General features: G+C 36.5%; 13 protein-coding genes across 49 annotated transcripts; 5 read left to right on the top strand and 8 right to left on the bottom strand.

Annotated features, from left to right (window-relative positions):
• Window positions 1–7,218: 7,218 nt before the first annotated feature.
• LOC121234546 (protein SEEDLING PLASTID DEVELOPMENT 1) lies at window positions 7,219–15,929 on the top strand. Of its 2 annotated transcripts, XR_005934415.1 has the most exons (10): window positions 7,219–7,812; window positions 10,530–10,744; window positions 11,360–11,510; window positions 11,879–12,070; window positions 12,642–12,804; window positions 12,936–13,171; window positions 13,920–14,099; window positions 14,184–14,306; window positions 14,467–14,842; window positions 15,299–15,929. XR_005934415.1 is itself a non-coding variant. In XM_041130509.1 (9 exons), the coding sequence occupies exons 1-9, from the start codon at window positions 7,378–7,380 to the stop codon at window positions 14,758–14,760; spliced, it is 1,989 nt and encodes a 662-aa protein (XP_040986443.1). In that variant the 5' UTR covers window positions 7,219–7,377; the 3' UTR covers window positions 14,761–14,985. The 2 variants fall into 2 exon arrangements, 1 of the variants encoding a protein (XP_040986443.1); XM_041130509.1 differs by lacking the exon at window positions 15,299–15,929 and having other exon boundaries at window positions 14,467–14,985.
• A 19,748-nt stretch (window positions 15,930–35,677) lies between these two features.
• On the bottom strand, window positions 35,678–36,400 carry LOC121235565 (uncharacterized mitochondrial protein AtMg00820-like). The gene has a single exon (XM_041131909.1). It carries the CDS (start codon window positions 36,398–36,400, stop codon window positions 35,678–35,680), a length of 723 nt encoding a protein of 240 aa, XP_040987843.1.
• A 2,495-nt stretch (window positions 36,401–38,895) lies between these two features.
• Window positions 38,896–39,363, bottom strand: LOC121235564. The gene has a single exon (XM_041131908.1). The coding sequence runs from the start codon at window positions 39,361–39,363 to the stop codon at window positions 38,896–38,898; it is 468 nt and encodes a 155-aa protein (XP_040987842.1).
• A 23,988-nt stretch (window positions 39,364–63,351) lies between these two features.
• On the top strand, window positions 63,352–67,545 carry LOC121236132 (transcription factor GTE4-like). 7 transcript variants are annotated; one of them, XR_005934658.1, is made up of 6 exons: window positions 63,353–65,287; window positions 65,381–65,426; window positions 65,543–65,656; window positions 65,789–65,857; window positions 66,037–66,604; window positions 67,256–67,545. XR_005934658.1 is itself a non-coding variant. In XM_041132645.1 (5 exons), the coding sequence occupies exons 1-4, from the start codon at window positions 63,728–63,730 to the stop codon at window positions 65,833–65,835; spliced, it is 1,737 nt and encodes a 578-aa protein (XP_040988579.1). In that variant the 5' UTR covers window positions 63,352–63,727; the 3' UTR covers window positions 65,836–65,862; window positions 67,256–67,545. The 7 variants fall into 7 exon arrangements, 5 of the variants coding, with proteins under 5 accessions (XP_040988579.1, XP_040988574.1, XP_040988577.1 ...); XR_005934657.1 differs by having other exon boundaries at window positions 65,789–65,862; XM_041132645.1 differs by lacking the exon at window positions 66,037–66,604 and having other exon boundaries at window positions 63,352–65,287; window positions 65,573–65,656; window positions 65,789–65,862.
• A 673-nt stretch (window positions 67,546–68,218) lies between these two features.
• On the bottom strand, window positions 68,219–71,926 carry LOC121236133 (malate dehydrogenase, mitochondrial). The gene is made up of 7 exons (XM_041132646.1): window positions 71,508–71,926; window positions 70,947–71,120; window positions 70,398–70,566; window positions 70,006–70,067; window positions 69,746–69,867; window positions 69,005–69,122; window positions 68,219–68,624 (listed from the first exon to the last, which is right to left on the bottom strand). The coding sequence occupies exons 1-7, from the start codon at window positions 71,748–71,750 to the stop codon at window positions 68,484–68,486; spliced, it is 1,029 nt and encodes a 342-aa protein (XP_040988580.1). The 5' UTR covers window positions 71,751–71,926; the 3' UTR covers window positions 68,219–68,483.
• A 6,277-nt stretch (window positions 71,927–78,203) lies between these two features.
• On the bottom strand, window positions 78,204–84,770 carry LOC121234589 (tRNA dimethylallyltransferase 9). Of its 2 annotated transcripts, none has more exons than XM_041130583.1 (12): window positions 84,305–84,770; window positions 83,465–83,518; window positions 82,146–82,188; window positions 81,732–81,840; window positions 81,381–81,579; window positions 80,739–80,961; window positions 80,296–80,390; window positions 79,584–79,678; window positions 79,415–79,489; window positions 78,851–78,990; window positions 78,628–78,771; window positions 78,204–78,537 (listed from the first exon to the last, which is right to left on the bottom strand). In XM_041130583.1, exons 1-10 carry the CDS (start codon window positions 84,557–84,559, stop codon window positions 78,981–78,983), a joined length of 1,158 nt encoding a protein of 385 aa, XP_040986517.1. In that variant the 5' UTR covers window positions 84,560–84,770; the 3' UTR covers window positions 78,204–78,537; window positions 78,628–78,771; window positions 78,851–78,980. The 2 variants fall into 2 exon arrangements, with proteins under 2 accessions (XP_040986517.1, XP_040986518.1); XM_041130584.1 differs by having other exon boundaries at window positions 79,411–79,489; window positions 84,305–84,769.
• Window positions 84,771–84,821: 51 nt separating this feature from the next.
• Window positions 84,822–87,823, top strand: LOC121234588 (protein trichome birefringence-like 31). The gene is made up of 5 exons (XM_041130581.1): window positions 84,822–85,583; window positions 85,717–85,888; window positions 85,977–86,176; window positions 86,853–86,999; window positions 87,312–87,823. The coding sequence occupies exons 1-5, from the start codon at window positions 85,210–85,212 to the stop codon at window positions 87,661–87,663; spliced, it is 1,245 nt and encodes a 414-aa protein (XP_040986515.1). The 5' UTR covers window positions 84,822–85,209; the 3' UTR covers window positions 87,664–87,823.
• Window positions 87,824–87,857: 34 nt separating this feature from the next.
• Window positions 87,858–93,301, bottom strand: LOC121234585. 11 transcript variants are annotated; one of them, XM_041130564.1, is made up of 7 exons: window positions 93,089–93,301; window positions 92,921–92,980; window positions 92,066–92,165; window positions 90,873–91,812; window positions 90,659–90,736; window positions 90,187–90,341; window positions 87,858–88,311 (listed from the first exon to the last, which is right to left on the bottom strand). In XM_041130564.1, the coding sequence occupies exons 3-7, from the start codon at window positions 92,156–92,158 to the stop codon at window positions 88,123–88,125; spliced, it is 1,455 nt and encodes a 484-aa protein (XP_040986498.1). In that variant the 5' UTR covers window positions 92,159–92,165; window positions 92,921–92,980; window positions 93,089–93,301; the 3' UTR covers window positions 87,858–88,122. The 11 variants fall into 11 exon arrangements, with proteins under 11 accessions (XP_040986498.1, XP_040986504.1, XP_040986501.1 ...); XM_041130570.1 differs by having other exon boundaries at window positions 90,873–91,734; XM_041130567.1 differs by having other exon boundaries at window positions 92,087–92,165.
• A 926-nt stretch (window positions 93,302–94,227) lies between these two features.
• LOC121234587 (UBP1-associated protein 2C-like) lies at window positions 94,228–100,464 on the bottom strand. 7 transcript variants are annotated; one of them, XR_005934424.1, is made up of 3 exons: window positions 99,034–100,464; window positions 96,836–97,348; window positions 94,228–96,715 (listed from the first exon to the last, which is right to left on the bottom strand). XR_005934424.1 is itself a non-coding variant. In XM_041130578.1 (3 exons), the coding sequence occupies exon 1, from the start codon at window positions 100,358–100,360 to the stop codon at window positions 99,035–99,037; it is 1,326 nt and encodes a 441-aa protein (XP_040986512.1). In that variant the 5' UTR covers window positions 100,361–100,464; the 3' UTR covers window positions 94,228–96,715; window positions 96,836–96,875; window position 99,034. The 7 variants fall into 7 exon arrangements, 6 of the variants coding, with proteins under 6 accessions (XP_040986512.1, XP_040986514.1, XP_040986510.1 ...); XM_041130578.1 differs by having other exon boundaries at window positions 96,836–96,875; XM_041130580.1 differs by having other exon boundaries at window positions 96,836–96,870.
• An 11,123-nt stretch (window positions 100,465–111,587) lies between these two features.
• On the top strand, window positions 111,588–115,987 carry LOC121235201. Of its 7 annotated transcripts, none has more exons than XM_041131487.1 (6): window positions 111,588–111,810; window positions 112,151–112,485; window positions 112,598–112,650; window positions 112,999–113,036; window positions 114,314–114,887; window positions 115,557–115,987. In XM_041131487.1, exons 1-6 carry the CDS (start codon window positions 111,752–111,754, stop codon window positions 115,779–115,781), a joined length of 1,284 nt encoding a protein of 427 aa, XP_040987421.1. In that variant the 5' UTR covers window positions 111,588–111,751; the 3' UTR covers window positions 115,782–115,987. The 7 variants fall into 7 exon arrangements, with proteins under 7 accessions (XP_040987421.1, XP_040987418.1, XP_040987420.1 ...); XM_041131484.1 differs by having other exon boundaries at window positions 112,088–112,485; XM_041131486.1 differs by having other exon boundaries at window positions 111,588–111,825.
• Window positions 115,988–119,018: 3,031 nt separating this feature from the next.
• LOC121235200 (multiple organellar RNA editing factor 8, chloroplastic/mitochondrial) lies at window positions 119,019–122,012 on the bottom strand. Its single transcript, XM_041131481.1, is given in 5 exon segments — window positions 119,019–119,664; window positions 119,667–120,085; window positions 120,493–120,558; window positions 120,662–120,759; window positions 121,547–122,012. Coding segments are annotated over 5 exon segments (1,383 nt in total). The 5' UTR covers window positions 121,933–122,012; the 3' UTR covers window positions 119,019–119,250.
• Window positions 122,013–124,620: 2,608 nt separating this feature from the next.
• Window positions 124,621–126,627, top strand: LOC121235199 (ABC transporter G family member 10). The gene has a single exon (XM_041131480.1). The coding sequence runs from the start codon at window positions 124,686–124,688 to the stop codon at window positions 126,516–126,518; it is 1,833 nt and encodes a 610-aa protein (XP_040987414.1). The 5' UTR covers window positions 124,621–124,685; the 3' UTR covers window positions 126,519–126,627.
• Window positions 126,628–127,264: 637 nt separating this feature from the next.
• Window positions 127,265–142,102, bottom strand: LOC121235202 (cold-responsive protein kinase 1-like). 7 transcript variants are annotated; one of them, XM_041131490.1, is made up of 8 exons: window positions 141,947–142,102; window positions 141,780–141,872; window positions 141,142–141,240; window positions 130,363–130,478; window positions 129,900–130,110; window positions 129,556–129,793; window positions 129,290–129,440; window positions 127,265–128,031 (listed from the first exon to the last, which is right to left on the bottom strand). In XM_041131490.1, the coding sequence occupies exons 2-8, from the start codon at window positions 141,808–141,810 to the stop codon at window positions 127,639–127,641; spliced, it is 1,239 nt and encodes a 412-aa protein (XP_040987424.1). In that variant the 5' UTR covers window positions 141,811–141,872; window positions 141,947–142,102; the 3' UTR covers window positions 127,265–127,638. The 7 variants fall into 7 exon arrangements, with proteins under 7 accessions (XP_040987424.1, XP_040987429.1, XP_040987427.1 ...); XM_041131495.1 differs by having other exon boundaries at window positions 130,363–130,469; XM_041131493.1 differs by having other exon boundaries at window positions 141,780–141,850.
• Between the last annotated feature and the right edge of the window lie 270 nt (window positions 142,103–142,372).

Raw genomic sequence — 142,372 nt, 5'->3', positions numbered from 1 at the left:
TAGCCAGCTCATTTATTTATGAATTATGAGAAGTCAGTTCTTTATTAAGTCAAGCCTAGAGATTTAATGGCGATATATAGCTAGCTAGCTAGCTAGCCAGGCAGATATCGATGCTCTTAACAGCAATTAATTTAATATTCAAGGTGGGCTCTTACAACTTAGTATCTAGCGTCAATAAATAAAATATGTATAATTATTATATTAGTTGAAAGTCCGTTAATTTATATAATGTGCGGGAAATGTATTAGCAGCGTCGCTATTTTATATAATGTGATAACAACGTATTAGTGACGACGTTTAGATAAATATCATTAATTGAGATAATGTAGTAGCGTTTAGATAAATGCTATTAATTTGTACAAAAAGTCGATAATGAATTTTTCAAATCTTGACATTTGATTGTGCTGATAAATAAATGTCATTAATTAATAATTTATTCAATTCATTTAAAATTATCTTAATTCATCTTCAAATCTTAAAAGATTTTTTTTTAAAAATTTCAGTCTCTCTCTTAACTTAGGAGAAGGATTTCGGTCTTCTCTCTTTTAGATTTCTAGCTTTTCTCTCCCTTACAATTTATCTCTCTCTCGTCTAGCGAAGCATCGGCCTCTCGATAAATTCAATCGCTCTCTCTATTTCGTGAAGCTTGAATTCTCATGGAAGAACTGATTGGCATGCCATTATATTTTTTTCTACTATAATATATGCATTTCTTGGGATTTTTCTCGTTGGATTTGTGCTTATCACCACCCCTTAGAGTGGGGTACTAGGGCCACTAAAATTCTACATATATTTTTTTTTTTACGAATAGTGCAAACTTTTATTTTTATTTTTGTTTCTATTTTTTTCAAATATTTTTAAAATCCATTTAAACATTTTTCAAAATAAAAAATTATAAATTTATTAAAAAAATAATTCCTTATTTATTAAATAAAATAAATTTTTTAAAAAATTAATACAAAATATGTGTACACTTTTTCGGTGACTATATTATTTCTGTCCTTTAACCATACCATTATAATTGTCATGATGTACACTTTTACGGTGGCTATATCATTTCTGTCCTTTAACCCTACCTTTATAATTGTCATGAGTTGGTGTGTTGGTTGATCAGGTGAAATTCTGACTTTGAATTTTGTTATGCTCTTTGGCACCCAATGCATACTTTACCCCTGAAAATGTTGTCAATTGCTCGTTGCTTAGAGCTACAGTTCACCAACTGACTAATGAGAGGTGTAAATTGAAATGAGATAAAAGTTAAAAATTAAATAAAATATTATTAAAATATTATCTTTTAATATTATTATTATTTTAAGATTTAAAAAAATTAATTAATTTATTATATTTTATATGAAAAATTGATAACGTTGTAATGATTAAATGAGATGAATTTAATTGAATACTTTTATATCCAAATTGGCGCTAGAGGAAAATTTACTAAAAACCCATTAGAGGAATTCAATGGAAGTTTCGCGCTTTCTGTCTCTTAAACACAAGGTGTCCTGCTATGCCTGCATAGAGAGAGAGAGAGAGAGAGAGAGTGGAGAATCAGACATTCGGATTCGGAGGGGAGAAACAGTGATGGGAGAGAGACTGCATACACAATATTTCGTTCCTTACAAGCATTTCTATTTTCCATTTGTTAGAACCTATACGTATTACGCGTTTATTAAATTGTATAATTAATTCAATATATATAATCACCACGTTCGACTCTAGGCACCCTCCACAAATAATTATCTTTCTCGTAATATATATTTTTAAACTTCCAAGCAAGAAATGGCCTCATTGAATTAATAATAATAATAATAATAATAATATTAAGTATCACATATATACAAGTTAGCTTTAATTCAAAGTCTAAAGTATTGATGAGATCAGGCATCTATATGTGTGTGCACACAAACGATTATATATTAAAAAAAAATATATATTTACAGTACCATACAAGTACTGCTTATAACTTTTTTTTAAAAAATAATAATAATAAATTTGAGATTTATATAAAAGATTATTTTTGTATAACATACCTTATTTTTTTAAAAGGAGCGCGAACCTTGCATATATTTAAATATAAAAAATGTTGTTTTGTCTATTCAATTTGTCTCATCATTTTGATATTTTATATATTTTATTTTTTTATTTTTTTTCCTTACTTAATAGTTAAGGAAGTGATTATTAATTTATTACTTTTTTTTTAAATGTTTTAAAATAATAAAAAAATTAAAAAAAAAAATTTAATCTAACGGTCAAATGGAACGATGCTTGACAGAATAATTTAGTGTGCCAAGACGATCAGTCTGAAGTAAATAAATTACGTACTAAAAGACAACAAGAACCTGGAAGCAAAAAGATCGATCGATCCCTCCTTTTCATCTGCTGCTGCTACTTCTGCTACTCTTCTTTCTTGATCAGTTGATCTTATTTACTGGTTTTCAAAGCAGCTTATGACCATTTTCTCTCCAGCTCGTTCCATGCTTGCGAGTTATGACGAAAACTTTACGAAAAACCACGGTGAATGCTGGTAAAATGAAGATGGAATTCACTGCAAACCGTTCTGAAATTACAATTGCATGCATGCATGCTCTGTCTGTCTAGTCTGGATGTAAAAAGCTGCATGAGCTAGCTGGATTCACTGCAAAAATAGGCTACTACTGGTTCTAGATAGATTTTTTATTTTTAATTAGGAGCGACTAAATAAATTGAATCTTAAACCAATATTGAATATTCCTCAAATATAATAAACTTAATTGGTGATGTTGTTGGGTCAACGTCAGATAGAGGTATTTTGTGGGATATATGCGTATCTACTGGCAATCGGGAGTCCACTCCACTTGTTCCAATGACAACTCGAATTTTCTGTCATTTAATGAGAGAGAGAGAGAGAGGTGCAAGTGGGCTTACAGCTAAATGGGTGGCTGCATTCAGCGATGATGAACATGAACAATCATCCTAAAGTCTGCCTACAATTAATTGGGCTTTCTGGATAGCATGTATGCATGTTAAGGCATGCCAAAGTTAAGGGGCATGCTGGCCGCACACATGCATGTTACTAAAGTCCAGACGTTCGCGCGCTTTGGTTCTTGTCAATGCGCTGTGCAAACAGTGACACCAAGTGCGCCTTGGCCGCTGCTATATATCCCCAGTACGTACGCACACTCATTGTAATTAATCACGTGTTATTCTATTTTTATGCCATTAAGTAGAGCACATCTCATCTATATCATTTAAATGATAAAATATGATTTGTAATATTTAAATTTTAAAATTTATCTTTCAAACCAAGTTATGAAATGTAAGTACTTTGTTATGTGTATTAACTCTACACACTGGCTTGAGAATAAAATTTTTGCATTAATCACACGTGTCTTAGAGCTGAGCAAAAATTCAAAAATCCGACTATGGCAAGTCAGAGTCGGAGTTGGATTTGTTTTTACTTGAAAAGTCGGAGTCAAAGTCAGAGTCAGAAGTGGAGTCAGACCGACTCCCACTCTGACTCTGATTTCGCCTCCAACATGCCAACTCCGATATTATATATATGTTATAAAAATATATGTATTTTTCTATACATTTATCATATATATTTTATATCACTATAACTTAAATGTTTAGTTAAATTCAATAATAATATGAGCTGATTATTATAAAATAATATACTTATACTATAATATAATATAAATATACTAAATTGAATAATAATACTTTAGTAAACAATATCATACTACAACAACCATGTAACACTAATGTATAATAACATATAATTCTAATATATAAAGACTAATGTATACTAACATACATATAATACTAATGTATAATAATTAATGTATAATAACATTTAATACTAATATATAAACACTAATCTATATGATATATAAGTGCAAACTCAATGATCTACACAAATATATAAGAAACTCAATGATCTACACAAATATATAAGAATTACTAAATGATCCACAAAATATTACTTATTACTTAATATGATATATTATATCTACGATACAATACTAATAATAAAAAAGATATCCAACTTTGAGTTAATACAAACCTAACTATATTCAATTATAACTCAAATAACCCAACTAAGATTGACAAAGTCAGATTGAAATTAAAACACATTGACAGATTCACAAATTATACACATTGACAAAAACACAGCCCCAAATAAATTAAATCATATTATAGATTGAAATTAAATCATACTAACAGATTCATAAAGTCAGATTGAAATTAGAATACATTGACAGATTCACAAATCATACACATTGACACATTGACAGAAAAACACATTGACAAAAATGCAGCCCAAAAACACAAGTTACACAACACGCAAACACAACATACCAACAAGAATATCCTGAATGGATAGTCTGAATAGAATATCCACTATCCAAATGTTGATTGATATTTGATTCTCTTCCTAATAGACTTGTAACTTGACACGTCTTGGGGAAATAGATTTTATCTCTGCTGAACACGATCGATATATCTCGATCATTGTTGTGAAATTCTATAATTTTCTGCCAAATTGAATCATTCGATTTGAAAAGTAACAAGTATAATAATAAATATTCATGTGAGATTCATATTGTCTCAAAATTTCATATGAACGATATTAAATGTTATAGAACTTGGATTAGACCATCTTATTTGGACAGAAAATCCGAGAAAAATCTTGATTTTCTATGCAATTCTAGTGGTAAATAATAAATCTTGTGATTATTATCAGTATTTACTAACACACACACATAGATGGAGGTTTTGATTTCTTGACCACCCAAAATGGTATTCACGTTTATGATTTTCTTGTACCGATATATCATGTAGGTCCAAAAACATTTTCCTTACTAAACTTGTCTTTTTTTTTTTTTTCTTAGGCATAACTTGAAAGTTGGAATGATAATTGAAACATTTAATTTATTTTGGTTCATTTGTTGGGAACATTTGTTGTTGTTGTTGGAAACATATAATTTGGCCAGCACAAAAAATTTGGTTTGTTGTTGTTGGGTTTCTTTTGTTGTCGGAATGAGAACTTAGAAAATGTTTATTGTAGTAGTTGGAAGTAAGTATTATTATGATGGATGATGAATGATGGATGTGGATGATAGGTGTGGGCGATTTTGGATGTTAATGTTTTGTAGTAGTTGGAATGAAATATTATTATAATGAATGATTTGGATGTGGATGATTTTAGGTGCGGATGATGGATGATGGGCATTATTTATTTTTAGATTGCAATTTTTTAACAACTAGGATGCATGCATGTAGTATATATTTTGAAAAACTGAGTTATTCATTTTTAGATTGTAATTTTAGGAAATTTTGAAATTTGAAAGCCCACACAAAATTTCTTTTTCAAAAATTGGGCCAAATATGAAGTTAAAAAAAAAGAGTAAAAAAAAGTCCAAATCCGACTCTACTCTAACAAGTCGAAAATCAGAGTTAGATAAAAGGATTCACAAGTCAGAGTTAGAGTCGGAGGCCGGGTTTGACCTGCGACAATGTCATAGTCGGAGTTGGAGGTAGGGCATAGCGATTCTGACTTGATCGGTGCTCAGCCCTAACACATGATATAAGATTTATATGGTTTGACAACGTGTCTAAGCTCACGGAGATATAGATGATTTTATTCAATGCGACGATGATACAAAGATTTATGCAATATATAGTAAATTATCTTAATCAGAGAGTCGGGTTAGATCAAGAGTCAAAACGGGTCAAATATTTTTTTCCTAAGCCTTTGCCACCAAATCCAAGCTCCGTTGAAGATATACAAAAAAACCACGACTAATCCTTATCAAATCGGGTTATCAACCGAGCTGCCACAAACAGGACCATACTCCACACACAAAGAAGCCGATCGAACAATTTGCTCAAGGCTTCTGATACTCAATTCCTATACATCTTAATACGATCGAAGGTTGAAAGCAGTGTTATGCAGACATACTTGGCAATAGTTGCGTGAATCTTCCTAATTCCATGATTTTAATTTGTTGAGGAGTTCGATCCTGGCGTGGCGTCGATGATCATAGGAGCAATCTTCCCAATCTAACGTACGTGATCTTAAATTTTCTTGTTGGATGGCCGTAATGATCACATCTATATATCTAGCAAACCATGCACCCTCTAAAATCGTTCTTTCTAAGCCCCATACAGTAAGTAAACTTCCATATCCACCAAACCACCAGCTTAATTACATGTCTAAAACATCCTGATGACTATATTATATATATATACACGTCATATGTATATAAAAAGGTTTTTTTTTATGACATACGAGGTCATTGCCTTGTAAAAACATCCTGCCTCTCGCTCGCATATATTTTTGAAAGTTAGCAGGGGCGGCCTAATATAAAATGTAAAATGAGGCTTTTTATTTATAATAAAATGAAATATACATAATATTTTTTAAAGTTTTGTTATGTACAAGCAAGTTTGTGTACCAATCTGCGTACTAATGTTGTTGCTTTCATATTCTAAATTTAAATTAGCACTATTTTTTATAAAATCTAATTTTTGACCAATCATATTGAATAAGTGCGCGTATTAATACGCATAATCGCTTATAATTAAATTTCTCTTATTTTTTAAGATTTTATATAAAATAAGTTTTTATTTTTTTTTAATTTTATATGTAACACAATAATTTAAATTAAAAAAATACTTTTGTCTATTTATTTTAATCACTAAGATAGATGATAAATAGGTAAAAATAAATGGTATAACACAATTTCAATAATCGGATTTTAGTGGATAATGAATATTACTACTTCTTAACAATTTAACGATATAAATGTGTTTTATTTTTTGGCGTTTTGTTTTACATTTTCGTTGTAGTAGGTTTGTTTGAAGTTAAACTTTTCTCAACTTATAATTATAAATTTTTTAAATTTTAATACAAAATATAATAAATAATTCAATTTTTTTAAATTTTAAAATAATATTTTATTATTTTCGCTCAACCCAACTCAACTTAATTAAACGTTGAATCGCAACTTAAGGTCTCGATTATTTTTAAGAAACATCTCATCTCATCTCATTTTATTTTATCATTATAACTTTTTTAAATCTCTATATAAAATAAAATAAATAATTTAATTTTTTCAAATTTAAAATTAAAAATAATATAAAAAAATATATTTTAATAATATTTTATTTAATTTTTTAACTTTAACCTCACCTCATATCACGTGACCTCTAAAAATAAACGACCCCTAAGTCGTGGCTGCTCATTATCTCTCTCTGCTCCACTTCTTCGCTTCTCTCTCTAATTTCTTCGACATTTCAATTCCAGAGCTACAGCTGCGGAGTTCCACTTGCTACCCAAGTCTTCCCAAATCTCCTTTTGAATCCCAAATCCCGGGCTTCTCTTCCCGCTCAATGCTGTATTCTCCTCTGTTTCGCCACCTCCAACTTCCCCAAACCACTCCACTTTTATATCAACCCCAATCCCCACTTCCGATAATCCAATCCAAAACCTCCTCTTCCTGCCACTTCCCACCCCGTCCTTTTCTTCCTGCGTTTATCACAAAAACTCCACATGGGCGTCCAAATTCGTCTCTGGGTTCTTCAAGTTTGAACTCTTCAGCTCGCCCTTTGACAGACGGAGATGATTTCGATGTTGAATTGGGCCGCCTTTTGACATTATTGCCGGAACAAATGCGGCGGAGGGTTAGCGAGCACCCGGAGCTTCATCAGTTGATTGAAGTGGTTATGGATTTAGGTCGGAAGCCTCTGGCTCGGTTTCCTTCTGGAGACTTTGTTTTATCGGATTCCCCGATCACGGCTGAAGATCTTGAACATGCTACGTCTCAGGTAAAAGATGATTGTTGGACGCCAAGTGTTTGTTTAATCGATTATAATTGTGATGAAATTTTTACTGTGATATTTGTGGTATGAATTCATGTTGCTGTATGGTTCCACTAATTAGTTTTGGTTTTTTGCGCATGCTGATTTTTGGTTGGCGTTGAAGAACATAGTCGATCTCAATTTCTTTTATAAAAATCGAAACTTCTTTTTATCTTTTTGATAAGTAAATGATAGTATTAATAAGAATAGGCATAACCCAAATATACAAGATGGTATTCCCGAGGTAACGCCTATCTAGGAAGAAGAAAAGGAAACAAGAAAGTCATGGATACCAAGGCCATTAAAATCAACACCTATGGTCCATAAAAATAAAGTTCTAACAAAGAGTGATCTAATATTCTCTAGAGAGCATTCCTTGTCTTCGAATGTCTGTTCATTTCGCTTCTGCCATAAGCACTACAGAATACATATAGGTACCATTTTTCACACTGCTTTGATTTGTGGAGCACCTTCACGATTTGTCCAACTAGCCAAGAACGCAGCCACTGTGGTGGGCATTACCTAGGCTAGCTCTAGTCTATAGAACACATCATCCCATATCGCTCTAGTAACCTCACAATGCAGTAGAAGATGATCCACAGTCTTGCCCCTCTTCTTGCACATACAACACCAATCTACTATGGTGACCACACGTTTCCGTGAGTTATCCACTGTCAAAATCTTCCCTAGAGAAGCTGACCAAGCAAAAAATGCCGCTTTAGGAGGTGCCCTATTTTGCTAAATCCTCTTCCATGGGAATTGATTATCCTGCGAATGTGTGAGAGATTTATAGAAAGAGCGAACCAAGAAAATGCCTTTACCTGCAGGTATCCACCACAACCTATCAACTCCTTGAGTGCTCGGTCTTATGGAGTATAGAAGACGAAAAAAATCCTCAAAGCTATCAACCTCCCAATCTTGGGCAGTCCTACTAAAGTTCACGCTCCACTGTACTTGGTCCCCGGATATCACCATAACATCAGTCGTTGATTCTAGAGCCATCTCCCAACACAAGTCTAGTGTGACGAGTGAATACCCCCCATCTTCGTCTAATATGCTTCCAAAGTCCCACTCGATAGGCCTCACTCACCTCTCTAGTGCTCTAATCCCCCCACACACCTCCATATTTAGAATCAATCACCGACTTCCATAAAGTTTTTGGTTCCTTAGTATATCTCTACAACCATTTCCCAAGTAATGCCCTATTAAAAATCGTCATATTTCTGATTCTCAATCCATTAGAAGAGATAGGAGAGTATATCTTATCCCAGTTGACTAGGTCGAATTTGAATTCCTCCCCAATACCACTCCACAAAAAGTCACAATGCAATTTCTCAATCCATGACGCCACACTAGCTGGAATTGGGAATAAAGACAAAAAATATGTTGGTAAGTTAGACATAGTGCTTTTGATTAATGTGATTCTACCACCTTTTGACAAGTACAGTCTCTTCCAACCAGCCAATCTACGTTCAATCTTTTCAATTATTGTATCCCATATTGATTTAGCCCTTGAAGCTGCTCCCGGTGGGAGACCAAGGTAGCTCATGGGAAGAGAGGAAACCTTACATCCAAGAATATTAGTCAACTGCCAGGTGTTGCGCACATTGCCAATTGGTACCAGCTCTGATTTGTCGAAGTTAACTTTTAGGCCTGATGTCGCTTCAAAACAGAGTAGGAGAGCCCCCATCTGGTTTTGTTTTGCCTCACAAAAAATCAATGTGTCATTTGCAAATAATAAGTGAGAAATGTTTAGAATACCCCTATTGGGGTCACCAACCGAGAATCCAGTCACAAAACCATTGTTAACTAAGGCCGAGACCATTCTGCTAAGTACCTCCATAACAATGACAAACAAAAGTGGAGACAAGGGATCCCCTTGTCTTAGGCCTCGCGAGCTATTAAAGAAGCCACAATTCACGTGATCATAGGCCTTCTCGATATCCAGTTTACATAAGATGATCCCCTTCTCGCCAGATTTTAATCTACTGTCTAGACATTCATTGGCGATGAGAACTGAGTCCAGAATTTGCCACCCCTTACAAATGCATTCTGGGATTTCGAAATGATCTTTCCCAACACCTCCCCTAAGCGGTTTGCAAGCACCTTAGCTAAGACCTTAACTAAAAATCGAAACTTCTATTCTTCATGAATGTGTATTCTTGAATGTTATAACCCCCGTAATGGGAGAGTGATATTAATTTATACTCAACACAATAAGTATAGCTCGAGATGTTATTTTTTCCATGTGTAGTATTAACTTTTAAGGCCAATGATCGGGCCTCCTAGAACTTGTGGTTGATCACTTGTTTGAGCAAATTGGTTGAATGGAAAAGTTAAGTGGATGGTTGACTGGGTTAATAATTGTAAGGGAATCCAGCTTCAAATTTAAAGGTGTTTTGAAGCTCATCAGGTGTGTATCCTGACTTAATATGTCTTTTGAACTCATATCACCATCTTAGAATATTCTTACCATTCATTGATCGGATTAATCAAGTAAAATGGTACAATGTTCTTCTTCAATATGAATAAGTAAATTATCTCTTTGCAATTTATGGATTGTGGTGAAATGATGCTATCTAAATTTCATAGTGTGTGCGCGTGCATGTGTGTTTGGTACATTCAATTTTACAGGCTGCAGTTAAGGACCTTGCTTGACACTTACTAGAACCCACATGTCTCAGGTTGGTGACTTCGTGGTCGACAATCGAGCAGGCATTAGCAGGACGTTACACCGCATTAGTGCCATAAGGAATAGAAAAGGTGCAATTATTGGTTTAACTTGTCGAGTTGGTCGAGCAATATCTGGTAGTGCTAATTTGCTGCGAGATTTGGTGCAAGATGGGGCTTCCTTGTTGCTCATAGGACCTCCAGGTGTGGGAAAAACTACAATTATTCGGTTAGTGTTTCCTATTTGCCCATTTGATACACATTGTTAATACCAATACCTATTATATGCCTTTTAAGTGTTTCCTGAATTCTTCTGCTTTGTGTCTGTATAATTATGTGGTTTTAAAGTCCCTAGGAAATCAAAAGTGGATCCCTGGATCTGTAATTCCCTGTTTAATGACCCAGAAAAAAGGGCTTTGTGATATATTTAGAAGGTGCAAAATAAAGTTAAGATTGATGCAGATAATTATCCCGCTTGTAGATCTGTTGCTTTCTTGAATTCTTGTATTGAAAATTGGTAATTTTTGAAAAGTTATATTTTGAAATATATCTTTTTCTATTTTAAGCAAGAAACCTAATCCAAAATGTCTTGGAGTATCCCCTTTATTGGGGCATATGATACCCAAGGGGCTAGCTGTCTTCTCATTGGTTATTATTTGTTGGGAAGGAACTACTTGCCAGCAGTGCATTTATTTGATGCTCTAACAATAGCCAGAGTTAAGCGAACTAAAGGGTTGGCATGTATAGTTGGTTCTTTGATGGTATTTTATGTGTGTTCTAATAAATACATGGCTACTTGTAGCCATCAGGTTGTAGTGCTAATCTACTTTACCAATCTTTTCAGGGAAATAGCCCGAATGCTTGCAAATGATTACAAGAAACGTGTTATGATTGTTGACACCTCCAATGAGATAGGTGGGGATGGTGATATACCCCATGCAGGAATAGGGAATGCACGTCGGATGCAAGTCCCCAACTCTGAAGTGCAGCATAAGGTATGATCTGTAAGTACAGAATTTAAACTTTGTTGTTTTTGTTTAGAATTGGTTTGAGAGTTACATACTATGGAGAAAGATATATTTGATTGAATTCTTGACTCCTAGAGGACTAAAAGAATTACAGTTGGTAGTTTTTTATAGTTGGTTTTTTTTTTTTGGGGGGGGGGGGGTAACTAATAGAATTACAGTTGGTAGTTTAGGGTTTTACCTGCTTATTGGAATATAGTTAAGATAATGCTACATATGCTTTCTCTGTTTTTCAGAACAGCTAGGATCCCTCATCCATTTATTTCATCTTCTAATATATGTTCTGTAATAAGTTTTGTTATGAAGGTTATTGGTTTATTTTTAGCTTTTCTGTTTAGGTACTGATAGAAGCAGTTGAAAATCATATGCCACAAGTGATTGTGATCGATGAAATTGGAACAAAACTTGAAGCAATGGCTGCAAGCACTATAGCGCAACGTGGTATTCAGCTAGTTGCCACTGCTCATGGAATAACAATTGAGAACTTGATAATGAATCCAGCATTAGAGATGCTTGTTGGAGGAATACAGGTGAGATAAGTATATTTCAATCTAAAATGTGTAATTGGCTTACTGCATGAGGTATAAATATGTGGACTTGAAACTTTTATATGTGATGTGTGCAACAAAGCTATACACTGTTGTCAATTCCCGGAAGGTGACGTGTTTACAGCAACAACCTTAGAAGGAAATAAAGTAAATGGACTTTAATTTAACGAGTTGTCTGGAATGCAAGAAGTCGTTACAGATCATGGCATGGTGGAAGTTAATTTTGAAGGATATAAAGTTAAAAGTCGGTTCAAACTCACAGTTATCCAAAAAAAGAAAGTCAGTCGAAACTGGCACGCTGTCATATTTTTTCTCACTCCTCATTTTACGTTATGTTATAAAGAAAATCATATGCTTTCTTCTTTACATGTATGTGTCATATAGACATTGCTATTTGAAGAATTTAAACAACTCATGCTTGAAACCGTTATATAGGATTACTTTTGGTGCTAGTTAAAACTCTGCCCCCCTTCCCAAAAACAAGAAGCCTTTGATATCTCAATATTTCCTTATCAATTATGTGAGTTCGGCTATTGATACAATAAATTTTTAGAGTGTGACATTAGGGGATGAAGAGGCCAGTCGAAGAGGTGTCCAGAAAACAGTTTTGGAAAGGAAAGGACCTTCAACATTTAGTTGTGGGGTGGAGATAATTTCAAAGACCGAGTTGCGAGTTTATCGTAGCCTAGAGTCAACAGTGGATGCCATTCTCTCTGGTATGATTTCCCTTGTGTGTTAATAACATGTTATTTTTCTTCCTCAATACTTCATAAATTGATTTCATAAATCGAGATGACACTGGTAACTTCTCTTATGGTTTGGCTTATTATTACCCTGATTGGTGAAGGTCGTTTTCCAAATGTTGAAGTTCGCAAGATGAGTTCTCAGGAAATGAAAGAAACTATAGAAAGGGAACTTCTTATTAGCACTTCCTCTGATGAGGAAAATGAGATTGTGGTTGAAGTGACTCCAGGGATAACCAATGAAAGAATTAGCTGTGATACTTTCACTTCTGAGGTCCCTGCAAAGATAGGAGAGGAGTGTTGGGAAGAAAGGGTTCCCCTTCACCTATTTGTTTATGGGGTAAGGCCTCACCTTGGAACTTTTACAAATGAGTGCAAGTGAGGCTGTCTTTACATGCAGAGAGTTAATTTTCAGTTCTCATAAAAATATTCAATTCCAATGTTTTTCCAGAAAGGTTACTTTGAGAGTTCAACTGTTATTAGGACTTCCAATCAGGTTGGGCTGAGCACACTGTCATCCACTGAAGCTCCTTTATAGCTGAAAACACTCATTCAAGCTCAGCCCAGGCCAACTGTATCTGTTGCTGTTAAAACCTAGCTTAGCCCTATAAAGGATGAGCCATGGGCCTAATCAGGGCTTGCCTGGGTTTAAAAGTGAGCCATGTTGAAAATTGTCGGCATAAGTATATTCACTTTACCAACCATATGTTTTGTACCCCTGTTCTCTGCATTCAAATTTAGAAGCATAAAAAATAGATAACATGAACAAACTTAGAAAAAATAGAAAGACGTTATTAACATGACTTTTAAAATCATCCAATTACCTCATGGCTTCACTTCAACTGAGCTTTGCCTACCCCAAGCTTTACATCTCGGCTTCATATGCTTACTGAGCTTTATTTGTGCACAAATAAAGCTGAGCCCAATTTGGGCTCAAAAAGTTGTGTTTCAGGTTTGTTGAGCAATTCAGCTTAATGGTCTAGATTGCTTCTTCCCCTCTTTGCTTGTGTTGTGGTGCCTCATGATATTTTAGTACTGTGGTTAGAATTTATTCAATATGGAACTCATAGAATGAGCAGTGATTCTAGATCCTTGAGGCAAGCGTGATTCAAGTGATAAAACAGTTGAAAATAAATGATGCTGCCATTCTGTTAACTGATAATATCAGTGAGGCAGATGCAATACTTGCCATGCAATCGAAGCTCAAGAAGAATTCCAGGATTCAAGCTGCTGCTAAATCTCACTGCATACCTATTCATGTGACTAAGGTAATTAATTGCAATTTCTTTCTTAGTTTCAACTGTAATACTAGTCATTGAAGTTTTGACCATGAAGTTCTCTACTTTTTGTAGACAAGCTCGTTGGATCAAATAACAAAGGCAATAAGGGCATTAATGAGTGATATTAAAGATTGTCTGAAGGATTCTGAACCAGTAGACGAGATGAAATCATCTGAGAAGCTTGATGCCTTAGAGGTTATAAGGGATCTTCAATTTCACTATAAAGGCTATTCTTGTCGCACATAAGTATGGCAAATGCCTGCACACTATTTGAAGTTGCACTGTAGATTCCGGCGGGCTAATCTATGAAACTTGAATGCCCGTTTGCTCAATTTAGCTGCTCTTTGTCTTACAGGAGGCAAGGATAGCCATTGAGCAGGTAGTCATTCCTAAAGGGGAACCTGTGGAGCTACTCCCAAGGCCATCCAATATTATGTCTCTGCAGACGGAACTTATTCGAAAGTACCAACTGGAAGCAGAGAGAATTGGAACAGAATCAGATAGACGCCTCCGCATCCTTCCCTTCCATAAGGGAAAAACCAGTGATACAGATGGTGCTCGTGGAGGATTTGATGACTTTGTCGGTGCTGATGGCAACATGAATGGTTCATTCTACAGCGTGGACAGATTACCTTTATTGCCTGATTAAAATGTTGTGTATATATATACTGGGCATTGCTCCCTATCAACATTGTAATTTGTATAGCAGCCTTACGAGCTTCCATTGCCAGGTTCTTCGCAACTCATTTGATTTTGCAGTTGATGGTTGCTTGACACACTTTTTTTGTTGTTGTTGCTATTACCAAAGGAATTTCTGTAGAATTACCACCACAAGCATACTGGTGCTGATTGAAATATTTATCTTCCATTTTCATGTTTCTCTTGTTCATTCGGTGATGGGTACCTTCATAGGGCCATTTCACTCTTATTCATTGCCCATCACTATGCATAACCTAACCATATCCCACAATAATTAGGTCACATTAGGTTATAGTAGGTTATTTATCTGCTTTTGTCATTTTATATATACATAAATTTATATATATTCAACCCTCAATCCAATCACCATGGAGGACTATCTCTCGTGTCCTTGAAACTTTTTCTTCTTACTGTCTCCATTTTGTTTCATGATGTCCTGCCACTGGTCATGCGTTCTTTAATAGCACTTGTTTATTTTTCTGCTGCAGGCACTGTCTGCCATCCCAATATGTCTAAAACGCTTCTCAGCTCTTCTATACACTATATATAATTCTTTCATGATAGTGGAAGAGAGTAACTTTATTCCAATCATAGTATCCTTTTATATCAATAATGGGAATAGAGGTCCCATTACGTACCCATATATATCCTATCATGGTAGCTCTGAGTGACTGCACCGAGTTGGTGGTTTGTCAAGCAAACATTGATCTTTTGACAATGGCTGTCCTGAAATTCTGGTTTTGCCTCTTCCTAGTCTTTGGCGGCTTTTCAGGTTCTGAAACTCGCTCTTCGATTGCCAATCAAGTGCCGATGAAGGCTAGCATTGAAGGACAAAAGACATGTTGGGGGAAGTTTTGCGCCCAAGCGACTGAGTCCTGGCGGACCTGATCCACGACATCACTGATCATCTTTAATATTACTGCTAATTCCAGATGGAGCCATTGGTGGAGATTTTTGGTTTTTAGTTTCTTCAACTTGTTTTGTTGGTTCATGCATGTATAATTGCACGGAAGTTTTTGTTCTGATCTTTTAGTTCTAAAACCTTGTGGTTATGGAGGCTCGTACGAATAAGATGTACCATATATTTGCACTAAAGAAAAGCATGTTGCTTTATATATATATATATATGAAGGTATTTTTTATATACTCCTAAATTGGCAAATCCTTCAACTACTCAAAATTTTGGCACAATCCAAAAGCAAGACTTTTCAAATCAGCAAATCCGAAAGAAGTATTTGATCTGACAGAAATTTTTCCCTGTCGAAGACAAATGCAGTGATTATGAAGAGAGAGACGAAGGATTAAACATAACTGGTCATGGTGAATATTGGAGATGGAAAATCAGTAGGAAAAAGCTATCTTGCTTCCCAAGTTGGACCGTTCAAATGCACTGCTTGACAATTTTTTTTTTTTTTTTTTACTTAGTGATGAAGTAAGTAATTTTAAATGTACTGATATATTTTTTTTTATTTTTTAAAAATATTTAAATATATTAAAAAAATATAAAAAAAAAAAAAAGTTACATACTCTTAGACGGCAGAGTAGCACTGCTCAAATCAATAACATTTCATGCAAGAAAAGTCAAAGCTACGTCTAGGATCATTATACTTCTAATGAAACCGTAAATATTACAATTAGAATTCCTCAAAATTAAAGCATTAGAAAGAAGAATAACTTCTTGCTCTCACCCTCTCATGCTTAATTCGAGATAACATCACCTCCTCTTTTAGTGTTTTGCAGACTTGCAATTTATTCCATTGTCACTATAAGAAAACTGCTTATTTACGATCAGTTAATTCTAGCGAAATGACTATTTGCAACTAAAATTTGCGAATAGTCTTTTAGTCGTAATAAATTAGTCACAAAAGTCTATTTTTCTTGTAGTGTGTATATGTTGACTGGAGATTAGTGTTAATACCAGCTATAACGAGTTAAGGAAAAACTTGAAGTCATATATAGACTTAATCTTATACTCCAAAATAACAGATCAATGAAGCATTTTGAAAGCATTGTATATTGCAATGACTTATTCCCCTAGAAAATGTGAGGTGTCATTCCTCACTGGCCTCGTGCTTAGCCCAAGGTTTTATAGAAAAGAGTAAAAAGAAAATTTGTTATGATCCCGAGGGTTAAATGTTTAACTAAATTAATATTCAATAGTTTTAGAACTTTTAGATCAATAGTTGAGTCTTTAACAATTAGTATCAGAGATAAGTTCCATGTCATGAGTTCAAGTCACGGAGGGGGCGACTTATAGACTGGATTAAATGCCTTAGTACTATGTATGTGTATAATGTTAAGTCATTGAATACTGATAGATGAATGAAGCTGCCAAAAGGAAAAGGAATACCATCGGGTCGGTGTCAATAGAGTGGGCCGCCGTGGACGTCATATTTGGAAGCATGGTGAAATGTTATGATCCTGAAAGTTAAAAGTTTAACTAAATTAGTATTCAACAATCCTATAACTTTTGGATCAATGGTTGGATAAGTAATGTTAAATACAGTCATTGAGTGTGCAAGTATGGTGTAATCCTTTTGAAAAAGAGTATGGTCTATTATTAAAAAAATTAATATTTTTTATGTAAATTCTGTATTTATTCATTTTTTTCAAAAAGATTACACAGCGCTTACGTACTCTACGATTACAAATATCATTTATCATTTATTTAATTTAAACAAAATCGGTTGGGTCCTTAATTTCATGGAACCAAACCTCTTATAAAGTAGTGAAAATGGGCCAGAATCAATGACCATTTGGCAAGAAAATTCCGGCTCGGAGAATCTTTCATCATGTGAAAGAATTTGTCAAAAGAAGAAGAAATCCAACTTTTAAGTTGGACTTGGGCGGGCCGGCTTCTTTACGTATCGCAGAAGAAAGAAATTAGCCGACCTGATCTATCTATTGCTATAATCATGCGGCACCTAATTCACTGTTTCTTGCGGCAACGCCACCTGGAAAAATTAAAGCAGCCTGCCTCTTTGCAAAAAGAACCCAGTTAGCTAGGCTTCGTTTATATATAATTCAGAATCAGAAAGTCGGCTAGCTTCGTGAAAAAACAAAAAAACACAAAAGGGTTTTCCCAAAGCTAGTTATAGTGTTTGGCACAGAAAGTGATCTTATGAAAAACATAGAAAGTTTTCCAATCCTCGCACGAGCAGGTGCATGCATGATGTGTCGACCTTTGTCGGCTACTGTGCTGACTTCTTAGCTGGCCAGCTAAGGTATAAAATTATTAATGGAAGTCCATTCATTCCCTTGATTGATTAAAGAACCCAAAGACAAAAATAGTGCCAAAGTTATCATAAGTACTGCAATATCAATACTATTTTGATATGTAAACAACATACGTGATCATGCATGCATATATATATATATATATATATACACACACCATACGCAAGCACAAGTTGATCAATGAGCTGCAATATGATCATCTACTCATCTCTTTAATTTCCATGTGAATGCATATCACAATCGATGAATAACTCTCCAAAATTGAAAACAACTTTGTTTCTTTCTGATCGATGTTGATGTACTCTGGCCTCTTCTGCGTATAACGCCCATCTTATATGGATTTGCTAATTAGATGGTTCCAATCCTAGTCCTCCTAAAAAGTCATGTGAAACAGACAAAATTTGGCTACGCATCAATTCAAAACATGATGTTTTGGTTTACATGCATGTCTTTGCACTGTAGTACTTGAGAATCAGCAGCCAACCATTTGCAAAGAACACGCACCTCTCTTAATTAGTACGTCGATCCTGCGAAAGTGACAAATACTTGAAAAAAAAAAAACATTATAAGTAATGATATGATCATGATGCTATCAAAGCTGGGGGGGTCCTAATTAAAAGTTTAATGTCTTTTTGGGTTATTAGGTTAATCTGAATTCTGGACTCTAATTAGATGGACCGGAGAAAGGACAATTAATATTATTGAAAGATGACTGGGTTGTCATGACTCCTGAGTTGTGAACACAATCATCTAATGATGTTTTGGTTTTATGGGATCGTTTATATATTATAGGATATATATGATCATCCGCAACCTCGATCGACAATCTCTAGCTAACTTTTGCTCTTTTAACTTCTTCCTCGGAATTTCTTTTATAAACTTTATTGTCGATGAATCTCTTCGATCTAGTGATTATTGATCTCGATCGTTTGAATCTTTAGCAATCAGATTGTCACGTTGGACTTTTACTTCACATTAACAAGATCCAATTTGGTGCTTTTTTTGGTGGTGGATCTTGTTTATAATGAGACAAAATTACTACCACGCAGAAGCTCTAAAGCTTTGGTCGATCGACGTGTGCATATATGGTTTCATTGGCTGGGTTGATCTGGCCTGGTGCATGGGTGTTGCCAATTAATTATAATAAAATCATATATATGGACAATAGACTGTCGTTACCTCGGTGCATGCTAATTCTTTTTCTTTTTCTTTTTCTTTTTTTTTTGGAAGAAGGTGCATGTTAATTGAGTAATTCTAATAGTTCATAAATAATCATTAATCAAGAGTATATTTGAATAAACTCATTAGCATTCATTACAATTTTAAGAATTCATACCAAATTTTAAAAGAACTATAAATTTAGATTAATTTCTTTAATTACCTTTATTTTTAAACCTAAACCAGAGTATAGTTTTAATGCTGGGCAGATCAATAAGGATTATTCTGGCGGCTAGTTAATCAATAAAAATTAAGAATTGAGACTAAAAAAGACACGACACAGAGAAAACACTGAGAATAGGGTTTATTCATAAAATTCAAAAATTGGTTCTAAAACACACACATCGGGATTAAATAGCTAGGAAATATGAGATTTTGAACGTCGGACATCCCACTTATTGCATAAAAATAAAATATATAAAATAAGTATCTTGCCAAAAGTTTGACCCAAATAAGAATAATAATCATCTCTAAAAGTGATAGCGGAATATTATTATAAAAAGAAAACAATTGATTTCAAGGTCCAAACGAGGACCACGGGCGTAGCGTGGTGACCGTGATGTACACACCGAAAAAAACATTCCGAATTAAAGTCATATGCATGTTATCATACTTGTAATCAAAGTTATGGCAAAAATGTTGACACATTCGTGATATTGGCCCAATTTAATGAATCTTCACCATTTCTTTTGTATTTGCGTTGATCTGCCTTCTTGAAATAGTTCAGCTCCATCATCGTGGAATCTACTAGCACAATATTATCAAACCCAAATCCCCTACATAAAGTTTCGATTTTGATCGGAAAAAGTGGAGAACGTAACATATCCAGGCTGAACCGATCTAGTATCACAATAAAACCTGCATGATACAAATAGTTTTAACTTTTAAGATTTTAATCAAGACGAAACAGTGCTAAAATATTAAGATTTTTTTTTTTTTTAAAGATTTGGAGTCAGGCTAGGTTTTGAGTTTTAACAAAACCTAAATATATGTTTCTTTTAAGCTTTCTAAAGAAGTATTATTATAATTATCATATACTATTTTTTTTATATAGTTAAGGCTATAATAACTATATATAATAAACTTATATAATATACATATATATATATATATATATATATTTAAAATAATAAGGAGAATAATCGATCCGCCCGTGGGAGAGAGTTCGATCGAGAATGGAGCTTTATGAAGAGCACAAAAGGATAAATAAATCTAAATATAAGACATCATAGATGACCTATAATCCTATTCCAAGCTACGTTTCAACCACTAAATTAATAAATCCATAAATATTTTATGGATCACATGATCAAACAGCATGCATGTAGTTCTACCACTTTGCAATCGCTTAATTCATCATGTTTCACGTCTGATCGAACATTATAATCGACATTATAAATTAGTTTGGGATATATATAAAATACAATTAAGAATCATTATTCTGGAATTAAACTAAGTTTTTATTTTACCACCATTAGTCTTTAATTAATTAAAAGAAAAGAAAAAGAAAAGGCCTCCAATTAAAAAAAGCTAGAGCTAGGACGACCCATGATATCGATAAGGTCTTTTAAATCAATAAGAGTACCCAAGCAGAACTCTAGTACTTATCTTAATTACATACTATATATCTAAAAATGATAGAAAACAGTTGATATTGACCAAAATATGGTTTAAATAATGATATTCATGTACGGAATTAAAACCGGCTATTAATTTAGCATCAATAAAATAAATCATTACCCACTTAAATATTCCGCAAAAAAATTGGTGCGTATTGCAATTTCTTTTAGTACATGATGACATGATATATAATTAATATTATCCAACAATATCATATTGTAGTCTTTTTTTTTTTTTTTATAGGATATTGTAGCCTTTTTTGCATCTTTGATTTATATATATATATATATATATATATATATATATATATATATAGTCACTAAAACAAAACTCTACGCGTGTCAAAGTGCTTATAATTTGACAATATCTGAAAGTGATCATCACTATCTTAATTAAGATAGAAAAAGTCAAATAATATAAAATTAACGAGACGTCCTAATTAATTAATTCTTATATTATATATGGTGTAATATATTATAATAATATTTTATACATGATGAGAAAGAGCTTATTATAAATTGATCGATCAGGCCGCCACTAATTGCTAGCCACATTATCATGGTATGCACACACTAATTATATATTAACTTGATCTCATGTTATGATCAACAAGTTGAAGTGTAAAGACAGTACAATTTAATTACTCATGTGAAACTAATCAAAATTATGGACCCGATCTTGAAATTCCAAGGAATAATATTAGTGTTCCAATCTATAAATCCCATATTAATTTGGACTTCAAGCCGGCCATAACTATCACTTTTAGGACATGACCCATCAATTAACACGTGTTATATATATATATATATATATATATATATATTATAATTAGTGAACATTACATATAACAAATTCATGACCCACAATTAATGGTACGTTGTATATCATCATAGTCTATCACATTATAGTGTATATATATAAATATAAATATAAATATAAATAAATATATATATATATATATATATATAATATTAGAGGACATTCTAATTAAGGGACTCATTAGCCAAAATTTAAAGAGTAATGCTGAATAGAAGCTGTTTAGGGTGTACGTACAAGATACTCATGCAGTCTATTTGAAAAAAAAGTATAAACTTACTTTTTATGGCAAATCTCACATATTTTAAAGTTTCTACACGGGACTAATTACATTATATCCTAAACTTACACAAATAATTTATGTAGTTAATTAAATTATTTCAACGAGCATTCAATATTGGATCTAAGAAGTACGTACTATGCCGAAAAGCCAAGAAAAAGGGTTCTAGAGATTTTTGTATATTAATGGATGGTACTAATAATTAATATAAAATTATGAACTTCATTAAGATGATCAGGTGTTAATTGGGAGGGGCTCAAAAAAAAAAAAAAAAAATCCATTAAGTGAAAACAAAAAAGAAAATATTATTTGAATCAACAAGTTTTGTCGATCGAGTTTAATTCATGTTTCTCGATCGAGACTGAGTTAATTAAGAGAAAATTAACTAAAATTTCAATTTACTTGTCATCCAATTGGTGCATTATATATATATATAATTTCAAGATGTATTAATAATTCTGCAAAACTCTTCAAATATTATTTTGCTTGATGCTACATGTAATAATAATCATGGGATCGTCCACTTCAATAAATTAAAGTGGAATGCGCCTCAAAACGTGCAGATTACATTCTTTTCAAAAGCAATCTTCTCTTTTTCCCCCACTTTTTTTGTAATGAATGCAACTTTAAAGCCAATAAATTATGGAACTGGGACCGCTAGCTAGTAGTACTCTTGTCGTCTCCTCCTCCTCCTGCTTTTTTTCAGTTCTTAATTATTCTTGAGTGATTGTTAGGGCCTCATTTCTTTTATTAATTCTAAGAATACGTTTAGATGTTAAAGTGAATTGAATTGAGATGATAAAATATTATTAAAATATTATTTTTTAATATTATTATTATTTTAAGATTTGAAAAAGTTAAATTATTCATTATATTTTGTATTGAAATTTAAAAAAGTTGTAATGATGAATTGAGATGAATTGAGAGTAGTTAAAAATCCAAACAAAACCTAATTGAATCTTTTATATATATATATATATATATTTGCTAAAAAAACACAAAAAAAAAAAAAAAAACATAAACTTTTCCCTGATCTGGAGGAATATTTTCGAAAGAATATATGAGACAGATCATTAATGACCATACATGATGCAATTAATAAAATAATAAAACCAAAAGGATTCAACTTTAGAAGGTCTAGAAACTAAAATATAGCTAGAAAGGGGAAGGCGATCGAATGGTCACCAATAAGGCAACATCTATCCTATATTAATTTCAATGGGTCATACGCATCATGTTATAATTAAGGAAGTATATTCTTTGTTTTTTGGGGAAAAGTACATTAGTTTGCACCTTAAAACTATTAAAAAATTTGTATTCTACGCTCCAAACTACCATAATTAATGATACGTTATACTTTTCAAAAATTAAGAGGAAATCACACTGTGACGTGTTAATTTTTTATAACTGGATAATTTAAAGTGTCGTGTGTTTAATAATTTGAGATGTAAAACTTCTGATAAATATTTGAATTAATTTAAAGAATGAAAATTAATCATTTTTTTTATAGGAAATTGAATTTCATTGAGTCAAAAGAGATTATAAATTGTTCTTATTAAGCCAAATGACCTGGGAGACAGACATTGAGATATTATCTCACCACATCTCAACATTCTCTACATTCCAAGCATATCTAGTCAATCTTTATGCAGCATCATTGCCCATTCTGTGAACATGTAGCACTAGGCATTCATTAAAATCTTTCATCAGACACTCCATTTCTCTAGCTGAGAAGGACTCTCCATATAGGTTTAGCTCATTAACTAGCATTCAACAGTCACTTTCCAGGATTACCTTAGGCATGCCCCAAGTAACACAAAATTGCAACCCCCTAAGCAAAGCAAGAGCTTCAATAGTTTTTGGGTTTGCCACTTCATTCACCATTTTGCTAGCTTCCATAATAAATTCTCCTTGTTCATTTCTGAGAATAGCACCCACTTCGCTTTCCATTGATCAAAAAACAAAGCATCATCCACATTTAGCTTCAAAAAACCTGGTGGAGGAAGTTTCCAATGGCACAACAGCTTAGGATTTGTAAATTTCGAGGATTGCACAGATAGAGTAAACTCAATCACATATCTTGTTTTATAATAAGCATTTTCATGTATCAATTTACTTATTCTGAACCAAAATAGAATTTTCACAAATCCTCCAGGTTGCCTTCTTCCTTCACTAAGAGTGCCAAATCCCAAATAGACATCAATTTCTCAGCCTTTTGTAATAACGGGATATACTTATTCCACCACTCTCGAATCACTTTGCAAAAAATAAAGCATGTGCAAGATCCTCACTGCTTTGCTGACAAAAAACACATTTATCATCCACTGCTACTTGTTTTTTACTCAGATTATGAAGAATGGGTAATCCATCTCAACATGCCTTCTGTGCAAAGATCTTAATTTTGTTAGGAAGTTTCATCTACCACAACCACTTCTAGAAAGCCCTTGCTCTAGATTCCATAGAAGTTTCTCATGATGATTGTTTTGTTCTGCTACAAAAGAATTTATAAGCCCTCCTTAAGTGAAGTTCCCATTCTTCTCGCGATTCAAAATCCTCTTGTCTTCATTGGAGCTGGGGTAAATGATGATCTTTAAAATTATTGCTACAATATTTGGATTGAAAAGAGCTCTAATTCTTTCCACATTCCACCATTGAGTGTTATCATCAATAAGAGAATCAACAATAGCATCCCTCTCTTCTACTACATTCAGATTTGTGACTTGTTGGATATTGAGGCATGGGATCCAAGGGTCATGGAAGATACTTTTAGAATTTCCATTTCAAATTCTCCATCTACAACCTTGATATAGAAGTTTTTTTTTTTGCTTCTCATAGTCATCTTCAAGCATAAAAGGGGTTTGTTCCCAACTTTGCATGAAATAAGTTTATTTTTGGGAATTAATATTTTGATTTATACATTTTGTAGAGCAAAGAGTCTTCATTCTGCAAGATTCTCTAACTTTGCTTGGCAAGAAGGGCCAGATTAAAAGTCTTCAAATCTTTAAATCCTAATCCTCCTCCAAACTTTGACTCACACATTTTCTTCCAGCTAATCTAATGAATTCTTTTTTACTCTGCTCCATTTCCCCACCAAAATTATGCCATCATCCTCTCCAATTCAGTGCATAAAGAGCGAAGTAGCCTAAAACAGCTCATGACATAAGTTGGAATAGAAAGAGCCACTTTTTTAATAAAATAAAAATCTTATGTCTTTGATCTACCAACCATAAGAGGTATTCCCAGATATTTTTCATACTGTTGAATGTGGCTTCCACCCCATAATGACAAAATTTCTTCCTTAAACTCCTGAGTCACATTTTTGCTAAATACCATAGAGGTTGTCTCTCTATTTATTTTCTGTCTCGAGGCTTTTTCATAGTTGTTCAGTAGTACTTGGATTTTTCTATTTGTTTCTATGTCTGTCTTACAAAAGATGACACTATCATCTGCAAACAGTAAATGATTTACTCTAGGGGCTCCCCTACATATTTTAATACTTTCCATAGATTCATTTCTACTAGAGTTTCTCAGTAAACCGATCAAACCATTTGTGCATAGAAGAAGTAAGTAATGGGATAAAGGATCCCCTTGTTTCAATCCTCAGCTAGGTACAATAGGGTCTTTTGGCACCCCATTAACTAGCACTAGGGGTGCAAACTGACCATATCAACACGGTTTTTGAAAAAAACTGTTGCCAATTGATGGAGATCATTTTCATGGAAGAACTGACCAGATCAGCCGATGGAGAGGAGAAATACCAACCGTATCGATTCTAGCGGTTCTTGGTGGCATAGATGTTTGTTTGATAAATGAGAGAGAGAAAGAGTTGCAATCTGAGAGAAATTAGAGAAGAAGAGGGGAGGAGGAAGGTGATGGGCTAAAATCAAAGGACTAAATGGCATCGTTTCACTAATATCTTTTTTGTATCTGTTACGTGTAAAACGACGTTGTTTCCCTTAAACTTAAGTGAAACAACGTCGTTTTACCTAATATAAATATAATATATATAAATATATATATATATATATATATATTTGGTCGGCCGCCTGGTTCGGCGGTTTAAAACAGGTTCAAACCGGAACCGATGTCGGTTTTGGGATATTTCTTTTGCTGGCCAATCGATTCCCTGTTGGTTTCAGCCAATTTCGTACTCCGACAGTTGGTTTGACTCGGTTAAGGCCGGTTTGACCGGTTTTTCTACAATCCTAACTAGCATAGAGTAGGTAACAGATTTAACACACTTCATAATGAGGTTTATCATATTTGAATTAAACCCAAGAGTAGTCATAATCTTCTCCAAAAAGTCTCATTCAATCGTGTCTTAAGCTTTACTCATGTCTAATTTGAGGGACATATAACATTTCTTCCCAGTTCTTTTGTGTCTCAAAAAATGAATAAGTTCATATGCAATGAGAACATTATCAGTGATTTGCCTCCTAAGAACAAAAGCAATTTGGGATTCATAAATGATATGAGGCAAAATATGCTTAAGCCTATTTGCAATCACTTTGGATATCAGCCTTTAAGTGACATTGTAAAGACTAATTGGGCAAAAATCAGCAACTTTCACAGGAGTTTTTTTTCTTAAGAATCAAAGTAATGAAAGTGTGATTTAAGTCATTGAGGAACTCACACATATTAAGCACTTGGAGAACAATAGCAGTTATTAAACTCCCTATGACATGCCAATATCTTTGAAAAAATATAGGGGTCATACTATTTAGACTAGGTGCTTTAGTGGAGTGCATTTGCTTCAGAGCTTGAGTCACTTCTGTTACAAAGAAAGGTCTTGATAAAATCTTCATTCATTTGATTTGTTACTCTGCTTTCAATCTATGACAGAAAAGCCATTGAATCATTTTGGCCAGCAGCTGAGAACATTGACTGAAAATAATCTGTTATGAGGTTGTCCATCTGGGCCCCTTCTTCCATTCACTAGAGTCATCTTGCAGCTTTAGGATCTTATTCTTTTTTCTTCGAAGATAGGCTTTGGAATGGAAATACTTTGAATTCTGATTTCGTTCTTTTAACCAAAGTGCCTTAAATCTTTGCCTCCATATAAATTCCTCTCTTTCTAACCACCGTTGCACTTCATTTCTAGCAGAATTATGTTCATCAGCATTTGTATAAGTTGGATCTTATGCTTGAATCTTTTGTAGTCTCACTCTGGCTTTTTTGATTTAGTGTTGAACATTCCCATATTTGGTCTCATTTCATTTGTATAAATCTTCACCACATTTGGAAATCATTTGAATCACTTCCCCTATGGTATTTTGACTTGCAGTATACCTCAAATTCTTCTCAATAATATTGGCACATTCTCTTTCACCAACCCACATGGCTTCAAATTCAAATGGTTTCCTCCCATGGTTGTGACACATATCTCCAGCCGTATCGATCCATAAGGGAATATGATTTGAATAGATTGCCACTCTAAGGATAGCCACTGTTGAAGGGAATAAATTACACCATTGAGAGTTTGCCAAAAACCTGTCCAACCTCTCACTTATACAATCTGTTCCTTCTCTTCTATTGCACCATGTATATGAAGGTCCAAAAAACCCCAAATCCCGTAATTCACAATCAGACAATACAACCTTGAAGTTAGCCATTTATTTTTTAGGTTTATTTCTCCCTCCACATTTTCCAAATAAATCCAGTATTTCATTCAAATCTCCAAAGACAAACCAAGGTTGATCATCTCTACGATACATAGATTTTATTAAATTTCAGGTTTCTGATCTAGAAGTCATATCAGGGTGCCCATAGACACCCGTGATATGCCAAACCATATTATGCTCATCATCAATATTAATCTGTGATTCAACATAGTATTTTGAATAATTTGAAATTGGCAAGTTAATCCCACTACAACAGAAGTCTACCTATTGTAAGATTGAGTGATTTGTAGATATTTGAATGTGTAGATTGGGAATTTGGCATATTGTCGACCTGAAGCACCAAAAGTTGTATATGAATTAAGAGGTTCCATTGATGATATATACCTTGACAATGTAGCTTACAGAGAATTTTTGTTCAAATAATTTAACCTCTCAACTGTTGATGAAGAAAGTGTTGCTATTGTAATGTTAAGTGAACAAAACTCCTGATGTTCCATGAAAAATTGTTTATTTGCAAGTTATAGTGTTTGCCATTCTTGGTCTTTCTACAGACATTTCTATCAAAATTCGTGCCTTGTATTGTCAGGTTATTTTTTAAGGGCATCATGCCTTGGCTTGAGGATAGAACCTCCATTTTTGCTTCTGCCACAAGCTAGGCTCATGGGCCATTAAGCACGGATGGCCCATGAGTTGTTTTTTTCTAAATTTTATTTTCTATGAATCATTGGTGCTTAATTATTGTCTATTATGTGAAGTTCTCTTATAGGTCAATTAATCTTGATGATTTCGACTGGATTCTTGGGAAGATTTTGAGATATTTTTATGACAAAAATTTCAGGTAAAATATTTATTTCCCATGCTACACAGGTCTTTTTTTGAGATAATACATGTATGATTGCTTGCAGTAGGTATTTGGAGCTTGGAGAGTTCCAAACTATCCTTTGGTTTCATTTGGTTCAGTTGTTTTGTTTTTAAGTCCTATATTATTTGTAATTTGGTGCTCTAACAATGATTTGCATTCTAAATGGTGTTCATATTGATGAAGTACGGTTCTGGCACTGATAAAACCATTTCTTTCTATTTTCTAGGACATAATTCGCAACTGGTGGGCTTGACACAAATGCAGGACATTTTGATCAATCATCATCACATATCTTATCTACACTCAGTGGTCATGCTAAAAAGGTTCAACTACTTTTAAGTTTTATTCATTTGCTCGTGTTTTCTGGTCATTAGATCTGTTGGCTGATTAGATAACAATTGGAGCACACTTCCCTGCATTTTTTTTATGTTTAGTACTTGTGCTTATTTTTTTCCCTTTCTTTTAAAACTACCTACAAATTATTATTTGTATTCCAATATTTTTTCTTTTGTAATATATTGTTCACATCCTTTATGTATTTTAGGTAAAAGGCTATGAGCCTATGATACTATTTTACTAGTATTTTTTTTCGTAAAAGACTATTTCCAATGAGAACAAATTGTCGGAAATACTTTTTTCATGAGGGAAAAAAGAATTTCCTGCCATATTTATTGTCTGAAATAGGCATTTTCGGCAACATCATTTGCCACAATAAACTTTTCTCTCTAGCAAGCTCCACTCGTGTGTGACATATTTCTCAAAAAAACTCTATATTTCCAATGACCTATCATATGCCAGAAATAATAGTATTTTGGATAGCAATTAAATTCGCGGTTGCTGGCAACATCTATTGCTAGTTATTTCTAGGAAATCTCCTATGAGTCTAAATGGCAAAAAAAAGTCAATTATGGCAATAATGCTGACTATTTTGGACAAAAAGTTTTGTCAAAAAAATGCCTTTTTGTTGTAGTGAGTGGTTTTTTGGGACGAAAATTTTTGTCCCTAAAAACTGTGATTTTGCCCCAAAATATTTCTTGAGACGAAAAAAAATGTCTCAAGGTCGTTCCAATACTAGTGTCCCAAAAAATATTTTAGGACGAAAATAATAATTTCGTCTCAAAAAATATCTTTTGGGACGAACTTGAGTAAAACCATTTGATTACGTTCAAACGAAATATTTTTTTTTTTATGATTGAAATTTATCCCAGAATCACGTTTGAGCGGTACAAAATTGACGTTCGAACGCCAAATATGTTTGAATGCGTCATTTGTGAGGGGTTGATTGATATCAGTCCGTTCGATTAAATAGGCATGAGGAAACGTTCGAACAAACAATGTGATGGTCAAACAATAAAATATGTTTGAACGTATTGAGTAAGACGTTCGATCGGACTATGATAGGATCGAACGATTTCTTATGAGATGACATTCAAAGTTTATTTCATATTTGATGATTTCGTTCGAACGGTTTCAAGTAATATTCAAACGTTTAATTTCGATTACGTTCGAATGTTCTTTATCGATGTTCGAATGATTTTACTTATCTTATTCAAACGGTTTTTTATTGTTCAAACGATAGCTATTTTAATTTACCCAATAAAGAAAAACCAAATAAATATACATAATATTTAAAAAAATATTACAATTTATTCAATATCTATAAAAGTAATCTAATAAGTGTGAACTAAATAAATAAAATAGTAGTACTAGTGTTCTTTGTACAGAAATAGATCCCAAAATCTATATATATAATGTAAATCAGATGCTTGGAGTCCTGAACTATTGGATAAGCATATGCATTTGGAATTGCACCTTTCTCCTGAACTCTTTTTGTTATTGTTCTTGTTATTTCATGCGCATCTCTATGTCTGTTTATTTTGTCAATTGACCTTCTAACTCATACTGCATTGTAGTCAATTTTTTTATCTTGAAATACGCTTTCTCTAACGCTATAGTGGTGGTAGAGGCAAACTCGGATGATGAGGAAGAGCTAGAAGGCTTTACATAATGACCCAAATCCCACAAATATCCTTAATGTTGACCCAGAACTTGTGTAGAATTGACTTAATCCACCAATGTCCCATTCGATCATATATAATATTTGTTCGAACATTGATTAACTTTGACGTTCGAATGTTGTTGTATGCTGTTCAAATATTAAGTCAATATCTCGCTAAATTTTGTCACTTAACGTGCCAAATTCTCGTTTAATTATATATAATATCCATTCAAATGTTTATTTTATTTTGTTCGAACGTTTTTTTGTTGATGTTCGAACGGTTATTTTATTTGGAATGAAATTTTTCATCCCTACATATACTGTTTGAATGTGTTAGAACGATAAACACATTCCGTTGTTTTTTAGGAATGAAATTTGAATTTCATCCCTACATCTGATTTTTTGGGAAAATTTTCATTTCGTCCCACGAGAATTCCATCTCAAAGTTTTCATTGATCTTGGTGAGACTATAAAATAGCCTCTGCCAATATCTTTCATGAGTTGTTTTCCATCTCTTCCTGTTAGGGACTAAATTTACTGGGTCAAACCCTTTGGAAACTTATCACTAAGGGAAGAGATAAAGTCGAGAGATAAGGCAAGAAAGAGATAAGGCATGAAAAAGATGAGGCAAGAAAGAAATAAGGCAAATAAGTTGGCTCAGACTCCTAAAAGGAAAAAAGCTTCACAAGACTTAGACTCCTAAAAGGAAAAGGCTTCACAAGGTAAGTTAAGTTCTATCACTCCAAGGAAATAACCTCTATATAAGAGGATTTTGACTCCAACAATCTGTGGATATAGGTTTTTATGCCGAACTACGTAAATTCTTATGTCCCTCTTTTATTTATTTTTATTTGCTTATTTATTATTTATTTCATAAATTAACGTGAAGAGCATCGTATCGAAACTCGAATCAACCTCGTGGATCAAAGATAACTCTTTTCTTCATTCTGACCTGTTGTGCAATTTTTGACATTAATAATTTCCGTAATACTTTTTAATGGAGCAGTACTCTTGGTATCTTTTTCCTTTTCTTCTAAGCAAACTTGGTGCGGATAAATCTCATTCGTTCATAAAAAGCAAAAAGGGCGGCCAATTAAAGCTAGCGCCGACGGTCGGCGTTGAAGTTTCAACTAATATCCATTCATTCGCGTTCTTAATATGAACATGAAAAAAGAAGTATTAAGAGGTGGGGTTTGAAAATAGTCCACTTAGTCTCTAGTGTTGGATTAGATGGAATGTACACAATGATCGCTCGCCTCAATATGCATCACCCAATAGGTATAATAGTACCCTTAATTTTCAACTCGGTCCTACGTACGTTCCACTTGAACTCATGATCTCTATATAAACCCAACTACCCCAGCTCTGATTCTGTACACTGAGCAGTTTTTGAGACCCAAAAACAATACAAATATGGAAGCGTGGAAGAAGTCCTGGTTCTGCCTTCTGTTGATCCTTCTTTTGGCCTCATTTTTATGCATCGAAGGACGTCATAGTACAGAACCATTTTCTGAAAAGATCAGCCACAAGGCATTCATGGAGAGTGCCAGAAAAGTGTTGAAGGAAAGTATACGTAGACAAGACATACTAGGAAGTTTGTATGTCCCTAATCGTGTCAGTCCAGGAGGACCTGATCCGCATCATCATTAATCTGCATGCTCTTCTTCCTTTTCCTTTTAATCTATCTTTTTTTTTTTTTTTTCAATTCTCTAGTTTTAGATAGAGTCAACTTTTGTTTATAAGGGCTTGTACGTGCATTGTATATTTGAAGTTTGTAAAAATTATTTTTCATAATGAGTATAATCGTGTGGTTTCTAAAAATTGAAAATCTGATTTCCTCCGTACATTCTCCGATTCAAATAACAGAAAAGTTTCATATTTATACCCTTTTCTTGTTGGAGGTGCCGGCGACCGTCCTTTGAACTACCAAAGAAAATGGATAAACTAGTGTGATCATAACATTGTAGGCGCATGCGAGGGCACGGATGCAAGTTTTAAATATTGGTATCGGCAAATATCACTTCAAGGAAATTAAGCATGAACTGTAGCTGTAATGTGCCCATGAAGTAATCCAACTTCTTTTTCTGCAGCAAGTACGGACGCGTACGTACAGCAGTCATTTTTTAGGTGCAAAGTTCAGTGGGAAATGCAGTCAATGGCTTTACTAGTTAATCGAGGGAATGTCTTACTCGAAAAAGAAACATTTGAATAGCTTATCTCAGCGTACAGTCGCAAGCACATAATCATTATGGTTGCTCCATTATACCTGTACTAGGTGCTGAGAATGTAGAACAAAACAGTCTCTTGCAAGATTTTCCTTTCTCACCGCTTTTAATGGAGCAGCCATGCAAATGGTGGGGTCTTCTCATGTGAATCATGAGCACAGATCATTAAATGCTGATAAAGAAAAGCAATGGCGACTATTAACCCACTTAATTCCACACTACAAAAGTATTATCAGTACTACTATTAACGTGAAGTGAATCAACTTTAAATAGAAACCGGAGTTGCAGTAGTAGTGCTGCTGCTGCTACTACTACTCATGCCTTGTTTTTCTTATAAGTCATTGTTGCAAGTGCACAAGAGCTATGATCTGTTTTTCTTATGAGTCACCCCGGCCGGCTCTAACACGACGTCAGTATAATACAGTCACTCCCGATCGGTGTGGTATGATTAACGATGACAAAATTAAAATAAAGTACATCATTAATTTCTCTAAAGTCAATATTAGGCTATATATAGACCCGGCCTTACTGATCATGATTCAATTTTTTTTAATAAAAGATATTAAAACCACATGACTTATTGCAGAGAAAAATTGTGGTTAAAATCTTCAATTAATGCATGCACCTGATCTGCACCAAGCCTTATTATAAAACTGAATATGAACTCAATTACAATGTAAATAAGGGATACTGGCTTTGTATTGCCAAAGCACCCCTCACCATTTGTGGTAAAGAAATAATAGTTATAATTGTAAGTGTGCAAGTGCAGCGCAATCATTTTAAAAATAAATAAATAAATACGAGACCCACATAAAAAAAATTAATTTTTTAATAATAGACCTTACTCTTTTTCAATACGACTGCATGACGCTTGCACATTTTACGATTATACGTAGTATTACTCTTGTGCAATATTTTAGTTCACAGACTTTGGACAATTAAGGGCACTTTGATCATCACGATTGATTTGAAAATGAAAGCTGCATGCACCTTTTGGATGGCCCACATGTTAACATCTAATTTAATTTAGAAATAATAATTGTAGTCGTGAGTATGCAAGTACCATATAATTATTTTAAAAAAAGTGAATAAATATATATGAGATCTATATAAAAAAATAATATTTTTTAAAATAACTGTACGACGTTTATACATTTTACGACTGTACGTAATATTACTCAATTTAATTTAATCAGCATTCTTAAACTCGAATTGGTGGGGGCCTACGAAGCATTTGGACTTGAAGAAGGACGTACAAACTAGTATTATTTAAATACTAGTTTTTTCCATTTCAACTTGCACGTACACAGCACTGCGTTGGGATGTAATGATCAATTATGGCCGTCTTGGTCTGCCATCCTTCTTTCGGAGGTCAAATACTTCTTTTTTGTCCCCAAAACATATATTTGCACGTAAAATTGAAGTGGACTTAAGGTGGATCCAACTAATTATTATTGTTAATTTCTACACTAGCTGGCGCCAATATTCCAAAATTACATGCAGATCATGATCATTTGATTACATATATTATAGATCATGATCATGATCTAGACTCTGGATCAGATCACTATATATCGTCCTAATTATAAAGTATCTATTTCAGGCATGATTAATATTATCTATCTCATCATGGCCGGCCGGCTAATTAAGATGTAACATCGATTGACTTTGTTAATTGGGTTCTATTAGATCAACTCGTTCAATTCATCGTGTCATGATCATCATGTGCAGACCGGAATTAATAGCTAGCTAGCTAATTAATTTCTAAGTGATTGGTAACAAGAAGGAAACCGAAAACAGAGAGCGTTAATAGAGGTTCTGGAAAAAGTATTCTCTTGTATTTGCAGTACTGTTCATTCCCAAAAAGAAAGGGAGGCCGTAGCCTATATACAAGTTGGCACTGTAACAAACTAACAGAAAATAAAAGAATTATTCTATATTTACAGTTGTGTAAAATAAAGAATGAAAGAATATAAAACTAGAAATACAAACGACTTGTAGCTTACTATCATTTATCATCTAACCCCCCCCCCTCCCGCAAGATGGAGAATAAAGATTAATTATTTCCATCTTGGACAGATGTGTTTGCATGAGGTAAGAGGGCAAAGCTTTGGTAAGCAAATCAGCCAGTTGTGTCTGAGAAGTTACATGTGCAGTAGTGATGCTTCTATCTTGGATTTTATCTCGAATTAAGTGGCAATCAAGCTCGATATGTTTTGTTCTCTTGTGAAATACCGGATTAGCAGCAATATGTAACGCATCTTGGTTGTCACAAAAAAGAAATGCAAGCTGTGGGTGTTGTAGACTAAGGTGATCTTGTAATAAATAGTGAAGCCAAGTCAACTCAGAACAAGTGGTGGCCATTGATCTGTACTCAAATTCAGCTGAAGACTGAGAGACTACATTCTGTTTCTTGGACTTCCAAGAGATTAGTGATTGGCCTAAAAATATGCAATAACCTGTGGTGGATCTGCAGGAGTCAGGACAATAGGCCCAATCACTATCACAATATGCTCTTAGCTGTATTTGAGATGAGGAGGAGAGAAGAATGCCTTGACCAGGGGAGGATTTGATATATCTCAAAAGCTTGTACACAGAAGCCAAATGAGTGGACATAGGATTGTCCATGAACTGACTTAGTAATTGGACAGCAAAACTGATATCTGGCCGCGTGATTGTGAGGTACAATAGACGGCCAATAAGTCTCCTATAAATGCTAGGATAAAAAATGGGGGTTCCATTTTCTTTGCTAAGTTTGAAATTTTGTTCCAAAGGAAGTTTTAAAGGTTTACAACCCAACATACCCGAATTTGAAAGGATGTCTAAGGTATACATCCTTTGACATAAGTGGATGCCCCTGGATGATCTTGCAATCTCTAAACCCAAAAAATACCTTAGGCAACCCAAGTCTCTTATTTTGAACTGATTATTGAGAAAAGTTCTAAGAGAAGAGATTGAACTATTAGAGTTGCTAGCAACAAGGATATCATCAACATAAACTAAGATGGCAATGTAGGAATCTCCTTCTTGTTTGGTAACTATAATCAGATTTGGATTCAACAAATCCAAAAGCAAGAAGAGAGGATGTCAACTTAGAATTCCACTGTCTCGAAGCTTGCTTAAGGCCATAAAGACTCTTAAGAAGTTTGCACATTTGGTGAGGTTCACCCTTGGTGTATCTAGGTGGTTTTTTCATGTAAATCTCCTTGGTTAGATCACCATTCAAAAAAGTATTGTTTACATCGAAATGATATAAAAACCAGCCTTTAATGGCTGCCACGCTAAGTAAAAATCTGATTGTTACCAACTTAGCTACATGTGAGAAGGTATCAACATCATCTACACCTTCTACTTGAGTGTAGCCTTTAGCTACTAACCTAGCTTTCAACCTTTCCAAAGTTCCATCAGAATTGAATTTTACCTTGTAAACATACTTACAATCAATTGGTCTTTTACCTGCTGGTAGATCAGTAAGTATCCAAGTGTGGTTTGTTTCCAAAGCTGCAATTTCAGCTTCCATAGCTCTACACCAAGCACGGTCCTTAATGGCCTGTTTGTAAGAGTGAAGCTCAGTATGCAAGGAAATGGAAGTGGTGAATGCTTGAAAAGCAGGGTTAAATTGATGATAAGATAAACACTGAGATAAAGGAAAGGGTTTACCATTTGAAGTAGGAGCCTGCTTGGAACTTGATTGTTCATAAGGGTGCTGCATGACATGGTGACAGTGGTAATCCCTGAGATATTGGGGGGGTTGTTCTAATTCGAGAGGATCTTTGAAGGGTAGGTTGTGGAGCAATGACAGGATGTGTGAGAGGAAGAAAGGTATGGGGTGAGCTAGAGTGTGGAGGTGAAGGTGAAGTTGTAGGGTTGTGTGGTGAGTTGGGTTGTGTAGGTGTATGGACAGGTGTAGGGGTAGGTGCGGGTTGTCGTGTGGGGGATTGGATCTCGACATTAGAGAAATGGTTGGGAAGATTTGAAGTGTTGTGTGGGTCTTGTGATAAAAAGGAAGGAGATGTGAGTGGTGGGAAAGAGGAATCAATTGGTGATGTTGGAGGTGGATTAAGTGAAAAAGAAGGTGGTGGGAAATCTGTATAGGGAGAAAAGTTAGAATTAATGGTATGGAAAGGAAATGCAAATTCATGAAAAGTAGTATCTCTTGAAATGAAAATGGTGTTGTTTTGAATATCTAAAAGTTTATAGCCTTTAACTCCAAAAGGATAGCCAATGAAGACACAAACACGACCTCTAGGTTGAAATTTAGTTCTGCCTTGGGAAATAGTGATAGCAAAACACAAAGATCCGAAGACTCTCATATGAGTATAGGTTGGTTTTTGTTTTAAAAGGAGCTCATAAGGTGTCTGGTTGTTCAAAATGGGTGTAGGAAGTCTGTTGATGATGTATGTTGCTGTGAGGACAGCATGATTCCAATATTTATGGGGCAAACTAGATTGAAAGACGAGGGCTCGAGTGACATTTAATAAGTGTTGGTGTTTCCTCTTAACAATACCATTTTGTTGAGGGGTTTCCACACAACTTCTTTGATGAATAATGCCCTTGTTATTAAAAAACTCTTTCATCTGAAATTCAACACCATTGTCGCTTCTTAGGATTTTAAGTTTCATGTTAAATTGTGTTTCAATTAAATGATAGAAAGACTCAATGCAGTTGCAGGTTTCAGCCTTGGTTTTGAGTAAATAAAGCCATGTAGAACTGGAAAAATCATCCACAATAGTTAAGAAATATTTGGAACCATCATGTGCAATAGTTGGGGAAGGTCCCCAAATATCACAGTGGATGGTTTCAAATATTCTAGAAGAAGAATGAGCACTATCAGGAAAAAGGTAACTTGTTGAACTTTGCCAAAAGACACAAGGTGCAAGGTATTTCATTAGTAAGAGATCTGTGAGTGTTTACAGAGAGATCATTGATCAATTGAAGCCTATTTTTGGATAAGTGACCTAGGCGACAATGCCATAGGTTGTATGGTGTGGGATTATGTGCAACAGAAGCAAAATGTGTGAGATTTGTGTGTGGTTTGTGTTTATAAATGGAAAAGTAATTGGTAAGGGCAGTAGGTGACACGGCTGAACAGTGAAAATGGTAGAGTCCATGCAGCAGGTCACCCTTCCCAATCGTTGTCCAATAATGTAGGTCCTGAATGAAACAGTGAGAAGAAAAAAAAAAAAAGGAAACAACAGTTATTAGATTTGGTCAACTTTGGCACAGAAATTAAATTGAAATTGAAGGAAGGGACACAAAGAACTTCTCTGAGAATAATGGTATTGGTTAAATGGACTGTACCAACATGGGTCACAGATGCTGAGCTTCCATTGGGAAGCTTAACAGAGTATGAAACTGTGGAATTAATGGATGAAAACAGGGAGGTGCTACAGATCATATGGTCTGTAGCACCAGTATCAATTATCCAATTTGTGTTTGGTGAAGCCAAAGAGGCTTGTGTGTGTGTTGAAAAACAATTGAGTATACCACACATGTTGGAGTGTGAGGCTGGGTTATTTGAAGAACTGGAACGCAGGACATTAGCCGATATAGGGTCCTGAGGTTGGAGTAGAGCTAGCAGCTGCTGATATTGGAGCTTTGTCAAGCCCACCTTGTCCTCACCAACACCATTAGAATCAGGAGCAATAGAGAGATTAGCATGAGAAGAAGGCTGTCTGTTATGGAATTTGTGACCCGGTGGATACCCATTAAGCTTATAGCATTTTTCAACAGAGTGACCAGTCATATTGCAATGGGTACAAAGGGGAGGTTCGGCATTTCCAAGTTTGAAATAATTGTCAACAGTGTGGCCTGAAATTTTGCAATGAGTGCAATAGGGGCGGTCTTTTCTGGGGTGGGTTTGATTTGTGGGAGATTGTTTGGAAGGATCATAAGGTTTCTTGACAGCAAGAGCTAGGGTTTCAGAAGGTTGGGGATGAGAGGTGATTCGGTGATGGCGCTCTTGTTGCTGTACAAGGGAAAAAACTTTTGAAACAGGGGGAAGAGGGTCTAGTAGCATGATCTGGTCACAAATTGGAGCATAACTATCATTTAAACCCATCAAAAATTGAAGAACACAATCTCGTTGGGATCTGGCCAAAAGGATCTTCATAGTGCCGCAGGAACAAGTTGGGAGGGGATCATAAATTTCCATTTCATCCCAAAGAGTTTTGAGATTGCTATAATAGTGCTTACCGAGTCATGTGCTTAGGAAAGAGAAGCCAAAACTTTCTTCAATTGGGAGATTCGGGGTCCATTTTGGTGAGACAGCCGCTCATGAAGATCCATCCAAATCTCGTATGCATCGTCGACGAAGGCAACACTGGATTTGAGAGAGGGAGTGATGGAGTTTGGAATCCATGACACTACCATATCATTGCAATGATTCCAGAGGTCGATTAAGGGGTCATCAGGAAGGTTGGGTTTGGTTAAGGTGCCATCGATGAAACTGAGCTTATTCTTAGCTCGTAAGGCACGTTTCATCGCACGGGACCAGGTTGTGTAATTTTCGGTGGTGAGTAGATCGGCGACAAGAGTGATTGAAGGACTATCGCCGTGATCAAAACGGTAAGGGTATGTGGCATCTGCAAGGTTGAGGTATCGGGAGGGAGGGTTTGTATGAAGATCTGAGTGAGTTGGTGAATCGGGTGGAGTATGCGATCCGGAGAACTCCATTTTGCTCTCACTGGCTCTGCTACCATGTAAGTGATTGGTAACAAGAAGGAAACCGAAAACAGAGAGCGTTAATGGAGGTTCTGGAAAAAGTATTCTCTTGTATTTGCAGTATTGTTCATTCCCAAAAAGAAAGGGAGGCCGTAGCCTACATACAAGTTGGCACTTTAACAAACTAACAGAAAATAAAATAATTATTCTATATTTACCACTGTGTAAAATAAAGAATGAAAGAATATAAAACTAGGAATACAAACGACTTGTAGCTTACTATCCTTTATCATCTAACAAAATTCATAACATAAAATATTCTATATATGCAACTAATTAAGTTAGGATACATTGAGTCATTGATCGAGTTATTATAAAATCAATCGATCGACCTTTAAAAGAGTGTCATTGTTATCATCTTAATCTTTAATATATATTTGAGTACTTACACTCATTTGTTTGCATATTAAACTTCGCTTGAATGAAGAGAGAGATGATCACCAATAATTATTTATAATGTGTGCCAAAGTAAAATGTCATGGGAAATCCATAATGTTCAATTAGTAATTGAATAAATAATGGCAATTTCAGTAATTTATAGTAATTTCAGTAATTAGTTTGATCATCATATATATGAAAATTACATGATAATATAGAATATAAAGATATTGGATTAATAACTTTTGTTTTTCAAAACTAATATTATTGGTTATGTATATGATCAGCTTGTTGAAGAAAACAAATCCTAGCTAGCTAGCTAATTAAATAATTCATTTTGCAAACATGTTTGCCTGTTTTATTGCTAGCAGCCTGTCTTTTGGAAAAATAACAACTTGCTAGGGTTTTTTGTTTGCTCCTTATTTACTGCATGCAGTCATGATATTCTACGATTTATGCAACTTCTAAAGGAAAATTATGTTTTCAATCCCCAAATGGGGACTGCGTGAGCATGCCCTACGTAGTTTTTTTAGTTAAATGATACAAATCGTTTCATTTAAGTAAAAAAGCCAGTCTAACTCATCGTTTAACTCATCCCCTACCTCGATGAGTCCTCTCAAAAGTGGGAAAAGAAATTTCATTCCCTTCATCAAAACTGTCGTCCCCTTCCTCGATTCTAAGCCGCTGTCCCCTTCTCAGATCAAGTTCGCCATTGCCTTCCCTAGCTTCAGTCCTTCATCCCTTCCTCTATTTCATCAGCTCTAAATTGGACATCCACGTCTAACACCTTTGCCCTAAAGTCTATTCCTTCCTCAGCCCTAACTGTTGTCCCTTGCTCGAGTTCGATTTTTGTGTTGTATAGCGTCGTGGTTGACCTCCACCACTGCTGCATTTGATTAGTCAAGCAATGGGGGGGTAGGTGGCACTCATATGGATTTGGGTTCTCGTGTTTCATGGCATTGGTTGTTGTTTCGAGTATGAGGGGATATATGTTTATTGCTTAACAGTGAAGGTAATTATCGTTTGAGCATCCATGTTTGTCCTTTTACAATATAATTAATCCTTAAAAAGATATTATTTTTAAGGATTATATCATTATAGTTTTGTTCTTTTATTAGGCTAAGTAATTTCCTTTTCATAATTGTCTGGTATATAGCAATTAAGGTAAATCTCAATTCTAGAGGATTTACGTTCATAAAAGTAAGTATGGCAGTATATATGGCGCAATTTAGTGTCTTAATGTGTTAATTATTATTGCAGGGATCTGAGTCAACTCTCTTTGGAGGGGACACTGGCACCTGAGCTTGGGAAACTTAGTACCTTACGTTCTCTGTAAGGATTCACTGTGTCGTGTTTCTAGAATTTGATGTGAAAGGAAAATGGCATGCCTCTTTTTGGCTGATTCATGTGAAGGAAAAACTATTGTGCTGTTATTGCATTACATGATAAAGTTTGGTAACTTGAGGACTCTCAGATAATTTCTCATGTGTACCTTTGTTCCAGTTCTAGTGATGTTTCATTTTGAAGAGGTATTTTACAAATATAAATATTAATTTGCATCTAGGAAACTGTTACAAGTTCAAACTTGGCAGATTTTACATCTTTAACCTTTCTCAAGGATGTCTATTAAGTCTTACTCTGAAGAATGTCTTTTGGTAAGCATTTTTTTTTTTTTTATGTAATTTCATGTAGTAGCATATGTTGTCATTGTATTAGGTACCTATTGACATTTTAGACTTTAATAATTATGGATTCATATGTCTCTGTTATTGGTAAATGAACTATTCCAGTATTATAAGGGCTCCACCATTGTAAACACTAAATATAGTCTTGTAATGCAGCTTGATATTTATTAAATTTGCTGTGTCTTTTGAATCTTATTGAAACATTTCAGTTCAACTTGCTTCCTCTTTTTCTATTGACTATTGACAGTATACTCTTCAAGAACCATTTGTGTACAAAACTCTCAGAACCTGTAATATTTGTTCAATATATTATTGAGTGTTGTTATGTTTTTTAGATAGTTTGTATTGATATGTTTTCAATACTTTCAGAATATCAATAGTGGCAAATTGAAGATGAGAAAAATGATGATAGCATGTACTACCAGGATTTAGAAAATTATAATGACCAATCTAGTTTGCCACCAAAATTTATACCAATCCTGTAATCATTTTCATATACGAATCCATCTCATGTCCACCAAAACTTATACAAATCCATACTCATAAAATGATTAAAATATATCCAAAATACCCAACGTCATCAACAATACACCGAGTTATAACAATACACAAAACGTGCCATGATTCCATCCAGTTACACAGATGAAGTTAAAAAATACATGAACCAATTCTTTTAACATGATAGTCAAAATACAGCAGCTTAAACAGTCTTCTCATCTCTCAACCATCAATCAAATCTCATTAAGCCACCATCATACAAATGCAAATCTCCTTACAAACACTAGCGACCATCACGCAAATATCCTTAAAAACAACAACTATCATGCAAATTGCGGACATTAATCCTCAAGAGAGCCATGATATTGGAAGTATACCTGAAAGTAGTTTGAAAATTTGTGTAAAAATCATGACTAAAATCTCATTATTTGTTCAACATAGAAACAAAAGGAAATAGTAACAACATATACCTATGAAACAACGCTTTGTTGTGTGCCAAGTACTTGCAAAACAACACTTTGTTGTGTGCTAGACAATACTACCTCATCTGTTGGGTTTAATACATTTTTCGAGCGTGCGGTTATCTACATTTGAATTCATAAACAAATTAAATAAGTTAAAAAAATGTTTAACCTGGGTGAATGCAACTATGTTGTTAGGTCTTGCATATATGCTTTCAACTTCCCCTTTCTCCATCGAGTTGTACACCAATAATACCTATTTAGAGTACAAAACTAACACCAAGAATGGACCAATAAACCAACTTGATATATTTAAGCACGACAGGAAAGTAAAAAAAATAAATATGTAAAAAAGTTTGGTACAAAAAAGACAACTTGTGTTCCCAAGAAAAAAGCACACTTGCTTATTCTAACGTCACAAAGCACAAGTCTAATTCTAAAGGATAAAACTGGGGAAGACATGATTTTTTACAAATTATAGCCCTTTTTTTTTTGGTACAAAATTGATACTAAAATATAATGAGAAAAAATATTGATTATTATTTAGAAATTACTTTTCCACTACAATAACATGTAGACTCCAAACACTTCTAGGGGCGTACTCAACAAAAATTACAAGGAAAAATATAGATTTATACCTCTGTTATGAAACCATAATATGCAGACAAAATCTGCTTTTGTTAAATGAGCGAGGCTAGGGGCCGAACAAGTGAAAAGGGAGATTTATACACTCCAATGAAATTTTGACACGTTTAGTTGAACAAATCTCACACAAACAAACCCCCAAGTCGCTCTGATGGAGAGAGAGCTTGAGAGATTGAGAGGAGCGAGAGAGCTTGAGAGAGAGAGAGATTGAGAGGGGAGAGATAGCTTGAGTAGAGAGAGAGAGAGCTTGAGATCGACTGAGGGAGAGAGGGAGTTTGAGGAGAGAGAGAGAGCTTGAGAGTGACTGCCTCGGCAATAACCAAACAAAGTGCAAGTAATTCATATGCAACAAGTATAAAAGCCTTAAATTAATACTCATCCAGATTTTTTTTTTTTATAAGAGGACGATACACCAATTTTATTGATAGCCCTCACTTGTAACAGAGGAAATTTGTGGTTACAAACTAGAAACCTAGATTTACAAATATTCAAAAAGACCAAAACCTAGGTGTTTTCGGTGTTTTGCTAGTGCCTGCATATTCGTTGCGGGGTGAGACAAATTAGTGAGAAGAGAGAAAAGAGCACGAACAAGGAGAGAGATGTGGGTGATTGCGTGGAACTTGCTTATCTGGAGTGCGGTTCATTATCTCCTACTTAGAATGCAGATGCAGACGTGTCAAAATTGTATTGGAAGGTGTAAATCCTGCTTGTTCACCCATCAGGTTTGAAGTAAAACTATTCATGTTAAGTTAATGTACAGTATCTGATTTTGGGATTTTTAATTGCCAAGTCGGATTTATATCCCACGTCTTAATTCATCGTACCTATACTAATTAATTATGTGTTCCTGTCCATAATCTTTAGATCAACAATTCTTAATTTTTAATAATAAATTCAAATATTAATGGCGGAGAACGATATAAATAATATTATTAATAAGTATAGTATAGTGAGATAAATGTAAAATAAAATTATACAATAATTAACTTTTACATTTCAACAAATTAAATAGATCTGCATATTCTTTCAAATTTTAAACTAACTAAACTCAAATATCTGGGCCAATTACATGAACTTTGGATGAAGATACACCGAGAGAGAGAGAGAGAAAAGAGTACTAGTAATTAATATATAATTACTCGAACATAAAAAAGTATATATAGAAGGGAGATATATATATATATATATATTATATATATATATATTGTTGCATCATCAAGTTAATAAAGTATCCTTCGAAGGAAAAAAAATTAATCATGGATTAAGGGCTATATATATCCAATTCCCAAGCTATGTGCTATGTACCTCTTCATACTAAATTATTGAGAAGTTTCGAAAGCCAATTACTTGGGAACTCTAGCATTAATGGCTGCCCCCAAATTGATCTGGTTATGCGTTTTGCTAGTAGTTTTGTTTTCATTAATTGGGGCTTCCAAAAGTACTAGCCGTTATGCAGCAGCTGGCCTTGCATTTCCAAACAAGGGCGGCAACCCCCGGGCGGCACTGATCGAGAGTGCCAGACAGGTGTTTAAGCTGGCTACCATTGATCAAAGGCATGCAGCTGGATTAAGCCCTTTCGAGACGTCGGAGCGACGAAGTCCTGGAGGACCTGATCCGCACCATCACTCTCTCTAATGATCTATTACTCATCATCGATCACACCTAGCTCCGTCGAATTAATAAACAAGATGATGCCTGTGATATTCATCCATATATGCAAAAGCTTAGCTACCTAGCTAGGGTTAAAGCTGTTTTAATTAGCCATCTGGCTCGTATGAGATATAATAATTTGCATGATGATATTGTAGCATGTATGCATGCTTTCTCTCTCTCTCTCTATATATATATATGCAATATTGGTACTTAATAAATTTCTAATATCCTTTACAATAATTAAACACATATGATGAGGGAGATATTGCACGAAATCTTCTAAAGTTCGAACCATATAACTGATGATCATCATGGGCGATCATTCATTGACCGTTCGTACGTATAATATATTGTTCGATTCAAATCTATAATTCATGACAGTCGGCCGAATATAACGTCATTCTACGTACGAACGTCGACGGTTTTGAAAAACAATCGATTCGGCCAAGTTTCAGTACCGAATTCATGAATATTGTGCATGCATGGCCGTACGTACCATATGTATATAATAAAAGCCGGAGGAATCGGAGGATCGTGATCCAGAAGTACGTACGTAGTATGTCATGACTTGTATATACACACAGAGCTAGCGTAGGCATGCAACAAGCTCATGACAAGGGTTTCTTGCTAATTATTTTGTGTTTCTAACGTACAATTTTATTTTGGTCTGCCTATTATAACCATTTCGGTTCCCATTGGATTGAATGAATCAGCAAATTATTATTGCCACGGGAAAAGTCATCATGATCACTTATATTATAAAGTGCATGATGATCTTTTCCTTACTAACAGCCATTTTATCCCTATTGGACTCCATGACACAACGTGTTACGATTAAAAAGAGTCCCTTTTTAATTGACATGATGATATGTATTCATTTCTAATATATAAATTGATAGTCAGCATTTTTTCATATATCTTAAAAAGAGTAATGCTACGTACCATACACATCACTTCAAGTAAAATGTGACACGTCGTATATCACTTTTTTATCATTATTATTTAGAAAAAAAAAAAGTTTAAAAGTTGATGGATATTGCCTTTATATATTATAGTATGATCATGAGAGTGTGCACGCGCGCATGGTATATATGTATATATAATATTTTTTGTTTTCAAGAATATACTATGATGTTGATCTGTGTGCCCACCACCCCATGCATCGAATGATTTAACGACCGTCGTTTGGGCGCCCTCTAGTTTAATCTTTATTATTACAAAAATGATACGTTAAATCCAAAGGTTTTTGTTTTATCCTTAGCAATTAAATCTAAAATATTATAAGAGAGCACTGTAAAAGTGTAAAGAGATCTAGAGATACATGATCTTACCAAATGATGATGATGATCTTACCAAATGACCTTTTAAAATTCTCTCATACCAGGACTTGCATGCGTAATAATATTATACATGCAGTCCTATTCCGTACGTACGTTTTTATCAGACTACATATATTCCGAATAAATTTTCAATTAATATAGTAATACGTCCATATATATATATATATATATATAATATATGACTCGAAGTAAATTTCAGCTGAATCTGATCCTGAATTCTATTTTTCTATAATATATATTGGTATAAATATTAATACGGCTTAAATATCATTATCATGTGTACGTAATGATGCTAGCTATCTCATGATCAAAGGCTCTGAATATATGGGATTAATCACCACAAACTGATCAGTCCATCTCTCGTGTGGCTTAAGATCCATGATCTATCTAGCTCTATTAACACATTAATGATCATGTCCAATAGAAAAGCTTAAATTAAGGAACCGGACACAAATTAATGCGGATTCTGCATATATTATATACATATATTTATATATAAATAATGTAAAAAATTAAAACAATCCCAAGTTGACCCTATTAATATAATTAATTAACCAACGACTCACTAGACACGTAAAGAACAATATATTTTGATTTTCCTCCTACTTTTCATTTATTTTGATTTAGTGGAAAGCTGCAAGCTGCTAGCTGCTAGCTGCTAGCTAGATCTCTCTTGTCTCTCTCCCTCTTTTTCTCTTTGCGATACGAGCCAAGCGTGCAATTTTGGATATAATGTTAAATATCAATTCAAGTGTGAACAATAGTTTCTCAATAATCTTAGATAGCTGCTCTAAATAGCAGGTTTGTCTCTAAATATCAAGCATGTCTCTAAATATCAAACATGTCTCTAAAATATCAAGTTTGTCTCTTACAGTCACTTTTATTATTTGTTTATCTCCTGAGACTTCTCCTATAAAAGGAGATCATTTGTAAACGAAATAGTATCTGAGTGGGACATAGAAGAGGGTCATTTGTAGAGATAGAGATAATCTTGTTGGAGTTTGTATATTTTGTACAAACAATTTGAAATCTATTGTTTCCGCTACAGTAAACGTAGGTAAATTGCCGAACCACTTACATATTGTCTCTATATTGTGTTTGGGTGTGATTTTGGATGGTTTTGATACAACAATTGGTATCAGAGATTCGGTTTTGCACTACCCAGAAAATTCAAGTTGATCCAAATCAACTTTTGTTCACACTAGGAGGTTCGTCTCGACAAAAGGAACACGTTGCCGCAAACGACATCGAAAACGGACGTCGGAGGGGCTCACACGCGCTCCTAAAAGGTCGAAAGGTGCGATTCACGCGCCAACGGTTGTCCAGAGGTTGAAGACGAGTGCAGACCACGCTCCCATGCGCACCAGAGGTTGAAGACGCATGAGACACATGCGCTCACGCGCCCCCACTTGCACCAGAGGTTGAAGACGCGTGAGACACACGCGCTCACACGCCCCCACGCGCTCCAGAGGAAGACGACGGGTGAGATACACGCGCCCACGCTCCCCCACTCTCAGCATGCACTCCAAGCACTCCGCCTTATGTTCCTGTTCGATCTGGACCGTTCAAAATTTCAGATCTATTTTGGGCTTGATCTAAGCCATTCGGAGTCCGATTTCAACGACCCAATAGTGCTTTCCAACTATTTGGATCATTCCGGACTCATCCGTACGGTTGAAATTTTAAAATTCATTTTCTAAATGTAAGTAATTTTTTAGATAGAATCAGAAGGAGAAATTACAGGTGATAGGAGCTCTGGAAATGCTAGTAGCTTTGGGCGTAGATCCATAGTGTCAAATGCCAATTTTGAAGTTGAGAAATTCGATGGAACTAATAACTTTGGTATGTGGCAATGTGAAGTCATGGACGTTTTGATCCAACAAGAGTTGTATATTACGTTGGAAGAGAAATCGGAGGAAATGACGGAGAGGGATTGGGACAAGCTTGTGGTACAATCTGTTTGTACCTTGCCAAAGATCAGAAGTATTTTGTCATGAGAGAGACAAAAGCAAGTGAACTTTGGCGAAAATTGGAAGAAAAATACTTGACAAAAAGTATTGAGAGTCGCTTATACTTGAAGAAGAAGCTCTTCAGATTTCAATTTCGAGAAGGTATGTCTATGTCTGAACATTTCAATAGTTTTAATCAGATACTTGCTGATTTGCAAAACATGGATGTAGAAATCCAAGATGAGGATAAGGGTTTACTTTTATTAAATTCCTTGCATGATACATATGAGCATTTGACTACCACACTTTTGTATGGGAAGGAAAATATTAGTTTTGACGATGTATCTAGTGTTTTGATAAATAATGAGTACCGCAGAAAAGATAAGGAGGTACAACTAAATAAATCAATTGAAGCCTTTACAGCAAGAGGGAGACCGAAGTCAAGGTATTCAGGAAAGAAGAAGGATTCCCAATCGAAAACACGGGTCACATCATGTGGTTTATTAGTCAGCAGAAGACTTGCCAAAGATGAATGTGCTTTTTCTCACAACAAAGAGCATTGGAAAAAAGATTGTCCCAAGCTAAAGGGGCAATAGAAGAACCAACCCTCCACAGCCAATGTCGCCAATAGAGATGAAGATGCAAATCTTACTTTAACAGGTTTATCATTTATTTGTCATTCTGATGAATGGATAATAGATTCCGGGTGTACCTATCGCATGTGTCCCAATCAGGACTAGTTTACTGACTTCACAAAGATTGATGGAACAGTACTTATGGGCAACAATAATGCCTATAAGACTCAAGGAATGGGTAACATCCGACTGAAGCTGCATGATGGAACTATCAAGACATTGACAGAAGTTCGATACGTTCCAGACTTGCGGAAGAATCTCATCTCACTTTTGACTCTGGATTCAAAGGGATTCGAATCACTATAGAAGATGGAATTCTCAAGGTGGTAATGGGAATTCAGGTGACTATGAAGGGATCAAGACGAGGAAATCTGTACTTCTTACAAGGAAGTACTGTTAATGAAAAAGCTTCCACAGCCTGTGAGAAGCTAGATGAGACTGATGTTGACACCACGAGGCTTTGGCACATACGTATGGGGCACGCTGGAGAAAAAGCTTTGCAAACACTTGTAAAACAAGGCTTACTCAAATGTGCCAAAATTGGTAAATTGTCTTTCTGTGAAAACTGCGTATTAGGGAAGCAGACGCGGATCAAGTTTGGAACTGCAGTCCGTAGTTCACAGGAAATACTTGACTATGTACACTCTGATGTTTGGGGACCTACCAAGAATGCAACTTTGGGAGGTAAACATTGGTTTGTAACATTTGTTTATGATTATTCTCGTCATGTATGGGTGTACAGGATGAAGCATAAATATGAAGTGTTGAAGATCTTCCTTGATTGGAAGAAGATGATCGAGACTCAAACCGGCAGGAAGATCAAGCAGCTTAGATCAGATAATGGAGGTGAGTACACTCTAGACCCCTTCATGGAAGTATGCCGGAAAGAGGGAATTGTTAGACACTTCACTGTACGAGGAACACCCCAACAAAACGGTGTAGCAGAACGGATGAATCGTACTTTGCTAGAGAAAGTACGGTATATGTTACTAGATGCTGGATTTAGTAAATAATTTTGGGCTGAAGCTGTGACGTATGTCTGCCACCTCATCAACCGATTACCCGCAGCTGTCAATGGCGGGAAGACACTCATTGAAATATGGAAAGGTACACATGCTACTGATTATGACTCTTTACACATTTTTAGATGTCTAGCTTACTATCATGCTAAAGAAAGTAAGCTTGATCCTAGAGCTAAGAAAGCAAAATTCTTAGGCTTTAGTACTGGTGTAAAAGGGTATAGACTCTGGTGTATAGAGTCAAAGAAGGTAATAATCAGTAGAGATGTTACATTCAATGAGTCTGAGATGCTCAAGTCACATGAGCATAAAGACTCTCATGAAGGCAGCCATGATAGCAAAGCACCTTGTGAGTCACAGAAGGTGAAGTTTATTACGCCTAAAGAATCAGGAGTCGCTAATGGAGAGCATGGACAACTTGAGGTTGATAGTCCAGTCACGATATCTCCAAGCCAAACTAAATCAATTGCAACAAACAGGCCGAGAAGAGAGACACGTTTACCAGCACGTTATGCAAACTTTGTGACGTATGCACTTTCAATTGAAGGACATCAGATCCCAACCACTTACAAAGAAGCCATACAGTCTAGTGAACAAACTGAATAGAAAAGTGCAATGAGCGAGGAGATACAGTCTTTTCATAAGAACCAGACATGGGAGCTTGTGCTGCTTCCAAATGGAAAGAAGTCAATTGGTTGTAAGTGGGTTTTCAATCAAAAAGATGATCAAGCTGCTAAAGGTGGGGTGCGATTCAAAGCTAGATTGGTAGCCAAGGGCTATGCTCAGACAAAGGGAATTGACTATAGTGAGGTATTCTCTCATGTAGTTAAACATTCATCCATTCGGATATTGCTAGCTTTGATTGCACAATATGATCTTGAGTTAGCCCAGTTTGACGTGAAGATGACTTTCTTACATGGTGATCTGGAGGAAGAGATTTATATGTCTCAACCGGAAGGTTTTAAAAAAGCTGGTAAAGAAAAATTGGTTTGCAATCTGAAGAAATCTCTCTATAGTTTGAAGCAGTCTCCTTGGCAGTGGTACAAACGTTTCGACCGCTCCATGATTGACTTAAAATACACTCGTTGCCAATACGATCATTGTGTTTCAAACAACTTGCATATGGATCTTTCATATATTTACTTTTATATGTAGATGACATGTTGATTTCATGTAAAAGCAAGGTGGAGATAGATCGATTGAAAGCTCAATTGAGTCAAGAGTTTGAAATGAAAGATCTAGGAGAAACACGAAGAATATTGGGGATGGAAATTAACAAAGATAGGGTGAAAAGCATAGTTCACCTTACTCAGAAGCAGTATCTGGAGAGAGTACTACAACGTTTCAACAAGAACTCGAAGACAAAACTTGTAAGTACTCCAATGGCCCCATATTTCAAACTCAGTGTATTGCAATCTCCTAAAAGTGATGAAGAGCGGGACTATATGAAAAATTTCCAGTATGTAAGTGTTGTAGGAAGCTTAATGTATGCCATGGTGTGTACACGACCTGATATCTCCCAGGCCATCAGCTTAGTCAACCGATATATGCATAATCCTGGAAAGACAGATTGGCATGCGGCTAAATGGATTCTACGGTACATTCTAGGGACCGTAGATCTTGGTTTGAAGTTCGAGAAGAGTGAAGATAGTCTAATAACTGGATTTGTTGACTCAGACTATGCTGGTGATCTTGACAAAAGACGATCGACAACTGTATATGTATTCACTATGGCTGGAGGACCAGTTAGTTGGCGATCTATTTTGCAGTCTACAATTACACTAGCCTCAACAGAGGCTGAATACATGGTTGTGATAGAAGCCGTGAAAGAAGCCATTTGGTTACAGGAATTGGTAACAGATTTGGGCTTTAAACAGCAAGAGGTTACTGTTTACTGTGACAGTCAGAGTGCGATTCATTTGGCCAAGAATCAAGTGTATCATTTTAGAACAAAGCATATAGATGTCCGCTTTCACTTCATATGTGAGACATTAGATGAATGAGACATTCTACTTCAGAAGATTGGCACTAAAGACAATCCAGCAGATATATTGACGAAAGTTTTCACAGGGATCAAATTCCAACACTGTTTGGAATTGATCAATATCTCACACTGCTGAGCACCTTCGGGTGCGATGGTGCCTTAGGGCACATTTGATAGCGGAAATCTCTCATGGCAGATATAACGAGTATTTCAAATAAGGGAGTGAAATCATTTGGAGGAAGCAACAGTCATTATAAGAAATCAGACTTTTTCCAGCGCTCAAAATCATCGCAAATACCCCTACTAATCGTTGCAATTGATTATTTCATTTTTTATCAATTTCAGCGATAGGAAAAATTGTCACAAAAAACTACTATTTTGGCGATTTTTGTCCGCCACAACTGTACCAAAAATCGACGTAAATGACATTTCCGTTTATCATTAAATCGTTGAAAAAAGTTAATTGAGGCGATATAGTTCGTCACAAAAAGTGTTAAAATCGCTGCAATAGTTGTTTTTTTTTCCCAGTGATTTCAATTATCGTCGCGATAATTCATTTCTAGCTGGGTAATCGTCACCCAAAAACAGCATTTCCTGTGAGTAAAGGTCGCCGCAAATAAGTTTATGCAACAAAAAATTATTTGCGGAGACATTTACTCGCCGTACTGTTTCAGAAAATTAAAAAAAATGCACAAAACAGATTACATAAAAAATATAATACACATCCAAATTATATTCAGTATGAAATTTCTGGATGGCCACACAAAGCTCAAGCTAATTGCAATTTAACATTTATATCAAACAATAATTAAGAACTACTAAATAAATAAAAAACACCTAAACAAGAAAGAGAGTGAATGGGAAAATAAAAAGTACCTTGATTTAATATCCATAGCATTACTTTGCCACTGCAAGCCTGTAGTATTACCCTCAATTAGAGTTAGGCAACTTCTTACAACTCCACGGAAAAAAGTAACATTATTACAACATTCTTGAAAGCTGTAAATGTTACCTTTAGATAAAAGCACTGAGATCAAGCAAAAGCAAGAACTTTCAGCCCGTGAGCTATCAAACACAAGCTAGTAATTTAAGTTAAAGTCTAATGTACAAGCAACCAATTAACTAACTAATTCTAAAAACTGCAAAACATTGGAGAAAATCTGAAAGACTGAAAGACTCAAGTGAGAGCAGAGCAGGTGACTAAATCTAAAAATTGTAAAACATTGGAGAAAATCTAAAAACTGAAAGACTCAAGTGAGAGCAGAGCAGGTGCATAAACCTAAAAACTGCAAAACATTGGAGAAAATCTCATTAAATATAATCAAGAGTTAGACTTCTTGTCTTACTTCTGCTGCTACTCCTTCTTCTGTCGATTTTCTTTCGTTGTATGCACATTGGAGAACTATATTAGCAGCAGTAAAAGTCTTCGCACTTAAAGACAAAAAAGAAAAAAAAGAAAAAAGAAAAAAGAAATTTACGATTGTTTGTTAACGTACCTTGATTATATTCTCAATTTTCTCCTTCTTCTTCACTTTCAGAAGCTGAAAAGCCTCATGCTTCTGAAGTTTCATTTGCTCTTCCTCTTCCTTTATGAGGTTGACAGCTTCTACATCTTTCTTCTACTTGGAAGCTTCCATTTCTTGAAATGTTAGTAACATTATTAACATACATGATTCTCATGTTAATAATGCTTTTTTTTTTTTTTTTTTAAAGAGAAAAACGATCTAGAAAGTAGTCATAATGAAGCATAGAAAAATATAAGCTTGTTTGGAGAATGATATTTTAAGGTATATAAAACAACATCTTAGTTGCATAGATCCGTTTGAAAACTGTATATAAATAAACTACTATGATTAAGATAATCAAGGTTTGCAGTTGAAGTATTGAACATCTGGTCAAGTTTGACCAACACAGGCTAACCTGAAAATCATTAAAAAAAAAATTAGAAAAGATTTCTTCTCTATATTGTTTTCTATTATGCTTTACTTTTCAAACTTTTTGGAGGTAGGCCTCAGTTGATTATAGTGGGAAACTCCTGCCACTAACATTTACCTGTTCTTTCTCTAGGCTCCTAACAAAGCCCAACCAAACCAAAGAAGAGCAAAGAATAGTAAAAAATCAATAGGACAATTTTGACATTATTTATAGTAAGTCATGTCAGTTCGTAAATTTAGTTTTTGTAAAGTCTGTCTAAACCTAGCATTTGAACTCTTATTGAATAAAGATGTCATCACGAGAATATACAATGGCTTGGTAATAACTAGCATGAAGGGTGACTATGATTTAGATTCAGCTTCAACATATGAAAGGTGGAAATAAAGGCCACTGAAGCAATCTCAGAAGAGTTCTTATACTTACAAAGTCAATGTGTAAAAATACAGCTTCCACATCAGGTTACTGTGTTTAGTATGTCAATAAGCAGACTAAAAATTAATTTTTCAGATGGAACTTCAAAATGAATATTGTACACTGTTGTAGGCTCACATATGGCTTCTAAAATTTTAAGGTGTAAAAAAATCATGAACTCTTTTAGCTCCTTAGAGAAACATGCTCCATTGTACTTTCTTTACTTGTAAAAAACAGCTGTAAGAAACTATTATTTCGTGAAATTGCATCACTAGTTAACAAAAGGAATTCTCAGCCCTTTTTAAATAAAATAAAAAATAAGCATTTTATAATGATAGGCATATATCCAATTTATATCCTCTTCTTGATGTTATAAAACCAAAGCATGAGGTTGCAGACCAAAGAAAAAGAACTCCACAGAAAATTTTACATGGCAGGAAAATAGTGCAGCCTATCATATTTAAATACCTAAAAATAAACAAGAGTTCATTTGTCATCCATTCCAACCTTCATAGATATATAAAGGAGCGAGAGGGGCAAATGCAAAACAGAGTTTTTGAAGAGTCAAACATCCTTTGACGATCCCCACCATCTATTCACGAGGCTTTGTCCACATCTACAAGTCATGAAAACCATGTTTCAAGAGCAACATTCGCATATAGCAGAGAAATAACGACGTGAGTTGCATAAAAAATATATAATGTGACCCAGACTACAGATCCTCAAAGTTAAATTAGCTTTCAAAACTAGCGTCAACAGGGAGTGTAAGAAATACTAGATCAAAGTATACAGCGGAAGTGATATTACCTCACAGGAAATATCTCGGATCTAGTGCGATTGTTCCACGGATTCTCTAGTGTCGTTGTTCATCCACGATCTTCACTTCAATGGTGGAGTGTGCTACGTGGTAATACCAGAGCAATACTCACACATTCCACAGCCTAGAAGCTGTGACTAGAGAGAACCATTTGAGAGAGAGTTATTTTGTCTAAGTATCAACTCTAAAGAGGGGGAGAGACTACTTAAATAGCCTCTCTAGTGTAATCCACTGGCTGGCCATTAAGGACCAGCCATCAAGCCTCATGAAGTGGCTTAAGAGCCACTTTATAACCCCCAAGAGGAGGTGAAGGGGTGCCCACTATGGGTGCCCCTTTCTTACAGGGAGCTAGGAAAAGAAGAACACCTCCATTTCCAAAACCACAACATCCTGTTTCTGTGATGATTATACAGAACCGATAAAATAGATAAATCTATTGTTATATAAATTATCTTTGTATAGTTCAAGAATATATTGTCAAAAGAAAAACAAAAGTTCAACAAAAAATAAAACCAAGTTTTCTAAAAAATAAGGTAAAAAAATTAGAGATAATACAAGAAACTTAACCATCAGAAGTATGGATAATCAACTTCCTACTTCATTTTCATTGGCCTAAAGACAATAAAAATGAAATAGCCATCAAGTGGTGAACTCATCAATGCTGCAGGGTAAAGTATTACATGCACAGAAAACAAATATCCTCACCAATACTTAAGTGCCTCGAGAATATATGGCCCAAGCCTTATATTCTGAGTCTCTGGCTTCCATGACATCCATGCAGTCTTATAAACTTCTAAAAACAGTGACATCATAACACTAAATAAACTAATATATATTACATCATCTTATTAAAGTTTGGGTATCATTTTGTCCAAAAAGTTGGGGCCTACAAATTAAAGTGTATGAAAAGTCAAATAAATCTAATTTGAACATAAAACTTGATCTTAGAAGATTGTACTAGAATTAGCCAATACAAGTACCAAGCCCACACCTAATTTGCACATGCAGTAAGCGCTGTGACAGAGAAAAAGAAAGTTGACTGAATAATTGAGAGATATTATAATATTATTCAATGAACTTTAATTCAGCCAAATGAGACTGATTATTTTAATTTACAAGCTTTCTAGTTTATGGCAAAACTTGGCCTGGTTAAGTGCTTGTTTTCTGTTTCTGCTATTATTTTACTAATTAAGATCCATGGCATAGTTATTCAAGGTTGCATCAAAATATATAAAACTTATCAATGGCAGATATTTAAGGTTGCATTAAAATAAAACTCATCTCTGCAGCCTATTTGAATAAAAGATCAAAGTAAACGATGAATCAGTCATGATCAGCAGCAGCAGGTCATGTACTAACATGAAGACTTTTCCTCTGGAAGGATATAATATACATATATATATATATATATATATATATATAAGAGAAAAATAATAATCCTTGTTGCTTAGTTGACTCAACTTCCTATATGCACCGAACGCCATTCTCTCTTAACATGCTGCAGCTTTGTGCCCACCAGAAGAACAAGCTGCACACAAACATCTAGAACCAGATGACAAGACATTTACATGAGGGGAACTCAGAGCTATGTGATGTTGACTTTTCATGCTTTTTTTTCATTTGAGAATACACATCTATTATATCACCTTAGAATGTACACATGTATCAATCAGCCTAGAAGTAACTGTGAAAGCTACAAATAAAAAATAAAAAAGAGAACTTACAGCAATAGGATTGATTGCTATCCAGCCATAGAGATTTGCACAGCCACACCCATGGCAAGCCTTATGATAATAAAACAAGACTCTTTATGGAAGCATGACCTAAAACCAAATTTATACTGTAATTTGAAACAGAGTTAGTACAGGAATTTAATAAACTTATAGACTATAGTTGATGCTAAAAAGAAAGAAGAAGTATAAGTTGAAGAAAAACTTGAGACTAGGGGCTGCAAATTGCTGCTGTTATATTCTATACAAACCAAAATCGTGAAAAGCACAGTACTGTTATAAAACTCATAATTAAAAGGAGATCAAATGGTCAAATTATAATCAGAAGATCATAATTCAAGTTTATTTGTTGGCACCATCGGAGTTGCGAACTACAATACTTCATGAGTTATAATATCAAATCAATACAATGTTAAACTTTTTTTTTTTTTTTGGCATTCTCTCATACATAGAGAGATTCGAAAATAAACAAGACATAATAAAACAAGCAACTATAATTAAACTATAACTCAGTTTATTTTCAGGTAATGAAGTTCTATTTGTGGAAAAGAAACTTTGTATTCCCTATCACTTGGCATTCCCTTTTCTTTTCTTTTCTTTTCTTTTTTTTTTTTAAAAGAAACTTTGTTTTCTCTGTTTAATAGTACCTATAATGAGAGAAAATTAGTGTGATTTATTTGTGTTAAACAAAGTTGAGAAAATTAGTGTGATTTATGAATAAATTCTTCTGTATTCATGGTTTTCCAAACGTTGAATACACAAGAATTTATCAGGACCTATCATTAAAACAAGAAAACATTCATATTAATAATGGAAAAATCTTATTCATGTTTTCAAGTTCTAAAAAATGAAAATAAAATCTATTTTCATATATCCCTTCTGCCCCAAACTGGAAATTAGACATCAAGTTCATCAGCACGTACCAAATCTAGGTTCAAAGCCATAATTGAAAAATGCATGGTATCAACAACCCATATACAAACTAGCGACCACATATATTTCTACAATACAGGTACAAAACACAAAACCCAAACTCCAAACGAAACTAAAGCAAGAAATCAAGCAAAGATAAAAGGAATGAACAAAACCCACATGTGAAAACTGAAGGCAAGATCAGGGGTGGTCGTGGTGGTAGCTTGGCATGGAGTGGTGGCTCGGGAGGAGCACGGCGGCGCTGAGGAGAGCTGGTGGTTGTGGGTTGTGAACAAAGCAAGGGAGAGAGGGAGGGCCTCGGGCTGCTCGGCTAGGCGTGGAGGAGAAGGGGGCTCCGACGGAGGACTGTCGATGGCTTCGAGGTGTGGGTGGTGGCAAACGGCACCCCTCGGGATGGCGATATAGAGAAATCCGAGAGAGAGATGTAAGGCTAGATTCGGAGAAAAGGCAAGGGATTGGCGTGGGGGATGGGGGAAAAGGAGGGGGTGGCCGTCGAGGTAAGGTGGCGGTGGCGTGGTAGGGTCGTTGGTGACGAGCTGTGTGTGGCGGAGGCTTGAAGGAGAAAAGGGATTGGGGAGAGGGGGGTGGGGGGGCGGGGGAGAGGGTTCGAGGGAAACAAATGAAGGGAAAACGTAACGCGCGGGGTTTAAATTTTATTAGGTTTTCCAACGATTTTCATTCGCCGCTAATAAGCTTTAATTGCCGCATCTTTTTTTACGGCGACAATGTTCGCCGCAAATATTCTCAATTGCAGCGAGATTTTCTAATTAACAGAACTTTAACACTGCTACAGTTAAAATTTATTTATTGCAGTGACAAAAATCGCCGCTAAAAATGAAAAAGTCGTCACAAAAAGTTTAGTCTAAATTCTCTCCCTACTTTTCCCAACTTCACACTAGATATTGTGCAGCGACTTGAAAATCGCCGGAAATAAGAAATATTTGCAGCGATTTCTTTTGCGATGATTTTAAAATCGTTGGAAAAGGCATAATTTCTTGTAGTGAGTTTGCAGCAGCTTAATATGGCACACATGGGTGGAGGGAGTGATTGTTAAATATCAACCCGAGTGTGAACAGTAGCTCCTCAACAGTCTTAAATAACTGCTCCAAATATCAGGCTTGTCTCCAAATATCAAGTTTGTCTCTAAATATCAAGCTTGTCTCTTACAGTCACTTTTATTGTTTGTTTGTCTCCTGAGGCTTCTCCTATAAAAGGAGATCATTTATAAACGAAATAGTATCTAAGTGGGATATAGAAGAGGGTCATTTGTATAGATAGAGATAATCTTGTTGGAGTTTGTATATTTTGTACAAACACTTTGAAATCTATTGTTTCCGCTACAGTGGATGTAGGCAAATTGCCGAACCACTTACATATTATCTCTATCTTGTGTTTGGATTTGATTTTGGGTGGTTTTGATACAACATATAAAAGATCAACTTTTTTTCCTTTAAGACGAGCGCTTGCGTGGCCAATTTTCACGAGTCTTTCCTTACGTGGATGCAAGATTTGTGATTTTGGAGTACTGGTGCATGTGAAAGCTTTTGTAAGCTGATTCTGATCCGGTCCAAATTAAAGTGTGAAAGCTTTTGATAAGCAAAAGACAGAAACTAATTTGGATGTGAATGAATGTCACTGTCGACGTCGAGCTGGCCGCCTTGGTGATATTAGAAATATTTGATATACAATTAAGAGATCATTTGATAAAAGTAAATCCACAATTTAGTTATGAGCAATTAATTTGACGTTGTCAAGGAAAATCATGTCTATATATATATATATATATATATATATATTGATATTGGATTGAATCATATATATTCAAGGAATTATATGATTCATGATGCTCTCATGCCTATCCTCTACCAATAATTAGTAGATAAGATGATCTTATATATATCGGGTATGTGAATTACCATCCTGATTTGACAAGTACTAAAGATTACTATTTAACTATGTATAATTTTCTTCCATCTACTCCAAATCAAACTCTGAGTCTCAACGCTAAAATGATTTTCTTTTGACCTCCCTAGCTATCATGAATGTATATGCATGCATCTTTGACTCTTTATCTTGTAGAACTCCAGCTCCACAAAATACCAAATCGATAACTAGTTTTAGAAAATAATTTGGATCCTCGATCGATGATCTCTACGTCAACGTCTATCTACAAATCTCGATCAACCCCAAGATGATGTTCTTTTGACTTCCCTATCATCGTGTATATGCTTTCGTCTTTATCTTGTATATAGCCTTAGAATTACTCGTGAAATATATACTTCGAATTGGTTCAAGTAAACAAAAGTTAGTTGGGCGCTATAGATCATCATGTCGTCTGGCCTCTTACATTAAAAAAAAACTAAAATACTATAGGACAATGAAGGGGATTCATCGGCTTGGCTTTTAGTGCTAAGACAAGAAGACCCAAATTGGGTTTAGCCAATAAGGACAGAACATCGTCTGTGTGTATGTAGAGGTAATGGGGATGACTAGAAACACAACTCCGCATTAGAAACACGACAAGCATTTTGCTCCCTGATGTTATCTGCTTATTCAGAGTCGCAATATCAATCTGTCTTCAATTCAATACAGTTTAATTATCAAAGCTTCCATAAGCTGGTCGTTCGTTCCTTGGATTGACTAGTACTGTCATGCTCACTCATATATATATATATAGAAGGACACCGATCTTGCTATACTACTCGAAGCTGCTAAGTATTAACACACATTGCATGCATCTTCATTGTAAGATCATAACCTTTTAAACACTACGTACATGGCTACTTTGTTGAAGGCCAGTTCTTATAATAGGTTGGCTGGGATGCTGCCCATGATATTCATTGTGCTAATCATGATTGTAGGGAGTTCCGAGGCACGTATTTCTCCTGTTTTCTTAACCATGCCGAAAAAGAATGACAACCACATTATCTTACATGAACTGGAGTTACAAATCCAGTACTTCCAAAGAAGGTTGATTCAAGGTGCAGGAACACAGAGAGTTGCACCTGGAGGACCAGACTCTCAGCATCACTAGCCGGCCACTTCAATTACTTCTTATAATTCTACGGTATGGCAGAGCTCTTTTATTGTCGGATAGTCCCAAGATATATAAGAGTAAGGAATAAAGAAGTTTCTTTATGATCACTAAGAGAAATGCTCGTCTTTCATCATAATTTGTATTATCTTTAGTCGTATTTTAATTAGGATCGATGGATATTATATAGCATTGCTTTAATGTGAAACGCATTATCTTGGCGTCTTTAAAGTAGTAGTAGTTAAACTAAATATATATAGTACTTGTCATGAAGCTACAACCTGGCCTACTACCTTGTACCAATTGTGGTACTGTCATTGCTGTGTTTTTTTTTTAGTTGCATTGTCTGGTAATTAAGAAAATGTATTTGATAGCTAGCAATGGCGTTCATGTGATCTTTATTATTAAACTGTCATGATCACTTGGCGTTAAAACCTATTTGCTCCACTTTTGTATTTGTTGAATCTCTACTACTTGTTTATATAGTAGAGATAGATGCCACAACGAGCATCCCCAAAGAAAACAAATCTCTACGACTTTGCATAGATATATGGATACTGGCTTTACTTTTCGCATGGAGTCTAGCACAAACGCAGACAGAGTTGGTTCTTTTTTTAGCAGATTATATCAATTAAAAATGAAAATACAAAAAGTAGGGACGGGGCCACAAGGAACAGAAAAATAAAATAAAATAAAAGGAAAAATGGAGACAGACAATTAGTCCAATCCTCATATTTTTTTAGATCTGAGGTCAAGAAAAAACCCGCATTGATGAATGCATTTCCGACTTTGAAGGAAAATTCAAAACAATAGTAGAATGAATCTTACACGCCGGTGGGATGGAGATACGGCCGGTAATGTCAGAGGATGACGGGCATGATGATGGTAGACAAACGGATCAAACTTCCTAATACCAAAAGAGAGAGGAGACAGGGGTTTTAGGCAAAGAGAGATTGAGAAATTGAAATAGAGAGATTATGGCATTACGAATTCACTCTACTCTTCAAACCCATTAATTTGTCAACAATGCTAAGAGCTAATTAACAATATCAAGTGCCCAAAAAGTACATAAATGATCATGGAAATTAGCTGGCAGATAAATAGATAGCCTTAATTAGCACTGATGAAATAAGATAATCTGATCATGCTATGCAGTTTTCACCTCCTTTGACAACAATGTATAAGTGGGGCACCAGCTTACTCAGGTGCTGCAATATAAGCATGCATGCATGGTGTTCCTTATGCTAGCTGGGTGTCACTTCAGTAACAATGTTGAAACGTCTCTGATTAGGAAGATTGCTTTTCTTACACAAGTAGAAACTATAGCTTCTTTTTGCATCCACTAGTTCAAGCTAAATGGATCCTGCTAGATAAACAGATTATAAACTCAACACAGAATTTTTACGTTAATTATATAACGGGAATACAATATCACTATTTTGGTATTGAATCCAAAACAGCCTTTTCAACTTACACCTTTCATAAGCCGATCGAGGCCATTTTTATTTTATTCTATGTGAATATTGAAAGCATATAGTTCCTTGCAAGCCATGTTTTTGTTCTGCAACACTTACAGTAGTCCATGATCTTATATCGTTGACTCCAAGGTCTATCCACTAAAAGACTTCACATTTGGCGAAAAGGTCCATCTTATGTACTGTCCCAACTATGCTACCTAGGATAGTTAATTTGGGGTCAAAACTGGCTTCCCGCTACGCATTAATTCAGTCAATGTAAGATCAAGGCCCTGAGGTCACAGTACCGGGAGATGTTTGACTATCGATGAAAAGGCTTGCATTAATGGCAGGCCGGTCGACCTCATGTTTTCTTCTAGGCCCTGCACCTGCTTCTGGATCCAACATTCGCTAGAACTTCACTGGCATTGATATTGACGCTGACACATCTATGTTGTTTATAGCTTCTTGAAACTCTGTCATGGGGCCTTTTTGGCAAAGCCCCATTTGGATTTGAAAGAAGCTTTTCGAACGACTTTGAGTGCAAAATTTCATACCAAATGCCATGCCGCGTTTCCGGCGCCGTTTTGGCTCGCAAATATGGCAACCAAACAATCTGTGTGCGCACGTAATCAAACGCCCCATTTTCGTTTGCCTTCCAATTAAAGCATCTCGAAAGCTAGAGGGAGGAAGCTAGAACAAGAAGTTGACTTACAATGGGCGGTGTTTCAATCTATTAAGTAATGATAGATAAAATTCTTTTTTATAATTTTTATATAATTATATTTTAAAATAAATATATATTTTGTATAAAATATATTTAATAAAATATTTACATGACATAATTTTATTTAAAAAATAAATTATAAAATATGAGTTTTATAAATTAAAGTTACGTTTGGATGTTGAGTTAAGTTGAGTAGAGGAGGAAGTTATGTAGAGCCATTTAAATTGAATTTAAAGTGTATTTGAATATTAAGATGAGTTTAGTAATTTTTATGAAAAGTTGAAAAAAGATTGTGAATCCCACATATAAGAACGTTTTGATTTAGAATGAATTTAATAATTTAAAAACTAAGTATTTAAATATTAAATTCACTTTAAAATTATGAACTGAATTTGAAACGAAATCTTACCTTAAATATTATAAATAATATATTTTACACCGACTTAACAATAACAACTCAAACGTTAAAATGTTTGTTCATTCCTTGTTTTCTTCAGCCTAATCAACACATGCCAACAACACTATCAATTATTCCGCAAATAACTATCACACGTGTGTATCAACATAGTTAGTTGCACGTCTCGGTATATTCCAACGCACGGGTCTTATCTGACGTGGCACTTATTACCTTCACTCGCTCTCCAGCGCGTGCTCTCCCAACCTCACTCCCCAAGTGTAAACTCTGACTCGCTGCCGAGCCTGGGAGCAGGAAGCCTGGGATTGGTTTCGCAGCAGTCGCATTCTAGGGCTTTTCTGCAACTAATTCGAACCCTGATTCGGTCATCTTCTTTCTCCGCAGCTAAAAATCCTAACTTTTGTGTATATTCCCCTCCGAAAACTCTTACTCCGTACTTTTCCAAATCCACCCAAACCTCTAAATCGTAGGGTTTTCATATCACCCGTCAATTTAGGTTTTTTTTTTTATTTTTAAACTTCCCCTACGTAAACGATCCGAAACCAAAGCTTTAATCAGATTCAGACTGCTGGTTTTGTGTTCAAATCAGGGTTTTTTAAGCTTATTTACATGTATGGCTTCGGGGTTATTACGGGATGACGAAGCGAGAGAGAAGAAGCGCAGGTGGGAGGAGAGCAGCAAGGTCTATAGCCGAAAGAACCACAAGAAACCCAAGAATTACGGTAATGCCACCCAGCTGTCCCCCTCTCAAACCCTAGCCACCACTACCGAAGATAACAACTCCTCTCAGCCGCCGTGGACGTTCGATTCGGTGGCGTCAGACGACTCTTCAAGCCAGAATCTGCATGAACCGGTTTCACAGAGCTGCCGTGAGCTCGCCAAGGGGAATGGCTTGCCGGATTATGCCAGATTCGAGAACCGGGTTAGGATTAGCGTGAAATCAAGGTCGAAGAGTGAGGTTAGAGAGCTTAGGAGGAAGCTAGCGAGTGAGCTTGACCATGTGAGAAGCTTAATGAAGAAGCTTGAAGTTGTGGTTGATAAAGTTGGAACTGCAATGAGGGTCAATTCAGAGGCGGGTTCGAATTCAAAACCGTTTCGGAGTTTGACCGTGTCCGCGGCGGAGAAGAATGAGCAACGAATTGGTGAATCAGCGGTGAAAGAGAAGAAGACGCCCAAGGCGAATCAGCATAATCAGAATTTGGATCTCGTCTCGGGGAAGGAGAGCAAAAAGAAGTTGAAATCCAATGGAGGGAAGAGGGACGGTGGGGGTGAAATGGGATTGGGGTTTGGTAAAGATTGGTATTTGAGTCCGGTGTTTAAGAGTTGCGCCGATTTACTCTCCAAGTTGATGAAGCATAAGTTTGGTTGGGTGTTCAATAAGCCGGTGGATGTGAAGGGTCTCGGGCTTCGTGATTATCATACTATTGTCAAGCACCCAATGGATTTGGGAACGGTGAAGAATAGGCTGAATAAGAATTGGTATAAGTCCCCCAGAGAGTTTGCAGAGGATGTAAGACTCGCATTTAATAATGCCATGTTGTATAACCCGAAAGGGCAGGATGTTCACTTCATGGCTGAGCAGCTTTCCAAAATATTTGAGGAGCAATGGAAACCTATAGAGTCTGAGTTCAATCGTAGTAGGAGAATTGAAATGGGTCATGATGCAGGTTTGCCAACACCCACTTCAAGAAAGGCTCCCATGCTGGCTCCAGCTCCAGCACCAGCACCAGCTCTACCCCCCGTGCCTGCTCCACCACCAGTGGAAACGAGGACTTCAGAGATAGCAGAATCTAAAACCATGCCTGTGGAACCTAAGTTGAAACCCGGCAGTCATAGTCAGGTTGTTAGGAGCCCGGTTCCGAAGAAACCTAAAGCTAAGGATCCTGACAAAAGGGATATGACTTATGAGGAGAAGCAGAGGCTCAGCTTAAACCTTCAGAGTTTGCCTTCAGAGAAGCTAGATAATATTGTCCAGATAATTAAGAGGAGGAATCCAGGTCTCTTTCAACAAGATGATGAAATTGAAGTGGACATAGCCAGTGTTGATCCAGAAACACTTTGGGAATTGGATAGGTTTGTGACCAATTATAAAAAGAGTTTGAGCAAGAATAAGAGAAAAACTGAAATTGCTCTTCAGTCAGAGGCAGAAACCGACAATGCTACCCAGGAGACGGTAAGACTATAAATTACTTATTCGTTCAGTCTCTCTATTTACCATATGAAACTGCTGTTGGCTAATAAAAAATTGATTATATTATATTTTCAGAATTTAGCACCAGCCGTCGCTGAGGCTCCTAAAGAAACTGAAGCAGGTAAAATTCTTGACCTGAGGATTGGTGGTTCTTTGGTTTGAGCTCACCATTGGTATTTGAGGAAAATTTAATTGTTATGTGCTGTTGTCATTGGAAACCTGTTGAATTTTAACCAGTTGAAAACAATGTTACCAAATTGACCCCAGTTCAAGGAGAAAAGCAAGGTGATAACGTGAGTGGATCGAGTAGTTCCAGCAGTTCTGGCAGTGACTCTGGATCCTCTTCAAACGGTAAAAGATTAAAAGTTCACAGTTGGCTGCTATCTCTTGTAAAGTTGTAATAGTAGGATTGCATGCCTTTATTCCTGTTCCATCTAAACCCTGCTGTAGATTGATCAATTTAGTCTGCTATTCTGCATGCAGATTCCCACAGTGATGGTTCCTCTGCAACTGGGTCAGATGCACATTGACCTTGAACGTCAAAGGATCCAGGTGAGGTAGGAATCATTGTGTGTGTTTATACACGGGTCTCCTGTTATTTGTGTGTTTATGCATGTACAGGTGTAAAATCATCGTAGTTATTGAAAACCATTGGTCTCCTGTTGTTTACATGACTTGTAATGATATTGTCATTTAAGCTTTGCCATTCTGGCATTGTACCATACGCACAGCCCAACAGGCTGCCCGGCTCATTGGATGAATGGCTAGTTGCATAACAATAGAGGCCAAAGAGGTGCTTGGAGAATCAAAAGACCAGTCATCGTCTGAGAACACTTGATGGTGGAACGAAGGGGTTCAGACAGCAGTTAGGTTAAAGAAAGATAATGGACAAACAATGAGGTTTGTGAAAATTACAGAGTGATGAAGAAGAATCCAAAACAGGTAGCTAGTGAAGTCAAGGAAAAGGACAACATGAGAGTTGAGTCACTATAAATGTGTCAAAGATGAAGGTCAAAGAGTTTTAGCAAGTGAAGTAGATATTAAAGAATGATGGAGCTTTTTTATAATCTTCTTTATAGAAGTAATATAGCAGATTAGGGAGTTCAGGATGGAAATTGCTGGATTCATACAAAAACCCAGGATGGTTTAGGTGAAGGATGCTTTGAGGAGATAAAACTGGATAAATCTTTTCATTAATGTGGTGCATTTTGGAACAGAAAGAGCTTCTCTAAGGTATGTTGACATGGTCAAGGATGTGTATGATCAAGTGGAGATATCACATGCGAGCTTCCTAATATGGTAAGTTTACATCATGGATCAAAATTAAGGCTGTGTATCTTTTTAAAGATAATATCATGTTGATGAGACTATGGCAGAAATTAACTCCTAGTTGGAGTTTGGAATGATAATTTAGGATTGAAAGGTTTTAGGTCAAGTAGGAATAAAACCAAGGATATATAGTGCAAGTTTAGAAAAAATAGAAATAAGGATGGGGGATAGTACATTGCACCTCTGTATTGTACTTCATAAGTTTTTTTTTTTTTTTGTTTTTTTTTTTCGGTAGTACTTTACTTTATAAGTTGTCAAAGCCATCTTTATATATTTGTAAGTAAAGCTGTCGAAGCTATCTGCATGACATACTAAAGTTTCTTCTCATTTCACTTTGGGAATTGAAAGTTGCAATTTCAAAAGATATGCCAGATGTTTCAGAAAACTTCTTTCCATATATCTGTCCCAACCTACACCAAATAGCCTTTCATAATGTGCTTTAACATGAATTCAGTTTTCAGATTCAGTTCATGTTATAGAAAGATGACTGATATTGTATATATGTCTCTGTGTGCTTGTGTCCGTGTTCATGTGTGACGCATGCATGTGCATGCGGGACTGTACTGGGTACCAGTATGATAATAAAATCCAAAGTTGACAAGCTCAATAATTTTGGTGCAGTTTTCAAGATGGCAGAAATAAGTTGATCTGCAATTGTTACAGTTGACAATCTTAAGCAACTGATTTTGCATAGCATATGGTTGTGTAGAACCATTCAAGGTGCTTCTGCTTTTTGGCTGCATTATGAAATGGAGTACTTAAGGAGTATGACTTGTAACCTTTATTTATAGGTGGCTCATTGTAATCCTTTTTTGTTTTTTTTTTGCCCTTCTATGGTGATCCTTTGTTCTGGAAGCATTTTGTATAATAATGTTAGATATTATAATGACAGAACCTTTTCGTGTAGCAAATGTGCATTGCCAACTCTTAGTCATCCCTGATTTCAGAACCCTGATGCTAGGTTTTCCTGCTTTTCCTTTCAACACTGCATCAACATGATGGCCATTTACTTGTCAACAAAAAACATGGTGGCCGTTTACCATGATAATGGGCTAGACGGATTGGAGGGACCAATTTAGTCGGATGGAATGTGTTTTTGTATCTTCCGTGTATTGATAGCACTTGGGACCTTATGTATTGTAACAGGTCCTTGGGTTTCAAACCAGATAGAAAAGCCTCTGATACCTTGCAGATTGGCAATGAAAACCTCAAGAACGAGTTCTTGACTGGACGTCCTTCCGCATCTTTTTTATTGGTTTCTAGCTACGAACCAGATGGACAGGTTGTAGTAGACTCATTCATAAACGTGGGCTAAGTTTTGTGGGCAATGAGCCAATAACCGTGTACCCAATGATACCAGATATTCCCAAAACATAGCACTCCCTGGCCACAATTGTTCTAGATTTTATGGTGAAAACTCGGGAATGGGAAGTAATTTGTCTCCAGCCCTTCCTTTCTCTTTTTTGTCCGTTTTAGAAAAGAATTAAATTTAATTTCACATTCCAGCCTGGTCAAGTTCAAGCATCCACTACATTTCCAACATCCTCCGGAAGCCAAAAGAGCTAACAATCTACAACACATTAATCCGATGCAAGTCACGTCAATGATTTTATCAGTAGGGTTCGATGAATAGATCATCCCAACCTAAATGTGTACTGTTCAACCTAAACATGCCACTGGGAATTATTGATGGAATCTTTGCTTTTTCAAAAGGCCTGACAAAACAGCTAAAAGCCGGTGCCACTTGCAGCAACAAATACAACATTGGTAAAAGAAAACGAAAGGCAAAATTTGGGCGTCTCTCTCAGGAGTAGGCATATACCACCCCAGCCATAAATAATAGTGTTATCTAACTCTGGTTGGCAAACTTGATTCCCTTTTCAATGGATGCCAGGAGTTCGGGCTTCAGACTTTCCAAGTTTTCCTTTTCATAGTCGGAGAGGGGGCCCAACTCCAGAACCTCCTCCACCCCATTCTTTCCAAGCCGTACCTGCAAAAATATAGGAAACATGTTTTAATACTGATGACCAACAGAGGCAAAATATAGCCACACCGTTTCCATTATCATCTGGCTGAATATGAAAATCAGGCTGGCCATATGAATAAGTTTATCCACCATTCACGTAAGTGGCACACAAAAGCAGGGAACATTCGAAACGGTGGCCTTTGTAAAATTCTCATGTAAAATGAACCAGTTTCAAGTCAAAGCATTAATAGTGCAATGCAGGATACCATTGCACATTTGCACCAACAGCATGAGCTAAAAATAAAAGGTCAAAAGAACTCGTGGCAATTGACAAGTGTGGATGTGGACTGCAATAAGCAAAGACCTTCCTATAGAAATCATCAAACGAGTTCAAGGTCAATCACCTTAGAAGCAAAGAAAGGAAGCTCAGTGACAGTTGATTGAACAAATGAACATTCCACTACATCTGGAACCCCATTGAGTCCCTTCAGGCAAGCATCAGCAAACATGGCTCCAGCATAGCTACAAGAAACACAGGCATTTAATACATAATCACCCATAAAGGTTTCCTTCTATCCCCCAGCACTACAAAAAGAACAGGTATAAGAGATGGAGTTACAAAATGGGAAAACAATAGAAAGATTGGGCAAGATAAGCTTACTTATTAAAAAAAAAAAAAAAACATTGGACAAGATAAGTGGGACAAAATACATATAATCAGGCCAAATGAGCTTTAAAGCAAAAATTCTCAAAAGATCATAAAAATTCTCCAAAGCAAAATCCAAATTCTTGCATTCATTCATCCATTAAAAAAATTTAACCAAATGCATTTCAAAAGTAGCATTGATAATTATAGTGCATCCATAGCAATTTCATCTGAAAGTTGAAACTAACAAAGCATTTGTCTAAAGTTTTATCCATTTATTTTACACGTGTTCCTAAATGTGAAACCAATTCACAGATGGAAAAACTGACCACTGATACAAGCAAATACCCAACTATTTCTGAAACTACGAGTGCATCAAATATACATAAATACATTTTTTTCATCTCCAAGAAACAATGTCATGGTCTTTGAGAAACAAACCGGAGTATCTACATATCAACAGAAAATATATTTGTGATGAGTATCAATTGAGACTTACGCCATTGACAATGTGGCAGACCCCTTTCCAGCCTTTGCTTCTACAACTTCTGTGCCTCCATCTTGAGTTCTCTTTGTAAGAGCCTTGATATCTTCATCTGAAAAATTGGCTTTTGGTGTGGCCTATCAAACAAACAACTCAGAATTAGCCATGTCTCCTTCAACAAGAGGGAAGCAAACCAGATTTTACCAACTTATATTCAATGGAGATATAGCTCGATATGATAGAACACGATGGAGGTTGAGGAACAAAAGAATTACTTGAGAAAATAGCGGGAGAATGGTTATGCCAGCATGGCCGCCAACAACTGGTACATTGACCTCTGTGTGAACAAATGCACAAAACTCAGTTCAGCCCGAAAACCATCCAGGATAACTTTTCCTTGAACATGAATGCACATTTTCAAGTAGCAAGAATAGAAAGAACAAATATCAGATGAATTGAGGATTTCATCTTCCATTGGGTCTAATGCATGATATTTGTTGCTTAAGAGTTGGAAGATGAAATAGGATCTTGCCAAGTTCAGCTGAGTTCTAGTTTTTTACCAATCAGACAGGAATATACTCAAAAAATTTCATTAATTAATTAAAATTTATTATTTTAGCAATAACAGAGTAAAAGAACTAGTTTCCAGTAGTAGGCCATTGCATACCTGCAACATTCACGTTTGCCTTCCCAGCATAGAATGTCTTAGCTCTAACCACATCAAGGGTAGTCACACCAAACAATCTCTTCTCATTGTATGTTCCTGCTTTCTTGAAAACCTCAGCAGCAATGGGAACCGTTGAGTTCACAGGGTTGCTTATCATGTTAACAAGAGCCTGATCCCACAAAACGTTTGCCATACAACCATATAAAAATATATCATCAAAAGAACCAAAATAACAAATAGCTCAAATCACTCGATGCCTTCTAGAATGCAAAGGTCCAACCATGTTCTACATAATATTTTACTTCACGTGTACATTGGATATGAATATTATTGTTCGTCAATAATATCCTTCATTACTTATGAAAAAATTGCTCAAGTCCGCATTATACAAAAAAATAAAATAAACATAAAAATTGAAAAGAACTTGAGTGAAAAATATGAAAGGTGTTAAATGCCCAATTCAATGCTATCATTTTCAAAGTCAAGTAGCAAGTTTAAAAATGAAAAAAAAAAAAAAAAAAGGACAGAAAATTATATACAGAGACTCACATTAGGGCAGTACTTGGCGATGGCAGTGCACAGAGATTTGACGATCCCTGCATTAATATTGAAGAGATCATCACGGGTCATTCCGGGCTTTCTGGGCACGCCAGCTGGGATGATAACAACATCGGATCCCTCTAAAGCTTTGCCCAGCTGGTCTTCACCCATGTAACCAGCCACCTATACAAAAGGCAGATACATAAAACAACTCATTCAATTAAACCCAGTAAATATAGACCATAAAGTAGACAGCTTTTGAAAGGACAAGGAATTTACTAAAAAACATATATTCATAAAAGCAAAATAAAATTAGGAACAGTGAATTATTCAAGTATTAGACTTTCTTTTCCCTTCAATTTTTCGCTAACAAATAAAACCAATTAATTGAGTTGGGAAAAAAAAGAATGAAAACCGCACAGTCGCATGTACAAGGAATAGGGATTCCAAAACATTCACTCACGCGGGCATGATCAAACCCAGTATAACAGTGAGCCTCGGAAAAGAAAAGAAAAACATAGACGAAAACCCGAGGGGGGGGGGGGGGGGGAGAGGTGCGTGTGAGTGGACCTCAGATCTGGTGTTGATGTGGCCGACATCGGCAGCCACACCGGGGGTTCCGGCGATATCATAGAGGGCAAGCTTGGAGACGAGAGGGTTGAGCTTCATTAGCAAAGCCAGGGGCTGGCCGATCCCGCCGGCGGCGCCGAGAACAACGACCTTGCGTTCCGGAACGGAGTCGGAGGAGTAGGAACGGCGAGGACTGTTTCTCGCAACCGCGGATTGTACGGATCTGAAGATAGACGGCCTCATTTTTCACAAACACTCGGAGAAATTGAGAGAGACAAGGTTGAGGAAATGAGGGTTTTGGGAAGTAGCGTTATTGGTGTGGAGTAGTTTCTCACGACGAGTCCGTGCTTCTACTCTTTTATTGGAATCTATTAGATTCCATTTTCACTTAAAAAAAAAAAAAAAATGAAATGAAAAAAGAGATGCTACATAGCATCCACTGTAGTGGGTGCAATGCACTCACTACGTGGATGTTTCTAGTCTATGTATTTTTTTCACTAGACGACTTCTCTCGTCTCTCTCATCTTATCTTTTCTCTCATCGTTTCTCTCTCCTTGTCTCTCTCTCTCATCTCGAGCTCTCTCTCTCATCGGAACAACTCTCTTCGAGTCTCTCTCATCTCAAGCTCTCTCTCTCATCGTCTCTCTCTCCTCGACTCTCTCTCTCTCTCATTTTTGCTCTCTCTCTCATCTCGAGCTCTCTCTCTCTCATCTCGGTCTCTCTCTCCTCAACTCTCTCTCTCTCTCTCATCTTGAGCTCTCTCTCATCTCGGTTTCTCTCTCCTCGACTCTCTCTCTCTCATCTCGAACTCTCTCACTCATCTCGATCTCTCTCATCTTCACTCTCTCTCTCATCAGCTCTCTCTCTCCTCTCGGTCTCTCTCTCTTTGACTCTTCTGTCATCCCTCATGCTCTCTCTCTCTCTCATCTCCGTTCTCACTCTCATCGTCGGTCTCTCTCTCTCTTATCGTTGCTCTCTCACATCTCGATCTCTCTCCCATATCCCCTCTCTCTCATCAGTTCTCAGTCCGTAATTTCAAATTTAGAAGATGAATGTTATAGGATATTTTTTGTATTTTACTTATACCACGTAAGGTGTGCAGCAGCTGCTCCCACTACAGTGACTTCTTTCCAGAATTTTTCAAAGAGAAAGAGAAAACTTGTTTTTAAAAGCAGTGCTATCTATAAGTTTTATATCTTACACACACTTAAAAACATATTATTTTATATTTTTATCTTATTTTATTTATAAATATATCTGAAATTACTTTTATTACGTGAATAAAAAAATAAAATAATATATTTTTAAATAAATGTATAGAATATGTGATTTATGTTTAGAATTTTTCTGATTTTAATGAATAAAAAGGACAGATTGAAAAATTGGAGGTAACAATCTATTTCTTTTGAGAAAGATGATACGTAGACCGACTGTATCTATCAGTGTCGTATTTGTTTATTTTATAGTATCGTATTTGTTACTTTTTTGTATTTTTTTAAAATACACAAAAAAATGTTTTAAAAAAATAAAAGATGCTTTAATACTTTTTTTTTTTAGAATTCTATAACCTAAACGATACGAAATTCCAAACGCTGGTTGTCAAACTTGAGTTATAGTTTAGTTTTTAATTTCCTATAAAATTTAGGAGATGTTTGGATTCAAAATTTATCGCAACTAATATCATCTCATCTAATTATTATAGTTTTTATAAATTTTTATACAAAATGTAATAAATAATTTAATTTTTTTAAATCTCAAAATAAAAATAATATTAAAAAATAATATTTTATTCAACTTTCATCTTATCTTAAAAATATCTAAACCTCTCCTTAATGAACTTTTTATTAGCTAATACTAAATTACTAATAGCTTAAAGAGAATCCATATCCGAATTCAAACTTATTATAGTACTTATCAAACTACATAGAATTAAACTAAATCACCATTGATCCACCGCCTTTGGTGGTAAAATGATTATTTCTAAATTGTGCAGGGTGTGTCATATATATGACCTATTTGTAAATTTACATATTGATGCACTCAACTAATGAGAAGATTTTTACAATAACTACCATAAAATAGTCACATGTTATTTTTTTATATAATTATAATGGATTTTATATTAAGTAGGGTGTTTTCTCTAGCCTTTGATTACATGGACTGTCCTTAATTTCTTGTTTCTATTTTCCAAATTTTGTGGTTCAACCAAAGTTGGATTAATTGGATTGAAAAATATATTACTTTTGTTACCTATTCCATCATCATTAATGGCTCCCCTACTGGCTTCTTTCATCCTTCATATGATATAAGACAAGAAGATCCATTGTCTCCCTTTTCTGTTTATTATGAGAAGCGAAGTAATATCCAAATTAATCCTCATTACAGAATTGAATATTGACATAGATGGGGTCAGATTTTCTAGAAGAGGTCCCTCTCTTTCACACATTCTTTTTGTTGATGACTTAATTCTCTTTGGGACACCCTCTTCTCGAAATGCACAAACTTTTGCCCAATGCCTAGACACCAATACATCCTGTTCTGGTCAGAAAATTAACCTTGAAAAATGTTCTATCCATTTCAGCAAGAACACTTTCAATAGAACCATAAGAGATATAAGAGAATCCCTGAACTTTAAAGTTGCACCCCTAAAACTCAAATACCTAGGACTTCCTCTCTACGTAAGTGCAGCACATAAAACCCTGTTCCAAGAGATGAAGGAAAAAATTCAAAATTGATTGCAAGGCTGGAAAGCAAAAGTCTTATCACAGGCAGGAAAAACTATTCTTAGCAGATCAGTGGCCATCTCAATTCCCTCTTACATCATGTCCACCATTTGCATGCCAACCACAATCACAAAACAACTAGACGATTCCTTTCATAGATTCTAGTGGGGTATTGATAACAATAATCTCCATAAACTTACCCCAAAATCTTGGAGTCAATCTGTTTGCTAAAATCGTTAGGTGGTCTGGGTCTAAAAAAACTTCCTTTGTTCAACAAAGCCCTCATATCAAAGTTTGACTTGTCCCTTTTAAATGACACACCAGTCTTTGGAAGAATTTTCTAATGAGCAAGTATATGAAAAACTCCTCTTTCTTTGACGTGAGTGGTAAACCCACTGATTCCTGGTTTTGGAAAGGTCTTATTAAGCAAAGAGATTTTGTCAAGGACAGCTTCTGTTTTCAAATCAATAATGGTGCTTCCACTAAAGTTTGGGTGGATCCTTGGGTCCCTAGTCTACATTCCCTAAAAACTCATACCCAAACAATCCAAACATTGAGCCTAACATGAAAGTGGTAGGGCTAACACTATAAGAGCCAAGAAGATGGAACACCATTTTTCTTCAGGCCCTCTTTACTCTTCAATCTGTTGATGACATTCAAAAAATTCTCCTCTCCTCTTATAACTATTCATCAATAAGGGACAAGATTAATTGGATCCACCATTCATTTAGTATTTCCTCTGTCAAACCTGCCTATGCAGCACTAATCAACAACACTCAAGTCCCCACACCAATGCAACACATTGATAATAGTTTGAAAAAACTATGGAAGCTACAGATACAGGACATATTAAAACTTTTTCTTTGGAAGGTAATGCATAATATTCTTCCTACAAGATCCCTTTTTAAAAGATTTATCCTTCTAGAATAGGAACATATACTTTGTCTCCTATGCAATACAGAAGAAGAAAATCTCTCCCACCTGCTTCTCAACTGCATCTTCTCCAAAATCATGTGGAGAAATTCAAGATGGCCCATCAACATAATGAACTTTGCAAGTCAGCCTATCTCAATCTGGATCTCAATCCATCCTTTGGTTTACAAATATCCGAAGAAGACATCCATTCTTTTCAACTCTTTTCTGTACATGCCATGGATAACATCTGGTTTCTTAGAAATTGGGTAATTCATAATACTCCCTGCCCCACCCCAAATTGGTTCATGTCAAAAGTCTCCAAAATTTTCTTAGAACACAGCAAAGCATGGAGTGAGAAATTCTGCCAACAATAACTCAAATGGTAGCCCCTCCAATTGGTTTCCATTCACTCTCATTTGATGTGGCAGTTAGAAACAATGGGAGCATCATAGCTACCATATGTATAAATGACAAAGGAACCCCAATCTTTGTTCAAATAGACCTCATCCATAGCACCAATCCAAATGTTGAAGAAGCATCAGCTACACTATTGGCAGTCCAAGAGGCCAAAAGTAGAAAGTTAACAATGATACTCATTGAAGGAGATTCCAAACAGGTAGTACAAGCAATCACAAAAGCAAAGTCAGCAACAGACTGGACAATGCACTCAATCACCAAAGACGTCCAGTTTTTGCTACGTAACTTTGAAGAATGGAGAGCAAAAAAAATCCATCGATCTCAAAATCGATGTGCGCACAACTTAGCGCAATGGGTAGCTTCCAATCAAGCATATGGAAGCATCGCCCTAATTTGGATCCCACAGTGTATTCTAGATTTCCATAGTGGCAAGGACCCCTTCTAACATTGTATAATTGGGATACTTTTAAACTGTTTAGACTCTTATATTATGAATGAAACTTAATTACAAAAAAAAAAATGTTTTCTCACCGACTTATAAATAACATAATTCCACTCAATATTGCGAGATTTGCATAACATGTCTATTAAATTTTAATTAAATAAAAATTATTTGAAAAAATAACAAAAGCAAGAATGAATAAAATGTCCAAGGAAAAAACCACATTATTTACCATTTTATACTTTTCACCTCAAATCATCAAGATTCAAGGCTATCACACTAGAAGGGCACGTTCATCCCCCACCAGGCTGGACCGGTCCACCTCGCCAAGGCCCAAGAACCAAACACTACTAGCCCAACAAATAGTAAGAGAGAATAAGGTCCGAGTCAGCATAGAAGATGAGATAGCGTTCACACGGACACGCCTTTGCCTAGATAACTCGTAGGCAGGAGATCTCGACATAAGATTCTGTCCCTGACAAGGTACCCTGAGAAAGGCCGCGACTCACCACTTACCGTGGAAGACATGATCCAAGGAACCAACAGGAGCAATCAAATTAAATACGACGGCATGGCATCCAGAGCAATTGGCGGACACCCCAAACACAGAGAAAATAGAGGCCCAACTTAGAGAAAGGGATATAAAGCCTAAATAAAGGTAAAACTCAAACTTAGGTTTTAATGAATAAATAAATAAACTCTCTCTAAGAGATATACTAACTTAGGTATTAGAGGTGTCACCTATCCACTAAGCCCTCACGTTTCTTGTGCTGCAGGTTGATTGAGACCATCGTCAGCAGTGCAAAACATGTCCTTAACACACTATTCTCAATCACAAAGCTATAATGTAATTTTTTCTGTTAAGATTGAATTATTAAAAGGCTTTAACAAAATTGAATTATTAAACTTAATCGATGACTTGAAACCTATAAGATAAGGTGGGTTTGGATAGTAAGATGAGAATATGATTTTAGATAAAAGTTGAAAGTTGAATAAAATATTATTAGAATATTATTTTTTAATATTATTATTATTTTGAGATTTAAAAATGTTGAGTTATTTATTATATTTTATATGAGAATTTGAAAAAATGAGATGAGATGAAACACTTTCACTGTCCAAACGGGTTAAGGATTAAATTGAATTATTAAATCGCTTTGATAAAATTATTAAAAATCTTCCAATTACTTATTGCAGCTCAAATAATAATAGACCCGCACTATTGATGATGATTATCTATAGTTACATTTAAATCCCTATGCATATGTACAACGTCCATTAAAAAAGAAAAAAACCAACTGCTAAATAAAACTTGTAGAAAGAAAAAAAAAAAGATGATGGTGAGACGTTGGAAAAAGTTAGCCAAACCAAGCACACTGATGCCTTTTTCTATTGGGGTGGGTGGGTGCAGATCAGGTTATATCATATGATCCAATGAATGCTACAGCATATTCTGTGTACCAAAGGCATCTATGGATGCTGATGACCGGAAAAGGTTCTTAGCTATACAAGTAATAAGTACTTAGATGAATCATAGTGATCGATGTTGTTTAGCTGACCATTGGGAACAAAGATGCAAAGAGAGAGAGCCAAAAAAAAAAAAAAAGTAATAAATAACAAGCTTGAAATCTCCATTAGGCTTTGAATTTTTTAAAAAAAAAAATACAATAAAGGAAAAAGAACAGCGAATTACAGCTATTCCAACGCTTCATGAAAAAATTGAAATCTGAACATTGTATAGACAATGCAACCTTAACAAAAATTGCGCAAAGTATAACTAAAATCTAAGTCATGTGGGGGGTGGGTGTACAGACATTCTTATTAAACTTGAAATGAAGAAGATGGTGCAGGTACTGTGAAGCTAGGCACAGCTGACACCAGCAATTTGCTCAACATGTCACTACTGAGACGGCAGATTCAATAGCATAGACCAAGTCACGTGTGCCGGCAGCAAGAGATGCAGCATTGGAATTCACCAAGATATTACTTTGGTGAACTATTGATGTTCAAGAGATGGAGTCACCCAGAAGTCCACGAGCGAGAGAGCTAGCTTGTTATGAGCAAAAGGCTAATACAGTCATCGTCTTATCGATGTCTTCAAGCAACAAGTTGTTTTTTAAATGTCCAGACAAAGAAAGGCATGCAGCAATCTAGTAGATCAAGTTGCATGAGAATACATTAGCATTACTCCAAAAACCGTTCAGGGCTAAAGCCTTTTCTCCTCTTCAATTAAAGGAACAAGAAAAGGAAAAAACATAGAAAAATGCTGAGGATCTTTCTCTGAAAAAAAAAAAAAAAAGTGCACCAAAATCGATACCAAAGTTGGTGTAACATCAAGTCCAGGCCTGATTTGCCTGTGTTGAAAATTTTAAGTTATTACATGTAACAACACAAAAAAAATGTGACACTAGACCCTACCGATTACCAAGACATACACTGATCCCATTGTCAAAATCCTGCTTTTCTGGAAATGCACAATGTGGCTTCAAGAAGATGGATACTCAAATGAAGATTAGCTGGAGTCCGAGAGTCACTGCCAAGAAGATGAATGCTTGAAGGCCTTGATCAAAGCTGATAAGGATAGAAACATGCCATAATAAAAGCAAGGGCCACAAAAACTAACCTAACCCATAAAACAAAATTATTTCATTTCTGATTCCATGAAGTTGAGATGAGCTTAGTTCATGCATTCATTGCTTCACCCGTGGGTTGGGTTCTCCTTATCCAGTCCAAGATATGAGAACAATCTTGATGGCTCACAAAATGCCTTCACATATAAAGAAAACCTTTTAGCTATCTGAAACAAACAACAGAACAACATAATATTAAGTATAACCATAATAGACCTATTTCTTGTGCGGTAGGCCTTAAGTTCAGAAGTTTCTCGGCGGTTTGAAATATCTTTCTTCATCCTTAGTGATTCAGGCACCACCAAAGCTCCACTCTTTTCGTGGTATGCATCATAAATGAAATTCATCACCTGTTCCTGCAAAATTTTCTCAAGAGAGGTTAACATTAGAAAATAGTTTAAGCAACACCTGATATGATTAATCATTATTCCTTTGGTGCCAATACATCAAGAAGCTCATATCAACCAGTCTCAAAAAATCTGAAGTTGCTTAATGTTAAAATGATTTCACAACTGTAATTGCAGTGCAAAGACTACTGAGTTGAAAACAGAACAAGTTAAAACCTACAATAAGGTTAAAACCTCAAAGTGTTATGATAAATAATGAATTCACAGTTCTGTTCTAATAGGATTTAACACTCCTTTATGAGCTTCTATTAATTAAGATTTAATAAGCATTTGCTGAAATAATGAAGACATTTGAACTACTTAAAGCAGTCCAAGATGAAAGAAAAGTAGTTGAGACAGATTCAGGAACAAAGGAAAGAATGCATACACATACCAGGGCTTAGAAGCATCAAGCCAATGATACATTTGCTCGTTACGAAACCAAGTCAATTGCCTTTTCGCAAAATTTCTGCACAACAAATTTACAGTTTCTGGATTGATATATATGGATAGAGCATCAAAAACACCAAAAAAGTAGTATTTTTATTACATACTTCCATTACCTAGATGCTTTCTGGAAGTCAGATAAAAAGGCAAAAAAATCTCCCGGAGAACTCCTACCTCCTTGCTGCCTACAGTATAATAAGTACTCCATTGCCTGAAATTATTGAATGACACCAAAAAAAAAAAAAAAAAAAAAAGATTATTGAATGACACAAACTAAATGAACTTTTTCATAACTGCCTACAATAGAATAACCACTTAAGACCAAAACGAGCCAAAATCAGTTGAACATACAATTATTAGGCAAAGTAGAGAGGAGGCAAGATAGCATCATGTAGAGGTTTAAATATTTACTACTTTATACACAATGGTATTTAAGAAGTCATAGTTGTAAATTTAGAAAACATAACAACATTCAATACAGCATAGGTCAAGAGGAAACAAATTTCTAAAGCTTGGAAGTAACAAAAATTCAATGAATCCACAGATATTAGAAAGAATAATTAAGACAATCATGCATTGCAGGAAATATCCAAACAGGCTTTGCCAAGGTATCTGGAGATCACCAAGCATAGTACGAGCAAGAATGAAGAATCTAGCTTTAGGATCGAATGATGGGCCTTCCTTATGAATCGTATAAGCTTTTGAAAACAAAGATTCGTTGGATAACCCAATTCCAGAAACAAATTATGAGGACTATCATCACTATTTCTTGCAAACTAGACACTAAAATAAACAGGAAGAACAGAAGAAGAAATATCAAAGGCATACTTGTCTGTAACCAATTGCTCGAGTTGCAGAATTTGAATTGGGTAGAAGACCTGTATCAAGAAGCCATCTGGCCTCGGACAAAATCCCGTCACTTCCTACAGGCAAAAACAACTGTTTAAAATGAATAAAAGTAACGAGTACAACAAAGCTAATAAGTCAAGAAAGAAAATATACTGACTTATTCATAAGAAAATATCCCTTAATATCAGTTTATCGTCCATTGCATAAAAATTCATCTCAGAAAGTACTATGCCTCTGTGTGTTTGTGCACACTGACAATAAACATATAATAAAATCACCTTTTAACAAGAAATAATCAACACTATCATAGGAAGTGGTAATTGATAAACTATGTAGATAAATAGGTGTGTACTCCAAAGAATTTGAGAATTTTTAGTGTCAGAAAACAAAAAACATAGTTATGTTTCCACAGCATGATCTACCTGAAAGCATATCTTCACAACGATAGTCAATTAGCTTATAGAGGTCAACTCTCCGGCTAGAGAGGAAAAAACAAATAAAATCATAGTCCAAATTCTTCGAGTTATTCTCCTCCAGGACATCATCAGAAGTGCTCACATCATGAGAGCTGACCATTACACCATCACATTGATCCCTGAAAGAATCATATGGTACCCGAAAAGCAGATGGAGGTGATCCAGTAGACTGCCATTCCAAAGGAAATATTGATAAATAGAGAACATTTGTAGTTATAAATATGTCCCAATGTATTTAATTAATGTGCTGAAAGCAAGTTTTTAGTAAACTATCTTCCAAAAAATGTCCTTATTAGACATTATTGTGCGCGGGGTTATCCTCGTAGAATAGATTACTAATAAAGCAAACTAAGCCAAAGTCTAGGTGATAAAAGGAAATAAGCCTTTTAAACAAAACCATACTCCTGTAGGTGTTATGGCAAAGCATTTGAATATTCATATTGAGTATTGCGTAGCTTTGTGTGTCCGTGAGGGTGCTGATTTGTGCGTGGGGGTGCTGATAGAGGGGGGGGGGGGGGGGGGGGGGGGGGGGGGGGGGGATGGGGAGTCCAATGTTCATAAAGAAATCAGAAAACATCATAAACTAACCTTGATAATCTCGAGGCTACGCCGTAACCGATACCAATCATTAGCAGCCAAAAACTGGGCCTTTGGGTTACCTGCTTTGACCACCAACTGCACAGCTGCATCCCAGTCTTCATTTCTCTGCAAATCTGCTAGCTCTGAACATACTTCAGAGGCAATTTCGGGAGACACTTTTGGGACGTCTGGCTTTCCATACATGAACCTTATATTTGAAAAAATAAATTGCATTTACATGCCATAAAAGTTTGTATTTATTTATATTGCATGATAAGGTATACCTGGGCATACTAGCCACAACTGAAGACATTGGATCAACAGTAACTACAAACTACAAAAGGATTTATGGTAACATACCATCGCAAGTACAATCCAGTCCCACCGGTAACTATGGGAACACGTCCACTGTCAAGAATACATCTTGTAGCCTGCCTTGCATCCTCAAAGAATTGCCCAACAGAATACTCTGCAAGAATATAATAGTAAATATTAAAGTTGGATTAGCCCAGTCTAGTTCCCAGCAGCTTGCATTTAGGCTTTTTCTCTTGTATACTTCCTGTGTACTTGGGCTATGCCTATTTACTCGTCAATAAAATTTTCTTATTACTTATAAAAGAAAATATTAAAGTCGGATCAAAGAAATATTCGAATACCTGACAATTGAGGAATCAACGGTATAGAAGAAGCAATGTTTGAATCATAGCTTCAAAATTTAGCACAATATAAACATTATTGCCTAGTTGAAAAAAGCCAGTACCATGGGTAACATACCTTCGGAGGGATGCAGTATGTCAACAAGATGATGTGGTACCTCCTTAGAAAAGGTAAAAAGCAAAAATTAAAAAGTTGTATAATTATAATTTTCTTGATAAGGAACAAATTTATCAAGAAAGTGGAGAAAATCCAAGTACATACGGCATAAAAATTGTAAAACTATGCAACAAAAATGGAAAGATCTGGTCAAATCCAGTTAACAAATAACAGGCAAGGTTAAATAACACAGGCAACCAAGCAGCCACCTCCCAAAAAAAAAAAAAAAAAAAAAAAAAAAAAAGCTGAAAGAAGCATAGCGGAATCAAGAATTAAAAGAAATAATAGGCATGGTTTAGTTTGTTGCATTGTGAATGGCAGACGAGTGTACAAATTGGTCTCTGCTCATGATAGAAAAAAACAATGGGTATGGTCTAACTTCTTGTGTCGTGTATGACGAACAAGCAACACATATTGGATTCTACCCGTAAAAAATAATAATGGGCATGGTTTCCAATTTGAATTTTCAAATAAAATTTGATGAATATTCAGGAATACATGACTAGTTATGCATTCCAATGCAACATATTGATATTTGAAAGCAAAAGTAGAGCAATCATTCCATTGCTCAAAAGAACTGACGTGCACATGATTCTTGTATCGCTAGATTATCATGAATAAGTGACGCTCTTGTATATATCCCGTGTACTTGGGCTCTTGCCTATTATTTTCGATCAAATTTTGTTTACTGATAAAAAAAAAATTGACATGCACATGAGATATTTTCACTTTAAATATCTGTGCTTTACAATCTTTCCATGTTCCCTCAATCTAATTCAGCAGAGAAATTTCTAAACCTTCTTTAGGAACTGAAATTGAAACATGAGGCCTAGGCCTAATGTGAAATGACAGATATGGCAAAACAGTAGCCAGAGACACCATAGCAGAAAATCTCATGTTATATACAAGTCAAGATAATCTGTTTCAGGATGCTAATCCCGGACATGTACATTCAAGGACTTTAAAGTACATTATGGCACATCAAACACCCATACATCAGATGCAATTACATTGAAACAGTAAACAGATAAGCTTGAAGTTTAGAGGGATAAATTCTTCCACAATCAAATAGATCTCCACATGTATACTTGAGTCATGGTATCAACATCACTCAAAAAATCATAACCAATAAAATTCAATTCTTAGTGGCCTCGAATTACCTGTATCATGACGTGCTATACCATGATAACATGAAATATATCCACAACTCATTATTAATCAAAAGGAAAACATGATAGAAGAAGGAAATAATAAGCATCTTTCTTATCTTAATCAGGCACCTTTCTATCACTCGGAGAAGGCTTTGCAGACCCAACATTAAGACCCTGATATACCTGAGATATGAACAATATTTAATGGGTGAGTTTGGTAGGAAAGAAATTTTAGTGCCACTTTTAGGCAGAAAGTGAAGGCAATTCTATCAATATTTTCCTTTTATATAAGAAGAATTCTATCAATATATCCTATCAATAACACGATGTCAACTTCTTTCTTTCGCTACAAGTTCTTGGCAGCCAAAATAGCTTCAGCGTGCCACTAACATTCAATCTTTTGGCCAAAATTATCCATAATTGTCAGATTATTTCTACCATAGCTACAACTGATAATGCAAAAGATTAGTTAACTCTCAAATGGACAACACTCGAGATTTGAAATGGCACTTAGTGAAAATCAACGCTGGGAAAACCCAGAAGACAAAAAGTTTCGGTTTAAATAAATCCAAAGCAACCTCTCGTACTCAGCAGTTCCCAGCAGAAAATTACAATTGTCTATCTAAACGTCGGAACCTCTACAAGGCGGAGCCCTTCAGATTCATTCCTGCAGAGTAAACCCCGGTCCGTGTACCGCACCTTTGAAAGTTTCCTAGACGGAAGTGGTTAAATCTCTGACATTTTCACCGGGGAGGTGTGGCCTAAAGAATTGTTTGCACCTATGGACCTTGAAGGGAGTAATAGCCGAGACCAAGCGTTCACCACAATTGTCTTTCTCATTTTTTATTAACAAATAAATGAAGCTACTTTTACCTTGCTTCCGATTTCTCGGAAAAACTAAGAATGGAAGAACTAGTTTTTTTTTAATAATAAACAATAAAAGGAAAATTTCTTTTCTTTTTTTCAAACCTGGACAGAGTCGGCGCTGATAATTTCGCCATTGAGCCGCTTGGCGAGCTCCAATGCAAGCCGGCTCTTCCCAGCACCGGTGGGCCCAGATATCACAATCACCTTCTCCTTCTTCGCGCCGGAAACAGGGCACGCGACCGAGAACACGCGGCGGCTACTCGTTAACCGGAAAGAAGGGGCCCTGATGAGGGGCGTCTCAGGGGAGAACGAAAGGCGTAAGCAACAGGCGCGGAGGCCACACGTTCCACTCAGCATTTCGGTCCCCCAGGGAAAGAGAGAGGGAGACCACAGGGGATTACTTTGCGTTTTGTGCTACTGCCTCTTACAGTCCCACTGGAGTCTGGAGAGATGTTTCTGGCCGGTTTTTGGAAGCGGGATAAGGTTTTGAGGTCACCCAGTCCATTTTTCTTTTCTTTTCTACTTTTTTTCTTCCCATAAAAATAATATTTTCTGAACGATATTTTATATATTTAAGTCTAGTTTCCCGTTATAATATTTTAAAAGATTATTATTTTGTCAAGAGAATAATTAAGAAGGCCGAGTAGATTGCAAAACAAACGCGACAGACTACACAGTTCAAGTCTTCAAGAGGCTGGGAACTTGACAACCCACCTTTCTTATGGCATGAAAACAAAAAGGAAACAAGGAGGAAATTCCTTACTTACGGAATGGAAATGATTTCATTAAGGACAGACTTCCAATGGATGTCTGTGAAATATGGATGGCCCATGTTGATGATACTCTTAACAGTCTACCTAAACTCGAATCTACCAACTGGTGGTTGGATGTAGCATAGCTCAGATGCTTAGAACTGAAGCAATTTCTTCAAGTAACCAAGGGAACATGACTCTCAACTGTGAGAAAGACAACCATTTCAGCTTCATCAGCTCAACAGGCTATCCTAGATGATGAAGCAGCTCTGGATTGATCGCCGGATCCAATCCCTCTTCCCTGCTGCATTGGTTTCTCTTCTAGTCGTAGGAACTGCGCGGCTAGTCCTTGACAACTTGAAGAGCAACCACAGCCAGGCTTTCCGGTTATATGGCAGGGCAAGGGCAGAAAAGCATAGGATACCAGTTGTTATTTCTCCCGAGGATCGTATTCAAGAAGGATGCAATGTCTTTGAAGGGGAATGGGTGTGGGACAACGAGTCATATCCTCTTTATACAGAAGAGAGCTGCCCCTACTTGGTTAAACAGGTGACTTGCCGGAGGAATGGGAGACCTGATTCCTTCTATAAGAATTGGAGGTGGCAACCTAATGGATGTGATCTCCCAAGGTAAACTTTCTTTTAGACCTACTAAGGGCGCGGATTTTATCGTTTAGATAGTCATCTGGTCAGCATTTCTATAGCACTGTCCTAAGTAATGAAAATGTTTGGTGAAAATGTTTTTGCACTTTGCACGTCTCAGGTTCAATGCATTGAAGTTGTTGCAGATCTTGAGGGGTAAAAGACTGATGTTTGTTGGAGACTCTGTACAGAGAGCTCAGTTTGAATCAATGGTCTGTTTGGTACAGTCTGTAATTCCTGAAGGAAAGAAGTCCCTTCGAAGAGTTCCCCCCATGAAGATCTTCAAAGTTGAGGTACCCCAATTTGCTACTGTCACTTCTGAACTATGCTTAATATGATAAAACTTAGGAGCATCCTATCAAAATCTCGATATGTTTCCAGGAATTTGATGCATCCATTGAGTATTACTGGGCCCCATTTATCATTGAGTCCAACTCGGACCACGCAACGAATCATACTGTACTAAAACGGTCGGTCAAGCTTGATTCCATAGCTAAGCATGGCAAACAGTGGGAAGGAGTTGATGTGCTGGTATTTGAGAGCTATGTATGGTGGATGTACAAGCCTCTGATCAATGCAACGTGAGTTCTGGATTCTATACCTTTTAATCAAAATCAGTTTGGATTTCCATATATCATTTTGCATTAAAGATAGGTAGAATGCAGTTGAAGCATAACACTGTTTATTTTCTCAAAGTTTCTGTATGTTTAATGGAGATTGAGTTCGTTTTGTGTATTCTGCAAACAATTAAGTCCACTAAACTTTTAGACCGTTTTGGAATCAAGGGATATGATCAAGGTTGTCAAAATGAGAGAGAATTGACATTTCTCATCTCTCCTGGCAGGCAAGAAAAAATTGAATAGGGAGAAATAGAATAATGATGACAGGCCATGGAAGTCCCCCGGGGTTAAAAATATAAAAGCTAGAAGAATACTTTGGGCCTAAATTCATGGTAAAAGAGAAGAGGAATGGTCCAAATTCATGACAGGCCATGAGTCGTGCTACATAGAAGTTTCACACTCTGCACACTACTTAAAAACATGTGATTTTACTTTTTTTATTCTCATAATTTATATTTCATGTGTCATGAAATATGAGGGTAAAATAGTAAAATTACATGTTTTTAAGTGGTGTGCAGAGTGTGAAGTTTATGGTTAAAATTTTTCGACATGCAAACACTCTGTACTGCTTACATTTCAGCTTATTCTGTAGAATAAACTTTTGAGTGGAGACTGAGTCTTGGTTTTATGATGTCAGATTTGGATCTCCAAATCATATGAAAGAATATAATGTGACCAAGGCGTACAGATTGGCTTTAGAAACTTGGGCAAGTTGGATAGATTCCACGATCAATCCTCAAACTCAAACAGTGTTCTTCATGAGTATGTCTCCAACACACCTGTGGTGAGTTTTACTTCTTTCTTTTGTCCTGCGTAGTGGTGAGTGTTACTTATTAGACATGCAGACTACACAAGCATAGATAACTCTTTTACTCCTTTTAACTCCCTCCCCCATCTCACTTGCTCCTTGCAATTCCCTAACACTAGCAAAGGACCTGGGATTTGATCTTTTAGACCATGCTTTCTCCAAAACCAGTTTTCACACCCGAGTTCGACCAAATAAACTCGAAGAGTCCCCTGCTGTTTTGAGTTTCTACTTCTTGTTTAAAACATCCTCTTTTTTTATTTTTTTTTTTTGTTTTTCATAAAATTGTAGGAGCTGGGAATGGAAGCCTGGAAGTGATGGAAACTGCTTCAATGAGTCAAACCCAATCCAAGGTCCATATTGGGGCAGTGGTTCAAGCCTCCAGATCATGGAGATCGTACATGACACATTGCAACAATTAAAACGCAACGTAACATTTTTGAATATTACACAGTTGTCTGAGTTTCGAAAGGATGCTCATACATCAATTTATGGGGAACGCAAGGGCAAGCTCTTGACCAAGGAACAGAGATCTGATCCGAAACATTTTGCCGATTGCATACACTGGTGTTTACCAGGAGTCCCTGATACTTGGAACGAAATTTTGTATGCATATTTGTTGAAAAATCATCATAACTTTTAGTAACTTCAACCTTGACAAAAAATGCGATTTGACCCTACAACAAATTGGAGGGCCTCATCTACATAATGATACTGAGGAAGAAAATTGCAATATTTTTCTTATTTTTGAAGAGCGGAGTTTTTCGTTTAAAAATGTCAGAAAAAATTGAGAGGAAAATCAATGACTACGTCTACCAGTGCTAATGTAATACTTTATTAGCAAAAGGGTATGATTACTTGCTGAAATTGTATCTCAAAGTTGATGCCATGTCCGGCAACTAAACCAGACAATAATACCATTCGATCTACTAGAATTTACAGCACTCATCAATACTGCCTTATTATTATGTGTACAACTAAAATTGAGAACCTCAACCATGATTATTCACACAAATTGGCATATATCCGACATGTTCATCTGCAAAGGCAAGAGGGCTCTTCAACAAGTCCAACTGCAGCTATACACGGGTTTTTTGTTTACCTACAGAAACTCCCAGTCGGAGTCGCAAGCCTGCTGTATTGGCAAATTCTTCAAATCTAAAGGTGCGGCAGGGATGGATTGCAAGCTGTCTTTGCTAGACCCCATATCAACATCTCCATACCAAACAGCTAGCTGTTCATATTCCTCTGCCAATCTCTTTTTTGAAGCGAACGCATCTTGAATCTTTTTCTGATGTGGGGGAAAGACAGTAACACAGAGAGAGAGAGAGAGAGAGTCAGTTGCACAACTCTCTCCAGATAATAATTTAAAACCTGACTGAATCAAGAAAAAATACCAAAGATTCTAATATATTTTTCGAGAGGCATAACCAGCAATGAAGTATATAAAAGAAAGAAAATGGGATAATTATACCTTACATCCTCGAACTACTATCTTTTTGCAATATGCACCATAAACTATGAAAAGTTGTAATGTGCAACTCAAACTACCAAGGGGTCTGTCCAGCTGTGCACTTTTATTTATTTATTTATTTTGAGTAAAAGGACTTCAATAAAAGGTGCAAAAGACACAATCCAAGTACACAGGAAATATACAATAAGACACTCATTCAGAAAAAGAAAAGGATACACGGGAATCATGAAAATAATGCAGGTTAAAGTCTTTGGAAGCTGTCCAAGAGGAGACTATTGAAGAAGATAGTTTGAACTCCTCCAGCGTCCGTTCACGATTTTCAAAAATTTTTTCATTCCATTCCCTCCAAATACATCATATGAGACAGGTAGAAACCATTTCCCACACTGCTGCATTTTGTGGACTATCACCTAGCCCTCACCAAGAATAAAATAGGTTTACCATTCTTCTGGTCATGACCCCAGCCAACTAATAGTCCTAAAAAACCACTCCATGGAGTACTAGCAATCTAGCAATAAAGTAAAAGATAATCCAGGGACTCTCAGTCTCCACTCTTACACATACAAGACCAATCAACCACCACAATTTGTCTTTTCCCTAGGTTTTCGATGGTGAGAATCTTTCTTAGAGAGGATGTCCAAGCAAAAAACACAACCCCTGTGGGAAACTTAGTCCTCCATATGCTCTTCCAAGGATATAAGTTATATATGTCAAGTCAGGATATTATAGAAAGAACGGACATTAAACATCCCTATCTTGGGAGGAGCCCAATAAAGCATGTCAACTCCACCTCCACTCGAACCACAGAAATATAGTAGATTTAATAATGCATATCTCCCAATCATGGGTCACTCCGGCAGAACTGCCATTCCACTTGTCAAAGTACTAGATATAATTCTCCATATGGTCCACCACATAAGCCATCCTTAGAACATGCAGTGTTGTATACATTAGGGAAAGCTTCCTTAAGAGCCCTATCTCCACACCCCAAATCATGCCAAAATCTAATCATGGTTCGCCTTCCACCACGAACCTTAGTGTGATAAGAAAACTTCCCCCACCCCTTTTTTATGCATTACACACCCCAGCCCCATAAACCTCCAACCTCATGAGAGCACCATCTAACCCACATACTACATACTTAACTTCCATCACTGAATGCCATAATGCCTCCCTTTCCATGAGTGCCCCTTTAATTAGGATCTAACCATTAAGATGATTGGAAAAAAAAAAACAAGTGGTAGTTTAGGGTCATTACAGAATGGGTATTAGTACAGAGGTAGAAAAATATAATTTCCCAAAGAAAGTAACTGTTTTCGAAAGCTAAACTTGACCAGTGATTCCAAGAAACATGTTCCCAATGAGTGTGACTTAAGGAAATTTCCTGTATTTGCTGAAATCCCATAAACAGGTCCTTCCCACACGACGAAAAGGAATACGCCTCACCATGTGCTGGGTCCATTTAGGCAAATCAAGTATGCTAAACCCAACCTTTGATGCATATTTTCTTCTTTTAATATAAAGTGTAATCAAGGGTATGAAGAGAGAAATACATTTCTAATTGCATGGCTAAAACTAATTTCCAATCCATTATTCATTAGCATTCAATGAGATACGGTAATGTTACAAAGTCCTTTCCAAACATACTTTTCCACTGGGCCTAACACAATAGCAGAGAGAGAAAGAGAGTACCCTGTATGATCTGAGCTTTCGGACTCTGCGAGAGACGGCATAAAGTTCACTAGGTTCTACAATGACACAGCTTTCATCAAGCTTCACCTCATCACACAATTTGACAGTTTCCATGCTAGAATCATTAATATCATTGTTCAAGTCATATGGAGGTCCTGTAAAAGTTTAATTAGTGATAACTAATCAGGTAACTCCAATATCACAGATCCATGGATGACCAGCTATGTTTCCCCAATTAACAATCCCTTCAGTATCATCATCGCCATCATTACATTTATAATTTCTAACTACCAAAAAAATCAGCAAAAAGGCTAATGAGCTCTTGCTCAGCTAGCTCCTCCTGCTCCCCAAAAGACAGGGATGAAGGCTAGGGTCTGAGACCCACTGAGTTAACAATAAAAAAAGTACAGAAAAAAGAAAGCCAACTGACAGGAAGGGATGAGGTAAGGAAAAGAGTGCATCTAAGTCTCACCTTGAGCAGATTCCCAGAAATGAATATGCCTATTTCCAGATGATTCTTGAATTTCCTTAATGCTGGAAGTGTCTTCCTCTGCCAAAATATAAGTTAATGACACCGCAAAGGGAATAAAAAAATTATTTTATAATATAATAACATTATAAGAAAAAATTATATTATATATATTTCTTATTCTTATTACAATATAATAAGAAAAAAATATACCAACCGATGGATTCCGATAGTAGGATACTGCTGGAAGAATCATGTCCTAATTTGTCTGCATTTTCCTTACAGGGGATAACTGGGGCAGGTGCAGAAGAGGGGAGTTTGCTGGAACTATGACAAATACAATCCCCATGATTATCACAAGATGCCGCATACAGGGAGTTGTCAGGTGATTTCCCAGACAGGCTACAAGACTCTACTGGTAGGGAACTGCCAGAGCACACAAGCTTCATCTCCACTATAGTTTTCTCATCAGATATAACTGAAAAGGCTGATACAGAAGAAGTATTCATACTTGAGACATCAGACACGCTCTGACTGACTTCTTCATGGCAGTCAGTAACTGTTCCCATTTTTGGAGGGGATTGGAACTCCACACAATGAAATGAAGATGCTGGCGGAACCTCAGCCACAACTCCAAATGCATTTTGATGATTACTTTCACCGAACTCACAAGAAAATGATGCACCAAAGGGCTCTTTATCATTCAGAGAAAATAACTCCAACACCTCAGTCACAGAGTCCTCTGTGGCATTTTCTTCAGCACTCACATTTGGGTTTTCATCTGTCATAATATCATCAATCTCTTGCAGAGATGAGACAGTCTCTTCCACTTCAAGGCAGTCAACAGAAGTTGGAGGTATGTTTTGATTTACAAGGCAAAGCTTACTTGATGTGTCTGGCAGCTGCTTCATCAAATGATCATCTGCATTGGGTTCCACATGTGACTGCTTGATGACATCTACATGATTTTCCTCATCACCCATCATTGCCTTCAAATAGGTGCTAATTGCATCATTGCTTTTCAGAGCAACAACTTGTGCTTGACACTTAACAGGATCCACTAAAGGAGGAAGTACATCCTGAACAACATCAGAACAGAACTTTTTCACACTTCCACCCATGGTTTGCAACTGGTTTTCAACATATTTTACTGTATCCTGTAGATTAATTCAAATTATAAGACGAAATGTCAGCTGCAGTAAAAAGCTTAATAGCAATTAAACTGGAAGATAGCCCTCGATTCAATCTTTTTTTTTTTCTTTTTTTTGTTCAGATGGGTTGATTCAGCTTATACCACTAACGAAGATTTACTTCACAAAAACATGACTACCCAATAATACCCAAAAGATAGGTTCAGTCAAGGCACCAAAAAGAGCGGAAGATTTGATCAAAAAAATAAAATCAAAGTACCTTGTTGACAATATCATCTACCTCTTGGCACACAGCTTCAAGCTTCTGGAAAAAATTCCCGACCCAGGTTATACCTTTATGTTTCAGATCCATAATATTGCTGGAACAAATGTTGTAGATATATTAAAGCTCTTGGTCCAACAAATTATTCTTATTCCATGATGATAAACTTTACTGGAAAACTTTAAAATGAACTTTTGTCAAGAATCACAAGACACGTATCATCATAGTGCTAATTCTAAAACCAATATCTCAGCTCAGAGAAACTGTATAGAAGCTAGTTTCCCATACATCAACAGGGTTAAATAAAATATTTAAAAAACTGAAAAGAGACATGAAAAACGAGAAAAAATTCCTAATCCCTCGAGATATAGAGCCAGGCAACCTAACCGCATTTAAAATAAATTAATCTAGTCGATATGATCAAAATCATGATTAGGAAGAAAGAAGTCATGAAAAGGCCAGCTAATGATAGAGTGTGTACTGCCAATCATCCCAGTGAGAGAATAGCTTAATCGACTTAAGTGTGATATTGATATGCTTCCAGAAGAAATCAAAGAATTTATTGTACCATTATGATGGTTGAGTTCCAATATTACAAAGATTTTAATGGGCTGTCTTTTCATGATTTCCTTGTATATATTTTAATGGAATTTCGCAAGCAAAGCACTTAATTTAATTTAACCATGTCTTCCCTCATAATCAAGTCAAACTAATCCCAACGCCTTATAGCCTATAATCCCGTCGTCATACAGACCTAGAAAATAAAGAATTAAAAAAATACGCCATACAAAACACAAACACACCCATACACAAAACACATGGTAGCGTATTCGCGCAAGCATACACACATAAATGATTTATGCCAAACAGGGAACTTGAACTCGAGGCCCCGAGCTTGTACCCAAGTTTCCACTGTGTTTCCAGAGGAAGATTAACGTGAGCAAGAAACAAAGCAAGATATAATTCCACAGACAGGTATAATAATTTAACAATATACATTAAAGCATAAACCCTACGAACCAAGAGAGGAGAGAAAAGCCGTTACACGCAGAAAACGTAAAGAAGAAGAGGATGAAGAGGAAGGAAGGGTGGATTACCGGGAATCTGTAGCAGCCGGTGATCGGCGTTGAGTACTACCGGTGAGCTTAGCACAGCATTTTATAGTGGTGGCTGCTGGCTGGTGAGTGGTGAGTTTCGCAGGGCCAGAAGAGTTTTTCTTTAACTTTATTAGTTAGAGAGTTGGTTTTAAAACTACGCGAAAAGTAGACACCGAATTCGGAAGTACGAAGATCAAGACGGCGTCGTTCCTGTAATTTTTTTTTTTTTTTTTTCATATTTTTTTTCCTTCCATATTTTATGTTGAAAATATAAGATGAAAAAATACATTGTACGACTTTATGAAAATAATGCAATAATAATTTGTTCTAAATAGCTATTATTGTGAATTAAATACCAGATTTTTAGTGGAATTACAAAGTTGCTTTTCCCTCTTTGCTATTACTCCCCGTAGTCAATTTTAATTCCTACTTTTAATTGTAGTGTACATATTTCCTCATCTAGCGATCAATCTTCCCTTCTAGTCTCCTCTTTTGTTTCAGCATTTTTTTTTTAATCAAGATTCTTTATTATTAGTAAATATAATCTCATTACTAAAAGAAAAGGAAATACAATTGAAGACGGACCCAACAAAGCAATAGATACCGCATAAAAAATTAATACACATTGAAAAGATAATTATTTTAGTCCCATAATTGACTGCTCGTAAAGAAATTTTAGATCAATCTATTGGTTAGATTACTTCGAAATATTTATTGTAGGTAAAACACAACAGGAAGATATAGCACTATGTTGAATCGATGGTTGAAAATTTATAATCCTCATTCTCTACATACTAGATAGGGTAGAAAGACGAAGACACTTTCTAAAAAGAAAAAGCACTGTTTAAAAATAAAAATTAAAAAACAGAAGAAAAGTTGGGACACTCTGACAGCAGTGAAAGATCAAATTTTCAAGCACTAAGAGAGCGATAGAGAGAGAGAGAGAGAGAGCAAAAACACCATAGGCTGCTGCCTGTCTTTCGTGAAATCGCTATGATAAGAAAGCTCTAAAATGGAACCCATCATTAGGCATGCAAACATTTTTTGGTGTTGGGCGTTTTGGAAGGCTAATTACTGTTGAGAAATCACACATGCAACCGTATCTACACCCATTCAACTTCATTGCCTCTACTTACATGTACACCGTATCTAATATGGTTTTCTTTTTCAATTGAAATGGGAAAATATAGTAGCTATTAAATACATTGTAGTCCACGGTACACAAAATGGCAACGGCCGCAGGTTCAGGAAATTATGCAGCGGCAAGGGTTGCACATCCATCCAGCCTCATCTCGGCCAGCCATGCTCCGACAATTATCTCGGGCCCCCCAGTTTCGGCCTCATACCAGCCAAACACAAAAGCAACACATACACAAGTCGACAGGATGGGGAAAAGAAACCAAGAAACAAAGACGAAGTCAGCCACTAATTTAGTCTCAACCAGTTCCATGTCACACAATTGCCATGGTCTAGTCCAGCCAACGTCCTAGAAGTTTTAATCCATTTGCCTATACATACCATTAAATACCAGGCAAGTTCAGTTTCATATGCATTTCTATAAAAATAAACAAGGATTACTGATGAGGTGTCAACGACCTTCTTGTGAGAAATATGTAGACTGCTACATTTACAAAGAAATTATACAAAAACAATCCAACAAACTGACGTGACTTTATCTGATCCATTAGATCAACTTTATGATAAAAGTAACTTTATAATCTAACGAACCACATCAAGTTACGTCAGTTTGTGGGATTACTTTTGTGTAATCTTTTTGTGACTAGAGTATTTCTCTAATAATAACAGTCACTGCCAAGACCACACTTAATTGGAGGGAGCAAATCGTACCAAAACTCTAAAAAGGGTATTGTGGGGTCTATTTCAGTCTCCAAAATTCTCCATACTCGTGACAAAGAAATCTCCTAATTTGGCATGCTCGTAAACAAAACTCTAAAAGGTACCTCAATACCATACCTTAATTTTAAGCATGCTCAACACAATTCGCGACAGAAATGCCGCCCAATTTGGCAACCCAACTTATTACAATCCTAGTGTGATCCAGGCTGCAATACTGAGACAATCTTTTATGAAAAGCAGCCAAAACGGCTTGAGTCAATGACTAACTTCACGAAGTTGTGAAATAGATTTCGCAAGTTCAGCAAAAATGGAAAATTTAAACTTGGTAACTATTGAAATTCAAGATAAACGGATATAGACCATCTCCGAAATGCATCTTAGTCAGAAGGCAAACTACATGAGAGAGAGAGAGAGAGAGAGAGAAGGATTCATGAAAATTAAAATGAAAAATGAAAAAAACTCGGAGCAGACAGGTCTAGCAAGTTACAAAGCTAAATAAAAACAATCAGCCACTGCTCACACCACAAATTGAAAAGCATGCCTTCTAGAGCACAAATTATTTTGGACGGTAGTGAAGATCTGGGTTGAAAACACAATGCAGCCTTTTTCTGATGTAATATGTAGAAAGATTAAAATATTGAGTGGAAACAAGAAAAAAAGAAAAAAAAACATAATGGTAACCACGACACATCTCCAACTGACACTCATGGAACCCAGGTATCTGAGACTGGAACACATCTATCAGTTCACAACATCCCCTTAACAAGTGTCAACTACAGATCCCTTGGTGTTCCACAGCCAATGCAAGAAAGTACAATGACAAGGTCACGAAAGCAGGCACCTTCATTTAGCACAGTACAACTTCCACAATAACCAACACAAAAAGCAAAGAACTTAATTAACCACTGGCATACAAAATGAGCTCTCTGATCCCACAAGACGATTGTGCCACAATTCAAATATAAACTCAAACAAACCATATTGTGCACGAACATGACAAACTTAGACAGAAATATAAACAGTGTACCTACCGCACAACTAACTCGAAAAATAAAATCACCTACAAAACATAACAGCTGGGATAAAAGAAAATCCAACATAGATAGTGCACACCATCTTAAATATACAACTGCCAAAACAGCATGTACAAGGAGCACTGAAATCCCCACTAGGAGGTTGATTGCACCATACAACATATTCTATTTCATCAAGCAAGTAAATAAACCTTCCCCTGCAGACTTCTTCATCACCAAACATACCATACATTTATTTTTATATTTTTTTATAATTGCATTTATTAAAAAAATATTTTCTTGCATTTATAAGTTATGTAGAGCGTGGTTGAAGAAGTAAATATACCAAGGAGAAGCCATATAAAAGACAGGAAATCTTGACCTGAAATATATGAAACCAAACATCCACTCAAATAACGAAGGCAAAACATAGTTTCATTACTTGTGTTACTAAAACTATATTATTGACTAAAAAACCCAAGATGGACACAATGGTTCCTGATTGAAGTACATAACTAGTCTAACTCAGTTGCCTTGACTACAAGCACTCAAAAGAACCACAATACAAAAGGTGAAGACGGAGAGGCTGTAAAGGAACAGCTAATGCATTCATCAAACTCTGCAATAACGCAATCACCAGAACCACATAAAGCATCAGCGCCGAATAAGCTCTCATACACCTGAATCAAACATCCATTCACAACTCAATATATCATTCCACATTCATCACGCAAAACAGAGTTCATTTCATTCGAACTCAATGATAATCAAACCAAACAAACAAACAGACAAAAGTATACCTTCTTTGGGCACCACTAAAAGAAACCGCTCATGTCTTTCCTAGCCACAAACAAAAACAAAGATCGTGTGACACAGAATTCAGGGCATCTTATAAAGAAGTACTGGGCAAACAAAGTAGCAAGAATCATAACATCAGAACACAGAAAGAAACCTTATAATAAAACAAAATGGATCATGATGTAAGAAAAAATATTGGAAGTCAGGAGGCAACTTCCATATTCTCTCTTTGTAAAAGATACAACTGGAAAAGCAGTATACATAGAAGGTAGCACCAAGTCAGTAACAAACAAAAAAATAAGTTTCATTTGAGAGGATGCATAACTAGAACCGGACTTTGTATTAAAAATGTTAATTAAATATTCCAAGATAAACTAATAACAAGCCTTCCACATTTGCACATGGGCAACGACAAATATGAAGGTTGCATTAAACAGAGCATATGAGTATCATACTGGAAGCAACATCAGTTTCAATCTTCCAAGCCTTTACTTGATCCATTTTTGGTTAAATTGCTACAATTGCAGTGTGACAAGTATAATTATTTTAACAGGAAAAAACCCACATACAAGCATCACAAAGATACTCTCCGAGGAGAAGCATCAAAGATCAACATATGCTAAATAATGTGAAAACTCAACCCTCCATGCAATTTGTAATACGCAAATAATCTTAATGCCAAATTATTTGAAAAAACAAGACAATTCAAATTAATAATTTTTTTTATTGGCACCGTGTCTCCAAGGGTGCACAGGCTCTTGACAAGGAGTTTCCTGCAAGTGTACCTAGGGTAATTCAAGGGGAACTTCTCCTAGTTCGATAGCCCCTAAAAATTGTTTGCACTTGAGAATTTGAACCTTAGACTTGGAGGGAGCAGCATGGTAACAAGACCAAGGCCCTTACAACTTGAGCCAAACCTTATGGGTTCAACTCAAATTAATAATTAGCAGGCTTTCAGCCCAACCGGCTCTGAAGAAAATCTGATGTAGACAAGTGTCCAGCTAAACTCGAGAAAAAAGAATGAACCAAATTACAGCATTGACAAAGCAAAAGCAACATATGTGTTTCCATATTTTATTTGTCACAATCCAATTAGAGCTAAGATGTCATAACAAACAAGCTCCTGGTAAGCAAGATATCAGAATCAAGTGTATCCAGTATCACAGAGCAACTAGGCTTATATACATATTGACCCACCAAATTCGACTACCAGGAGTTCTAAAACAGATGACCATATCAAGTAACGTAAATGCATAGCGCAATGTGATCTATTAAGCCAACAAAAAAAACGTGGAGAAGGTCTATCAAGATTTATCAAAATCAATGATAGACCTCAAAATCACTTTGCTCCTGTAGGCAAACAAGGCCCATATCAAATATCATCACTTTGGACCTACAGAAGTATATTATCTCAAATATATATAACAAAAAGGTTTGATACTTGTCACCAAACTAGTCATTAGTATCAAGCAATAAGTCATTTGAATATAAACCAAACAAAGGGGCTACAAGTTTAAATCTTATACCATTCCAGTTGCTGGCACAATTTGGTAGTCAGAAATCAGCATCCAGGTTCAAGTTAAAAAAGTCATTAATCATTATACTTTGTCATAAGGGAAATAAAAAGTCGTTTCACAGGTTGATTGCCACGCAAAAAACCATAGAAAACTTTATTTTCCATAATTTTGTTATCCAGAAGCCCAATAAACTGCCAGCATACTATTTTCTTTTATCAGTACCAGCATACTATTTTAAACAAGCAGGTTAGCTTGCATATATAAAACAACTCCATATAAACCAAAACGACCACAAAAAATAAATACAAAGTCAGTGACGATCACTGCCAACAGAATCGCAGACTTCATTACTACAAATACGCATGCTCACCCCATTACCACTTAACACTAGTGACTTTTAAGACTTCAAACTTTCACAAAAAGTACACAAAAAAAAAAAAAAAAAAAAACAACAACAACAAACGCACGGAGACAGGCACAGCAACAGAAGTACGTACACAACAAAATGAAATCCCAAGGAACAAGCCAGAACATACAGCCAGGCCAACATGCAACAAGACAAAAAGCATCAACAAGCAAATCCATATCATGGAACCAAGTCGGACGAATAAAGCGCCAAATAAAAGCAAATATGAACACAATCTCGGCAGATAGAAAGCAAAAGGCAGCAAAGAACAAATTACCTCAAAAATAATGCGGCACGTTAGGGTACATTCCTCCACTAGGTGGAACCCTTGGCACCGGCGAGGTTCCGGCTGGCTGGTGGTGCTGAGTCGGATACCCCGCCGATGACGTCAAGCTATAATGCGCACTGTCCGGATACCCACCAGAGGGCATTCCCACCGAACTTGGCGGAAATCTATACAACGAAGAGGACCCACCCGAAGCAGCACCAGCGCCCAAACCCCCACTAGTCCCACCAATGCCCCCATACCCACCATACGGCCCAGCTAGCCCAGTACCATAGCCAGCAGTCCCACCCAAAGACGATGGCGCCTGGCTATTAACTGAAGACAGCCCCGGCCCACCCAACGAGGACGAGTTCATTGAATGATTCCCCATCGGCGGTGCACCAGGAAACGCTCCATACGTGCCGATTGAGCCTGGCCCGCCGTACTGCGACCCTGGAATCGGACCCTGCGCCATTCCCATTCCCATACCCATACCCATACCCATACCCATACCCATCCCGTCATTCCCAGTACCCGAAAGTTGGCCCGGAACACCATCTGGCCCGACTTGTCCGGGCGGCCCTCCTTGCTTTCCTTTCTTCCCATCTGCGTTCGCCAATTTACAATTCAACTGCCTCCCGTCGATCGTCTTCACCGGATTAGCCAACGCCATCTGTGCTCCCTCGGCGGTCTTATACACGAAGAGAGCGAAACCCTTCGACTTCCCAGTGAACCTGTCGAACCCCAAAGGCCCCTCTTCGATCTCCCCGTACGACGAGAAGTGGGACAACAGCTTATCCGGAGACATGTCATGCGGAACCTCCCAGACGTAGATCTTCCGCATCGACACGTCTGCTGAGTTCGCGTTTACGTTGTTACCAGAGTTCCCTGCGGCGGCGAGCTGCGTAACGGTCACGCGACCGTCAATCCGCTTGCTGGGCTCCTTCAGAGCGAGGAACGCGCCGTCTACGTGCTTGAAGGTGACGAAGCCGTATCCCTTAGACTTACCGGTCTGCTTGTCGAGGATAACGACGGCCTCCTCGAGCTCGCCGTAGGAGGAGAAGAGGCTGCGGAGGCCATCCGTGGTGGTGTCCCAGCCGAGGCCGCGGATGAAGAGCTTGCGCTGGGAGGCATCGGAGTCGGCGAGGGATCTGACGCCGTCCAGAACGTCGGCGTGGCGGGAAGCAGCGGCCGCCACGATATCGATGAGCTTGTCCTTGTCGATGCGGTCGACTAATTTGCGGACGTCTTCGGGGGTGAGTTTCGGGTGGGAGGAGTCGTTTTCTGTGGAGGGGACGACACCGTTCTCTTCGAGCTTACGCTTCTTTGTTGGGTCCATTGGATGAGAGTGAAGGAGGGGAAGAAGAATCTCCAGAGTTAAGAGCCCTAACCCTAACAACCGTAGGCTTGAGGAGTGAAGACTGAGGTACACACAACAGTGTTTCGATGTGGAATTAGTGACTTCCCTCCTTTTATAGGGTTTTGAGATTGGGTTGGGCCCTTGTGAAAGCCGGTGCTGTAAAACTGGGTTTGGTCCAATCCAATCCATGGTCCATGACTCTAGTCAAATTTGGTTATAAAATTATATTTTATTATTATTTAGAAATATTGGATTCAATTTGGAATAAGTTTTCACTCAAATAAAATTATGTTATATCAATAATATGAAATGTGTATTTTTCACGTTAATTTATAATGATATACACAAACTTGAACCTATGATGCAATAGGATTTTCTCGCAAAAATAGAATAAGGGTTAAAAAATATAACTATTCTATTTTCAGAATTTCAAGTCGATGTGTAGAGGACATTATTTATATGACTTAAATGATAAAATTTGACTTGTAAAATTTAAATCTTAAAATTTATTTTTAAAATAAAATTATGTTAAATAAATATTTACTATATATGTTCTACATACTGGTATGAGAATATAAATTTTTTTAAAAAAAATAACATTAATATGTTAATCCTTTTAGATTAAATAAAATTTAAAACTTGATTATTGTACATGATACTTAGGAGATGGTTGGGAATGAGATGAGTAGGGATGGGTAGCGGGGCTCTGCATCCGTTCGCCCCGCCCTCACATGGACGAGGCGGAACCCCATCCACCAGATGCAGGGGGGTCGTCTACATCTGGTGCCCCCAACGTGGGCGGGGGGCGCAATGGGTTTTAACCCCAACCCCACTTCAACATATATATATATATATATATATATATATATATAAATAAATAATATATATTTATATATATGATATGCATATATTATAAATTTATAATTAAAAAAATACCTCAGTCATCAAAATGTCGTTTTGACATGGATTGTTAACCATTGCCCCCTTCTCGCTACCCCCACTTCCTTTTAGTCTCAGAAGCTCCTCTCTCTCTCTCTCTCTCTCTCTCTCTCTCGCATCTCTCTAACCCTCGCAGTCACCGCTCTCTCTACCACTCTGTAGTCTGTCCGTCGTACACTGTCAAGACTCAAGCCATTCTCTATTATTGAAGGTAAGTTCCCTGTTCCCAATTCACATGCACCGAAGCACGTTTTTTTTTTTTTTTTAGGTTATGGAGGATGAGATTAAATTGAGGAGACTGGGGATGGGATTGTAAATTGTGTGTTGTGAGAGATTGAATTATGCATGTGTTTTTATGTTTGAAATTTTTAAATTACGAAAGGGTTTCGGATTGGAACCCTAAATTAGTTTAGGGTTCCAATCTGAAACACTTAATTATGTTAGGGATTTCAAGATTGAAACCCCTAAATTAATTTAGAATCTTCAAATCTTAACCATTAACTAAGCTTATTGTTGTTATATTCCTTTCATATTATATAGGTTTTGTGTTATTAGCGCAAGCTCAAATCAGCTACTATTATAGGGTGTTTAGGAAAATTAAGGTTGGAAAAGTTGGAATCATCAATCATGTATGTGAAAAAGAAAAACTGCAATTTTAATATCTCATTAAAATTTTAATTTTTAAAGGGTTGTATAAGGTAGATTATAAGAAAAAATTATTTTTTGGCACCATAAAATTTCCTTTTGTAAATTTCCCCCAAATTAAAGTTTTTGCTTATTTCCTATTATTTTAATTAACTTTTAACCAATTTGTATCAAATAATCTTATGCATTTTGAGAGAATTAACATAAATATAATTTGAGAGAGATAACATAAACTATAGGGATAAACTAAATATGAGAATCTAATTTAAAATCTATTAGGATTCAGATTCTAGATGTGAATCCAGTCATAATTCTACATATATCCAAATTCTCAGGTATCATAATTTTAAAAAATGCAGATATCAAAAGATACGTTAGATTTCTTGAATCAAATGCCCCAATAATGTTTTCACTTTTACTTTTTCATTGCAATATATTTTTTATCAACTGGATAAGGGAGTCTGGAATTTATAATTAAGGTAATTCACTTCTTAATTTGCTTCAATAAATTGAAATATTCTAATCGATCTTCATTTATACCTAAATAGTGATTAGTACTGCTGCATGTTGGAATAATTATACATTTTACTTATTATCCATTACATAATTGTTTCTTAAACTTTTTATTTGCAAGTACATACCTCATCTTAATCAGATGAGAAATGCAATTATAATAAATTAGTCTATGTTTTCCATTTTGTGTTTCGATATGGAAACTCCGATCTATTTTGAGTAATGTTGCATGGTTTTAATTATTTGTTGGTGTGATATTTGGTTCATTTCATATTTTTGTCAGTTTTTGAGAATGTAAAATTCATTAGATTTTAGTGCTAGCTCTCCTACCCTACTCCTACTCCTACCCCAACACCTAATCCTATCGGATCTATGGACGCTACTCCTATCCCGACAGACACTACCCTTATGGACCCTTGCCCTGCCCCTTTGCCTTCACAAAATAAGAAACTTGTTTCAATAGTTTGGACTAACCTTACCAAATTAGGGGGTAGTGGCTCCAATAACCTCCAAATTAAATGTAATCATTATGGTAAAGTATATGAATGTCACTATATGAGACATGGTACATCCCAATTAAAGGTACACTCAGAAAAATAATGCAAAAAAAAGTCCAATATTAAAATCTTTGCAAGAGAAGAGTCAATTTAGACTAGAGATTGGACTTACAAAAATGGTGGATGGGAGTCGTGGGGGTGCAACATTGAAGGGGTATACTGAGTATGATCCTGATGAGTGTAGGAGGCACCTAGCTCGAATGGTCATAATAGACGAGCTACCTTTTTAGTTTGTAGAGAGGAAATGGTTCAAAGCATATTCTAAGTATTTGGAACATTGGTTTAATCTTCCTTATCGTCAAACAGTGGTAAAGGATATAAAAAAATATTATATCTCATAAAAAAGTTGTTGAGGGGCCAATTAGCAGGTCAAATAGTTTGTCTCACCACCGATACTTAGGTCATCTATTCAAAAATTTTATTATATGTCTTTGACTGTGCATTTTGTTGATTGTGATTGGACATTACACAAAAAAAATTAATTTTATCAAATTTCCGCTCACAAGGATGAGACCGTTGGGAAGGCCTTGGAGGCCGCAATAAATGAGTGAGGGTTGGCATGAGATCTGACAGTTACAATTGATAATGCATCGTCTAACAATGTCGCATTGAGACATCTTATGACCTATCTTAAAGAGGCAAATAAGATAATTTTAGATGATGAGTATTTGCATGTGATATGTGATACACATATTTTGAATCTAATTGTCACTGATGATTTGAAAGATCTTGATAACTCGATTGACCAGGTCAGAACTGCTATGAGATTTGTAAGATCTTCTCCTACTAGATTGGAGAGATTCAAGGTTGGTGTGAGGTCTACAGACATAACATCTAAGAAGGACCTATGTACTGATATTCCTATAAGATGGAATTCAACCTTCTTGATGTTGAAAGCGGCCCAAAAATACAAGTCAGCCTTTACATTATTAGGTAATGAAAATATTCAATATGTCAAATATTTTGATGAGCACGTGGGATTAGGAAAGCCTATTGATGATGATTAGGAGGTTGCTGCTACTTTTGTATATTTTTTTGGGCTTTTTTATGAGGTCACAACGAGGCTATCTGGTTCTTTGTACCCTACATCCCTCATTTCTGCAGCAAATATGTAGGGTAAAAGAAGAATTGGATGACATGTACGCGAGTGACCATATTAGGATGCAGGAGATGACATTGATGATAAGGGTGAAGTATTACAAGTATATGAGAGATTTTAGTAGGTCTAATATTTTGTTATATGTAATTGTTGCTCTTGACCCACAGTTTAAGATTAATGACATGGTATATGGATTAGAAATTGTGCACGGGAATGTATGGGCGGAGCTTATTGCGACAAGGGTTAGAGAAACATATGCTAGATTGTTTGATGAGTTTACCATCTATAAGTTTGATAATATTTCGACACATACACCTACCCCCACCTCCTCCAAAAGCTAGGGTTGAGAAAATGTGTAGGTTGGACTAGGGTGAGAGGTTGACGCACAACCCCATAGTCCGTCATTTGATAAAGGCTTAGTCGGAGGTAGATAGATACTTGGCAGTGGATCTTCAACTATTTGCACGAGACTTTGATATCACAGCTTGGTGGAAGACCAATGTCGTAAAGTATCCAGTCCTTTGAGAGATAGCCCACAATATTTTGGCACTCCCTATTAGCACCATAGCTTCAAAGTTGGCCTTTAGCACCAGAAAGCGCATATTGGATCCATTCCGTAGTTTATTATCCGCTACCATTATGGAGACATTGATTTGCACGTAGAATTGGATCAAAATGACCCCAATTCATATTTCAGATATTCTTGACTTTGAGGAGGCCAACGAGTAGAAAGGTGACGATCAGCTTAGATATTGTAATCGTGGATTTCATTTAATCCGTAATAATTTCAAATTCAATTGTTGTAGTGATACATGAGACGACGTCTACGAGTACCTCTGCTACAGTATGAATTCATGTATATTGGACCCACCATTGCTATTTGTCATTGATTTGCACAATTTGTCCCTTAATTATTATTTTTTATTTATATAATTTTTGGTATCTAATTATTTTGTTTGTATTTTTTTTTTTTTTGCTTTTATAATTCTTAATGTCATATGCCGAATCCTAATCTTAAGGACCCAAATTCCAATGATTGATTCTCATCTTGATCTCAATTATTCAATCTCATATTGGTTAGTACTTTTACTTTTTTAATTTTTACATTTCTAATATATATTTTTATTTTTACTTTTTTTTCATATTTATAATTCCAATTTATTTTCATTTTAAATTATTAATGTTTCAGATTTTATGATCTCCATTCTCATAGTCTCACAGTAGTTAGCACAGCTCACTGACTTTTCTACCACCATGGCCACCCCAAATTCCATTGAAATGTTATTATTTTGTTAATTTACTTAATTAGTTAATTGTAATGGTGCTAGATAGTAAAATCTGTAATATTTTTATATAAATTTGTAATTTTGTAATAGTTTTCTCTTAATTTGTATCATTGTAATAGCTTAGTTATAATTATTAGTTAAAAGTTGCAACTTAGTAGTATATAATTAATAATTTCTATTATTATAAATTATTTTTTTAAAATTTTAAATATTGTATTTTTTAGTTAAATTTTGGGCCCAAAATGGTCCAAAAACATATTCTGAGCTAGTTTTCGCCCATTACACTAGAAACGAGTAGGGGTGTAAAAATTAACCGGGAAACCGACCTAAATCGGCCTAAATCGGTGGAATCGGTCCGAGACCGGTTCCATTAGTTCCAAAATTGGACGGTACCAGTCTTGTTCCGGTTCCATGCTTTAGAACTAGATCGGATCGGTTCATCATATTATATATTTTAAAATAATTTTTTTAATATTATATATAATATTTTACTATTATATATATTTTTCATATATAACATTATTATAATTTATAACATAAAATTTTAATTTTAAACATGAAAATTTATTTGATCATACGCTTTAAACATAAAATATATACATATATTAATAATATTTTATAGCCTAATAAATTCTCAACATATTCATTTTGATAAATATATAATAAATTTGTAATACTAATATACATTAATATATTAATTACATTTCGCTTTAATTAAAGAGTATACTAACGTATATTAGTATATTAATTACATTTTATGTCTTAATACTAATACTATTAAAATCGGACTGAACCGGACCAAAACCAGGAAAACCAGAGGTACTGGTTTAAGAGGGTAATCGTTGCGTAATCGATTTTTAAAAATGCAAAATCGGTGCATACCAAGTTGTTCCTAAACTTTGTCCAAAATCGGACCGGACCAGTTACACCCCTAAAAACGAAGTCAATGACCCATTTATGCCAGGGGGTTCGCCCCCGCACCTCGGTACCCAGACAGGGTACCCCACCCCCCGTTTGCTAGAACGGGTTCTGGGGGAAAACCACTAACCCCGCCCATATGAGGGGCGAGGAAGGGGCTACCATGCCCCGTAGGGTGTAGGTAACATCCCTAGAGATGATATGATAAATATGTGAATAGTAATGAAATGGTTTGAGTTGTGATGTTTTGTGGAGTTTTGAGAAATGAAAGAGAAAATATTGAATAAAAATACTATAAAGTTAAAATATTGTTATAATATAATTTTTATTTTGAGATTTGAAAAAATGAATTATTTTTATTTTTTGTTTAAAATTTGAAAAAATTGTAATGATTAGTTTGAAAGTGTTTGTGATTGAATGATAGTTGATAAATAAATAAGATGAGATGAGATTGAAATTATTTCAAAAAATTCCCTTGACGATAGTTGGGAAATGACCCTCGTAACCCAAACCCATCCACCTAACTCGAATAGGAGTTTGCCATTTTTTTCTCTTTCTAAACAAGGATTGGTGATTAGATTTATGGTGTGTTTTGTAAGTAAAGTTGTATCATATTATTTCACTACTATTTATTATTATTTACAAATAGTTCATTACAATTCATTACTTTTTTTATTATTATTTACTATTACTATTCACATATCATTTGATATCATCTCAGCATTCAAACATATCCTTAAACTTTGGGTTAATAATATTTTGTTCTCAAACTCTCTTGGAATTATATATGTTTGTTCACATGCTTTAAGAGAGACATGTTGGGTTTGTGAAGCCTATTTTATTTTTATAGCGGCCAAATTTGATGACCCAATCCGATAAGGATTCATTACAATTTTTTAGTGAATTGTTAATGAGGCTTGTGTTTTGAAACTTAGACAGAAAGTTCGCTCAACACTCGCTTGACAGATCACTCGAGCAAATTTTAAACAGAGAGTTCGCTTAAACAAATAACGCGATAATTGAATAATTATGACTTCCGCCGTGTAATCCTATATATATGTTTACTATGAACAGTTTGGCCGTCTAGAACGATGTATTTCACTCTAAAATATATTTTATCATTCATTAAGACAATAAAATCATCTACAGTTTCGTGAATATAGCCACATTGTCGAACTATATAAATCTTTATATCGTATGATTATTTTTTGTTTTACTTTACTTTTCTTGTATCATTTTCACAACATAACAAAGAACAAACTTTTTAAGGCTAAGTTATTGATGGCAAATTGTCGAGGCCCTGCCAAATCAATACATCACATAATAAAGTCTATGATACACAAAAACATAGCTGCCCTGTTTTGGAACAAGGCATTCAATTCCAACAACAATATCATTCTCATGCCACCAACAAAGATTCTGTTAGTAGGAGGGACGGAAGGGCGCCCACGTGAGCTGACCCCCTCCCTTCATGCTTATAGTAACATATGGCATTAAGCCATGCGTTACTTGACTTGTAACGGATGGCTTAATGTCATACGTTACATGTTGTTTTAATTGCAACTTGCAACGTCTGTAAATTGATTGTAGTGTAATGGTTGGCCTTCAAGGTCATTCTAAATAGTCCTACTCAGTTTGGTTTTGGGACCATCTGAAATACACAAAAGTTTTTTTTTTTTGTTCTCTCTTAATAAAATATTTAGATTGTGGATTTGTTAAGTGTTATTATAGTTTTATACATAGTACACTTCGCCACTTAGAGGAAATGCTTGAGATTTGTCAGTTTGGAGAAACTTATAGAGCAATTTTATAAGTTGAGTTTGAGGTATTTTTCCGTTGTGTTTTCTTACAGATTCCTACCCTTTTTCTTGTCTTCTCAGCACCCAAAAGGGGATTGATTATGCTTACTGCAAATCAAACCCCTATAGACCAAACATAAACCAAGTGTTGAAAGCTATATATGCCTCAAAAATCGATTCGATGTTCCCAAAATATTTGTACACAACTTTATTCCAATAATCAGAAAACATAGAGGAAACTAACCATCATCAGAACCCCATACTCACCATTTGTACATAACTTTATTCCAATACTAAAAAATAAAACGAACAAAAAAAGAAAAAGAAAAAAAAAGACAACTTTATTACAAATTCAAACACATGCATACCCCAGATACACGACTTCAATCTTGCTTTGGGAAAGCAAGAAAAAACACAAAGTAACTTTATTTGGAAGTTTGATGTCCAAGATCAGTCTTTGGACCCACCTCAATATTGCTGCAACACATCATCAGACTATATTTCTTTGTATTCTTCTCCAGATACGAAAGAACTTTCTCTCTCTCTCCCTCGGTCTCAAACTCCACGTTTGAGCAGCACAAGAACACCTTCTTCTTCTTCTTCTTGTCGATAGTGTTAAGGTTCAGGTCAAGCTTCTCCTCCTCCTCCTCCTCCTCCTCATGAGCTCCAGCACCGACCTCCACGTTTGAGCAACAAAGCCATAAAGACTTCTTGGAGAAAAACCCACATCTCTTTTTCTGCTTATTCTTCATTTGTGTGAGCACTAATACATGATGGTCGGAGGGCATTTTTGAATGATCGGAATAATTATCTCCAGTTGGAACTGCATCGTAACCCATGATAATATGGGATGAGATGAGACTAATATTAATGCTTTCAAATGATAAGCATGGAGTGGTTCATAAATAGAGTTTTGATTTGCTTCACGAGCAAGTACTAGTCAATGCAATCCGCACGCACATAGAACCAAAACTCTCTACGCGTATTGATTTATTTTTAGATCAAAGTTTTTCTTGGTTTGGCAATGGTTTTTATTTGTTTTACATATCCTGATGCGTGTTCAAATTTAATCTTGATTTTATAACCAGACCAGAGAATTTGAAAACTATAAAGGTGACCGCGTTAAGCAACTATTAAAATAACAAAAAAAGAAAAAAAAAAATCTTCGTTCAAAGTGTAAGATACATGAATTATCGAGTTTGACTTGAGATTGGTTACACAAAAATAAATAATCTCATCTCATATAATTATTATAATTTTTTCAAACTCTCACGTAAAATATAATAAACAATTCAATTTTTTCAAATTTTAAAACAAAAATTATATGAAAAAATTATATTATAATATTATTTTATTCAATTTTTAACAAAACATCTCATCCCATCTAAATTATTTTAACAAATGAGGTCTTACTATTAAAATTTTATGGAATACATCCTATTAAAAAATGAATGGACAATATTGCTTGAAGTGAACAAATAAATAGATTTTTCCATCAATCTTCTAATCTTTTCTATTTATTTTTCTAGATCCAGTGAAATTTTAATAAGATGTAAGCAAAATTAATATCTTTTAATATATTTTTTTTTTTATCTGAATTCAAATATTGTAATACCAAGTAAGATCACTTTCATTTTTTTTTTAAAAGGCAATGTGGTCATGACTTGTTATAATAGTAGTTAACCCATTGTTGACTTAGTGGTTTATTAATAATAAAATAATCCCATTGGTTATGACAATGTCGCAAACCTAATAATAATAATAATAATAATTTTAATTTATCATTTGATGAGTGATTACATATTAATTAATTCTAACCTTAGCATTTTTTTAAAAAAAAAAGGTAGAAGAGGTTACAATTCAAGAGGGGTACATAAATAATGGTGCATTTCTAAAGTTGTTGGCTTCACACTGTATTTATAAATTTAATTAAAAATACATATCATTTAGAAACTTAAAAATGAGATGATTGCAACTAACATTTCCCTCTACTTAAAAAAACCATACATTTAACAGATTGGATAATTTTTTAATAAAACAGATCATCAGCCTGAGTTTAATATTTATTAAATATTTAGGTGCCCAACAAAAATCACATAATATCTGTTATCACAACATAAATAAAAGAGTGAAATTTAATTAAAACATTCTGATCCCAAACTTTTTCTTTTACTTATAAATATGAAGAAAAATACAATCAAGAAAATAGTTAATGAAGCTATTGAGTTTACATGTTTCTATGGAATGCTACTATGAGATAGATATTAAAGTCTAAAAATTGACAAATATTTATTTTATGAAAAGGTTTTACGACAATAAAATTTATAAACTGATTTAATTTATCGTAATATATTAAATAAATTCCTTTTAAAATCAAAGAAGATCTAATACAGCTTAATCAATTGTGAAACTTTTCAAGTTTCAACATATCTATTGGGATTTTATTTTCTTTTAATTTATATTTAGGGCCTGTTTAGCAATACAATTGTTCTCAAATATTCTAAAATATATCATTCCCAAAGATCATTTAAACACAAAACACTTCCAATTTCAAAATTTTAATTTTTTTATTCAATTATCGTCTAATCATTACAACTTTTTCAAATTCTTAAATAAAATACAAAAAATAATACTTTTTTAAGTTTTAAAATAAAATTTATATTCAAATAATTTCTTAATTTTATAATTGTGAGGGAGTAATCCCCAGGACCAGACCTGGGGAGTAGGCCTGGTCCATAAGGCCCGAGGTCAAGGCCTAGGCTAGACCAAGTCGACTCAAGAAGAGGAACAATCAGGCAAAGCACGCTGACAAAAAGACGAAAGGTAGGACAATTTGACACCATTACTAGTCGACTTTTAGGAACATTCCCTGTCCCTGAACCTTGGCATCCGGACAGGTCAGAGAGATGGACGTGTTTGACCTGAATCACAGCGCATTAATGGGACGAAGGCAATCATGCCATGACAGGGAGCCATGCCGCATTTAATGCATCTCGGGGCTAGACATGCCACGACGTGCCTCCTGAAGTGTCAGTACAGGCGCAATTAGGTCTAACAAGTCTGTAGTACAGCAGAGAAGTGGCAGAGACACCCAACCCCCGTTCGAGATTGAACACCACTACCTCCACCTAGGGGACCGACCCAACCAGGTATAAATACCCCCCAGCTAGGGAAGGGGTTCAGATACTTTCATACTTTAATTATCATTCTTCTTAATTGAATATTTCTCTCTCTCTCATTCCCAACTGCTAATTTAAGTATTGAAGGTATAAAGGCCCCAAAGCCCCCATTCTCTATCTCAACAAGACTTAAATCCCGTGCTCAACAGTGTAGAGTTGCCGAGACCGTGAAACATGATCTTAACTATTATAGTTTTATTCTATTTTTTATCACTTATTTTTCAACATTATAGTTTAACAAACGGGCCAAAATTTTTTGTGGTCTGGATGGTCCGTTTAATCCTAATTCGTAAATGCGCACTTGCCCCTTTTTCGTTCAAGTAAGACCGATGCACATTTGCAGGTGAAGTGGGTACCCAAGACGAAGTATCCTGACGGCGAAGCACTCCTCCATGATTCCTTGCTAGTGGGTGCGGCTGTATCATCCTCTCTGAAATGAGATGCCATATTATCAGTTGTAAGTCTCCCACTACCTTACCCATTTCTGGAAGTCGGTCTGTTCTTTTTAAATTTAGTATTTTTCCCCCTTTCTTCTCCGAATTGTTCTCATGTTATTTTGTTCCATTGCCAAGAAACAAGCAGAAACGGAAAAACCCACGTTCAGTGAGCCCAATTTATAGTTTTTTCTGATCAGTAGTGAGCCTAATTAACATCTAAGTTCTGTTTGACGAGCTTTGAGGTTTAGTTTCTTTACTTTCAGGGGTCGAGCTTGGATTCTCAAGGTTATAGCTTGATAGATTTATTTTTAATCACTCATTTGCTTTCTATCAGGGGATCGTCTTTTCTACATCATCCCAATCATTTTTCAATGCCGCTGTTTGGTAATGTGGTCAGGTGCGCGCAATGCAGTGCAAACGCAGTGAACTTGAATAATCATGTAGCTGTGGTGAAGAACATGTCTTCCTCATTGGCCTTCAATCGTTCTTTTCCAAGATATCATCCTTTTGCAACCTTACAAATCAGTGTCGGTGTGGGAGATGCATTTAATTCTAGCAAGTGTCACCAGTCAAAAGTTTCTGAGAAAGTGATTTTGGGCGAGGATAAGGTTGTTGGTTACATTGACTTTGTAGAAGGTATTGAAGATGATAAGGAAAGGCAAAGACGAAGAAAGATAGGGTTAGCAAACAAGGGGAGAGTGCCGTGGAACAAGGGCAAGAAACATAGTGCAGGTAACTGCATTTAGGATGTATCCCTATCAAATTTTGTCTCCCTGATTGTAACTCTTTCTGTAAACGAGAAATTATCATCGGATCTGAAGTCCTTATGTACTGTACAATGTAGAGACTTGTCAGCGTATCAAGCAAAGAACAATAGAAGCTTTGAGAGACCCCAAGGTGAAGTCATGTAAGATTCAGTTAACTTTAGGATCTTTTTTGTTTCCACGGGATGTTGTCTAGCTCGCAGGTGATATTCGTTTTGAAAGGCAGAACCATAGAATTGTTTCTGCAGATTTTTGGATCTTCATTTTGTTCATTTTTCTTTTGCAGTATATTTCATTGTAAAGAGCAAACTTACTATCCTTTCAATATAAAATCCTTGTTGTCTCATTTTAGTGCTTTCTTTATTCTTTATTATGTATTCGTTGAAAGATAGTACAGACGTTGCAAAAACCTTTTTTTTATATAGATAGTTGTTTTTAATTCCTGACACTTCTTTCTGCTTTTCTTCCTTAACAATTTCAGGTAAGGAAGAAGATGTCTGAACATCCACGTCCTCACAGGTAATCTTGGTATGCCTACTATATGTCCTCCGCCAGCCTCTATGTTTCAGTTCCTTCTTCCAAGTTAGTTTTTTTTTTTTGTTTTGTTTTTTAAGTTTTTTTTGCCTATCTATCTTCTATTATTCTGCTTATTGCTAGTGAAAAAAGCAAGGGCAGCTTCTTGATTGGCACTGCCTACGGTTCCAGTCAAATTGTCCTTTCACAACCTTGCGAGATTGAATTTGCTAACATCACTCGCCTGAACTTCACGCTAATCTCTCTTTGATTTTTCAGGCCCTTTTCATGCTGGCATCACTTTTTTTTTTTCTATTTTTACTTATGAAAAACTCTAAATTATCGGCATCATTTTGACATTAGGATATGGTTGTGCGGGGTGCAAAATAGATAAATTCTTAAAAACTTACAACCAAGTATGTGTATGAAGGAATTAAAACATTCCCTTTTTATTTATTTCCTATCATTCATGTGAAAAATAATTTAGGAGAAGGAAGTACATATTAAAGAGTCCTGCATTGTACCTCTTATATGGGCTTCGAAGCACTATTTTCAATTTCGTACCGTACCGGCCGATACGGCCGATATTTCCCGTACCGGCCGATGGGCCGGTACAGGTACCATATACGTTTCGTACTGGCCCAAATATCAGCCATACCGGCCGGTACCGGTCGTACCGGCCTCAATTTCGGTCTGTACCGGCCTATATTTCATCGGCCTTCAATTTTTTTATTTTTTATTTTTTTTCATTTTTTAAACTACAAGCTTATTTTTTAACCCCCAATTCAGACTAGACTATTTATAATTTATATATATTTATATATAATTTATTCATATATCGACTATCCTGAAACGGTACACGAAACGGTACCGGTACCGAAATATTTCGTTCCAGTGCCTTGACCAGTACGGCTTCTGGTACGGTATTCAAAACATTGCTTCGAAGACATTTTCTATACTGTAAATATTTTCCTTTTTAAGTGTTCCATTGATCAAAAAGAAAGAAGAAAAGAAAAAAAAAATGTTGTAAGATTTTCTTAGTGTTGGTAAGTAAGTTACGGTGATCGTGATCACTCAACAAGAATCTTCCTGTGGCTGGTAGAATTTGACCTTCCTCTGTTCTAGATTCACCTTAGGCTTAAAGGTAAGCATGAAATTGAGGTCAACTTTTGACTCATTGGTGGATCTATGTATGCTTGATAGGTCTCTTACCATTTCAGTTTTCTTGACCTCAACCTTGACTAGTAGACTTATTAACATGGACACTATCTACCTTTTTACAGCGATCATATCAAGGCAAAAATAAGCTCTTCACTTCGAAGTATTTGGCAAGAGCGCTTAAAATTGAAATGGTCAAGAGAAAGGTTCTTCTGTTCATGGCAAGAAAGTATAGCAGAAGCAGCTAAGAAAGGTGAGACTGACCAGCTAGAGCTAGAATGGGATAGCTACGATAAGATAAAACAAGAAATGGTCCTCCAACAGCATCAGTGGGTAGTAGAAAAGGCAAAGGCAAAGCAAGTGGCAAAGACAAGAGCAGAGAAAATCATTCTTTTGTGGGCAGAAAGCATAGCAAAAGCAGCTAAGAAAGGAGGGACAAACCAGCAAGAGCTAGATTGGGATAGCTATGATAAGATAAAACAAGAGGAAGTCTTCCGACAGCTTCGGTGGACTGCAGAAAAGGCGAAGGCAAAGGAGAGGAAAAATATAAGGGCAAGGCTTGCTCAAAAGAGAAAAGAACTGCAAGAGAAGGCAAGAGCGAGAGGAGAGATTGAGGTAAAGACACACAGAAAGTCAAAGGAAGACAAAGATGACTTGGCTGTTGTCCAAGAGTCAAATCTTAAGCAGAGACTGACAAAGGTAATTTGCCCCAAGGGAGTTCATGGGTTTAAACGATGGAAAAATAATTTATTTCACTATTTGAATCAGAAAAGAAAATTATTTAGTATTTAGTATTTAGGGCCTATAATAAATATGATTCCATTAAGCTTGTCATCGTTGCATATGGATAAGCAGATAGATGAGGGAACTGTTTCTAGAAGCAGACTAGTAATTATCTTTTAGGGTGCAGCCTAGTGATCAAAGGGCGAGCTTGGGATGGGCTGTAGACTCAGACATCCTGGGTTCGATTCCCCAGTAGGAGTTCTCCTGGATACCTGATACACACTTTTGGCAGGTGAGGTTGTGTATACAAAGTTTACTCCTAAGGGGTGGTCTAAAGGGCCTTGCCTTGGTTGAGTTTCACTTTATGCCCGACTCTCAGTGCACATTATAGCTTAATGTCTGTGCATGGAACGAGTGGGACTTGACAATATGGGCTTCTATCCAGTTTACAGGAAACGAGGGCCATTGTGCTCTCTCTTTAGTTTTCTCTTGACCATTGGAAGGAAATTGCTAATTTGATTCAAATTATATCATGGCTAATTTCTTTGGGCTCCATGCATCATGTTTGTATCTTTACAACGTGATTCTATAATGATTTTCCAGTGTTGTATTATGTAATGAACCTGTTTTTTGTCTGACCTTTAGATTCACACAAAGTCCATAAATGATCAACTAGCTGATCGAGGGGACACAGTGGCTTTGCATTTTGGAGCCTTGGAGAAATTGAATCTAGAACACATAAAGAGAGAAAAGACACGGAGGGAAGTTTCACTCGCTGATCAGATCCAAGCTGCCAGGAAGAAAAAGGAATCCCTGGCTAGGGAAGTTGTGGCAGCTCATACTCTGATTACTGATCCAATAGAAATATGAGTAAGCTTTGGTTTCCACCGTTTAACAAACAGTAAATCTAGAATGTATGAAGACAAGGTAACGAGGTAACCACTCCTAATTTTGATAATTTTCTTGTTTTTGCAATAGCTCATGCTTTGTTCAATTGTTCACGATCTACTCAGTAGAAATGTTGATATCGTGCGACAGCCACCCCCATTTTAATAGTTTTAAGATCCCAATTCTCATTTCTTCTCCCGTGAATCATTGTCATCATTGCTGAATTTCATCGATGCCTAAGCAAGGTCAATTGTTCTGCAACCATTTGATTCAGGTCTCCATTTGGGACATGGACTGAGTTTCTGGTTGTACATTGGAAAATGTTTAGCCGGCCCTTCAGGAGCTAAATTTCTGGTAGTAAGTACTTCATTGGAAAATATCTGCATGGAACGATGAAATACCTGACGTGTTCATCTATATGTTGCATTATAAGATTTCCATAATTGTACCAAATCTTTTAATTCCCCAGACCAGTTTTACCTGACGAGTTTCGAGGGCTTTAATAAAAATGAATTTTCATATTAGTTGGAGACGTTGGATGCTGTATGGTTAACAATTTTTTTTCATATGCGATTCTCTCTGCATGCTTCATTAAATCAGACCAGAAGACAGCTTTCGAGCTCCAAATATCAAGATTCTGCATGTTCCATTGTGTTGAAGGGCCATGGCTTGGAGGAAATGACACAACCATATTCTTTTTTGGTTTACTTATGGTCTATTGTCATGACATTAATTACTGTAATTAATGTGACAGCGAGGACAACAATTCAACAAAGACGATGACAATGATTGGTGGTATGGAAACGATAATTAATATAAAGTAATAATGGTGGTTTAGAGATGACGATAATGGTGATTGGTAATGGCCCAAAAAAAGTCGGATGATGATTGGAAATTGGATTTGGGTGTTTGAAATTTCATACTGTCTTATAGCTTTTTTGTGAATCATTGAACTGAGGACTAACAGTGGGATTTTGAAGTTCAATATTGCCCCCCTGTTGAAAATTTCCCTATTCAACATCCTTTTTTGGATTTCCAATCATACTTCCTTTTTTTTTTTTTTGTCCCATTGGGCTTTCAAAACATACTTAGAAAGTCCGTTTGAACATACTCAGAGCTCGCCCATGTAAAACCGACTTGTTCATGTCACTTGCGCGCGGTACTTCGATGTCTATTAGTAGGGGTGATACCTGCCCCTTACGGGGCGGGGGAGGGAAATTTTTTCTCGTACCCTGCCCTTGCATCTTCCATGCGAGGGCAGGGTACCCTGTCCGCTGGCCGGGGTGGACCTCCATCCGTCCGCACCCCCACATGGACGGCGACGGCGACGACGACGGATGGGACGGAGTGCAAGTCGTGCGAGTTCTTACCTTCAGTGACGTAGATGAAGAGAGAGGGACCGGGTGCGAGTCGTGCGATGGCAACGGCGAAGGGGACGACGATTAGGGGTGTCAAATTGTATTAACGGGTCGTGTTCGTGTTGTGTCAAAACATGTATATTATACTATATAGGTCAATTCTAACCCAACCCTTTAAGCTTATCGTGTCAAAATCTCAAACCCTAACACGACCTATTAACATAACGGGTCGTGTCGTGTCAACCCGTTTTGACCCGTTTATGTAAATGGATTAAACAGACCTAAAATTAACCCATTGATCTAGTTAAGTTTAGCATAATTTTATATAAATGTTAAAATCACAATATTTATAAAAAATATAAAACTAACTACAAGTCCAAACTTACAATTCAAACAATAAAAATATCGAAATTAAAATCTCAAAAATTTTATTTTTTAGGTATAAGGGTATAATTGTAACTTTAACTTTCTTAACAGGTCATAACGGGTTGACCCGTTATCAAACCGTTAAGCTATCGTGTCGTAACGGGTCAACCCCTTTTGACTCGAACCCGTTAAAGCTAAACCCTAACCCGCTTTTATCGTGTCGTGTTCGTGTTAGGTTAACGGGTCGTGTCACATATTGCCACCCCTAATGACGATGCAGAGAGAGGGACCGGTTGCGAGACGCCGATAACTCAGAGAGAGGGAGAGACTAAGAGCGAGCTAGCGAGAGAGAAGTGAGAATGAAGAAGGTTCGGAAATCGAGAGGAGGGGCGGGGGGGGGTGGGTTTTTTTTTTTCGTTTTCTTTAAATATATATTTATATATATATATATATATATATATAAATCCACAGGGGGCGAGGCGGGGTATATAAGGGGTAGGGGTCACCCCCATCCCGCCCCAGCCCCTGGAGGTAAGCCCAGATGCAGGCGGGTAAGCCCAGATGCGGGTGGGTGGTCCCGCCCCCCCGCATCTGCCGGACGGGGTGATCTGCCCCGCTGCACAGGGGCGGGGTAGAAGCGGGGCCGGGCCCCGCTGCCCACCCCTATCTATTAGGATTCACGCACTAGTTCGAGCAATTGCGCCCACAGCAGTCCCTGGCCCATGAAAAATTATTTTAGGCCTTATTTGTTTCAAAAAACTTTTATACTCATTTCATTTCATCTAATTATTAGAACTTTCTCAAATTCTCATACAAAATAAAATAAATAATTAAAAAAATGTATTCTAATAATATTTTATTTAACTTTAAATCTTAACTCATCTCATCTGCAAAAACAAACAAGGCCTTAACCTTCCTATCACTGATGTGGGAGGATGTTTCAATCTGCTAAAATTGGTCATAAAATTATGAGAAATAATTTATACAAGCCCCAAATAGACAAGCCTCATACAAGCCTTTGTAAAAAAGTAAACTCCACTTGAAAAAAATATAAAAAACTATTATTTATTAATGAGACCTATTGTTTTATAAAAAGCTTGCATGATGCTTGTTTATTTGAGACTTGTATCTAGCATTACTCTAAAATTATATGCGCGTCAGGTGTCAACCACTAAACCGAATGCCACTGGAGAGAGAAAAAAAAAATCAAAAATCTTTGTTTACTGTCGTCTCTCTCACATTTAAACAGAAAAATGAGATTTGTAATAGAACAGAACATTGCTGCAAGGAAGGCCATACTTCGACATCCAAACTTCTGTTGGAGAACAACCAAATGGGCAACACCCAAAATCTGCAATACAAGAAACCGTACGAAAAAACAGAGCAGCATAAATAACGGACGGATACATTCATACAAAGCAAACAAAGGCAATGCCAAGTGCATAAAATTTAAATCTGGAGCCGTTTCTGTCAACCTCACAGAACAAGAAGGTCGTCAAAACAAAAAGTGATACATCTGATCTACCATTGTAATTGTAGAAATATTCAGTTGAACATACAACCAGGTCTTTAAGCAGCATCAGTGTGCCACAAGTAACATTAATACTGCCCAGTATCTTAATAAAACGATGAACATAATACCACAACCCCTAGAAAGCTTTGGAGCTCCTTACTTATCTACAGCATGCCTTTGGGCATGAGCAGCATCTCTCTCTTAGGGGCACACTTCAACCTGAGTAAGGGTATCCACCAGGCCCCATGTCCCTATTTGGAGGGTAGCTATTCGGGTGCTCTCTGTTTGGCATGTTATTACCCCATCCAGGATTAGGTGGCCCTCCACCCATGTTGTTTGGTTGCACGCCTCCCATGTTGTTTGGTGGAATGCCTCCCATGTTATTTGGCGGAATGCCTCCCATGTTGTTTGGTGGAACGCCTCTCATATTCGGCGGCATGCTGCCCATGTTGTTTGGCGGCACCCCTCCCATGTTGTTCGGCGGCACCCCTCCCATGTTTGGTGGCACATTGTAGTTGGGTGGCCTATAGTTGTTGGGCTGCACGTTGTTGTTTGGTGGGAACCCGCTATAGTTGTTACCACCCATATTGTTATTGGGTGGGAAACCACTGAAGTTGCTGGGGGGTTTCCACCCATGTTGTTTGGGGGTACTCCAGACATGTTGGGAGGAATTCCAGCCATATTCGGGCCAGGATTCTGCATAGTCTGATTTGGCATAGGAGGCCTATTTTGATAATCAGGTGTACCAGCCATATTCGGGCCAGGATTCTGCATAGTCTGATTCGGCATAGGAGGCCTATTTTGATAATCAGGCGCACCAGCCATATTGGGCCCAGGATTCTGTGTAGTCTGATTAGGCAGAGGAGTCCTATTCGGAAAATCTCGGTTCTGCATGTTTTCTCTCCTCCTCTCGAAATTTCTTGATCTATCAAAGTTACGAGGTCTGTCATTGCGCCTATTTCTCTCATTTGCTCGAGCATTGTTTCTTATCCATTCCTCATGGTACTTGGGGTCATAAGGAACTGCTTCACCATTAATGAAAGGTTCACCTGCAAAAAGCAAAGCAAAGATCAGAAGGTACAAAATCAAATGCAAGATTCTGCTTGACAACAAATTTTTTCCCCTCATTTTACAGCTTTCTCTTTCTGATTATTTTACTTGCCAAAGTCCAGTGATTCAAATGTCCCAATTCCATACTTTGGTACCCTAAGCCCTAATGATGGCAGTCAACACATTTAACATCTGTCCTTCAACAGCATACGTGCACTCAGAAGACAATGGAGAAAAATTAATCTAGAAAACCAATCAACTTCAGTAAATTTGATTCTCAGAACAAGGAAAAAAAGAAACAATAAACTAGCACTCCTATAGATGATAACATATACTATAGCATGACCTTCTTTTTAGCAACTTCCAAATACCATGTGAATATGAGATAAAACTGGCACTAAATTACCTCCATAATCTTTGTTCTTCACATCCAAATAGGAATCAGGAAGAACCCATCTGACTCCGGGCAATTCTGCAACATTAAAAACAAAATCAATGAGAACTTCCATCTACAAAAATCTCCACGAATATTAACACTTATAAGGCAGAAGCAGATCACTTGAAAGAGGATAAACCTTTGATCTTGTACGAAAGTTCTTCAGACACAAGAGCCCCAAATGCATAGTAACATCTAGTTGAAACTGAGTAGATCTTCATCCTTGCTTCTTCCTCACTGAAAAATTCAGTAAAGAATTTTCCTTTAAATAGCACATGGAGAACTAAAGGCATTTCCACAGATGCTATTAATTTAAGCCAACCTATAGGCATAATTTGATAATGATTCATATCTTATGAGCATTTTCACCAAACCTAAAGCCAAAAATCAGCCATGGTCCTTTCACATACAATACAACGCAGTGTTATTCTTCAGCCTAGTGACATTGTACTCTCACCGTGTTAATAGGAAACAGAGTGCCGAAGAACACACTTATATAATGTTCTAGTAAAACAATCTGCCAATGCGGATTTCTCCAGTAAATTGAGAGTGGTATAAATTTCCACTATATCCAGATTGCACTCACCCTCTCTATTTTTCCCTTCCCTAACTAGCGGTGTTCTTGGTGGCCAAATACATAGATGTAAAACCATTACATTCATACTATCTAGAAGGTTTTAATTAAAATAAAACCCCATTTCAACCGAATATACACAAAAGATCCCACTTCTGAAATCATATTAGCAAAAAAAAAAAAAAAAAAACTATATAGAAGATGAAAATTACACCCCCGATTATATTGACTTGATTTAAAAAAAAAAAATCATTTTAAAATTTTCTGGCAAATCAAGTCTTGCCATGTCAATAAAATAGAGTCTACTTTACACGCTTCCAAATTATAGAGTTTTTCATATAGGTCAGGCACCGTCAACACTTTCATCTTCCTTTTCTCTCATTCCCCTTCGTTTTCTGAAAAGAACAGAGACGAAATCAAATAAAAGTGAATTAAAGAGATAACCATCACCTTCCGACGACCTTGGCCAGAGTTTTGATGTAGCTATCGATTATATCGTCCCTTGGAGGGTCTCCCTCGGGCTTCTCCATCACGACAAGCCAGTGCTCGAAATCGCACCCATCAAGCAAGATTGTCTCCTTGGGGGGCCGGTTCGACCAGTTGGGGTTTGGATCGTTAAGCGAGGACGACGTCGCACGCGTCGCGAACCCTCTCAATGGAGTCGCCTGAGAAACTCGGCGCAGGGACACGCAAACCGCAGCGAGGGGACGGAATAGCGAGAGGGAGGAGATAGAGGAGCGAGAGGCGGTGGGGGCCGAGGAGTAGAAAGAGCGGGAGAGGAAGGAGGCTAGGGTTAAGGTTTTGGGGAGAGAGCGAGAAAAAGAGTGTATCGCCATGGCTGTAAAGAGCGAGAGAGATTCTCTGAGAGGGGAGAAAAACCCTAGAGTGAGTGTCGGAAATGAGGGTTTTGGCTCTTTGGGGGGTTTTTATTCGGAGATGGATATTCGGAGGTTCGGAAATGCCCCTAGATTTTTAGGAAATGCCTTTTTGGCCATTTTTTTTTTAATAAAATTATTTTAAACCTTCGAACAGATCAATTGAGTGGTTTGTACAAATTTTCGTAGACAAGTCTTATTATATTTTACGTAAAAAAGTATATCTCATCGTAAAAAAAGTGTAAAAAAAAATTATTTTTAAATGGAACCTATATTTTTATAAAAGATATGCATGAGATTTGTTTATTGGGTAGTACTATTGTTCTGTACAGTTTTTATCGTTGGACGTGCTCATTAGTATAAATTTTATTTTTTATTTTTTATTTACATTTTTTTATCATATTTAAATATTTTAAAAAATAAAAAATATACCAATACATTAATAATCATTTCTTTAATCAGTAAATAAAAAAATTTAAAATAAATTAAATACATAAACAATCAAAATGAGAAGATAAAATGAGACAATATAATAATATTATTCTTATTTATTTAAAATTTATATCTAACGATAGAATTATATTTATTTTAATAAATTGACTAAAAGATAAGTAAGCAATATGCTTTAAAAACTCTCCGTATTTATAAAATGTGAAAATTCTCATTCAATATATGTAAAAGATTCTCCTCCAATTTTGTAGCACGCAATCTCGCCAGTTGGGATGCTATCTGGGATATAATAGGAAGCATCACTCCTAACTTGTTTACATTATTTGTTTTTACAATTATTTTCAATTCATTTCATCTAATTTAATTATTATAAGAGTAATATTAGATATAATCTTAGGGCATGCAAACCCCATCCACTCCTTTTGTAAAAGAGTAGAGTCTACTATTAAAAAATTAATTTTTTCATGTAAGTTCCATAATATCCACTTTTTTTCAAAATGAGTGCGCGAAGCTTACACACTTTAGAACTACAAATATAATTTCTTTTATTACAACTTTCTTAAATTTTTACACAAAATAAAATAAACAATTTAACTTTTTCAAATCTCAAAATAAAAATAATATTAAAAAAATATATTCTAACAATATTTTATTTAATTTTTAAATTTAATTTTAACTCATCTCATCTCATCTCATATACGAAAACAAACAACGATGCTCTCGTCTTTACTACCTGTCTTAATTTTCTTCTTCTCTCTTTCTATTTTACCTTTATTTATAAAGAAAATGTATGAAATATATTAGGATGTTATTTGTTATTAACTTAGCATTAAATAATTAAAAATTATTTAATATTCTTTAATTATGTGTCAACTCATTTAATATTATATTGTATACACTAAGGTTACGTTTAGATAGTGAGAATATTTGAGAAGTGTTGAGAATGTTTGTGAATAGTAATGAAAAAATAATAATAGAATAATAAATAGTAGGTAAAAAGTAATAAATAGTAAAAAAATAAGTAAAAAATAATAATAAAGTAAAACATAATAATAAAAATATTTAAAATACTCTTAATATCCAAACGTAACCTAAAAAAGATGATTGACTGGCAATTTTTTCAAACCCTAAACTTGGCCACTTCTTACAACCGTGGATCAACTTACAAAATCCAGGTCATCCAAGCTGAGCTGGGCTAAACATAGCGGCCTGCCTTCTAGTTGCATAATGTGGATTGTTGAGCCACTTCAATCTGTTTTCTTCAATGCAAGGGGCGGGATATCAACTTGGTCTCTTTTATTTTCATAATTATTTTTATCTCATCTCATCTTATTTTATCTAATTATTATAATTTTTTAAAATTTTTAAATAAAATAAAATAAACAATTTAATTTCTTCAAATTTTAAAATAAAAATAATATTAAAAAATATATTCTAACAATATTTTATTCAACTTTCAACTTTTATCTCAATTTATCTCATCTGTAAAAACAAACGAGATCGAAGTCTTTAGATGAGATTTGAACCCCTAGGAATTGGCTCAAGTGGTAAAGGTCTTGGACTAGGGATATGTTTCTCCTAAGATTTTTTTCTTAAAGTACTCAAGGCGCGCTTGTGGACAACTTCTTATCGAGAGTATGTGCACCCTAATATTAGTCAGAGACTGCTCCTAGACACCAAATGCAAATAAAAATATATATATCATTTGTCTAACTACAAGATTTAAGGACCCTTGGACCTTTACTCATAAGGTCCTATTGTTAGTAAAATCTGCCCTTTGTTAGATTAATTTGGAGCAAGAAATGTCCTCTCTCTCTCCTCTTTGCAGTTTCCAACCTAACTGCTTAGTTGTGGGTTATGGTGGGGGAAGATGGTGAGGCAACCAACACCAACCCTGCTCAGTCAACGTTAGGTTTACCTGGAAAAGTGGAAAAGGCTTCCCAAGTAATTAGCCCCTCCTTTCTTTCTTCAGCTTTCTTGAAGCAGTCTTCCAAATGACGTTCCAAACCCCATCAGAAGTCCCATTTTGGAATGTAAAATCAACTCAAGCCCGTGCTCATGTGCTGTCTAAGCCCATGCATGCCAAATATCTATATTGGCTTCTCAAGCTTTTTAACTTCCAACTTTGTTACACCTAGTTTGGTGTGTTAGCTCATCTTCTCTTCTTCTTCTTCTTCTTCTTCTTCTTCTTCGTCGTCGTCTTCTTCTTCTTCACATTCCAATCTAACATTTTATATTTCCTTTCTTTCACTGTGTTTCTCTCGATGGAATTGCCAGTGAAGGGGCCGGTTTCCGGGAGCCGGAGAGTTCCTTATGGAATAGAAACCAAAAATCTGTCCTACAAAATATGCGGTCGCCTTGATGAATTGAGTGGAGTGTGTTGTTGTGGAACTCCAAAGAGACCTCCTACATTCATTTTGAAGGAAGTAAATTGTGAAGCAAGGCCCGGGGAAATCACCGCGATAGCTGGTCCTAGCGGAGCTGGAAAAACCACTCTGCTAGAGACCCTTGCTGGAAAGATACCACCGAGGAAAGTGTCAGGTCAGGTATTGGTGAATGGTTGGGCTATGGACGCTAAACGTTTTATGAGAATATCAGGATATGTCACTCAAGATGATGCTTTGTTTCCCCTACTAACAGTAGAAGAAACACTCATGTACAGTGCTTTGCTGAGGCTAAAGGATGGGAAAAAGGAGGCTGCCATTAGAGTAAAAGAGCTAATGAAGGAGCTGGGGTTGGATCATGTTGCAGGTTCAAGGATCGGTGGTGGATCAAATCGAGGCATTTCGGGTGGGGAAAGGCGGAGAGTTTCTATTGGAGTCGATTTAGTTCATGACCCGGCTGTTATTTTGATTGACGAACCAACATCTGGATTGGATTCAGCCTCAGCCCTTCATGTGGTCTCATTGCTTAGAACAATGGTAATAAGTCACGGTAAGACAATTGTTTTAACCATCCACCAACCTGGTTTTCGAATCCTTGAGCTGTTTGATCGCATTGTTTTGCTTGCAAATGGATTTGTCATGCATAATGGATCACTGAATCTTCTTGAAGAAAGGCTTAGGTTTTCTGGCCATTTCCTTCCCCCGCATGTTAATGTGCTTGAATTCGCAATTGATGTCATAGAAAGCTTAGCAATTCAAACTTCAGACACTCCCAGCAACAGAAATATATTCGAAGATCAGAAAGATTTTGAAGAAAACAAGGATGAAGATCATCAAATGCGTAAGAGTGAATACTCTAGAAATGCTAGATTTGAGGAGGTTCTAATACTAGGACAGAGATTTTGCAATAACATATTCAGAACCAAGCAACTCTTTGCCACGAGAGTCATACAAGCTTTAGTAGCTGGATTTGTACTCGGGACAATATTCCTGAAGGTTGGTAATGAGCAAGGGCGAGTAGCATTGCAAGCCAGAATTGGGTTTTTCGCCTTCAGCCTCACCTTCTTGCTATCTTCCACAACTGAAGGACTGCCAATTTTCTTGCAAGAGAAAAGAATTTTGATGAATGAGACTTCAAGAGGAGCATATAGAGTATCTTCTTATGTGATCGCAAACACCCTCGTCTTTCTTCCTTTCCTTTTAATGGTTGGTCTTCTCTACACAATCCCAGTGTATTGGCTAGTCGGTTTAAGGAGGGAAATCAATGGATTCCTTTACTTTTCTCTGGTGGTTTGGATGGTTCTCTTGATGTCCAATTCTTTTGTAGCATGTTTCAGTGCCTTAGTTCCAAACTTCATCATGGGCAACTCTGTGATTTCAGGGTTAATGGGTTCTTTCTTTCTCTTTTCTGGGTATTTCATATCAAAGGAAAACATACCTAGTTACTGGATTTTCATGCATTATTTGAGTTTGTTCAAGTACCCGTTTGAGTGTTTCATGGTAAATGAGTATGGAGGAGAGCAAGGGAGGAGCAGGTGCGTGACATTTGAGGAAGGACAATGCAATTTGAACGCAAACGGGTTTCTAGAACAGCAAGGTCTTAAGGAGTCACAGAAATGGAGCAATTTAATCGTGATGTTGGGATTCATCATTGGGTATAGAGTGCTATCTTTTATCATTTTGTGGTGCAGATGTTACAAAACCAGAAACTAACGAGATGAACTTTACAAATCGTTTCAGTATTTTTTATTATTATTTATATTATCCAAATAATGTATTATCTTTACATGTATTGTACGTTTATTTTCTTATAAGCTACTAAGTAAATAATGATTTGTACCTCTCACTTTGCACTTGAATGCCAATGTTACCATATCAATCAACTTTCTATTTCTACTAATGATCGTGTAGCCTAGTAATACTACTTCTCTTAAATTCGAGATTTGAGGTTCGAATCACAGTGGATACGGATTTACGAGGAAGAGTCTTTAGATAAGGAAAAAAATATCTCAGTTTATTGTTCATGCTTTCCCCTTCTGGGTAATACAAAGAATATGCCAAATTGAGAAATGTATTTCCCAATTTGCATATTAATGAAATTTAGGCTTCGTTTGGTTCTTAAACAAATCTCAACTCATTATTATAACTTTTTCAAATTTCAATACAAAATATAATAAACAATTCAACTTTTTCAAATTTCAAAATAATAATAATATTAAAAAATAATATTCTAACAATATTTTATCATCTCAACTTAATTCAACTCAACTCAGTTCAACATTCAAACGTAACCTTAGAGAATCACAGTGCTCGCAACAGTTAGAGCCCAAATTGGCATAAGGTTAAAAAGGAACAATCTCTCTCTCTTTTTTTTTTTTTTTTTTTTTTTTTTATAGGTAAATATGGGAAATTAAAAGAGAAGAACATTTCTTAGAACAATAATTATGGATCACACTTACAGCACCTTGGCGAATTCATCTGACAGGTAATCACATTTCATTGAAGGTATTAACAACAAAGTATCCCTGCTTCTACAAGAGAGAAGGAATGGCAGAGGGGGATGCTGTTGAATGCTCAGAACTCTCTCTTTGTAGACCAGAAAAAATAATCCGTGTTCAACAATAAAAAGGGAAAATAATCTGATTGATGACAAAAAGATTTTACCAAATTGGAACACCCACAAAAGAATTTACATTGTTGTTCAGTTAGCTCTTTGAAGGTACTTTAATTGCTTTTGACAGCAAAATCTATAATGATATTTGCTCAAAAGAAATCAAGATTAGAACCTTGAAAGCGCTGTCCAAACAAGATCTAAGAAACTGGTTTACCCCACTCACTCGGTTCGGTCGTATATTGAATTGAAGGTCATGGTAGCAACAGAGGAGGTTATGTTTCCATATGATGGTGGTGTATCTGGCTTTCCTAATCCTGAAGATGCTGTGTAAGATGTATTCTTCATTTTGGCATCATCTTCCTGGCCGCTGCCATCTTTTGAATCCATGAACTGAGCAAGCAGGCCTGGTTTTGATATCTCCTCATCAATCAAATTCATTTCACCCAGTAGCATTTTAACTACCGTGGACATGGATGGTCGTAGCTTTGGCTTGTCTTGAGTGCAAAGAAGACCAATCTTTAGAAATCTGCAAGCCTCCTCAACATTGAAATCATCACTCAATGATGCGTCCACCAATCTCAGCAATTCCCCTTTCTCATGTAGTACCCATGCCTGCAATACAGATGTCTCTCAAGTGATAAGTTTGGCATGTTCTGGACACTTCCATGTTTTATTTTTCTATTGCTTTCCTCATTTGTCTATTATGTTTCCAAATTTTATTAATCAAAATAATGATTTACAATAGGACTCAGAAGATATTAAACCACTTAAACCATTGGTTGCTCTTCCTCACTTAGCAACAAAAATTGCCCTTCCTGATTTGCAATTCTTTATTAATAGGACTTCGAAGATATTAAACCACTTAAACCATTGGTCGCTCTTCCCCACTTAGCAACAAAAATTGCCCTGCCTGATTTGTTCTCTTAATAAAGACACAACGAGCTAACACTTCATCATGGTGCCCATTTCCTGATTAACTGAGAGCAACTAAAAGACCAACACACCCATTTAGCAGTCTCATGGAGAGCTCAGAAATAATATTTCCTTTAGTTTTGAAAAATCTTTTTATTGCACAAAAGCAGGGGCAAAGTTAAAAAGATTATTTTTTTATGTGTGGAGGGGCAATTCACGAAAGTACATAAGCATGTAGATACTTATAGTCTCTCTCTCTATGGGTGCATGTGAAACAAAAACAAAAAGTTTTAAATTAATTCCATGATCAAGTTACCATACAAAGGTTATATATCTATAAAACCATCTTAGAAGAGAACTTTCCTTTTGAATGCATAAGTTTTCAAGTTTTTCAGTAGTAAGTCGTCAGACTTGTTTTTAAGGCAAAAATGAAAAGTTAAACAAGTCTGACTTGTTTATTGTAGCTAAAGCCTTTTCATTTTAGCATTGTAGGTATCAGAACTGCACAACTAAACCTAACAATGACAAACACTAATTGAAAATAAAGAGAGAGAAAAGAAAGCCAGTGGGATGGGGAAGGATTTGTGCAGTCAATAGATTTTTTCTTTTTGCCGTTTTGTGTTTGTTTTGAGACGTACATGTTCAAGCTTCCACGAGACTTTGAGGAACTTTGGGGAGCCCATATTAAAAAGCCTAGTATTCCGCATATGACTAAAACTTAATTTTGATTTTTTCTCTAAACCAACTGGTCAAAAATCAAAAGGAATTATTTTGGGAAATAAATTGATAGCCTTAACTTGTTATGGTTTTTTTAAGAGTGAGTTTACTCTTTGGTAGGCATATATTGTTTTACTCAGGTGTAGAAATCCTAAATGGAGGTGTATGACTCCTTTAAGAATTCTTTCTATTTAATCAAATTGAAAAAAAAAAAAAAAAAAAAAAACTCCAAATTCCTTACCCTTTCAAGTAGATATTGTTCTTCAGCCGGTAATCGCTTGTTTGTGTTGTTCCTCCCACTAACAATTTCTATGAGCAGAACACCAAAACTATAAATATCTGCTTTCCTTGTCACTTGACCTCGTATTGCGTATTCAGGTGCCAAATAACCTCTACAGGAACCAAACAAGGACACTTGGATCTTACGAATATAATATACCAAAAATGGATCAATTTGGTGAGAAATGAAGTGAAAAATCAAAATGAATATAACCTCTACAAACTTACGCTGTTCCAGCTACACGGGTACTAATATGGGTCAGGTTGGGTGAAATAAACTTTGCAAGACCAAAATCTGAAATTTTGGGTGTTAGGTCTTTATCAAGGAGAATATTGCTCGCTTTGATGTCCCTATGAATGATATGTGGTTGGACGTCTTCATGAAGGAATGCAAGCCCCTGTGCAACACCAATGCAAATTTTATGCCGTGTTTGCCAGTTGAATTGGATGCTACTGTGGCCTCCGCCTAAAAGAAACAGAGACTAAGTCATTACCTAGAATATTAATGATTTTTTTTTTGTAAGTACCGGGAATATTAATAAATTCCAATGAATAATAAGCAATTGAATTACCAAGAAGTGTTTGCGCAAGGCTATTGTTTTCAAGATAGCCATATACCAAAATTCGGTGGTTTCCTTCCGCACTGCAACCGTACAACTTAACCAGGTTGTCATGTTCAACTTCTGAGATCACATTTATTTCTGTCAAAAACTCCCGCACCCCTTGCCTGGAGTCGGCTGACAATACCTTTATAGCAGCCACACTACCATCTCTTAGCTTTCCCTGTCAATTACAAAAGTTTTGGAAAAGGAAACCACTCATTAAATGAAAAAACCAGAAACATTTTGTACATAATAAAATGGTGATACCAAGTATTTCTTAATAATTTTTTTTTTTTTTTTATAAGTAACAAATTTTATTAATGAGAATAGGTATAACCCAAGTACACGGGGTATACAAGAGTTTACACCCAGTTATGAGAAAGTATTCCTTAATAAAAATATAGAAACATAATCATATGCAATGTGGAATCACCTTATAGACAGAACCAAATCCTCCCTCCCCAATTTTATTGGCTGGACTGAAATTATTAGTTGCAACCCGCAATTCCTTGTAAGTGTACAGATTAACATTCCTGATGCCTGAAATATCTATTGACATGGAACCAATTAAAGCTTTAACATTTAAAAAAAAAAAAAACGTTCCAAATGTATACAAAGAATTGGCAGGATGTCCAACGGGTTCAGTTTTGAGAAAATCTATGCTCATGCTCAAGATACACAAAAGGCAGTCACAGTCTCCCTGACATGGTAATAAGAAATTTTGATTTTTAAACATTCAAAAGAAAAGGCTTAACTTCACCCTGGGAAAAACTGAAGTCAAATATGAAGTTATCCAAAAGACCTATCAACGCCAATTGAGAGGCAGGTGATTTTAACATATTACACACAAAAATACTCCCTTAAGAATCTATATTAAGGCATAAAACTAAAACAAACTAAACAAATATAATCCAACTCGTCCAGTATCCCAGCAAGAAATATTTGAAGTAAAAACCACAACTTCTATTCCACACCCAACTAGAGTGCCAAACTCCCCATCCAATAAGGAAATTAGTCTATCTTGTCTGTGTCAATTGCTGTCCATAATCCTTCTTCTATTCTTCTTGTTAAGAAGGAAGACGGAGAAAAATATTAGATGCAAAGTGTATCTTTCGTATTAAGCTTGAACAAATAAATAGACGTACAATGAACTATGTAAGGAAATATATACATAAGGAAAGTGGACTAAGTTGATTGAGTCCTAAAAATAAGCTAATTACAAAAATTGTGCAAGTCTTGATTCTGTGCATGTATGGTAAGAAATAACTCTGTCAATACTCCACCTCAAGTTGGCGCATGAAGATCCGTAATACCCAACTTGAGCGAAAAATGATGAAAAAGCTCATGTCCCAAAGCTTTAGTGAAGATATCCGCAAGTTGCTCATGTGAAGGAGTGTGGACAACTTTGAGGAGGCCCGAGCGAATTTTGTCGCGAATGATATGACAATCAATCTCAATGTGTTTGGTACGCTCGTGAAAAATAGGATTATGTGCAATATACAGTGCAGATTGATTGTCACAATGTAGAGTAAAAGGATTGGGATGAGAGACACCAAGATCAGTGAGGAGTTATTTTAACCAAGTGAGTTCACAGGTTGTGACAGCCATAGTGCGATATTCAGCTTCAGCAGAAGAGCGAGAAACTGTATTCTATTTCTTGGTGCGCCATGAGATCGGATTGGTGCCTAACTGAATAAAGTAGCCAGTGGTGGAGTAGCGGGTGATGGGGCAGCTGGCCCAATCAGAATCTATGTAAGCTGAAACATGGGTACTGTTGGATGAAGGAAAGAAGATACCTTGGCCGGGACAGCCTTTGATGTAGCGAAGAACTCTGGTAGCGACAGTCATTTGGGGAACCCGAGGAGCATGCATGAATTGACTGAGTGTGTTGATAGCATAAACGATGTCAGGTCTGATGATGGTCAAATAGATGAGTCGACCGACAAGGCGACGGTAAAGGCCAGGATCAGGGAGGAGGTCACCATCTTGAGTAGTAAGCTTCAAATGTTGCTCCATAGGAAAAGGAGTAGTCCATGCACCAAGTTGTCCACTGTCAGAGAGAATGTCGAGGGCATATTTTCGCAGATTAAGAAAGATGACTGTGGAAGAGCAAGCAACTTCAAGTCCAAGAAAGTACTTTAGGGAACCGAGGTCCTTTGTCTTGAAATGAGCGGAGAGAATTTTCTTGAAAATCTCAATCTGAGAGAGATCATTACCAGCAACCAAGATGTCATCAACATAAATAAGAACAAGAACAATGTTGGTGGAAGTAGTGAGAGTGAATAAAGAATGATCGGCCTGAGACGAATGAAAAACTGTATCAAGAAGCACAAAGGTTAGTTTAAAAAACTAGTTCCGGGAGGCTTGTTTGAGGCCATAGAGGGATTTTCTGAGGCGACAGACGCGGGTCTCCCCTTAAGGACAATATCCGGGCGGTGGGGTCATGTATGCTTCTTCATCAAGATCGCCGTGCAAGAAGGCATTGTTGACGTTGAGCTGATGAATAATCCAATTTTTGGTAGCGGCAAAGGCCAATAAGCAGCGGTCTGTGGTCATTTTGGCAACTGGAGCAAAAATCTCATGGTAGTCAAGGCCTTCAACCTGAGTATATCTTTTGGTAACAAGTCGAGTTTTGTACCTCTCGATGGATCCGCGGCCTTGAGTTTGGTTTTGAAAACTCATTTGCACCCAATGGGTTTCTTACCAGGAGGAAGGGGCTCAAGAGTCCAGGTGGAATTATCTTCTAAAGCATGAAGCTCAACAGTCATCGCCTCACGCCAGTGAGAGTGGCGAATAGCATCAGTATAGTAAGAGGGTTCAGTACAAGATGTAAGAGCATTCAAAAAAGTAATATGTGACAGAGAAAAACGGGAATATGAAAGAAAAGCAGACAAAGGGTGAGCAGTACCTGAAGCAGGTGTAGATGTCGTGGGCTCCGCATGTAAGGTGAGACAAAAATCGTCGTGAAGGTAGGCAGGTCGAGTAATAGAGCGGCGAGGGCGGGGAGCTGGTGGAGAGAGGTTGGGCAAGGTCATAGGGGTCGGGGAATCAGGAGAGTCAGGGGAGTCAGGGAGGTCAAGAGGGTTAGAAGAGGCCGGAGGATCGGGAGATATAATAGGTGCAGGAACGGGAAGAGGAACGATAGGAGTGGGGAGAGATGGAGTGTCATGGAGATCTTGAAAAGGAAAGGTTTGTTCGTGGAAGGTGACATCTCGGGAGTAGAAGACGGACTGATTCTGGAGATTGTAGAGCTTGTAGGCTTTATGTGTGCTTGGGTAGCCAAGGAAGACACATTTACTGGCACGAGGAGAACATTTGTCGCGATGAATGCTGAGAGTTTGGGCATAACAAAGACAACCGAATACACGAAGATGGTCATAGTTGGGAGTTTTATTGAACAAAACTTCAAAAGGTGATTTATTTTGGAGAGTTCAGCTAGGAGTGTGGTTGATGAAGTAGGCTGCAGTGAGAACACAATCACCCCAAAAAGGTAGAGGTAAGTGTGATTGAAAACAAAGACTGCGGGCAACATTTAGAAGGTGACGGTGTTTACGGTCTGCAACGCCGTTTTGTTGGGGAGTTTCGACACATGTACGTTCATGAATGATGCCGTGTGTGTGCAGGTATGTTTGAAATTGATGGGAAAGAAATTCTTGTCCATTATCAGTTCTAATAATTTTGACAGTGGTGTTAAATTGATTGTGGACAAGAGCGAGGAAGTGCGTTAAATGGGTGTAGGCCTCAGATTTAAAATGCATAAGATATACCCATGTGGTGCGAGAAAAATCATCAACAATTGTGAGAAAATAATGAGTGCCACATAAGGATACCGTGCAATAACCACCCCAAATATCACAAAAAATGCGATTAAAACGAGAATCACTTTTATTGGCATAAGAGGAAAAAGGTAATCTTGTGTGTTTGGAACAAGCACAAACATCACATTCAGGAAGAGTACAATGAGAATTAAAAATACTGGGAATATTAAAACTGAAGGGATGACCTCGACGTTGATGCCATAGAGTCTTATTTGCAGTAGTTTGAGCAGCAAAAATGATGGGATGTTCGGGGTGGTACACGTAGAGCCCATTGCATAGATTACCCGCTCCAATCGGCTTCATCGATGGAGAGTCCTGAAACAAACAAGAATGAGAGGAAAAAGTTATGAGACAAGAATTATAAAGGGCAATTTGGGAAAACTGATAGTAAGTTAAAGGATATAAGTGGGACATAAAAAACATTGTGTAATGTGAGAGAGGGAGAGAGACGACAAGAACCCATCCCTTCGGCTGGGATATCCTGTCCTGTTGGGAGCCGAATGTGGTGAGGAGAGGCAAGGGGCTGCAGATCGGCAAAGGTATCGCGTTGGTGGTAGATGTGGTGGCTCGCACCATTGTCCACCACCCAATGGAGGCGCTGATTGAAGGAGAAATCAGATGGGGAGAAGAGGTTACCAGCAAAAGATGGAGGAGATGGGTCATTCGAAGCCGGCGATGGTGCGAGGAGGTGGAGCAACTTCTAATACAACTCCGGAGGGAGGGAAACCAGATTCGCAGTCAACGAAGAAGCGAGAGAAGCCTGATTTGCAGTCGACGGGGCTGGCCCTAAGATGGACAACCACGATTTGTTGGTGCGAGGCTCTCGGCCCGGAGGATACCCGATGAGGGTCCAGCAACGGTCACGTGTGTGCTCGTCTTTGCCGCATGCGGTGCACTTCAGATGAGGCCGTGGTCGAGCAGTGGTGCGAATAGCCATGGCCATGGTTTCGGATGCGGGGGTTTGAATATTAAGAAGCCTCTGTTGTTCTTCTTGAAACAAGATGGAGAAAACTTTGCTTATGGGGGAAGAGGATCCATGACCAGAATTTGGGTGCGAAGGGGAGCAAAGGAATTGTTGAGCCCAATGAGAAATTGAAAAACACATTCATCACCAGCCTGTCATTGCATGTCTTTGAGGTCAGTTGCGGTTTGGAGATGGCTAAGTTCATCCCACAACTATTTGATTTGGTTGAAATAATCATGGACAGAATTTGTAGTTTGGTGCAGGGAGGAGAGGGCTGGTTTTAAGTGATAGATGCGGGCATTGTTTCCATGGCAGAAGCGGGAGGAGAGGTCGAGCCAGACAACGCGGGGATCGGTATGATATTCAAGAGAATTGGCGAGGGAAGGGCTGATGGAGTTGAGGATCCAGGTAAGGACCATATCCTTCATTCGGTTCCACTGAGTATATTCTGGTTTGGTAGGTTCAGGAGGTGTAAGGGTGCCATCGACAAAGCCAAGTTTATTCTTGGCATTAAAGGCTCTGGTCATGGCTTTTTGCCATTTTGGGTAGTTGTCCCCTGTGAGAAGGCCATTGATGAGAATTAAACAAGGAGAATCTGAGGGGTGAAGAAGATTTGAGGAAGGAATGGGTGGGGTGTTGGCGTCGGCCATGGCAAAATGGTTGAATCGTTGTTTAGGCTGATACCATGTTAAGAAGGAAGACAGAGAAAAATATTGGATTGCAAAGTGTATCTTTCGTATTAAGCTTGTACAAATAAATAGACGTACAATGAACTATGTAAGGATATATATACATAAGAAAAGTGGACTAAGTTGATTGAGTCCTAAAAATAAGCTAATTACAAAAATTGTGCAAGTCTTGATTTTGTGCATGTATGGTAAGAAATAACTCTGTCAATACTTCTTTCCTTATTTCACCTTTCCTTAATTTACTTAGGCCTGTACAGTTAGCATATTGACATAGTATAGTTTCTATATAGGGCTAGACTGCTAGAATCATTCATAAATTACTTTCTTTCCATGCATAGCTATCTTGTAAAGTTGATATATAATGTACAGATCACAAAAAGGCCAATTGATTCGGCCATTCACACAATATTCTGACATGGTATCAAGAGCCAACTTCTAATTATTGTTTTTCCTCGAATTTTTTTTCCTTCTCGGTTTCGGAGGTGTATCTCGTGTGTTCCGGTCAGGTCTATGTTGTCCTGTGGTGCACCCACAATTTCTTCTTCTCGGTTTTTCGCTGTTTGTTTCTGTTCTGGTTATTGGGAATTATGTGGCTTGGTGGCTGTTGGCACAGCCTTCCCTTGGTGGTTCTGGCATCTCTCTGTGCTGGTCACTCTCGGAACAGTAGTCTGCAGTTATTTTCTGGGTTTCGTCTTTGTGGGTATTTTCTGGTGCTGTTTGCTTCTAGGCAGTTTCCTTTTTGGTTATTTCTTGTCTTATTTTTTACTTTATTTACTATGGACTCCGCACCTGTGTGCGCCAAGTTTACAAGCAAAAATTACTCTACGTGGGCTTTCAATTTGAACTTTTCCTCAAGGGAAAAGATATTTGGGGTCATATTGATGGTATGGACTATGCAACCGATCCTGATAAATCCAAGGATTCATCATCTTCTCCTTCATGGGCTATGCTTGATGCTCGGATTATGTCTTGGCTTATTGGCTCGGTTGAGCCACATATTGTCACCAACTTGAGGCCTCATCGCACCGCTCAATCCATGTGGAATTACTTAAAGAAAATGTATCATCAAGATAACGGTGCTCATTGTTTTCAGTTAGAACATGCGATTGCCATCTTTCAACATGACAATCGTTCCATCCAAGACTATTATTCGGCGTTTCTGACTCTTTGGAACGAATATTTTGATCTGGTTACCACAAATGTTCTTGTTGCCTCTCTTTTTATTATTCAAAATCTTCACGAGACTAGTCGTTGTGATCAGTTTCTTATGAAACTCCGCCCTGAATATGAATTTGTTCGCTCCTCTCTGCTAAATCGCTCTCCTGTTCCTTCTCTTCATGTTTGTTTTGGTGAGTTACTTCGTGAAGAAGAATGTCTTAGTACTCTAGTTACTTTGGAGCAATCTCATGGTAGTTCTGGGTCAGTCCCTGTGGCTTATGCTACTCAACGACGAGGACCGCCTCTACAGTCTACCAACTTACAGTGTTTTTGCTGCAAGGAATTTGGGCATATCGCTGCTACTTGTCCCAAGAAATACTGCTCTTATTGCAAGAAAAAGGGCCACATTATCAAAGAATGCCGTATCCGCCTCCAGAATCGTCAGGCCCAAGCATTTCAGAGTTCTGTTATTGTACCTTCAGCGGCAACTTCTGCGGCCCATGGCTCTTCTCTAGGTGACTCTTTTGTTCCTACACCTCCTGCAGTGAATTACTGCACACCTGAAATGGTGCAACATATGCTAATTTTGGCATTATTAGCAATGGGATTCCAAGGTAACCATTCTACTAAACTCTGGTATGTGGACTCTGATGCCTCTAATCACATAACGCATAATCCCACAACTCTGTGTCATGTTCGGCCCTACGCTGGCCAATCTACCATTCAAACTGCCAATGGCAGTTCATTGCCAATCACTACTGTCGGAGATGTCTCTTCTAAGTTCACTCATGTGTTTCTTGCTCCTCAGCTTTCCACGAATCTTATTTTTGTTGGTCAGTTAGTTGATAACAATTCTGCTGTTAATTTTTCTGGTAATAGTTGTGTTGTGCAGGACCAGGTAACGGGGAAGCCAATCGTGAAGGGACCTAAAGCGGGGCGCATGTTTCCACTATTTTTGCCTGTTCCAGCATTTTCTTCAGTTTCTCCTATTTTGTCTTTTGCTTATAATAATATTCCAGATCTTAGTATGGTGTGGCATCATCGTTTAGGCCATCCCAATGCTCATATCTTATCTCATGTATTGAACTTTGGTTTATTTGGTAATAAAGAACGTTGTTCTTCCTCTTTTGAGTGTGCTTCTTGCAAACTTGGTAAAAGCAAAACTCTTTCCTTTCCTTTGCATGCTAGTCGAGCTTCTCACTGTTTTGATCTTATCCACAGTGATGTTTGGGGACCTTCCCCTGTTAGTTCACATGAAAAATTTAGATATTATGTGACCTTCATTAATGATCATAGCAAATTTACTTGGTTATATTTTCTTCGCTCTAAATCTAAGGGTTTTCGTACTTTCACTGTGTTTTTAGCACATGTTGAAAATCAATTTTTTGCTTCTATCAAGATATTATGCACAAATTTCGGTGGCGAATATTTGTCTAATGAGTTTCAGGAATTCTTGGCTTCTAAAGGTATTATTCATCAACGTTCGTGTCCAGCTACTCCACAATAAAATGGAGTAGTCAAACGCAAAATCGCCATCTTCTGGATGTGGTACGTACTCTCTTGTTAGAATCATCTGTTCCCTCTACGTTCCAGATCGAGGCTATGAAAATTGCTACTCACTTGATTAATCGTTTACCTTCCCAAGTCCTACACATGGAGTCTCCCTATTTTCGTTTGTTTGCTAAGCAACCTAGTTATGATAATCTCTGTACTTTTGGTTGTGTATGCTTTGTTCATTTAACTCCTCATGAGCGAGATAAATTATCTGCTCAAGCTGTTCGATGTGCGTTCTTGGGATATAATGTGTGTCAAAAAGGCTTTGTTTGTTATGATCCTACAATACATCATACACGTATTTCTAATAATGTTATTTTCTTTAAAAATCAACATTTCTTTCATGTATCTTCTTTGCCCGCATCTTCTACTGCAGTATTCCCCTCCTTTGAGCAGCAGTTCTCAAATCCTCAACCTGTCAGCTCTCGCTTTAAACCAGGTACTATGTATACGAGACGTCCTCACCCACAGTCTCTTCCGGTGGCTCCTCCAGTATCTGATCCTTCCACGCTCTAGATTCAGTCAGTTACAGCATCTTCAGAGCCTTTGGCACGTCACTCTCCTTGAGTGTCTATACCCCCGGATAGGTATGGGTTTCCTTCTTCTAAGTCTGGCAATTTTATTTCAGCTCTTACTGCTGCATTGTCCAATTTTGATATTCCCACATCCTACTCACAAGCTGCCAAACATGAATGTTGGCGACAAGCCATGCAGGAAGAAATCGCTGCTCTAGAGGCCAATCATACCTGGGACGTTGAGTCCTATCCTCCCACCATTATTCCTTTGGGTTGCAAATGGGTTTACTTAGTCAAAGTCTGATCTAATGAGAGTTTAGATCGGTACAAAACTCGGCTTGTTGCACTTGGGAATAATCAAGAATATAGTGTCAATTATGAAGAGACATTTGCACCTGTGGCTAAGATGACTATTGTTCGTACTATCCTCGCTCTTGCTGCTTCCAATAATTGGCCACTGCATCAGATGGATGTCAAAAATGTTTTTCTTCAAGGGGATCTTTTTTTTTTTTTTTAAGTAAACAAGTATTATTGATCAAAGAATGGGCAAAAATGTCAATTACAAAATACATATGCCCTATCTAAGTAGGCACATTTGAAACAAGGAAACCATGAAGGTCTATGCCATTAAAGTCCACAACAATGGTCCAAGTACAAAGAGTTCTAGAAAAGAAAACTTTTAGCTCCTCCATCAATCTCTCCTTTTCACGGGGATCTTAAAGAGTATTTATATGAAACCACCCCCAGGATTGTTTTCTTCTGCGAATTTGCATGTGTGTAAGCTTCGTTGTAAGCTTCGTCGCTCCATTTATGGTCTCAAACAAGCTCAGAGGGCCTGGTTTGATAAATTTTGAACTACTTTATTACAATTTTCCTTCAAGCAAAGCAAATATGACACTTTCTTGTTTCTTTAGAAATCAGACATGAGTATTGTTGTTCTTTCGGTTTATGTTGATGATATTTTGATCACTGGTTCAGATTCTGCTTTACTTGGCCAGCTCAAGACTCATCTCTCTTAGTCCCTTTATATGAAAGATCTTGGGTCTCTCACATATTTTCTTGGTCTTGAGGTGCATCGTAGTCCATCTTGTATTTCCCTCAACCAACAGAAGTATGCTAGTGACCTGGTGGCTACAGCCGGCCTGCAGGGGCTACCTCTATTGATACTCACATGGAATTGAATGGCAAGTTTTGCAAAGAGGAGGGTGACTTACTTGTTGATCCCAATTTATACCAGAAGTTGGTGGGTGCCTTATCTATCTCACCATTACTAGACCAGACATATCCTTTGCAGTACAGCAAGTCAGTCAGTTTCTTCAGACTCCTCGTCATCTTCATTTGGCTATTGTCTGAAGGATCATACGCTATGTTCAAGGCACTTCTACCCATGGTTTATTCTTTCCTGTGGGCACTTTTCCTCGTCTTACTGCTTATAGTGACGCTGATTGGGCTGGTTGTGCGGATACAAGTCGCTCCATCACTGGTTGGTGTGTGTTCTCAGGTGATGCATTGATCTCCTGGAATAGTAAGAAGCAAGACAGAGTCTCTACGTCATCTACAGAATCTGAGTACCGGGCGATGTTTCTTGCTTGTTCCGAAATTATTTAGTTTCGAGGTTTGCTTGTTGAGCTAGATTTTTCTGAGACCGATCATACACCTCTACATGCTGATAATACGAGTGCTATTCAGATCACAACCAATCCTGTCTATCATGAGCGCACGAAGTATATTGAAGTCGACTGTCACTCTATCCATGAAGCATTTGAAGCTCGTGTTATCAATCTTCCACATGTTTCCACTGAACTACAAATTGTTGATATCTTCACCAAAGCTCTCACTCGCAACGACATTGCTTCTTAAGTAGCAAATTGATGCTTGTTGATCAACCCACATCGATTTGAGAGGGGCTATCAATGATCCTTCTTCTATTCTTCTTTCCTTATTTCACCTTTCCTTAATTTACTTAGGCGTGTACAGTTAGCATACTGACAAAGTATAGTTTCCATACAGGGCTAAACTGCTAGAATCATTCGTAAATTACTTTCTTTCCATGTATAGCTATCATGTAGAGTTGATATATAATATATAGATCACAAAAAGGCCAATTGATTCAACCATTCACACAATATTCTGACAGTCGATCTAGTTGAGACGGTCAAGGCTTGTCGAGACATTAAAAAGAGGCCTAGTTATCTAGAAAGAACTTGAGAATAGCCAATTGAGTATCTGCATTGTAAAATAGCAGCCATTTGAGTTGTTTTCAAATATGAACTGGTTCAGAAAAGTGATATTTATAAGAAGATAGCCTCTTCCCAATTTTATTCGTTGAGACAAGAAGGATCAAAAAATTTAATGAGTCCGTGACTATTTCATGGTAGAGAGCAGCCAATCTAAGGTAAGGATTTTTTTGCCCTAATAAGTGCTGTTGGCACGGACCAATTGAGCATCAGCCCTTATCAGCTGATAAATTAATTATACAAAAGAATAAAAGAATAAAGTTATTTTAATGTGTACCTTCATCATCTCTAATCGTTTGTTCATCTGAGGAAGCTCTTTTTTTTCTAACAAAGAAAGAGAAACAAGGCATCACCAGCTTCTTATGTTTATCAATACCTGCAATCAATCAAGCCCCTGCCTGTCAAGTTAAACCATTGAACATAAATCCATCATCATGTAATTTTAACTACCCAAAATCTTAGTCATGAACTCAGCTACGAGGAAGAACAGGTAGGAACTGTAATAGTCGGTTGCTTATACAGAGCAACTACACTCGTGTGATGCCCAGAATTTATAGTTAGGTGGCCCCAATTAACTTCTTTGATCTGCATATCTAACTAGCAGAGTGAAGTAAAGCATAGCTGCCCACAATATTGCAATTGGCCGCATCCTAAATACTGGTTAAATAATGTTGTGATTGCGATGCTCATCAATCTAAAGATATCATCCTTAATGACTATAACTTCGGTATCATGTATGATTGGCTTTAAAATTTTGTTCTCTTATGAAAGTTACTACACAAACAAATAAGCAGGCAGAGAAAATGATGTACAAGGAGGTGTCAACAAGCATAAAAAAATGAGTTCCTGGGAAGATTAAAGAAAGAACGATGGAAAGAAGGAAACCCAGGTTTTAAATCTTTGGTTTGGGCTCACCGTTTTCTGGAAAGAAAACTCGGACTTTCATCTTGAATAGTCCGTCTCACCCCAGTTTCTGAGAAAACAAACTGATAGAAGGCAATTTTCTCCCTAAATCAACAGATGAGATCCTAAATTACTGAGAATTCGTAGAAAGTCCAGATACGAACATTGAAGAAGCCTACCTTTATAATTGTCCTGCGGCTCCTGCCAACAATGTACTTGAGAGAGGGAGAGAGAGAGAGAGAGAGAGTCGGGTCTGTTTTAATTTTAGAGCTTGAATACTTCTTGCAGTTTCCTGTCCGGAACGACGTTGGAGACGGGATGAACATGGTCAACAAATTAAGGCGTGGGAAACCAACGGGGACCTCCCTAGACAGTAGACAGTGGACTTCGCATGTTATCTCTCTCTCTCTGTTTTTTTTTTTTTTTATTATTATTATTTTTTCTAATTTATGAAATCAGGCGATTTTCGCGGAAGGTATCGCCGTGGCGAGTCACTGGCGACAAGTCAAGTCAACGTTTCTGTCTCCGTACAAGCTGAAGCGCCGAAAGCTGAAGCTGACATTTTCCCATCATTTTAATTATCATTACCTTCTCATCATATAATA

This window comes from Juglans microcarpa x Juglans regia, chromosome 6D (assembly GCF_004785595.1).
Source record: "Juglans microcarpa x Juglans regia isolate MS1-56 chromosome 6D, Jm3101_v1.0, whole genome shotgun sequence".
Classification (NCBI taxonomy): Eukaryota; Viridiplantae; Streptophyta; class Magnoliopsida; order Fagales; family Juglandaceae; genus Juglans; species Juglans microcarpa x Juglans regia.
Note: the sequence above shows the minus strand (reverse complement) of the source record. Positions and strands in the feature narration are given on the sequence as shown.

What these genes read in the sequence shown, in the direction of transcription:
- LOC121234546 (XM_041130509.1), top strand. Translation starts at nt 7,378, where the DNA reads ATGCTGTATTCTCCTCTGTTTCGCCACCTCCAACTTCCCCAAACCACT. An exon ending in TGCTTGTTGGAGGAATACAG is followed by an intron (nt 12,071 to 12,641) that starts GTGAGATAAGTA and finishes ATAAATTTTTAG; the next exon opens with AGTGTGACATTAGGGGATGA. An exon ending in AGAAGCTTGATGCCTTAGAG is followed by an intron (nt 14,307 to 14,466) that starts GTTATAAGGGAT and finishes TTTGTCTTACAG; the next exon opens with GAGGCAAGGATAGCCATTGA.
- LOC121235565 (XM_041131909.1), bottom strand. Translation starts at nt 36,400, where the DNA reads ATGCAGCACCCTTATGAACAATCAAGTTCCAAGCAGGCTCCTACTTCA.
- LOC121235564 (XM_041131908.1), bottom strand. Translation starts at nt 39,363, where the DNA reads ATGGAGTTCTCCGGATCGCATACTCCACCCGATTCACCAACTCACTCA.
- LOC121236132 (XM_041132640.1), top strand. Translation starts at nt 63,728, where the DNA reads ATGGCTTCGGGGTTATTACGGGATGACGAAGCGAGAGAGAAGAAGCGC. An exon ending in ACAATGCTACCCAGGAGACG is followed by an intron (nt 65,288 to 65,380) that starts GTAAGACTATAA and finishes TTATATTTTCAG; the next exon opens with AATTTAGCACCAGCCGTCGC. An exon ending in CTCTGGATCCTCTTCAAACG is followed by an intron (nt 65,657 to 65,788) that starts GTAAAAGATTAA and finishes TTCTGCATGCAG; the next exon opens with ATTCCCACAGTGATGGTTCC.
- LOC121236133 (XM_041132646.1), bottom strand. Translation starts at nt 71,750, where the DNA reads ATGAGGCCGTCTATCTTCAGATCCGTACAATCCGCGGTTGCGAGAAAC. An exon ending in TTCTCCCGCTATTTTCTCAA is followed by an intron (nt 69,868 to 70,005) that starts GTAATTCTTTTG and finishes TTTGTTTGATAG; the next exon opens with GCCACACCAAAAGCCAATTT. An exon ending in TTCCTTTCTTTGCTTCTAAG is followed by an intron (nt 68,625 to 69,004) that starts GTGATTGACCTT and finishes ATATTTTTGCAG; the next exon opens with GTACGGCTTGGAAAGAATGG.
- LOC121234589 (XM_041130584.1), bottom strand. Translation starts at nt 84,559, where the DNA reads ATGCTGAGTGGAACGTGTGGCCTCCGCGCCTGTTGCTTACGCCTTTCG. An exon ending in ACTGGATTGTACTTGCGATG is followed by an intron (nt 81,580 to 81,731) that starts GTATGTTACCAT and finishes TTCAAATATAAG; the next exon opens with GTTCATGTATGGAAAGCCAG. An exon ending in GACTTCCAGAAAGCATCTAG is followed by an intron (nt 79,490 to 79,583) that starts GTAATGGAAGTA and finishes TTTGTTGTGCAG; the next exon opens with AAATTTTGCGAAAAGGCAAT.
- LOC121234588 (XM_041130581.1), top strand. Translation starts at nt 85,210, where the DNA reads ATGATGAAGCAGCTCTGGATTGATCGCCGGATCCAATCCCTCTTCCCT. An exon ending in AAGCCTCTGATCAATGCAAC is followed by an intron (nt 86,177 to 86,852) that starts GTGAGTTCTGGA and finishes TTATGATGTCAG; the next exon opens with ATTTGGATCTCCAAATCATA. An exon ending in ATGTCTCCAACACACCTGTG is followed by an intron (nt 87,000 to 87,311) that starts GTGAGTTTTACT and finishes ATAAAATTGTAG; the next exon opens with GAGCTGGGAATGGAAGCCTG.
- LOC121234585 (XM_041130564.1), bottom strand. Translation starts at nt 92,158, where the DNA reads ATGGATCTGAAACATAAAGGTATAACCTGGGTCGGGAATTTTTTCCAG. An exon ending in CCTACTATCGGAATCCATCG is followed by an intron (nt 90,737 to 90,872) that starts GTTGGTATATTT and finishes ATATTTTGGCAG; the next exon opens with AGGAAGACACTTCCAGCATT. An exon ending in TTTCTGGGAATCTGCTCAAG is followed by an intron (nt 90,342 to 90,658) that starts GTGAGACTTAGA and finishes AAACTTTTACAG; the next exon opens with GACCTCCATATGACTTGAAC.
- LOC121234587 (XM_041130576.1), bottom strand. Translation starts at nt 100,360, where the DNA reads ATGGACCCAACAAAGAAGCGTAAGCTCGAAGAGAACGGTGTCGTCCCC.
- LOC121235201 (XM_041131483.1), top strand. Translation starts at nt 111,752, where the DNA reads ATGAGATGCCATATTATCAGTTGTAAGTCTCCCACTACCTTACCCATT. An exon ending in AAGCTTTGAGAGACCCCAAG is followed by an intron (nt 112,651 to 112,998) that starts GTGAAGTCATGT and finishes TAACAATTTCAG; the next exon opens with GTAAGGAAGAAGATGTCTGA. An exon ending in GAACATCCACGTCCTCACAG is followed by an intron (nt 113,037 to 114,313) that starts GTAATCTTGGTA and finishes ACCTTTTTACAG; the next exon opens with CGATCATATCAAGGCAAAAA.
- LOC121235199 (XM_041131480.1), top strand. Translation starts at nt 124,686, where the DNA reads ATGGAATTGCCAGTGAAGGGGCCGGTTTCCGGGAGCCGGAGAGTTCCT.
- LOC121235202 (XM_041131490.1), bottom strand. Translation starts at nt 141,810, where the DNA reads ATGAAAGTCCGAGTTTTCTTTCCAGAAAACG. An exon ending in GATTTGGTTCTGTCTATAAG is followed by an intron (nt 130,111 to 130,362) that starts GTGATTCCACAT and finishes TGTAATTGACAG; the next exon opens with GGAAAGCTAAGAGATGGTAG. An exon ending in ACCCGTGTAGCTGGAACAGC is followed by an intron (nt 129,441 to 129,555) that starts GTAAGTTTGTAG and finishes TGGTTCCTGTAG; the next exon opens with AGGTTATTTGGCACCTGAAT.